General features: G+C 41.1%; 4 protein-coding genes across 11 annotated transcripts; 1 reads left to right on the top strand and 3 right to left on the bottom strand.

The window, feature by feature from the left end:
* Positions 1-9,271: 9,271 nt before the first annotated feature.
* On the top strand, positions 9,272-12,411 carry crx (cone-rod homeobox). Of its 2 annotated transcripts, none has more exons than XM_035178627.2 (3): positions 9,272-9,737; positions 10,775-10,935; positions 11,165-12,411. In XM_035178627.2, the coding sequence occupies exons 1-3, from the start codon at positions 9,641-9,643 to the stop codon at positions 11,795-11,797; spliced, it is 891 nt and encodes a 296-aa protein (XP_035034518.1). In that variant the 5' UTR covers positions 9,272-9,640; the 3' UTR covers positions 11,798-12,411. The 2 variants fall into 2 exon arrangements, with proteins under 2 accessions (XP_035034518.1, XP_035034519.1); XM_035178628.2 differs by having other exon boundaries at positions 9,273-9,737; positions 10,784-10,935.
* Positions 12,412-18,251: 5,840 nt separating this feature from the next.
* h3f3c (H3 histone, family 3C) lies at positions 18,252-22,153 on the bottom strand. Its single transcript, XM_035178629.2, has 4 exons — positions 21,998-22,153; positions 20,722-20,865; positions 20,145-20,298; positions 18,252-19,655 (listed from the first exon to the last, which is right to left on the bottom strand). Exons 2-4 carry the CDS (start codon positions 20,847-20,849, stop codon positions 19,527-19,529), a joined length of 411 nt encoding a protein of 136 aa, XP_035034520.1. The 5' UTR covers positions 20,850-20,865; positions 21,998-22,153; the 3' UTR covers positions 18,252-19,526.
* A 4,543-nt stretch (positions 22,154-26,696) lies between these two features.
* Positions 26,697-126,463, bottom strand: arhgap32b (Rho GTPase activating protein 32b). 6 transcript variants are annotated; one of them, XM_035178621.2, is made up of 25 exons: positions 125,980-126,463; positions 101,562-101,851; positions 88,596-88,701; positions 84,107-84,201; positions 83,638-83,722; positions 62,479-62,565; positions 57,661-57,798; positions 56,261-56,353; positions 55,093-55,215; positions 54,656-54,733; positions 51,340-51,421; positions 49,684-49,734; positions 48,487-48,561; positions 38,989-39,138; positions 36,251-36,353; positions 35,501-35,645; positions 34,889-34,971; positions 34,459-34,566; positions 33,904-34,049; positions 33,591-33,792; positions 33,087-33,232; positions 32,925-32,999; positions 32,017-32,847; positions 31,008-31,675; positions 26,697-30,532 (listed from the first exon to the last, which is right to left on the bottom strand). In XM_035178621.2, exons 2-25 carry the CDS (start codon positions 101,654-101,656, stop codon positions 28,250-28,252), a joined length of 6,048 nt encoding a protein of 2,015 aa, XP_035034512.1. In that variant the 5' UTR covers positions 101,657-101,851; positions 125,980-126,463; the 3' UTR covers positions 26,697-28,249. The 6 variants fall into 6 exon arrangements, with proteins under 6 accessions (XP_035034512.1, XP_035034508.1, XP_035034513.1 ...); XM_035178617.2 differs by having other exon boundaries at positions 31,008-31,678; positions 125,980-126,462; XM_035178622.2 differs by lacking the exon at positions 49,684-49,734 and having other exon boundaries at positions 31,008-31,678; positions 125,980-126,462.
* A 4,071-nt stretch (positions 126,464-130,534) lies between these two features.
* On the bottom strand, positions 130,535-140,574 carry vps26bl (vacuolar protein sorting 26 homolog B, like). Of its 2 annotated transcripts, XM_035178520.2 has the most exons (7): positions 140,162-140,574; positions 137,418-137,574; positions 136,551-136,715; positions 136,265-136,440; positions 136,010-136,152; positions 133,879-134,045; positions 130,535-132,130 (listed from the first exon to the last, which is right to left on the bottom strand). In XM_035178520.2, exons 1-6 carry the CDS (start codon positions 140,382-140,384, stop codon positions 133,908-133,910), a joined length of 1,002 nt encoding a protein of 333 aa, XP_035034411.1. In that variant the 5' UTR covers positions 140,385-140,574; the 3' UTR covers positions 130,535-132,130; positions 133,879-133,907. The 2 variants fall into 2 exon arrangements, with proteins under 2 accessions (XP_035034411.1, XP_035034410.1); XM_035178519.2 differs by having other exon boundaries at positions 130,535-134,045.
* Between the last annotated feature and the right edge of the window lie 3,605 nt (positions 140,575-144,179).

Raw genomic sequence — 144,179 nt, 5'->3', positions numbered from 1 at the left:
GTACAGTTATGCAAAAACATATATATATATATATTTTTGTTTACTTTTAAGCTTATAACTACTAATAGCTAAATTATAACCACAGTGTTCTTGATAAAAGTCAAACTATTATTTCTCCTTTCAATGTCTCTCTCCATTTTTTTGTTTTTGTATCAACCTGTTTTTAGTAGTAAAAAAACTTAATGTCTTAGAAGCTTTTAAGAAACATTATGTTTGATTGTTTCCACACAGGACCCTCACACCCTCATCTTCACATAACGCCTCACAATTCATGTAACAAACAGGACTGGCAACCATGGAGAGAAACACCTGAAGGATCATTTGAAATGTAGGTGCAAACTGAACTTTATTCCACTGGATCCATCACTAACCTTTAACAGAAATAGATATTTGTGACACCAAATAAACCAAAGAGCTCATGACAACACTCAGAGAGCAGGCCTGGCTCTCTGACAAATCAGTCATTAATAAATGACTATTTGAAGAATATGGAATTTGATTGTTGTCTATCTTTAAACTTCACCAATACAAAGCAAAGAGACAAGTTATATCTATGTAAAAGGACATATACTTGATCGTAATATGGTTTTATTATATCTATTTTCATAATATATTCTGTATATTTTGCAGCAGCATTAGTAAGCTGCAGTAATAGATCACTGTCTGATTACTTACTGTGAATGATCAACAACAACTAATATCAGAGCTGTTTAGCAGAAACTAAACTTACTAACTCATTTAGTAAATGGACATTAGTATAGAGAGATGCAGGTTTTTGCTTCGGAGGCCCAGACACTGACCACACTGAACTCAACTGAACGTTACAGTTTAATGTCACATTCACTAACATAAGGATAAAGGGGGGATGTTCCTATAGTGGGTAACGTAATGTTTGAAACCTGTCCATACATTATACATTTTATACCTGTTACTATTGGAGTAGATGCATAATGTAAAGAGTTCTTCGGGATCAGGTAAGATTACTGTATACGATTTTTAACTCCTAACTAAATCCTTGTATCACTATCAAAACAAATCTTTTCATATTTAGGTTCAATGAAGAGCAACCATATTTACAGTATAATACACATTACAAAGTCAACAGCTGAATATAACCCTATATCTGTTTGAATTTTATAGGAAAAGTGCATCATGATTATAATAAGTTCATATATATAGCACCTTTGAAACAGGGTTGACAAAATGCTTTGACAGACAGAGCAGACACAGGATGAGAATAAGAAGACTGCATCACATAAAAGCAGTAAATACAAACAAAAGAATAGCAACAATAAAAAGAAGAAGATGTCATTACACAAAAGCAAATATCTACAAAATAAAAAGATAAAAGATAAAAAAGGCCATATTTAATATTACTGGCTCATAGTATATTTAATATGAGGCAGGTTAAATTTGAGTTTTTGCACCTTCACATCAGAAGTGAAAGGACGACATGGCAGAAGGATGTCATCACCAGCAGAAGAATAACATCTGACACTTGATTATTGTGTTGTAACTTCAACTTAAAAATGTTGTTTCACAAAACTTTCGCCAAAAAGTTCAACCAAAAAAAGTGTGACGATCATCAAACTTAAAACCAAACATGCTCCGTGGCGATTTTGACCCTAAAACAGCAGCAGATATTAATACTGCAGGAATATTAACCTCATCTCCGATCACTGTTGTTGTGTGGGCATCCCACAGTGTGTGTTAGGATGTCCAGCATGTATTACTGTGGTGAAGCTGAAGGAGGTGAGGCCCTGAGACCTGCCACTGCCGCTGCTGCTGCCGCTGCTGCTGCTGCATGTTGGGACAGTTAAGAGGCCGCACTGTGCTACACCCCCACTTCTCCTACTAATACCATCTGCTAATCCATCTGCAGGATTACTGTCCACTGTAATCACTCATCCTCCACACTGACACACCTCACCTCACTCTGCAACTCCTGACTCACTGCACGCTCACACACACACACACACAAATGTATCTTGCATAAGAAGTTTATTGTGGCTGTAGTTTTTTTATAGAGTGTAACATCAGTTTCGCCATCACTGTGCAGTTATTAGTTATTACCTTTGTTGAGACGTAACCCTCACTAAAATAAAGTTTAAACAAATGAATGGGTGGTTATTACATTTACTAAAGGAGTTTTCTTTTAAGTTGCCATCAACTTAATTTTCCTTTTTTTTAAATGCTACATAACATTTCTCCTCCACCACACCTCAGAGAGAAATGTTTTCAGTGACCAACATGATGAGCTTATTGATGACACCTCGTTTCCTTGTAGTTGTGACCCGTTAGGAAAAAGCAGCATCTGGTTCGGGACCTGGCTGTAAATGGCCGTTCACACCAGCTCAAACATGAATAAAATACATCCTCAGTCTGATAATGTGATGTGAAGTTGTATTGTATATCACAGGTGCTCATTTACTGCAAAACCAGTACTTTTATATCTGATACTTTTTTTAAAGTCGCACCTATTTACATACTCAGGATTTGCTGATTCAGGATTTCGCTCAGGTGACTCATCTGAACAGTTCCACAGCTGGACGTTGCTGTTCTAAGAAGAGACATCCACACACTGTCTCAGCTGAGGGGGACTGACTGTTTAAAATGTTTTACAGTTTTTTTCGATTGCATAAACACTAAAATCGAAAGTATTACACAATTATCAAAACCTTACACTCAAGGAGCAAAACATCGGCCCAGATTTGCACCACTATAAGCACAATGTCAGCTTCACACTTTTTGCAAAACAATACACAGTGATTTGCAAAACACTAAACACACTTGTATACATTAGACACAGAAGGATATCAAGATGTCACTTCCTTGCAATTCCAAAGCACTGACTGTCAAATTACCCCCATGAGCCAATTGGTTCAACACAGCCATCAGGTGCGCAAACACATGATTGCTAAATTGTAGACACACCAATCAGGTTTAAGCACTATACAAATGCAGCAGGTGAGTTCACCTGTCTTCAACAAAATGGAAGGAGTCAGAAGAAGAAGAAGAGTGAGGGTGAGAGGGGGAATCCACGGAGGAGGAGGAGGAAGAGAGGAGGAAGAGGAAGAGGCGGAGGCCGTGCAAGGGGTAGAGGCCGAGGTGGAGGTAGAGGAAGAGGAAGAGGAGAAGGAAGAGGAAGACCTGAGGCAGGAGGAGAACGTGCTCAAAGAAGAAGAGGACCAAATTTATCAAATGAAATTCGCGCAACACTAGTTGACCATGTCGTGAACCACGGATTGACGCTGAGGGAGTCTGGACTAAGAGTTCAGATCTTAGCAGACATACAGTGAAATCTGTCATTGTAACCTGTCCTGGATACAGAGTGTTCTGTTGGTCTGATATTTGCTGAGCTTACAGTGTTATGCACACTACTGTAGTAGCATGAAAACTGGGACATGTTTTGTTGTGATTCTCCATGTTGACATGTTGACTGATTTGGGTATATGGAGAGAAATAAATTATAATTTCATCAGTCTGCAGCATTGGTCTTGTGTAGTGTTTGGTGAATTTATTGTATATTTGCACTTTCTCTGTGTACTTCACTTACAGTACTCTAATCACTGAGAAGTAGAATTGCTAAAATTGTTTTAGGTTAGCAACAGCAGTGTGTAACTGGTTCAAACAGAATGAAGTCATATGAAATGTGTATGTTTTTCATATGGTAACAAAATATGTTTTTTATAAATTAGTGTATAGTTTTTACAAGAGTGTTTCATTTTGCAAAGGATCTGAGGTGTTCTGCTAATTGGGTGTGTGGTTGTGCTAATTGTGTGTAGTGTTTTGAAAAACCGGGCCCTGTTTTAAAAATCGTGCTTACAGTTTTTTTCGATTGCATAAACACTAAAATCAAAAGTATTACACAATTATCAAAACCTTACACTCAAGGAGCAAAACATCGGCCCAGATTTGCACCACTATAAGCACAATGTCAGCCTCACACTTTTTGCAAAACAATACACACACTTGTATACATTAGACACAGAAGTATGTCATGATGTCACTTCCTTGCAATTCCAAAGCACTAACTGTCAAATTACCACCCCTATGAGCCAATTGGTTCAACACAGCCATCAGGTGCGCAAACACATGACTGCTTAATTGTAGATACACCAATCAGGTTTAAGCACTATACAAATGCAGCAGGTGAGTTCACCTGTCTTCAACCAAAATGGAAGGAGTCAGAAGAGGAAGAAGAGTGAGGGTGAGAGGGGGAATCCACGGAGGAGGAGAAGGAGGAAAAGGAATAGGCGGAGGCCGTGCCAGAGGTAGAGGCCGAGGTGGAGGTAGAGGAAGAGGAAGAGGAAGAGGAAGAGGAAGACCTGAAGCAGGAGGAGAACGTGCTCAAAGAAGAAGAGGACCAAATTTATCAAATGAAATTCGCGCAACACTAGTTGACCATGTCGTGAACCACGGATTGACGCTGAGGGAGTCTGGACTAAGAGTTCAGATCTTAGCAGACATACAGTGAAATCTGTCATTGTAACCTGTCCTGGATACAGAGTGTTCTGTTGGTCTGATATTTGCTGAGCTTACAGTGTTATGCACACTACTGTAGTAGCATGAAAACTGGGACATGTTTTGTTGTGATTCTCCATGTTGACATGTGGACTGATTTGGGAATATGGAGAGAAATAAATTATAATTTCATCAGTCTGCAGCATTGGTCTTGTGTAGTGTTTGGTGAATTTATTGTATATTTGCACTTTCTCTGTGTACTTCACTTACAGTACTCTAATCACTGAGAAGTAGAATTGCTAAAAGTGTTTTAGGTTAGCAACAGCAGTGTGTAACTGGTTCAAACAGAATGAAGTCATATGAAACGTGTGTGTTTCATCTGGTAACAAAATATGGTTTTGATAAATTAGTGTATAGTTTTTACAAGAGTGTTTCATTTTGCAAAGGATCTGAGGTGTTCTGCTAATTGGGTGTGTGGTTGTGCTAATTGGGTGTAGTGTTTTGAAAAACCGGGCCCTGTTTTGAAAATCGTGCTTAAGCAATCGAGAAAAACTGTAATACATGGACTTGTGTTTTGATTTGTGTCTTTTCTTCCTTGTTTTTACTGTAAAGCACTTTGTAACTGTGTTCTGAGAGGTGCTCTATAAACAACATTCTTATTTGTATCATTATGTTATCGGTATGGCTGCCCTGACCATGTTTTATAATACAGTCTTTAGTAACAGTATGATGTGGACAGACTCCTCTGCATGAACTAAAACTACCAGTAGCATTGTAGAGGTGTGTTCACCTGCTTAATATCACTGAGACAAATGAAGAAAAAACCAACTGCTCTCTTCCTTCATGCTGCTGTTATATAACGGAAACTAACTTTATTTTATACATTTTGTGACAAACTTTTAAAAGAACAAATACAAGATATTTCTCCCTCCTCTTGGTGGTTAGGCTCAGGTTGTGGTAAGGGAAAGTAACTTGTTCAATGGCTAACATGCATTGGTCAAAACTCAAAGTCTCATTGGGAAAAATCTTCACACATTCAGTGAAACAGACGTCTGTGTGAACGTTTATTTTTCATTGCTTTTACACAAAATGTATCTAGTGACATTTTCTAATATCAATGAACTCTTTTCGTGATAATAATGGCGGATCCTGTATCGTGTTGGCATCTGATAATGGTGGTGGACCACGATCGAGGTGGCAGCTGATGGTGGACCTTGATGGCGGCAGTGGACAATGACTGTGGACTATAGTGGCATCCGATCTTGATGGTGGATCATGATCGTGGTGGCTGCTGACCATGGACTATGATTGCAGCAGGACTGCTCGACCATTACTGACAATAACCCATTAAGTCATTGACCTTCAGTTATGCTTTAAAATGTTTATTCTAATCAATGCTGCAAATACCCTTATCTTGCTGATGTTCTCCTTTACACTTGACATCTATATCACTTGTGTCCGTCCTGGGAGAGGGATCCCTCACATGTGGCTCTCTCTGAGGTTTCCTCGTCTTTTTACCCTGTTAAAAGGGTTTTTTAGTAGTTTTTCCTTACTCTTGTTGAGGGTTGAGGGCAGAGGATGTCACAGCTTGTTAAAGCCTATGAGACAAATTGTGATTTGTGAATATGGGCTATACAAATAAAATTTGATCAATCGATTTTCTCTTTCACACTCCACCAACTGCAGAACACTTTATATCTGCAGCACGTTTTTCAAATGATAACACGTTGTTTTCCAAACGGTAAAAGACACATTCTAAGTGATGGTAAATTTCATGCATTTCTGCAGAAACCATACTGAAAAATATGTGAAATCTTTGCAGAATATTTACAATACAATAAAACAATAATCATTCCAAAGCTGATTGCAACTTCAGCTGATGCACGTTGGTCTTGCAGACTGTAAGAAGAGTTTTGACAAAGTGGCCTAAGAAACGTTGCAAATTGGGGAATATGTGTACAAAGAGCTCCAGCTCCCACACTGTTCTTTCTCTTCTGACCTAAACCTATTCAAATTACTGTAAAGCTGAGACTCGGCACTTTCATTTAGTGTCCAATATTTTATCACAATTTTAGCTCATAACCTAAATAACTGTCCAAGTACTTACATTCTATGCATCCTAACTTGACAGATTTGTTTATTACCAATATTTCATTCTTTTTAATTGTAAAGAAAATTAGCACACACAAATTCTGCATTTTAAAAAAGACATTGGAGACAGTGATGCTTGGTTTAGCTCAGCATAGAGAGCAGAAGTAAAGGGAAATAGCTCTGTTCTAATGTGACAAAGATCCATCCACCAGCACCTGTAAACCCCAAACACCCACACTTTATATCCTGTTGGTTTGACATAAGATCCAAAGTCAAAAATCAAGTTTGTGGTTCTGATGAGTTGTGGAGCAAGTTCCCACCCTGGAGATATGAGTCTCCAAATCTTCATGGGTGTATTTTATCCAGTCTTTGATTATTGCTATCAGTTTTGACATATGTAGCTGAGAGGACATCAGTGGAATAGTATCACATGTTTTCTCCAGTGCAGGTGAAGAACCGGTGTGGGAGCCTTATCTCTCAAAGTCACACAACCACCAGCTAAACATGTTTACAGGTTGATCTGCACCTTCCGCCCTCACACAGCCACATTCATCGACTCGGGACATACCAAGGTCATACTGGGCTTTATGATGACTCAGCAATCTGAAGGTGCCAACTCGGTCTCATCTTGTAGCAGTGTCTCCGTCTGCAGACGGTCTCATAAATGAATATGGTTGCCTTGCCAGTGTGTGTGTGTGTGTGTGTGTCTGTGTGTTTGTGTGTGTGCGTGTGTCCAGTGTGACAGTATCAACCTAACTGGACTGGAAGGGGGTTGCTGGGGTGGTTAGTGTCGGTCTGTGCTGAGCTGCTGGTGGCACCTGGTTTGCACAGAGGGGATTAAGACTGTGTGTGTTTGTGTATGTGTGTGTACACGTGTGTGTGTGTGTGTGTGAGTGAGTGATTGGGGTTGACAGCAGCCTCTGTACTGCTGGCCGGCCTGCAGATTTAGCCGACCTGTTTTAGACACTGTAATCTGGATTAACTGCAGCAGTGTGTCAGTGGGGAGGAGGAACGGAACCTCCCCCACCCGCTGCCCCTTCACCTGCTTCCCCCCCCTCCCCTCCTGCTCCCATCCCCTCTCTCTGTCTACCTGCCTCCCCCCTCTCTCTTCCTCCCCCTCTGTCCACCTGATGTCCATACGTGTTCTCCTCCTTGAGTCCACATCCTCCTGGCCTCCAGGTCAGCCTACAGTGTGTTGAACACAAACTGTTCCATCTTAAAATAAAACGCCTGCTTGCATCATTCTGATTGCGTCTGAGGACAGATTTAGGGGGAAGGGCAGTCGGGCAGGGATTATATCAGCTCAGTCCTCTTCCCTACTTCCCTATTTACTGATGCAGCTGCAGGACGAGCTGTTCCACTGTTGGATGAAGACTGGATGCCCATCATCAAAATCAAGTTGACATTGTTTGCATAACATTTATCACCTTTATTTATTAGATTAAATATTTCACCAAAAAAGAATACCTTGTGCATGATTTTGTCTCAAATAACAATCTACATTTTTAAAATGTTATCACACACTACTACTACTTGAATATTATAGCAATAATTGAATATAGCAGATTGTCTGTAAAATAATAGTCAATAATACTTGTCAAAAAGTGAAGAAAACCCATTTTGAGACAACCAAAAGCATGTTGAAATATCTAATGAGTTAGAAAAGGTTCGTCAAAAGTTTTCAGAGCATAATTTAAGAATATGCACAATATTGCATATAGTTCTCTCTTGGTCACATCACATTCCCGTAGTGTAGTCCAGGAGTCGTATGTTCTCCATGTGTAAATGTGCAGCTCCTGTCTCCATGCTCTCCATCAATCCTCTGTCCACGTTCCTTCCATCTTAGATTCGTCCTGTCGCCGCATTCTCTTTCTTCTGCCTCCTTGTCTTTCTGTTTCCCAGTCTTCACACCAACTCGTCCAATTCCCACTTTGTGAGGCTGTCGTCCTCTCCAGCCTCCTTTCCTGCAGCACCACTGAACGGATTGCTCTGTCTTTCCTCCCTTTATCTGGAGATAAGATACTTACTTTTCAGATAAAGCATATTACGATAAATCAAATGAGCTTTGGCGGTTTTGTGCATCTGTGTGTGTGTGTGTGTGTGTGTGTGTGTGTGTGTGTGTGTGTGTGTGTGTGTGTGTGTGTGTGTGATTGCAGCATGTGTATATGCAGCTGTTTTGCAGATAAATGTAATCTGTTAATTATGTGTGAATGAATGTATGACAGCAGATGTGCAGCAGGTAGAATGGAACAAGGGGAGAAGGAGAGCGGGATGAGAACTGAAAGGAAAGTGACATTTTCAAAAACATCAAGAATAAAAATTGTTGATGCTTCTTCATTGAAATATTAAAAAACACTTGTTCTGTTGAATGTTTATAACACTGGTATTAAAAATGGCAGGTAAACAAATTCAACATCCAAAACTAATTTAGTCTTGAATGATATATGTAGGCTGTACTTTTAAATAACTTTATGTGAACAAATGCATTATTTGTATTTAATGGTTAATATTTAAATATGATTTCTTTTAGCATTGTATCTACTGTTAATCCAAATGTTTAAACTTCCCACTCATATCAGAAATTATCAATTACAACGTGGGGAAAAAAACAGTTTGTGACAAGCCTGTTGCTTTTCCCCCCCCCCTGGGTGCGTGTGCGCGGGCGCGTGTGGTGGGAGGGGTTTAGTGGAGCCACTTGTTTCCTCTAATTAGCAGCGTGTGCCGGTGAAGAAAGTCAGTAGAGAGAGCTCCCCAAGGCGCACAGGCATCCGGGGGCCACTTCACCTGTGTGAGGACTCCTGCGTGAAGACGAGAGGCTGGGAGCCGGACAAGCTGCAGACCTGAAGCTCAGTGCGCTCTGCACTGTCTGCTGCTGCTGCGAAACACTGACACGAGCTGAAACCGCGAGTTCAGAAAGAAAAGAAAAAAGTGTTTAACTTTTTCTCCCGCCGACCCGCTCCGGTGTGCACCGCTCCTCTGTGACGCAGCGACTCTCTGGCACTGCTGAGCTCGGAGCGGCCCTCGGCTGCTGCGTTGCGTGTCCGACCTACAAGTCAGCGCCGGGACTTAAGAGCCCGCTGTAAGGATGATGTCCTACATAAAGCAACCCCATTACACCATGAACGGGTTAAACCTGCCTGGTCAAGGAATGGATGTGCTTCACACGACCGTCGCTTATCCATGTAAGTATATACCAGGATATCTAATCGATAGATCGATCATATATTTTCTTGTACTTATACTTTCGGCACTTTCGTGTATTTTCGGACGCATTTGTCTCTTTCCGTGTATTGTAACGAATAAAGTCCGCTGCAGCCAAACGAAAAGTAAATTAGAATTTGAACAATTACATTCATAAAGGTTGGTGTAATGATTGTGTTTGTTGTATAATAATGATTAGATGGTCAAATATCGCCTATGTTAAAATCACGTCTGTTGCGTTGATGTGAGATAAAGAAAACAGTATTTCAGAGTATTATTTCATTATTGGTTTCCTTATGATTTGATGAAAAGTTGTTCATTTCCATATGATTTATTAATAACTGTGGGAGATGTCGTTTATCAGTAAAAAGGGCAGACAGGCACATACGCAGATTGTTGGTTCAGACAAGAAGCAGATGTATTCAACCTATTGAAACGCAGATAATCTGCCCCCCCTCTGGTGTTCAGCCTCAGGATATACATATTTGTTTATGTCTTTTATGTGTTTATCATTTCCCAACAGTTAACAGGTCCCACTTTGACACATGACACATTAAAGTTCACAGTAGATGGAGACACTTGATACGCTAAATGCCTAATGCAGGTGACTAAATTGAATAATTGCTCACCATACTAGTTCTGAAACAAACACACAAAGGCAGAGTGTAGACATATGAAACTGTACAAACCTTTGTAAAACGAATAAAATGTAACTGTATCCCCCTTCTCTGGGTAAACTGTGACTCTTTAAAGAAACATTGACTGTTATGATGATTTATTATCATGAGCAAATATATTCTCATCCCCTTCTTAGTCCCAAGCAGCAATTCAGGATCACAAACAGTATAGGTATCCATCAGTATATTCATTTGTGTGTCGTCCTTACAAAGCTGAGAAACAACACAACTCATCCAAATGAGCACTTTTCAAACTGCCTTTGAGTTGTGCTCATACTTCACATCCTCTCTCCATCACCACCAGTATAATAACCCTCTTTCTCCCCTCTCTGTGTCACTTGGGTTCGCAGCCACTCCCCGGAAGCAGCGCAGGGAGCGCACCACCTTCACCCGGACACAGCTGGACATCCTGGAGGCGCTGTTCTCCAAGACCCGCTACCCAGACATCTTCATGAGGGAGGAGGTGGCCCTCAAGATCAACCTGCCGGAGTCACGTGTGCAGGTACAGGAGAAGTAGGCTACAGCCATGATGGTATTGATGGCATCATGATACTGTTCAGTGTTTGTGGATCACAGCCATAAAGAAGTTTAACGGTAACAAGCTGCAGACTGAGGCTGCACAGTAACTTGTGGTGCATCACTTCAGATATATAAGTCACACTTGTCATTTCTCTCCTCTGTACCTCACTCATAACGTGCTGACATGTGTATCGCCGTCTTTGCATCTCCAGGTTTGGTTTAAAAACCGCCGTGCCAAGTGCCGCCAGCAGCAGCAGCAGAGCAGTGGCCAGTCCAAGCCGCGCCCTCCCAAGAAGAAGGCCTCTCCAGTGCAGGAGCCCGACGCCCCTGGTCCTGTCCCCAACCAGTCTAGCTCCTACAGCCCCTCCTCTGGCCAGTCAGGGCCCAGCCTGGCACCCAGCACTGGAAACGCAGCTGTGTCCATCTGGAGCCCGGCCATGTCACCCCTGCCTGACCCCCTGGCTTCTTCCTCAGCCCAGTGCATGCAGCGGCCCTCACCTTACCCCATGAGCTATGGCCAGCCATCGGCTTACACCCAAGGCTACGCCAGCACCACCTCCTACTTCACTGGCTTGGACTGCAGTGCCTACCTGTCCCCCATGCACTCGCAGCTGTCGGGCACCGGGGGCGCTCTCAGCCCCATCACCGTGCCCTCAATGGGGGGCTCCTTAAGCCAGTCCCCGGCCTCTCTGTCCTCACAGGGCTACAGCACAGCCTCCTCCCTGGGCTTCACCTCTGTTGACTGCCTGGACTACAAGGACCAGCAGGCCTGGAAACTGGGCTTCACCACAATGGACTGTCTGGACCACAAAGACCAAAACTCCTGGAAGTTCCAGGTGCTCTAGAAAGCGAGGGGGAACTTGTAAAGGTGTGTCAGTGAGTTCTGTTTGAGATAGTTTGAGGCATGTTCTGCCCGAGGACTTGTTATCCTTGATTCTCAGTTTCTTGTTTGTAAGGTTTTGTTTGATTTTCTAAAGTTGATCTCTGTAGAGATGCATTTCATGATGAGAGGACAGTGACTGTCACTAACGCAGCCTGACTGCAAACCGTCTCCTCTTCATGTTCCGATAACCAAGACAACAAAAGCCTTGAAAGTGTTTTCAGGAGAAGACGAGTGGAGACACCGATCCATCTCTCCCCGTGTGACATGATTGTGAAACTCAGCGACATGAACTCTACACTTGTTCGTTTTGTTTTAAACCTACGTTATATTTAGTGAACGATACTTTAACATGAAGGGGCTCTCGAGTCCTTTAGGTCACTTCCTCTTTCAGGGTCAATTTATTTTAAGCTACTTATTATTATGTTATCCTACCCTTACATATGTAACCGGTTGCGTTTAGATCTTTTTGACTATTTGTGTTGCGTGTTACAGTGTTAGTTTGCTCATTCTGATCTGTTCAGTGAAAAGTTAGACCTTCTGTTCTAGTTGTGTGACATATTAAAGTAATTCAGTCCATGTCTGTGCCGTGATGATCATTGAGACTCTGTGCTTTGAAATGAGTGATAGTTTGGTTATTGATGCTGGTGCAGGAGACAGTGGTGAGGGGGGTGCAGAGCGAGGGGTGGAGAGTGGCTGTGTCCGTGTTGTCAGCTCGTCATGTTCGTCATATGGCCTGCATGTCTTGGTTATTTTAGTTGTTCTGATTCTGGGACTGTCTCAATCCTCTTAGCCTCCCTTCAGCAATGCCCTAAGTGAATTAGTTAGGATTATTGCCCTCGCTCCCTCTGTCTCTCACCCATCTCCCCCACCTTAGCCACTCCTCCTCCCCCTCACCTTTTCCGGGCTCTCCCCTCACTTTTTTCCCCTCTCCATCTTTTCTATCTTTGTCCACTTGTCCTCCCTCTGCAGTATCTCTTCTTTCTACCTCTACCTGCTTTCTCTCCTCAGGACTCCTCCTTCATATCCCACTCACCCTCTGCTCCCCAAAAAGAACACGTTCCAAACATGTAGGTCGTCGAACAACAGTGAAGTTTATTAAAGCCTTTTCACTACAGTTGTTTTTCATGAACTGTTCCATTTCTCACACGTGTCCATCAGCTCAGTGGTTCCCCGTCTTTCAACCCCTGCTCCCCCCCCCAGCACCACCACCACTGCACCAATCTCCCCAAACTCCTCTGACAACTTGGTAATCCTAACATGACCTGATTACTGTCATGCAAACTTAACCATCACATCAACCGTGTGAAAATATTTTGATTGAAGCGTGTGTGTTCTGAGAGTTTGTGTTGAAGGAGCAGAGGCACACAGAGGATGTATCATCAGTTACTTAACAAATGCTGCTTTTCCAACACAACAGAGACATTTGACCACACTCTCATGATTTCATGACATTTTCTTTATCATGTTTCAAAGCTGAACAGAATTGTTTTTCCTTTGAGCTCAGTCATAAATTTTTTAATAGATTTTGATTATTATCCAATACATTTAAGTGATGTAAATGTTTCTTAAAAGCTAAATGAATATAAAAGAGTTAATAATGACTATACTGTTCTACTGATACTTGAGAAGAGAACAAATATTTGTTGCCATGTAAATTATATCTGATCTGCGTGCTCACATGTTTTTAGCATAACTTGAGATCTGTTGCACAAAGTGCAGTAACCGGGTGGCCAGAGACATTTCAAAGCATTTCCCTGCACTCAACACTGACCTAATCCCACTCTGTGCGGGTTTAATCCCTCCGCCCTCCCTCCCCGTGGTGTGATTGGTTAATCCCTGCGTCTGTGCACCCTGGTTGGTTAACCCCTCTTGGAGGGTGCAGTGCACTTGTAATCTTCCCCCTCAGCACTGAGAGTTTCAGACAGACATTTGTGCTGTAATCCCAGGGAGCAGCAGATGTGATGGGGGATGGACAGCACGGAGCAGACCTTGAGGAAGGTGAACGCAGGAAGAGAAAAACACGGCACGGTCTGAGAAACAAACACGCAGGCCCCTGTTTATTTTTTAACTAAAAATCAATGCAATAAGAAAAAGAAATATGTTAAAAAAGCAGAAACTTTGGTTGCTACTGGTTGTCAAAACAGAGCTTTGATAACAGCTTGATTTTATTTCAAAGCATTGCTGCTCACCATCATGTGGGGCCGGGCAAAGTCGAGTGATTACATCTACCTGGATGGGTCTTTTCCACCTGTAGAGTATATGCGCAGCATATGTAGAAGCTGGGCTGTCTCTCTTGGGGAAGCTCCCACTTCACCAGAGGCCCCACTTACAGGGTGTTAGGTGCAGCGGTGGTGCACTGAGCCTTTATGGTGGGGGTTAAAGGGGTTTGGAGTTGTGATCGCAAAATGTGTCAATATGCCAGACATTTTAAATATTGTGGCGCTTTAAACACCCTGTTGTGTTGATGCCACTGCTGGGGGGTGATAACCTCTGTGTGTACAGTGAATCACACAGCTATCTCTTACATATGGATTAAGTTGACTTTAAAACGTGTTCTCACCCTGAAGCACCTCTGCAGCTGTAACTCATACCTGGTGTTAAGTTTCATTTGAGAAAACAAAGACAGTGTGAGGCATGTGGTGCTCCTCACTATTACAACCATAACCAGGTAGTTTTTCTTTTAAATGAATACAAAAAATATAAAGAAAGAAAGTTATTAAGATAGTGTAGTGAAGTGCAGTATGTCAAGAGGTGGACACAGGATTGGGCAAAAGTGGCTCAGGAGGTACAGTGGGTCATTCACACACCAGAGGGTCAGTGGTACAAACCCGGCTCCTTGGCCAACTAACTGAACCCCAAACAACTGTACGACACTGTGTGATATCAAAAGTTCTGTAGTATACAGTAACCCTGCATGAATGTGTGAATGACTGGTAGTGTGAAGTGCATAAATACTGTCTATTTTCCACTGGATTCAAACTGAGTGGAAATCATCTACCACAACTTCCTCGGTACATGTACTAATGTTTTCATTCTTTGAACATCATCTCAGAAACATATGGCATAATGCAGTTAAGGCTATTAGCGCCCCATTGACCCTGCTCCATTCTTACTGTGAGCTGGATACTTGACGTGTTCTCAGCAGCAGATATACTGTACGTCCTCCTTTGTGTCTTTTCTCCAACCCGAGGTGGTTGAAGACCTCCCTCAACTTTACCTCTGATAGGCTTGTAGTTATTGGTTGCTTGGGTTGGTTTGGTAAAGGCATGAAGAGTGATGATTTGTTAGGGTAAGTATATAATATAATAAATACAATATAATAACATGAGGCAGGATATGGTCTCCCCCCAACTTACAGTGCATCCGGAAAGTATTCACAGCGCTTCACTTTTTCCACATTTTGTTATGTTACAGCCTTATTCCAAAATGGATTAAATTCATTTTTTTCCTCAAAATTCTACACACATTAACCCATAATGATATCATGAAAAGGTTTTTTGGGAAATTTTTGCAAATTTATTAAAAATAAAAAACGAAAAAACCACATGTACATAAGTATTCACAGCCTTTGCCATGACACTCAAAATTGAGCTCAGGTGCATCCTGTATCCACTGATCATCCTTGAGATGTTCCTACAACTTGATTGGAGTCCACCTCTGGTAAATTCAGTTGAATGGACAGGATTTGGAAAGGCACACACCTGTCTATATAAGGTCCCACAGTTGACAGTGCATGTCAGAGCACAAACCAAGCCATGAAGTCCAAGGAATTGTCTGTAGACCTCCGAGACAGGATCGTATCGAGGCACAGATCTGGGGAAGGGTACAGAACAATTTCTGCAGCATTGAAGGTCCCAATGAGCACAGTGGCCTCTATCATCCGTAAATGGAAGAAGGTTGGAACCACCAGGACTCTTCCTCGAGCTGCCACCCAGTGAGAGCTGGCCGCCCGGCCAAACTGAGCGATCGGGGGAGAAGGGCCTTAGTCAGGGAGGTGACCAAGAACCCGATGGTCACTCTGACAGAGCTCCAGATTGCACTGTGAAGAGAGGAGAACCTTCCAGAAGGACAACCATCTCTGCAGCACTCCACCAATCAGGCCTGTATGGTAGAGTGGCCAGACGGAAGCCACTCCTCAGTAAAAGGCTCATGACAGCCCGCCTGGAGTTTGCCAAAAGGCACCTGAAGGACTCTCAGACCATGAGAAACAAAATTCTCTGGTCTGATGAAACAAAGATTGAACTCTTTGGCCTGAATGCCAAGCGTCATGTCTGGAGGAAACCAGGCACCGCTCATCACCTGGCCAATACCATCCCTACAGTGAAGCATGGTGGTGGCAGCATCATGCTGTGGGGGTGTTTTTCAGCGGCAGGAACTGGGAGACTAGTCAGGATCGAGGGAAAGATGAATGCAGCAATGTACAGAGACATCCTTGATGAAAACCTGCTCCAGAGGGCTCTGGACCTCAGACTGGGGCGAAGGTTCATCTTCCAACAGGACAACGACCCTAAGCACACAGCCAAGATAACAAAGGAGTGGACTCAGGACAACTCTGTGAATGTCCTTGAGTGGCCCAGCCAGAGCCCAGACTTGAACCCGATTGAACATCTCTGGAGAGATCTGAAAATGGCTGTGCACCGACGCTCCCCATCCAACCTGATGGAGCTTGAGAGGTCCTGCAAAGAAGAATGGGAGAGACTGCCCAAAAATAGGTGTGCCAAGCTTGTAGCATCATACTCAAAAAGACTTGAGGCTGTAATTGCTGCCAAAGGTGCTTCAACAAAGTATTGAGCAAAGGCTGTGAATACTTATGTTATATTTTCGTTCTCTATTTTTAATAGATTTGCAAAAATTTTAAACAAACTTTTTTCACTTTGTCATTATTGTATTGTATGTAGAATTTTGAGGAAAAAATTTAATTTAATCCATTTTAGAATAAGGCTGTAACATAACAAAACGTTGAAAAAGTGAAGCGCTGTGAATACTTTCTGGATGCACTGTAGATGGGAGATAAAAAATAATGGTCCAGGTATAACATGTATTAAAATATCAACCTGTTCTTTAAATTGTTGATGCTGGAGTCAACATAAACCCCAAAGCAAAACTTCAATGTATAGCATATTAATTATAATAAAAAGGCCCCAAAACCATGACAATATTGCTTGTGGAATGTATATTAGCTCATGCTCTCTTCATGCTTTCCTTGGACTTGCACATAAAAGGTTGATTTGATGACTGTTGCACTCATTGGTAACATAAATATTGAGATGCTCCATTTAAGTAGCAGTATCATACCCAAAAGTTAAAGTATAAATCAACATGCATGAAAGTGTCTCATACATTTTTTTAATACTATTTGCTGGTTTAATTTAGTGAAAGAATCCATTTAACAATATTTTGGAATTTACTCTATTTGCTCATTATAATGTAATATTTTAACTATAGCTGCAACTATACAAAAACTTGTAGTAGAATGAGAAGTCCTGTATTTCTCTCTGAAATATAGTGGAGGAGAAATACAAACTAGTATATTAAAGGCTCAAGTATAAGTACCTAATTTCTTTTTAAATCACATTGCTCAGGATGTGTAGTCTGTTCTGAAAAAGATGCCTCCACTAGAGGGCGCTGACACTTCTCTCAAGGCGTTAGATCATCAATACAGTCCAAAAGAAAGTGACTGTGCTTTACTTTGGTCAGATGTATATTTCATCTATACTAAAAATGAGAGATTTGATGTTTTATGATATAATGCAAAAAATTACCTTTGAAACGCTTCAAAGAGACGGAGATCAAATCCTGCTGGTGCACTCATTCTCCCAATATGATCTTGAAAATGCATTTATCCTGCTGAACTGTGTCACAATGTGTGAATAACCAGTATACATGCTACAGGCCTCAATGAAATATCAGTTAAATATATTTATTCTATTTATTGTTATAAATGTTTCCCAGTTTCAGATCATTCTGACTGGAGTGGACCTCTGAACGTGAGCCAAGTGATCAGTGATTGTAAAATGATTGATCTGTGAGAATCTGAGCGCTGGCTGGTAAAGTCACTCTCATTGAGGCGGGTGGAGCTGAATTATGCACGTAAAAACTGAGTTGAATCATACTGACTTGCCAGATACAGACACAATATACTGACTTAAAGAAACGTGTGCTGTGTTCGTTTAGATGATCAGTTCAACACCAACAGATTGACACAAATACAAAACAAAACCTGATTCAAATGTGCCAGGTTATTGTCATTTTCAACATTAGTATCCAGTGAGTACAGACTGTTGGTGTCTGTGTGATGTCTGTTGTTAAAGGTCTCCCCCTTGTGGCCGCTCCAACCTTTCTTTTGGAAAGTCCAATATCACATCAGAGTCCCCCCCGATCTTCTAAAGTAAATAAATCACACCGGCTGCCATCACTTTATTCTAACACCTATTTATTACCACCATAGTATGAGAAATTTGGAAAATACAAAGATCAGCTTATTTATACGTCTGAAAATCTTGAGGAATAAGAAAAATATAAAAGAAAACAAATATGAGGTTATATTGTGTATCACAAATTTTGATAAAGGGACAGATTATATATGCTCAGATCTACAGAGTGCAGGAGACGCAGACCCTAAACATGCAGAGTGTAGTTTTCACTATGATTCTATTCATAGTGTTTTGACAAGTCTAACATCTATCTGATAAACATGGAGAGACAGAAGCCTAGAACTGATCTACAGAGAACAACTGAGTGGAAGAGGAGACGGTAAACCATCGCCCCCTTGTGGCTGCCATTAGGATAGAAGTTGCCTTGGAAAACAAAGAAGCCCTTCCGGATTTTCTACAATACATCGGATCACTGTTAAAAAAAAAATAAAAAAAAAACTGACAACCATGTTGACAATATCAATTCGTTTTCTCTTATTTTGATGATTTTGGAAGTGGTTAAGGAAGAGATGCTCATCCTCGATGTATATGCATAAAAAAAAATAGACACCATATCCACAACGATAATCAATATTCTTAAGCAACCAAGAGATTCTTGTTTGTTGCGCACAAGTGGCTTTGAAGATCAGAGCTCACACATCCACACAAACACACCAACAGACCAGCATCCCCTCCCACTACAGATCACTGAGGTGAAGGAGGTGCAGCGAGCCGTCAGGCTGAGGGGAGAGGGACGGACTGAGTGGAGAGGGGAGGAGGGTGTTCAGACGGACAAGGGCCTGGGGACTAGTTTTAATAGCACCCTGCTGTGGAAGTTGCAGCTCCGCTTAAGCAGACTAGCCCCTCGGTCAAGTCCCTCTGATTTACCTGTGTGCCACACAAACTGCACCTACCGCCCCCCCACCGTAGAAAAATCCAGGTGAGCTCAAGGGTGGGATTCATGTTTTGTAGTACCACCCAAACCCTGTGATGCCTGATTGACCATGTGTGCAGATGTGAGTCTGATCTGCTAAACCTTTTACATGCACAAAAAAGGTACCCTAAAACATTTGGTGAGAACAAAAAAAACAACCTATGAGAGACAAGACATCAACATATTTCTATCTCTTCATATTAGGGTTACGCTAATGTCTACTGAGAAGCTGGGCCGGCTGGGGAGAGAGGGGGGTGGGGGTGAGTTGAGGCAGGGGGGTGGGGTGGAATAAAGGAAGGAGGGCAGGGACAGGTAGAGAAAAACAGGAACATTAGTGAGGCCGACTAAGCGCGCTCTCCACGGATGCGGCGTGCCAGCTGGATGTCTTTGGGCATGATGGTGACGCGCTTGGCATGGATGGCACACAGGTTAGTGTCCTCGAACAGACCCACCAGGTACGCCTCGCTGGCCTCCTGCAGGGAGAGGGGACGACACATGTTAGCAGGAGAGTTGTGTCAGTTTAAGAGTTATGTTATATCTTTCTTAACCCATTTAGATCGATGCAACATATGTGCATATACCTTTAAGACTGGGAGCTATGTTTGTGTGCGTCTTATCCACGATGTCATAGTTTTCAATACGTGTGACTAAAGACATACATGGTGATTCACTGAAGTACAGTTTTGGACAATGGCTGATGATATAAGCGAGGGGAGCAATATTAAAGCAGGTAACAGCAGAGTTTTAACGATGAAGAACCAGAGTATTTTCCTGCTGACCGGCTGTCTTTATTCTTTAAAAAAAAAACAACACAAAGTCTATGGAAAAGTCTATGCTTTACAATGAATTCCGTCGGCTGTTCCGATAACAGGCTGGTTTCAAACAATGTTTAGGTGTTAAAGTGTGTTTGTATTCGCCGCCTTAGGTCTTAATGGGTTGATATACTTTGTGTACAGACATACCTGCAGGGCGCCGATGGCAGCGCTCTGGAAACGCAGGTCAGTCTTGAAGTCCTGAGCAATCTCCCTCACCAGGCGCTGGAACGGCAGCTTGCGGATCAGCAGCTCAGTGGACTTCTGGTACCGACGGATCTCTCTCAGAGCCACGGTGCCGGGCCTGAAACACACAACCATGTTCTAGATCTGAGGACGTGCTGCAGTACACGGAGAAGTGAACAGCTGTCAGTGTGCATTCACAGTATATTTGATTCATTAGGTAGATACTATTCTCCCAAAAAAATTATAATTATTCTATCCTGTGATGTTTAGTTTTGTCATTTAAAGAAAATGATTTGTTGTACATTGAAAAAGAGGCAGCAGCCAGTCAGCTGACTAAAGACGAGTCGGTCAAATGGAAGTCTGCACACAATAGTGTACAAAACATAAACTCAGGTATTGAATTCAAGTCTGATGGGAGCATTATGTCTGCAGATGTTCTCTTTCTTGATGTTTTGTTGATCCAGGCCCCATCAAAAGATATATTTTCATTGGATGTGTGAGTTACTCCCATTCTTTGACAAGTGGAAGTGGATGTTATTACCTGTAACGATGGGGCTTCTTCACTCCGCCGGTGGAGGGGGCGCTCTTTCGGGCAGCCTTGGTGGCGAGCTGCTTACGAGGAGCTTTTCCTCCAGTGGATTTACGAGCAGTTTGCTTGGTACGAGCCATTATGTCAAAGTATCACCTGAATGGGAGATAGGAGGAATCCTAAACATTATATAGTTTATAATGTAGTTCATGTTATTTCCCCCTGACTTGACACTAGGCTCGGCTCAGGATATCTATTTTCATATCAACTGTTTATTGATTTATACATGTCTACTCAGTGACAAGTGTTATCAGCATGGTCAAGGTTCAAGGTTAATTTATTTGTCTCCCTTGGGAGAATAATTGTTTTGGATACAGGGAATTGCTGCATCGACGCAAAACACACACACACACACACACACACAATACAAACTAAATAGGACACGTGCAAATACAAAGAAATCCTCACGTGTTGATGTTATCACAGACACTACTGTTAACTTTGGACAGAAGCTAATGCTAAGCTAACAGGCTACATCTGACATGCTCAGTGTTGTTGTTGCTCTAGCAACACACACACACACACACACACACACACACACACACACACACACACACACACACACACACACACACACACACACACACACACACACACACACACACACACACACACACACACACACACACACACACACACACACACACACACACACACACACACACCGCGCTGAGCCAATCCCGACACTGCGGTCTGCTCAACCACACCAAATCACAAGGCTAGCCAAGCCCGTCACTCTACAGAGCACCAATCAGCAGCGTCCCTCTCGTTTTCAACGACCAATAGAGATTCAGTCTGTTGGGCTTTTTGAGGCGGCAGGATCAGCCGTTACCCCGCCTCCAACCGCAACATTATGGCCGCAGAGCCAAACGAAGCTTCGGCTCTCACACACACAAAGTTTGACATTTTCTAATAAAAACACAAACCATGCGCACACGAGACAACACGAACACACAGGAGACACGCGTGGCTGAGAGCACAGCCCCAGCGGCCGGGGAGCAGACGTCGGGTTGCCGCGGAGCGGCGGCGCAGAAGCGGCTCAAGTGGAGCAGACATGAGAGCAGAGGAAGAAGAAGTGAACCCGGACCCCGAGTCTGCTGCTGCTTTTCTCCACAGCGTCGAAATAACCGCTCATTCCTGCTCTAAACTACTTGTTCCGAACACTGTCCTGTGCCCCGCACTTTAAACCGCCCCGTGGTGGCGAGAGGAGCGAGAACGTGTCACTTACCGGCGGTGAATTTAACGCTGCTTCTTCGCTACGGTACGAGAGTGTTGTGCTTGTCTGGCAGAGTCGGATATTTACTATCTCACACAATGGAAGCAGAGCGGGAGCAAAATGGCGGCCGTGTCAATCACCCGTCTCCCACAATGCAACTGTCAACATTTGTAAACACGAACTTTTACTATCAAATACTTTAAAACCCAGAGTTACCTAATCGAGTTGATGACAAATACCACCTTAGTTTTACTGGTATTGTTTTGTTGCAGTTTTTAAAAAGACCGTTTATTTTTTCACTACAAAGATAAATACAAAATAAAATGCAAATCAATACGAGGGAAATTTTTGTTATATGCTATATGTCCTCTCGAATATCAAGAGCAAGTCAAATATACCAGGATTATCCAAAGCAAAATATCTCTTTTTTTTAAACCCAAAGAAAATGCAACAAGTTCACTTCAGTGACAAATGTTGCTCAGTTCTCCACTTCAGTCATTTCATTTTCTGCTTATTTATACTTCTACTCACATAGTTGCTTCATTCCTGCTCCGTTATATTTTAAAGACAAAATATAATCAACAAAAAAACTCATTAATTTAAACTGCCCATTGTTATTTTCCATTTGCTCCAGCTATACATTGAAGTGATGTCCACTATAGTATATGGCTAATTATTAAAAACAGTGATTTGAACATGAAGTATTTTTACTTGAACTCTAGTATATTAATAATGCTCCCTCGCCATCGTTTTTAATGTGACTTTTGGTTTGAGTCAGATCAGTTAAGATTCAAGCTTATTATGACAAGCAGGGATGTTTTTAGTTTAATGTTCAATACACATTTTAGACAAAAAAATACAACGTGATAGTGAATCAATGAAATAATGACGTTAAAAACATCCAGCAAGATAGATAACAGACTGTTACTATGTAAATATGAAAAGCTTTTTCAATTTAAACAAATATATCTTGTCATAGAGTGTATGTGTGTGTAAAAAACAGAACAGTCAACATTTCTCAACCAAGAAGAAAGTAAATGGATCCATGATTTCCAACTTACATTTGATTTAAATTTGTTTAAACAGTATTCACTTGATAGATTCATTAATTATCATAGTGGCCTCCTTTACCTTTGCAGAGACCATTTTACATTGATTGTTGTGTCTTTGTTACAAAGGTTTTCATTGTGTCATATGAACAAATAAAACTAGAACACATGCCCATGTTTTCAGTCATTTTGGTTTGAACTAGAATATAACAAATATGGTTACTTCGCTTATATACGAATACGAATACGAATACGAATTATATTTGGTTTAAATAAAAAGAAAGTGTTATTTTTGTAATCTTTTTGTAATCTTTTATTTTTAAGGATTCCAGTTTGTTGTTAGAAATTACCCCTCAGTGTTCATGTCACAAGGATATCTCAGAATAACTTCAGGAATGTATTTGAGCCCTTTATTCTGAATTAAGCACTAAACATAACTAACAAATAAGTGTAGAAAACTAATCCCAGAAGGAATGTTTTATTTAAGCCTGTATAAGTGTGCAGATAAAAACCAACTCATGATTATCACGACATGAGAGAGCAGAGAAAATCTGAATATTCAGCTGCAGCTCATGAGCTCAGGCCTGTGGTGTCAAAGCTGTGATCAGCTTGATCACTGATGCTGAAAAACGACTTTGATTTATAACCAACCTTCATGTTTTAATGAATGTTTGACCCCTGGACAGGATTTTTAATGCCTTAATTTAGCCTATTATTGAAAATACATGTAGAAATCTGTTTGGTCAGTTGAACTCATATCACAAGTATTCTTTTAACTCTACTGGTATCTTTTATCTCTTTGCTTAAATGTTTTATCTTCCAGTATAACATCTGTTCCAGCGGACGTTGTTCTTACGCCTCTTTTTAATACAATGAAGAAGTCGGAGTCTGAAACTCCAACAGAGACTGGATGGGTAAAACGAATGATGTTCAAACCAATTACATTTTTTCTAAATGAATTGTTGCAATATTTGGAGAAATGGATTGTGTATGTGTCCGACCTTGATGATCACTCATCTTTCATTGTATTGTTGACATATCAGTATATTGTCTCTAGGATTACATACAGGTGCATCTCAATAAATTAGAATATCATGGAAAAGTTCATTTATTTCGATAACTCAATTCAAAAAGTGAAACTCATTATATAGATTCATTACACACAGAGTGAAATATTTCAAGCGTTTATTTCTTTAAATTTTGATGATTATGGCTTACAGCTAATGAAAACCCAAAATTCAGTATCTCAGAAAATTTGAATATTACATAAGACCAATAAAACGAACGATTTTTAATACAGAAAAGTCAGCCTACTGAAAGTATGTTCATATATATATGCAATCAATGCTTGGTCGGAGCTCCTTTTGCATGAATTACTGCATCAATGCGGCGTGGCATGGAGGCGATCAGCCTGTGGCACTGCTGAGGTGTTATGGAAGCCCAGGTTACTTTGATAGCGGCCTTCAGCTCGTCTGCATTGTTGGGTCTGGTGTCTCTCATCTTCCTCTTGACAATACCCCATAGATTCTCTATGGGATTCAGGTCAGGCGATTTTGCTGGCCAATCAAGCATGGTGATACCATGGCCATTAAACCAGGTATTGGTACTTTTGGCAGTGTGGGCAGGTGCAAAGTCCTGCTGGAAAATGAAATCAGCATCTCCATAAACCTTGTCAGCGGAGGGAAGCATGAAGTGCTCTAAAATGTCCTGGCAGATGGCTGCGTTGACTTTGGACTTGATAAAACACAGTGGACCAACACCAGCAGATGACATGGCTCCCCAAATCATCACTGACTGTGGAAACTTCACACTGGACTTCAAGCAACTTGGATTCTGTGCCCCTCCACTCTTCCTCCAGACTCTGGGACCTTGATTTCCAAATGAAATGCAAAAGTTACTTTCATCTGAAAAGAGGACTTTTGACCACTGAGCAACAGTCCAGTCCTTTTTCTCCTTAGCCCAGGTAAGACGCTTCTGATGTTGTCTCTGGTTCGGGAGTGGCTTGACACGAGGAATGTGACAGTTGTAGCCCATGTCCTGGATACGTCTGTGCGTGGTGGCTCTTGATGCACTGACTCCAGCCTCCGTCCACTCCTTGTGAATCTCCCCAAATTCTTGAATGGGCGTTGCTTCACAATCCTCTCAAGGCTGCGGTTATCCCTTTTGCTTGTGCACCATTTTCTACCACACTTTGCCTTCCACTCAACTTTCTATGAATATGCTTGGATACAGCACTCTGTGAACAGCCAGTCTTTAGCAACGACCTTTGTGGCTTACCCTCCTTGTGGAGGGTGTCAGTGACTGTCTTCTGGACAAGTCAGCAGTCTTCCCCATGATTGTGTATCCTACTGAAGCAGCCTTAGAGACCATTTAAAGGCTCAGGAAACCTTTGCAGGTGTTTTGAGTTAATTAGCTGATTAGAGTGGGACATCGTGAGTCTACAATATTGAACTTTTTCACAATATTCTAATTTTCTGAGATACAGAATTTTGGGTTTTCATTAGCTGTAAGCCAGAATCATCAAAATTAAAATAAATAAACGCTTGCAATATTTCACTCTGTGTGTAATGAATCTATATAATATGAGTTTCACTTTTTGAATTTAATTATCGAAATAAACGAACTTTTCCATAATACTCTAATTTATTGAGATGCACCAGTAGGTGACCAACTGTTCTTCTGTGTTGTTTAAAAAAAAAAATAGAATAAATAAATCGGCAGACAAAGCAAGTTAAAACCCAGTGAGTTTTTGGATGACACCAACAAAACAGGCAGATGTTATGTTACTATGGGGCATGTGAGGAGGAGTAGGGAGCATTCTTTTGTTGTATCAGATTTTGACTGGGAGCCAGTGGTGGTCACTGGTCATTTGTGAGTTCAACAAGGGATGGTGATTCAGTGCTGTGTTTTGGGGCAGAATCCAGAACTGTTAATGCACTTTGATGTTGGTTGCCACACGCCAATAAACCAAATCCAGATCGAAATTATTCGTATAGTTATTTATGTATGAACAGAAAGATGTGTCAGTGTACCTGAAAAAAAGACCGCCTGGGCCGTGGATCTTCAAGTTAACACCAGTGCAGTGGAATCGTGTCACTACTGTGATCAATATTTATTTAAAATAAACTGTGCTCTGGTTAGAAAATACTTGAAATACATTTTTTTAGCCTCCTATGTTGTTGATAGAGCCCTTTACACGTACGTACAAGTGCACGCACACACACAATGCACTGTCTGAATGTGTGTGAATGGCAAACTGTACTGTAAAGAGCTTTTAATGGTCATCAAGACTAGAAAAGCTCTATATAAATACAGACCATTTACCATTAACACACACGTCCCCATGCCTTGAGAGGACATTACATTACATAACCTAACCATAGTTACTACTGGCTTAACCCCTTACCTTAACATAAGTCTCCATCTTCAGATCTAATGCTTTACATTGTTTACCTAACTTTTTGTCCCCCTAAGGAAGACAAGTCCCCACAATGTGACTGTACACAAATGTAGGTCCCCACAACATGAGCAATACTTTATTATACTTTCAAAGCTAGGCTTGATGACTGCGACGAGTTTGTGTCTCCTGCCGTAGATATAACATGATTCTGAACCAACCACAAGTGTATTAGAAACATCATGCACAGAATAACACACATGGATTACAGCTATTCCTGACCAGTTTTATTTATTTCATCTCTAACTTTAGATACCTCTAGTTTGAGACAAGAGTGTTTTCACATTCAAGTACACAGTGCCTTACTTTAACACCCCATCTGAAAAGGTAGAGGCTTTAGATAAGGCAAGAGGAGCAAAACCTGCAAGCAATATAGAAGTCAAACGGTTACAGAGTACAACCTGGATTTAGACAGTTGAACATATTATAGTGTTTCCATTATGATGAACCAAAAGGTCATGTAGTATAATACCAGATGAATGTACTATACATTAGTATCCAGCTTGAAAAAAGTGGCCCCAGATATCTTTAAAAAAACTTTCCATCCCTCAATGTTTTAAATTCAGGACCAGTGAGGCGATACAAAACTGAATAACCACAGCAGGTCACCTGCAAACCCTGAACTGCCAAGAATCCCCAAGAGTGATCTGAAATCCATCACATTGTTTGTGCAGTATGACAATGGGCTTGTATGACAATGACAGTAAACAAAATCACGTCTGTAGGAACAAAATTTAAGGCTCGTCACCAAGTTGTTTTCTTTGCACAAAGCAGCGGCAACATGTTCCTCGCCACGTCGTTTGAGAGGATGTCATTTTCAGATTTGTTCAGTTAGTCCAGTTCATGAAAGTACCTTGATTGTGATGACAAAATAAAAACGACTTCTGACACACCTGGGTACACATCTAAAGCTACGACACACTTCCCCACTTTATCACTTTATGTGCAACAACTGCCCCAAGTCTTTTGGTCCCTCTTCCATGTGAGAACAGACAAGTACCAAAACATTCCATCAGAAGAAATCAAATCTGTTTATAGCAAAGTTATGTAAAAATGGCACAGTCACAGAGAAAATGAGATTGATAAGCTTTATATTAACTGAAAGAAACCCACTGCAGCTCCTTATTAAAAACTCACTCAGCTGGATTCTTCAAGACAAACATGGACACACCGTGCCACCGCCTACTTGAGTACATATTAGCAGAGAGGGGGCGTCATGACCTACATGTTTCCTCCTTCAATAACTTGTGCTGTAACATCCAGAAAGAACGCAATGGATAGTGAACTACACAGAACTGTTCTGTAAGAGATAGAGAGTGCATGCATTTCTAAAATGCAAACCTTAATCCCAGTTGATGCTCATACCCAGCGCCACGCCTAAAAAAAATACAACTAAAAATCCCTTTTTACTAGCGATTCTAAATTCATATATATATATTGTCTATATATATATATATATTTTACATTTTTGTAGTTCCTGTTGAAAGTACCTTACGTCTTTCATATCATATACATTTTTGACTGGGTACTGTCTCAATCAATCACAATAACATGACCTCTGGAACAGTAATTTCAGGTACATTCAAGACTTTCTGGAAAAAGTCTTACAATTTTCTTTACAATTCATTAAAAATACAAAGGAGCAAAAATATTGGTGATGCGACAGTCCACTGTCCTGCAGAGGCTGCTCAACCTTAGCTCATTAGTCTTTCTTCAACACAGCTAAAGATAATTTCACATGTTTCCTCCCTAAATGCTTCATTCTGTACGGATCTCTGTCTCTGACCTCTGCATGGCCAGCTCAGTCTGGATATAGGCTCCCTGGCCCAGTGCTGTGGAGTACGCTCTGTTGCTGTGGCTCGCTGAGAATCCAGGGGCGGGATAGGAGCCGGGGCCTCCACGTTTTTGGACCGGAGCCTGAGGTTGAGGTACTGGGTGGTAATCGTCCAAGTTATCATAGTGGGACTGTGGCGGTTTCGTGCCATGTTGCTGATATGAGTAGTCTCTGTCCACATCGGCGTTGCTCTGGTTGTAGTGCTGCTGCTCTCGGACGCTGTGCGATCGCTCCAGTTTGGAGCGGGCGACTTGTTCCCTTGGAGCTGACGGCGGGTCTTCCGCACTGTGGTAGCCGCTCGACGGTTTCACTTTACTCTGGTGGTGGTCAGAATCAGGACACTCGTACCGTGGTTGGAAGTTTCTCTTGTTGGGATACTCCGGCTGCCAGTGTTTCGACCTGCCGCTGTCTCCACACAGCTTGTCGTCTCCAGTCTCGTACTTGGCCTCGTGTCGGCCGCTCTCCTGCTGATGGGATAGACTGTGGCTCAGAGTAGCAGGAAGGGAGTGAGAGGATTGGCATTTTTTGGAACTGCTTTGCTTGGAATGTCCATCCGACTTGTCACCCACTACACTGCCCTGGACGTGCTTTTCAGTCTCCATGTACATGAGGACGTCAGGGTCTGACACCATGTGTCTGGGGAGGTAGCGGCCATCTTTGCATTCGGCTACAAGCAGCACAGCTTTACCTGGGTCAGATTTACTGCGCAGGTGTAGGGTTTCATAACCTGATATATCTGCTGGTGTGAACAAGCCGACGTTGTCATACTGAGAGAGGACGGGGCCTTTAATCCTCTGTCTGGCCCGGCTCTCCCTGCGGATGGAGTGCATGCGAAGCCTTTCTGACTCCTCGGGGTCCCAAGAGAGGTAAGAAGCAGCTTCCATGGTCCCATGGCTGGGGGGCATGTCCCTGCTCACAAAGCTGTGCTCCTTCCCTGGTGGAATAACGTGGTGAGCAAGGTAGTGGTAGCCAGTCGCCTTTCCACCTGGTCGGCCAGCAGCAGCTGCTCCAGGATCTCGGCTGCCATGGGAGTGGACGTGCCGGATTCGGATGGTGCCATAAGGGTCGATGTCATAGTAAGGAGCCTCCAGGGGGCTTGAACCAGAGTACGGACTATAGCGATACTGGACCCGCCCATTCTCAAAGTAAGGCTGCAGCTGAGTGACATGGTAGTCCGCTTGTGAAGACTGTTGTGAAGACTGCTGTGAGGACTGCTGCGGGGGCTGCTGCGGGGGCTGCTGCGGGGGCTGCTGTGGGGGCTGCTGGTAGGCTTTGCACTGATATACGGGCCTGTGGTAGAAGAACATGTCATCTTCTGGAGGAACCTCGGTCCTTTGGATGGGCACTGAGCGGACAGCGGAAGGAACGTGGAGTGAGTGCACTCTACGGATAGTGGGATAGCCTTGGTTTCTGTCATGGCTATAACCCTGATGCCCTGGCCCCGGAGACACAAACACACTGCGGGGGTTTCCTCTGGACTTAATGGAGTGGTGGTATGACCTTGGGCCTAAAGTGCTGTATCTGTTGTCCACTCTGGCACTGTAAGGTATCTGAGGCTCAGACTTGGACACGTAGGAGAGGTGTGGGGGGACACTGTCAGGCCGGTAGTGGTGTGGCATGGTCTGTGGGCCCAGAGGAACAGGCCTCTGGTGGTAGTATGCAGCTCCTGGAGGTTCAAATAAAACCGCCTCTCCTTTACCGTGATACAGGTAGGCTGGCTGGTGCATGGAAGATTTATGAGGAGAAAGAGGATGGTGAGGCAGAGCGTCCTCATGGTGGCCAGGTGCAGGGCCCTCATCCATGATGTGATAGGAGGCTTCACTTTGGCTGAGCGCTGCAGTGGCCAGCTTGCTCTCGATGGTGCGGACAGGAGGGGCAGGAGGTTTGGGTCCGTAGGAGTCGTGATACTTTGCAGAATCTGTGCAGGGCTGTACTGGCCTAATGGCCTCCCAAGGCTTCTCAAAAGGCTCAGCAGAGGTGGGGGCCACTCTTGCACTGGCCTTCGAGAGTGTCGGAGGCTGGGAATGGACTTGTGTCTGAGGCTGTGTCTGAGGTTGAGGCGGTGTAGGGAGATGAGTCTGTCTCTGGGCTTGTTTCTGATGCTGTGGCACGGACACGGCCTGCTTTTTGGGCTTTTGAGCAATCGGAGGCGGCTGTTCTGAAGGTTTTGGAAGGATTGCTGGTGGTGCAGTTCCCTCTGATTTAACCTGAGTAAAACACAACAAAACAGATGCTTATTTACTGAGAAAAAGTATTATTTCAATAATTATTTGTGGTTACTGAGCCGTTTCATCACAGAAGCAGCAGCAGAATGTCATATATTTTTTGTTCTTTAACCTGTTTTAGTTTTTCATGCTCCTCTTTTTCCCTCCGAGAGGGGAGCCTTATGTTTAAGGCATATTTGGCTTGTTTGATTTAAAATACAAGACAGCAGTGAGTATTAAAAAGCTCCTTAGAGTTATATATTCCTATTAGAACAAACAGACATGTGAGTGGATTTTCTCATGTTGCTTTCAGCATGAGAGAATAAACATATTTTCCTAAGTGTTGACTCACTGACGTTATCCAGTATATGTGAATAATGAGTAAATTATGATTATGTTTTTGGCAGGGCAATAATATGACCATAATAACGTATAATTATCAATCTACATGATGAAGCTGAAAGGATGTGACACTTACCTCAGGACCAGGTTGTGGTAAGACTCCTGTGTCTTTACAGCTGCCACTGGGGGTGGAGGCTGGGGTGGAAGTGGATGAGCTGGTATGGACTGGGACCTGTCCTGCAACAGCCTGCTGTCTTTCTGGACTTCTCCTGGTTGGAGAAGTCGGGCTTACTGAACTAGAGAGTGGAGCGCACTTGTAAAGAGGAGTGTCTGGTGGGGTGGGGTCTTTAGGTGGCTGTGGTCCAGGTGGACCTCTTGAGGACTTGGCACTGTCTGACGGCTTGGTGATCGTGCCAGTAAACTCAAGCGGCTGCTGTTTGATTGGAGTACTGGGAGCAGAGCGATAAGATGAGGCTGCGGTGAAAGCTGCGGCAGTGCCGTTTGATGGTGGGGGACTTCCCCTTTCAGCCCTCTCCTCGGAGGAACTCTGGAAATGTGGGTCCAGTTGATGCGGCCAGTCCTGGAAGTCAAAGGCGTCCTGCGACTGCAGAGGGGACACCGGTGTTGCGGGCTCAGAGGACCATGACTGAGACTGGATGGAGACCTGCTGGGCAGACTCAGCGAGGGCAAGGGCCAACATGCGGGCAGCATTTTTAGGAGGGGGAGGAGGAGGAGGGGCAGAGGGGGGAGCTGTGGAGCTGAGGGAATAAGGGGTGAGGTCCTTTGAAGAGTCCGGGGCTACAACTCCTATCAGGGACACAAAAACACAAGGGATCTATAGTTGATAATCAAGAGAGCAGTAGGTGAAGTAAAGAAGTGACGGCAGGCAGGCAGGTTTTAAGGTGCTTCAAGAGTGGGAGGGAGAGGATACGTTAAGCGTGGAGCTCAAGAATCATATAAAAACATTTATGTAAATGATGAAATCCATGCAAACCTCTGAAAATATATCAAGAAAACAAACGTCTAATTTAGTAGATTATATCATTCATCACATTATTTTAATCTAAATTGTGAAAATAGAACTATAAGTCAGAAACATTCCAAAAACTACACTTACAATACAAAAGTCATCCCCTGCTTCTTACCTTGGTGATTTGGGCTGCTGGCAGACGGTGCCTGCGGAACGCTGTCCTCTCCCTTCACTTCTCGACTGTATATGTTGTCAAACGCTGACAGCTTCGTGTGCAGCTCCATTTGGAAAGCTTCACCCAGGGACAGCTCAGCTGCCCTCAGCAGCACACTGCCCATCAGGGGAGGAGAGTCCTTGGGTATTACAGGAGGAGGTAATGGTTGTGGATGGAGATCCTGTCCAGCTACATCTGTGTCAGGCATCTCTGTAGAGAAAATCTGTGAAGTGGCAAAAGGACTCATGCTAATGGACTTTCCAGATTTAATAGGCGACACAGCCTGTGTGGGTTTATCAGTGTAAGAATAGGAAGTGGTCAATCTCTTGCTTTCCATGTTCTCTCCAGCAACACCACTGAAGTCTGTGGGAAACAAGGGGGTAGACAAGCAGCCCAGGAAGGCAGCAGAGATGTCGGAGCCATTGGTCTTGCCACAGAGACTGCCGGGGCTCCTCTTTAATGTGGAGGCCTCGGCCCCGGCTGGTGAGTCATCTAGGGGGAAGGCATAGGAGGTGTCTGGGAGACTGCACTGGAAAGACATGGGGTCAAAGTCCAAGGAGGCCATGCCAATGTCTGGCGGGCTGAGGTCCACCTCTTCGCCTGCTGAGCGGGGAGGTGAGATGAGAGCAGGCACACAGATGGGCCCGTCGTCCCCGTCGCTGTCCTCTGTGCCGTCCAGGTTGTCATAGGAGTTGCAGTGCTGCCGGCTGTCCAGCAGCTCGCCGTTAAAGGAGGCTGACAGGGCATCGCTGCTGGAGCGCGGCCTCCGAGGACGGTACACCTTGGACTCTCCTGAAGAAGGAAAAATATATAATCAGAAATAACTTACTTAAAAAGTCAAAGTGAAATGAAAGACACCAAACATTTACCTTCCACATTATGCAGGGAACTCAGTGACTCTTCACTTTTGGCTGATCTTAACGTTGATGTGTCTCCTCTGCCTCCTGAAACATAATGATTAACAGGTATCAATATTTTTAAACTCTTCAGTAAGTAAGACTATTAATTTCACTTGTAGAGGAAAGACTCACCAGCGAGAGCCATTGCTTTCAGTTCATTCGGCTCACTGGGATTGCGGTGAAGCTTGCGCTTGGACATGGAGGAAGACTTGCCCAGGTTGAAGAAAGAACGCCAACTACCCACAGGGGACTTCTTGGATTTAATAGGAGGCCTCTTCCTGTGATTAAAAATGGTTGAGAACAGACAGGGGGCAGTTCATTTCATTAAAATATGATCAGCTACATTAATAAATCTTGATTTTTAAGATAACTGCCCAAGTCTGAAACTAGAAATAGCCAGGTGTGTGAACTGGAAAACTGTGCAGGAACAAAATTAGTCTGCCTGCAGTCTTACCAACAACCAGCAGAGGGAGACACATTATAGAATGAGTTGAATTTTCCAATATTATTAAAATGCATAGTTTTGCAACAGACCCCAAAGACAGTATCTGTCTGAAATATCTATGTCTCCATCTATGTGTCTAAATTAACATTGGTCTCATGATGCTCTGTTTTCAGGAGGAGGAGTCAACAAACCTCTCGGTGGGAAACTCGATGACGGTGTGGAACTTGCCCTGCAGGGCAGCTGGACCTTCGCCCACCTCAATGTACTTGCTGTCTTCAGTGACCGGAGAGTTGATCTGAGCCTGAGTCCTGGCCTGGGCCTCCTCCAGAGTCAATAGTTTTGTGGAGGGTGATGAAACCAGCAGGGACTTCGGCCGTGACAACGAGTTGTGACCTGGGGATGTGGAAGCAGGCAGGAAAGTAGCAATGAATGGTAAAACTTAAGTAGCAGCAGGTATTGGAGTGGCTATTTGTGCAGGGGTGTAATCTATGTTAATGTGTGTACCTGCTCCCTCTCGTATTAGTGTGCTGAGTTTAGTGCTAAAGAGAACGTCCACATGGTTGAGGATGAACTCCACCACCACAGACTGGATTCTGACTTCCATGAAGGCCGCTGTGCCACTGAAGCACGCAGATTCAATCTGTTTAGACCTGAGACAAACACAGAAACATCACAGTCAAAAAGGGAAGATGTTACGCAACATTTTTAAGATTTATGCCTGAAAGAACAGGCTGAAGAACAATCTGCAATTTCAAGGTACTGAATCTAATTCTGCCCATCTAATTATGTTTAAGTGGTCAGATTTTAATCACTTGTATACAATGACTTCCAGCTTTTGATGTTGCATGTGCACTTTAATCATTCCACTCAGACAGGGTGACTCATTTAAAAAATACTTTGTGCTGCACAGAGCCCATTATCACAGCCGAATCAAGTCTGAGAAATCAAGTAGAATGGGAAACACCCATAAAACAGAACTACAAAGACGATCATCAGAGTTACTGCAAGTCAATAACAGGGAATTAAAAAAATATTCTACAGAGCAGGATGGCAACTTACCTCAGCAGGTTGGGGGCCCAGACAATAGCCAGGTTCTTGCTGTGCATGTTGGTGATGTAGCTGAATGTTGCCAGGTGAGAGAGGTGTCTCATGAGGAACTCCAGAGTCCTAGAAATTAAATATTAATATTAATCCTGATGTGCATACTAATGGAAATGATAGAACAATTTCCCCTCTGTAATCAAATCTGTGTGCAATGTCACTTGGACATTTACATTTATATGCTTTCACTAAGAACAATAAAATGTATTCATCAGCACCAATGTAAAAATCTTCTGGGACCCGTTAAATTATTTCTGTCTATGCAGCGTAGAACCACAAAAAAAATCCGTATTTTAACACTCACAGAAACACGCTCACATGCACAACACATCCATAATCTGGCAGTTACTAGGCCTGCCTGCAGGGGGCAGTATGGCTCCACACTGACCTGTAATGCGGTGGAGGAAGCTGCTGGATGACGTCATGGATTTTGATGAGCCGCTCTTCATCCGTTGCTGCTGATACGGCATCCTTCAGAGTCAAAACAAAGCAAGTGATGGTGAGATAGAGACAGAGAGATTTATCACTGCGTCAACCTTAAACTCCATCACTTTATTCCCAGATTCACACGGCTACATGGATCATGGAGTGGACATCTGTCCCCCCCGCCTCTCCTCCCCCCAGCTGCCATAACAACCAGCAAACATTTACTTCATCCTCAGGGACAGTTCTGTTGTGTTTGGAGAAGGGTTTTATTCCAACTCCTTCAGTCACACTGAGAGTGGTTTGATGCATTCGTAATGACAGGGTGTGTCAAGTACAAAGCTATTACTTCAGGGGTGTCAGCGACTCAGCGAAGATTCGTACAAAGAATTTCTCCAAGATAAATGTGAGGAATTCACTTTTTTCACTTAAGAGCACAATTTTGCAATCAACAGCCAGTCACGCTTCAATCAGTGTCCTCTGAGGACATGTGAGCCTAAAAAAGTCATGTGCTGATCACAGACTCTTTAAATTGGTGTGTGTGATGAGTGTTAAGTTCTGCCGAGGCTTTGCTTACAGAGAACTTCTCGTAGAGCTGGTAGGTGAGCAGGGGGTTGGGCAGCTCTCTGAAGTAGAGCTTGCACAGCGAGCCAACGCAGTGGATATCCTGGATGTAAACATCTTTGGTCAGGTCGGGGATCTGCTCAGAGTCAAACTCGTGCCTGATGAAAGAGGGAGAGGGGCGAGTCAGCACATGAACTTTCACTAACTCTGAAGAAAGGTTAACATCAGCGAGTGGCTGCTGTCGTGTGATGGATACGAGACACAAGCAAAGTCGAGCTGCATTTCACTTAGAATATTTATCTGTGACTACACAATTTTTCACATTTCTTTTAACAGTTCAAACAAATCAAAATTAACAACAAACGGGCTGTGCAATATAAAGAAAATGCTGTCTGTGTCTTCCCACATCTAACAAAGCAACTGGAAACATCAATGTGAGGTTACACTAATAATTATAGGTGACCAAGAAAGAGATAATCGGTTACACTAAAGCACGAGAATTAATACCAATGCATTTGGTTGTGTTAACAGAAGCAAACACAATCCTACTCCATCCAAAACACTGACATGTAAACCTTAAATTACTTTTCACAACACTACATAGTAAAACCTGTTATCCTTAAAGTCCTCACGTTTTTTTTAAAGATGCAATAATCTAACATGGAATGTATCTCATCAACTGTGGTGAAGGTTATAGTGAGACACAGAAAAACAGCCTGATAAACACTTGAATCAGATCCTGTGCCGAGTGTGTGTCTCCTACCGCAGTTTCTGGATATTTGAGGCGATCCCAGAGAGGCGGTAGATGCCGTCCACCACACCGTGTTTCTCGAGGAACTCGGTGCAGCTCTTGAGGACCTGGGGCACTGTGGAGAGAAAACGTGTCGTCACAAAACAACTCTTTCAGCTAATATGTTCCCAGACTTCACTGAGCGCTACAGGGTCAAGAATAGGAAGCCTTTTATTTTTCAAGTGTGCACGCAGCGAGGTTAGGCTATAGGTCAGGGGCTTTTTGGTAATGGGACTGCAAGCTGTTGAGTGTGAATACATTTTTTTTTGTGCTTTCGGGAAGGAAATGCACTTTTTAAGATGAGGGTGGAAACATTTGAACCTTGTTAAGTGGAAAGGAATATATCCTGAAGAGAAGGCTAACCTATTTTCTACACTGACAGTGCTGCATGAAGCGAACAGTGAGATAGCTTGCTGTTGTTCTGTGTGAGTGAGGCAGACAGCCAGATACAGGCAGCTTCAGATACAAAGCCAGTGATTGTGTTCGAGATGGACAAACATCCTCAGAAAAACACAGAACTTCTTCATTCTTCTCCAGCAAACATAAATCATGGAGGCATGTTATTTATCTGTGTGTGTGTGTGTGTGTGTGTTAGACAGAGAGATAAGGATGGCGAGTATGTGTCTAAGGAGGTTCCCAGGCCTCCCACAGCTTACACATCATTCAGATCATGACAGAGAGTGGGACACTCGCAGAAGCAGCTGTTCAGATGAATTCCAGGCGAGGACTGTCAGGATGGATAAATCCACCACAAGATCTTCACACAGAAAGGTTTTGTTTTGAGGTTCTCTTATCACAAACATTCACAGCATTTAAAACCACAGCTTTCACAACAGCTGGTTTAGTGATTTTAAACTGATTTCAGTGTTGGAAGAAATAAAACTCTTTTGGCATCATCTCTGGATTTATCAGACTCCCAATGGCAGCAGAGAGGTCAAGGCTACTGATGAATGTAGCATGTTACACTGTGGAAATTCCAAACCTCTATAGTCTAAAACTGTTGATGAATCAAGCTTTGGGGAAAGACACAGGAGTTTCAGCCAGAAAATCTTGTACCAAGCAAAAGATATGTGGGGTGGCAGCTCACCATTGGCCCAAAGTGGACTGATCACTGGATGTTTGGAGGTCACTTATCAGCATGACTGATACATGAGGATTTAATGGACATTTTTGAAAGTAACATTTATTTCATGGAGCATTTGCTTGCGGTTTTTACTTTTCCACCAGAAGTCTATTAGTGGCTGAAAGTTCAGACTAATTTGAGTATCTTAATAAGTTTATAATTTTACAGGTTAAGTGAAATTCTTCATATATTTTATTACAGTGTTAAATGCTGGTTTACAAGTCAAGTGCCACTACAGCTCGTCTGCCTTCAACTCTGAGTAAGAGTTTCTCTAGTCTACTCATTAACTACAAATTGTATTATTAACAGTGTTTCCCTCAACTTCACAAGTTAATAGGTTTGTTTCATCTCTTGAGTCACTGCAGGCGTCGGAACACCTCGACTCTTTGACCCTGCAAAGTTTGACAGAGTGGTTTATCACTCCATGCGAAAGGTAAGACAGGATTACCACAGGTTCTGGATAGACTGTAGCAACTGTCACGTGTTACCACAAGCTTGTCAAACAGAGAGTACCTCCACTCCTACCTGTGACCTCTCAGAGTTAACGCGCTGGTAAGATAAGAGTCACATCTAGACACAGAATAAGATCCATTAACATGAATTAGGTTTTCAAGTCAGAGTATTGATGAATGCTCACTGCCCTGGTTGTAGCTAATGATACAGAGTAATCAGGACCATTACTCTCACTGAAACCATCACATCAGCTCACCTGCCAGACACAGTGCTGCTGAGAGATCAGAAAATCAATGTGGCTGCAGCAGGTGATTGTAGACCTCAGCTCTGCAATTATCTTCAACCAGAACGAGCTGCTGTTTACATAAAGTATGAGCTGAATATCCGCTTTGAGGTTCACAATGAATTTCAGCTGAAAAAACTTTTCAGTTACGCAGCAGGTCAGCAGGTGTGTTAGAGGTGGGAAATTGCAACGCCTATGATGTCACTGGTATATGTTTAACTTAAATTAGAATTTGAGCCTAGATGACAAATAACCTGACAAACTGCAGCACTTATAAAACAGTGCAGCTGGTGTTTCACAGAATAAACACATGTTATTACAGACAGGGGAACTATTCCTTGTCCACGTGTCGCCACTTCCTTGAGCCTTATCAGCTGAGTTTGCTAGGCAACCAGACTCCAGGAAGCCACTGCACACAGCCATTAAATAGTCTATAGCCTAAAACTCAGCTATAAAACAGACCCAGGCTGAATATGAGAGATAATGGTATCTAAATGATCTATTGTTCTGCAAGTAAGTAAATAAATATAATTCTCAAACTGTCCATTTAAACTGATGAGCACCCAGTAATATTTTTAATGTGAAAAATCTTCTGAAACTTTACAGGTATGACTGGAAATGGTACTGTGGAAAAAACAAAATGAATATTTATCGAGACAACAGGTAAACAAAGAGGAGGTTTTGAGTTTGCATTAACCAAGAAACTGTCGGAAATTATGAATCAAAGCCTGTTGCCAATAAAAAACCCTGTAATTCAAGTATTTGGAAATTTAGGGTAAGTAGAAAAAAAGCATAAATGGATCCAGGAAGTACTACTACCGTCAGGTGTGTCTGCATATGAGTATTTCTCACCATCGTGTCCTGAGTTCAGGAGGTGTTCTCCCAGGTCACATCCGAACACCCTCTCCCGGAGGATGCCCCTCTGCTTCAGCTTCTGCTTGGTGGGCCGGGACTTCATGAAGGAGCGCAAGAAGGTGATCAGCTTCCCGTGCTTCTTAGACACTGAGAGGCGAAGGATGGAAGGAGGGACACATCTTAGATTCCATACACACATGTTTAGTACACTACAGTGAGTGTGGGTTTGACGCTGGCTCAGCTTTCACACAAGCTCTGTCCATGCACTAGAGTGAAACCCCATACAAGGTGCTCAACGTTGTCCCATTGTGTATTTCAGCTTCATTCTAATGCAAACCCTTCTTTTATGCATGTCTAGTTTCCTTGAAGCGAAAGCTTCATTCTTAAATACCACCTCCCAGGCAACTACAAAGGAATCCTCCACATCCAACACCAGTATCCTCAGTTCTTCCTCAGAACGAGACAAAAAAAGGAGCAGACCTACTTAGAAAACCCAACCCGCATTAATCAGATACTTTTCCTGGGAAAGGGTCGTAAGCTTCTTAAACTACACACCAGTTATTTTCTCTGCCTCAGAGAGATGTGGAAAGGCTATCAAGTGAATCAAACAATCTGCAGGGAGGAACAATGGAGCTGGCCTCCAATCCAGACATTTGTTCAGAAAACCCTCAGTGAAAATCACATACTGGCAGACACGGGTCAGATGACAGTAGCAGTGAGAGTGATTTTCCACTCCGGGGTCATTTAACTGAATTCAGCTGGTGCAGATGAAATGAACTCGTCTCTTGAAAGAATTAATTTTCCTTGAACTGAACGTTTAAGAGTGTGGTGCATCACTGGTCTCACATTGTTGAAAGAGCAGATTATAAACCAGTTACACCTCATAGTGCATCTCACACTATTTCTAATGACAGTAGGTTCACTGATGCCTTTCAGTCAAATGACTGGTTAGATATTAGATGTTAAATTATATAACGAGGTTAGATATTACATACAGTAGAAATACTGCTGCTCTCAAACCAGTTATTTCACTACCTTAACTTTTAATTTACCAAATTATATTTTGAAGTATAATCCCATTAAGAAGAGTCCCACGAATCATCACATTTACATCACATCTTCTCCAGATGAGCTCTTTTAAACCTTATGCCTCACTGCACTGTTGGGCTTTTGACTTGGACCTTATGTCAAAGAATGAAACAGTCTCTTTCCTCTCTCAGTTACAAGCTACCCCCAGCTCCTGTCACTGATTCAGTGGATACATTCTCATCTTGGATCTCACCTTTTTCCTACTTCTCTTTGATCCTCAACAGCCACTAACTTCATGTCGCCCTTCAAGCTGACTTTCAACAATCTCTTGTCTGAGCTGCTTAAGTGGAAAAACTGTGGTGCCACATCAGGTTTTTTATAATCTTAATTCCAGGGCACATTGATTTGTCTGGATTTTATACACAGTCACGATCACAGCCCTTCCACTTCTCTTATGTGTTTCACTGACTCAACCTCATATTCAATTTACCTGCTGCGAGCTCCAGACCAAAAGAAGAACACATTTAAGATTCAGTCAGATAAATAACTAATCTTTTTTTGGGGAAAATGATTGGAATACAACTACATGTAGTTCACTGCTTGATAAACCCAAACTGAGTTAAAGAAAGACACAGCTGCATTGTGTGTTTGTCATTGCAACAATAGAATTGTCAAGTCTTTACCTACTGCTTTTAGTGATAATACTAAGATGAATTGAACTTAAAGAAGTACATAATGAAGTGCACATGTGCTTTTATGAATATTAGTACTGCTATTATTCCAAAACTGCCACAGTGTAAGCCCTTTAGGAAAAGACTATTAGGTAAGAATGAATGAGCGGCTGCCTGTTCTGCATGATAAATTCACTCTATGGAGGTAAACTGCATGCAGTAGACTCAATTGAGAGTTTGAGCACATTTTGAATAAAAACATCAAAACTGCAGTCAAACTAATAAGCTGAATGGATTGCAGCATTACTTTTACTTATATTTAATTTCTCATCGACCCTTTTCCACCCAATTAGATCTGGTTCTTGAACCGGTTCAGTTCAAGATTGTTGAATCAAGGATGTGTCGTTAACACAGGGTGTTGCACAGTGCACAATGGAAGTAAACAGTGATTTACTGTGGGTGTTTGTATTGTTTTTAAATTATACTGTATTTGTCAGCAGACCACTGCATTCTTTTACCCCCAACAATTTCTCACATGCCTTCTAGATCGTCTCTACCCAACAGGTAGAATATGACATTCCCACTGATGTTAAGGTTCACTCTGCTATTTAGTTTTTGGGTTCCAATTTATTTTTGGTTGAAAAGCTCTGAATAGTTCACAATAAAGTGCACGTATCAGAATATAACCTGTTACACGTTGGTGGAAAAGGATTGTGCGTTTTGGCAGAATACTAACAAAATAAAGTGTATGCACACAGTGAGAGTGCATGAGAATATGTTACAGAAAAATATTGCCACTGTGACACTCATTACTTTCCATTCAGGAGCAGTAGAAACTGTAATGAAGATACATCTCAAGTCTCGGGGAAAGAGTAAGAAAAAAGGAACAGTTTAGATTAACATCATTGTTACAAAAATAGCTGAAGTTGAAGGCAGTTTAATTTGCCAAACTTACCATAAACCACCCTGCAAGATCCTTTATTAATACTGTGGGATCCAGAGTTTGGTTTTTCTCAAGTTTAATTCCTACGTCTTATGATCAAAACACACACAATTGTGTCTCAAAATAAACCCATGACAGATTTATAACCGCCTCACTCCTCAAAGTAAATAAATAACGTTTGAATCCAGAGTCTCTATGGCCATTTAAATGAAGCAGCACAATCAATTCTGAATCAACAGGCGGCCCCTGAGCCAGCATCTGTAAACAAGACCCAGTGTTTCATTTCAGGAAGAAGTGGAGCTGCACTTCACCCCTCCAGGAGGAATTCCTTCTGTGCTGCTGTAACCAGAGACAAAACCGCTGAGGCAGCTTTGTTTACTCACTGTTTAGGCATCAAAAAGGGGCCTTCAGTATCACGTAGGGAGAGACGTGTAGAAGAGGAGTGCAATGACTAGCACTACTCTCCAGAGCACGGACAGAGACTCCCTTCTGCCTTCCGTCGTGCAGATGACAGCCTGAGGGCTAGAGCAGCTATTCAAGCATGCTCAGCACTGTCACTGCTGCTGACACACTCACTGCTGAGCTCCAGCTGGGTAAAAGGCATTTAATTTAAGAAGAGTGGGACTGATAGAGGCGGCTCCCTGTGACATTAATTATAAGATTTACCGCTTCAGACTACACTTGTTTGGTCAGAAGACTACAAAGAAACATCTAAAAACTAGTGATTGAATGAAATGCAGCAGGGACCAAGTTATCCTGACATGCATATATTTATGTATTAGTATGGTTCACGCTCCAAAGAGAGAAAAAAAAAAAGATCCTGCATTTCCCACGATGCAATTGGATACAGTCTTTAATTAGACCCTCGCAGTCTGGTGAACACTCACAGCTTTCAAATGCCACACCTACAGTTTGGCTTTCTTTTATCCATTCCTAGTCCCAAGCTCGGAACCCTGTTCACATCACTATGACATCACATGGGGTTGTTTTTCACAGGCTGAGTGGGGCTAACAATGACAGCTAAACTGATATTCATGAGTAAAACTAGTGATGCCCTTTTACCCGTTTCTCTTTTTTTACAAGTCCTAAACCCAGATGATATAACTTTGATATGTGGCACTCTAAGGGCTGAGATATTTACAGTGAGGCAAATAAGATCAAACAGATCAAATCCAGCCGGAACAAAGTTGAGCACAGAGAATGTTGGTTTCTGCCTGATGAACACCGACAGGTTTCAGATGAAGTCCTTAACTGACTGTGCTTGTGTGACGAGGCTTTTCCTTCAGAGAGCCCGGTGAGAGGCCGGGATATGACATGCGGGGGGCAAGGAGAAACAATGCCAAGCATTACAGCAGGAACAATTACAGACGTAATGGCAAACATCATGCTCTCTTTCCCCGCTCCAGCCTCAGACCGACCACCTCATTCCGCTCAGCCAGCGAGGATCTTTTCAAAGCACGCAGACTGGAGGAAAATTCCAACTTCATGACAACGCAGCAACGTCCTAAAGTGGGAACGGTGACACCATAGAGCCAATCACCCTGAGATATTTGATACAACTACTCGTCAGTGTTCCCTGAATACACATGCACCATAAGGCGTGACCGCGGCTCAGTGGGGCTTCACAATGCCCTCATCACGGCTCAGCTCTGAATCTTTCACTTCAGCCAGCACCCCCTCCAGACTTAAAAGCCACACACACACACACACAACCATGAAGGCGGCAGAGCGGGAAATTCAAACTGCCCTCCTCTTTGCTCTTGTAGTCTCAAGTTATCCCTGTGAGGACAGGTTGGACGTCAGTCTCAGTGTGTCTACATGCTGCGGGAGCACGAGTTGTGGCTGGAATGTTTTCTGTGAATTAGTCATGGGCTTTAAAAAAAAAATTATCTTATGACCTTTTACTTGTGGTGGGAATTTATATTTGGTGTTTCTTGATAATTACATCAATTAATATTGCGAATTTCTGCAACTTTTCCAAAATTTGCCAAATCCACCAATCATCAAAACTACTGCATAGACTGAACATCTAAAGAAAAAGTTGACTTGGCAAAAAATCTTCCATTATATTCCCTTTGCCACAATTAATCCTGAAATACAAATATTAGTAAATTTTCCAGAGAAGTTTATGTTTTACAGCCAGTTTAGGAACTCAACAAGCCAACAACTTCATCATCATTATTACCATCACGTTTCCTGCTCACTGCCAATAACAAAAGTCCATTTACAGGCAACTAACACAACGATGTTTGCACACTCATCCAACCATTACAACTTAACACTGGGAGACAGTGTGCTTTATGCCCACGACACATCTCCTGTATGTGTGTGTGCATTGTCGTTCAGAGTAAACAGAGCCGTCTGCCTAAAAGACAGCTGTGAGTATCCTCTGATTGGACACACAAGCCTAACTGTGCAAAAGATAATATGAGCAAAATGCCTGATTGTTTCAGGCAATTGTTTCCGTCTCATTGAACCAGTGAACTTAAATTCAGCAGAGAGAAGTGAGGACAGAGGGGGAACTGTCGGCCAACGCTTGGCTCCGTTTTCTGAGGAAGTTGACTGAGGACACTTACGTCAGGGGAAACTTTATTATACACTTATGATGATTGAGATCTTTCACAGCTGTACACTGTGTAAAAATACAGATCATACGTTTTCATTGTTAACTAAAGTCTAAAATCGTCAAGTTTAACAGCCTACGATATTCTAATACAGTGGGATATTACAAATATTATGAGAGTGGGGGTGAATATTATCCTTAACTGGAAAACTAGAGAAGACCTCGAGTCGTAGGAGGAAGGAGAATTTTTTCCACACTTCTGGTGTGTAAATGTATTCAAGCACAGCCTCTAGTTACAGTCTTAATATAAGAGTTTGCATTGCTCTATAAATCCCTGACGTATATAGAGAATATGTATAATAAGACTTTATTTCATGTTATTTTCTTTTCAATCTCACTTCATCTTAATGTCTGTATTTAAGTTGTATAGTTGTCTACATTGTGTGCTCCGTTCTATGTAGAGTCTATGAATGACACCATTGAACAGCCACATTTTGTGGTTCAGTTTATACTTGAATAAAGAAAAAAACTAAATATACCTTCTGTCAGACCCACACAGGGAAACCCCCCTCCCCCCTCCCATCATTCAAAGTGGTTCTCTTCACAGGTTATGACTCATGAAACACGATCCGTGTAACACAGGGTTGATGTGGACTGCGTTCAGAGTTATTTAACGTAAATACAAATAATTAAAGACAAGTCACCAGGTCGCACTGTGGCGAGCAGAAGAAATAAACTCCACACGATACAAACGTGTTTTCTTACCTTGGCTCCATAGCGCTGGACTCGCCTTAATGACAGGATGTTTCAGAGAAAAGAAAAAAGGTCCAAAGTACAAAGAAACACTTCTCTTGGTCTGTGGCTAGAAGCGCACAAGAGGCGATGAGAGTTCATGTGACAGAAAGCGGAGCGGAGGGTGATCAAGGTTTGAATCAAGGATCGCGCAGACTGACCTCTGCTCCGTCTCTGCGGAGGGTTTACAACCAGCCCTGTGCTGCGTTCAAGGGCTCCGGGACAAATGGAAACTCTGCTCTAAAGACGCTGTGGCTACTATGAAAACTCATTTCATTTAATCAATACGAGGCACTGGGTGGGTCTGAATAACAACTTTGAACTGAAATATAAAAAATAAAAAAAAATGTTGCCTTTCAAGCCCATTTAAGACAGCACACACCTCCAGACTCCCATTAGTGGCTTGTCAATGTTCCTGATAGAATCTGAAGGAGGCACAGGACTATAGCAGCCAAGAGGCAAGCTGGTTGGTTGAGCACAGTGGAAAAGTTCCTTCAGACTGCACACACACATGCTCCTAACAAGCAGCATATGACATATAGGATGGCCTAGCATTGAGTAGGAATTAGCTCTCCCCTCTGAAGGGCCCTGTGGCCCCCTGAAAGCATTATCTCATTAATTCTTTAACTAGCTCTGTCCCTGAGCTGACATGTTGAGTCATAATAAAGTCAAAGTAATTTGTTGTTGATCGTGAATCAGAATCACAAGACTGCAGTCAGACTCTGCATGTGACCGCTTCAACTTGACAAGCGTTTCACACGCAGCACAGGGACATTTACTCAACTACTATACAATGTATGTCCAATTTAAGCTACTTTATACTTCTATAAAGTATACTATACACCCCTCCACTAAAATTCTGTAATGTAAAGTTATCCAACACGATTTAATCAGGAAGCCGCATAATAAACAGAACTTTCTGCAGCTGTACTTAGTTTTTTCGTCTTTTCTCTCACATTGACCATGTGATGGTTCCCCAAAAAATCCACTGGACTAAACTTCCTCACTGTATACGAAATAGTAAAATCAGTGAAATGTTGCTTACACACTACTGTCACATCATGTCAGTCATATGGACCACTGTTCTGCAGGTCTTCTCCCTTTTTATACTTTTAAGTTTTACAGATAATAATATGCCTTTTACTTAAAAAGACTCTTGATACAAGACCAAGAAGCAAGCTGAAATCATAAAAGGTGAAAAGTACAGAGTGAAACCTACAGTGTTACCATTGAGTCCCTGAAATAATCACGAGGAGCTGTAATAGACGGCATGGGGCTGAGTAAACAAGATACTGTGTGAGAGGAGTTCTCTTACTTTAAATACATTTGTCTATATATATATATATATACCATATTCAGTGTTGTTTTTAATTACTTTGGCAAATGTCTTTAAATTGGATGATGTTAGAACTGTGGTTGTCAGTGACACAGTACAGACTAAAGCAGGAGGTTGACGTCACCTTTGGGACAAAAAGACTAGTCACCTAATGAGGAAGGAGTGAACTCCAGCCCTGATGTCATATAACATGTAAGAGCATGAGAGGCAGCTTCATGTTGGATGAAGTTATCATACTGCTGCTGTTTTGCATGGATCTAAATGATCTATTCGACTCCTGGGACGTGGAATGAATGAGAAAGTGTATTCTACAGCTGCATGCAAAGTTCAATGTACAGGAGCAGAGCCTTGAATTCCCTCCTGCTGGTTAAACGGCTGGAAGCTGTACAATAAAACATATATATATATATATATATATATATGTTAATCATATATAATCAAGACACACAAAAGGAATGGATTACAATAAAGAGGCCACTGCGGAAAGGCCTCTGAAGGGAGCAAAGGTGTAAACGTTACCTTTGTGCTTTACATATCAACTCAGTTTATAACACAGTGGTTAGCAGGTAGGTAAACGCAGCCCCAAATACAAGTGCAATCTACAACAACAGTCTCTTATTGAAGCTCAAGAGCAACACGTTACACAAGGGACTTTGCATAGTTTCACAGCACCAGGAAATGACTGGAGATCCTCGGGAACAGGAGGACAAATCCTACTCTGTCTCACACATTCTCTCCACATTTCCCTTCCCCTCTCCTTCACATAACCAGCTGTCTTGGCTCATATATGCTCACAGCTGCCCAAATCTCTGGTCTGCAGACATGACGAAGGCCTGCACCAAGGAGGGGAGTGGGGGGGCATTACATCTGGGTCAGTATCTGGTAGGTCGACTGGGCCGTCTGAAGAGGAAAGAAGTCTAACTGACGTTTTTTTACCCAAAGCTAATTATTTTCCAAATTGATGTTGACCAGAGTATTTTTACTGTGCAGAGAGTGTACTCTGTTCCCAAGACAACACAAGAACGTGGATCGAAGGCCTGATCACTCCTGCTTTCTTTAGCAAGAGCACTGCAGCATGTTCACAATTTCCATGGTTTTACTAGGAAGCAGCAAAGGTTAGTGGTGAGCAGAGTGGATCTGTGCAGAGCAAGAATATTTTTCCAATGCTGTGTGGCTCACTGCAGGAATGTGCTCTCTCAGTCACCATGGAGAGGGAGACAGAGATTCTTACTGTTGCAGGACAAAGCTTAACGCTCAATGGATGGGTTTACAGGCCCCCCTCATTGTAAAAGGATTAAATAAATCAAGGCCGGTCGAGACCTAGCACAGCGGTACCCCCGCCGTGGCCTTTTCGGCTTCAACCAAACAGACACACACAAACACAGCTGGCCCTCGTCCAGACACAGGGTACATTCAGCTGCTTTGAGAAATGCTGTAGTAACCTGGCTCACCCCTGAACTCATTTGCATCCACCTTGAGGGGCCACAACAAGAAACAGAACAGGGGGCTGAAGGGATATGCTTGCTGTTTTGAAAGCAAGCTTTGAAAAAGCACTACGCCCCCCAACAATCCCAAAACACCTTTTTCATATAGTTTTTTTCATATAGTTGTTTTACACAAAGATGTCATACAAAATGGACTCAGGGACATTGAGTTTGACAAATCTGAAACATCGCCATTGTACAGCAGTGTGATAAAAATAATCTAAATGTCGACTTGCTGAAGACATTTAAAGGAAACCATCACCATCATTTGCATCAGACATTTTACAGCAATTCAAGTGAAGGAAACACATACACATACAAACACACACAGACACACACATACACAGAGACATGACAAAGACCTTTTCTCATAGCGTGTCATACATGCTCTATTATTACTACATAACATAATTTGCAGACTTCAAGGTTTACTGGATCACCAGCGGATTGTAGAGATAATGTGTACAAGTGTGTTAAAGGTCACAGGCAATTTATTTGCTTTGTGAGAGGTTCTCTTTATATAATAGAACAAAGATATTTGCGAGAGGAGTAAAGCTATAAACACTAGTTACACTAGTCATATTAGAGTCACACAGTGCACATACATCACTCGGGTGGTGGAGTTAGTTTTTGGTTAGGGGGTGGTGGTACAACACACGTAGGGGGCTTTTGTCTACCTGAACTTATGCTGTAGTGGTTTAGCGGGTCGGCCACCCATGCATTGTCCTGTATTACACTCTCCATCTCCAAGTCTGCATGGACCAACAGACAGATGAATGGATGGATGACATGGAGACATGAGAGAATCAGCAGAAGGAGAGAAGCACTTTAAGTTAGAAAAAAGCAACTGTGCACTTTGGGACTGAGGTCAGAGGCATTGCATAGAAATGATACTTTGATGCTGAACACATTAAGTGCTTTGTGAGACAATGTACAGATAAAAATGTCATCAGTAAAACAAGTCTTTTTAAATCAGACAAGTTTTAAGTTATAATCCTTAGGATTTTAAAACCCCATTTTTGTGACTAAGATCTACATTTTTTTTATCAATAGTCATTCAGTACATTTACATTCTGTAATTACTTCTAAATATAGTAGTATACATTCTTAGCAGCACACTCTGTTATTCCCTTGTGGAATTCAAATTGCCTCTGTATGAGGGATTGACAGGGTATGATAGAGGATATAATCCTGTGTTTCTAATTTTATCTCCTTGACTTATTCTTTATGCCATCAGAGCTGTGAGTAGTAACTGCTACCGCTAACCCGACATTTCCTACAAACCACTAGCTCACATTTAAAGCTTTCAGATGTCAAACACAGGGTGGCAGAGCAGTCGCAGTAAAAACCAAACACTGACTGCTCATCAAAAACCCATCTATGAAACAGGACAATGGTCATTATGGCCTGTTTTAAGTATGTCAGAGGGGGAAATGGTGTAAGATGTAGCAAATAACAGGCTGCACACATCCAGTGTCTCAGCTCAGGAAGTTGGACTACTTCTTCTTGAACTGTATCCAGCGTGAAATTAGATGACAGTTGCTTATAGTGCAATGGAAAATGGCCAATCATCAATGTGCTTCTTTGTTAAAACACCACAACTTTGTTTGGCTGCACTGTAAACAGATAAAACAGCTGCTATTCAGTTTATAACAGATTAAGTGCTCAATGACTGTTTGCTGTCGTCTAAATTCTGGGACCTGCAGTAAAAAAAACACACTAACAGCAGTTATGACCAGTTTCCAGGACTAAAATCAAAAGGATTATAACCATCAAAACTCCGATGTACAAAGATGTGATAGGTGTTTGTGTGTGCGTGAGTAGAGGTGGGGGTGAGTGGGCGTGGTGGATGAAGAGTGTATACCAACACGCACAGGGGGGGAAGAGGCTCCAAGAAGCGGGCGGCAGGCCAGAGCAGGGGGTGGCTGAGGTAGAGGAGTCACAGTCAAATGCAACAAATCAAGACACATGCTAACACAACTGTACATCCCTGTGCAGTGAAACAACAACAGTGTTAGAGATGCACTCAGGCAGTGGAGCACAAGCAGACACAGGCAGGTTTAAACAGCATGACACTTATTATTTATTCTGCCACGGATAATGAAAACCAGGATGTTACTATCACGTAAATCTGACTGATGACAGCAATTAGGTTGTCACTATGTGAAATATAAGCATTGATTTGTGTAAATTGATAAATGGATTGAATACAGCTGATTAAAACTGAATAATGATGACATCTAACTTTTAGTTGTATATTTCCATGGTAATCAGAGATTACATCTGAGTAGGGGTAGTGGGTAGTGTAGCATTTCTTCTTGACATCACAAATAAAATAATGTTTGTTGATGTCATTCAAACTTGTGGCATCTAAAGGAGCAAATAACAGCGCCTCACAATCACGTAGTTTGTGGTAAGACTTCACTGGATGGTTACAATATTATTGCTGATAATCAAAATCTCTTTTCAGAAAATGTATGGGATATTTACTTGTTGTACACTCTGTATTTACAAAATGAATGATTGCCAAACAAAAACATGCAAAAATCAAACAAAAAGACAGCAACATTGCAGGGGCGGATGGAGGGTGGTGAGGCAGATTAAGTAAAGCCTTGGACAGTGGAGTGCATTGTGCGTGTACTGCAACAGTTAACTCTACGCCGCAAGATGCATTTCTGATCAGTCACACAGTCTGAAGGCTTAAAAACTTGGGGTTGAAACTTGACTGGCACGGCAGATAATATGGGCGTCCAAAAGCACCCGTAACCCTTCGCGTATAATGATACCCCCCCTCCCCCATAATTGTAGAGCTTGTGTCATCTCCTTATCCAGATCCTGGAAGCATTTCACTGGTGAATTCATTTCACTGGTTCACGCGGCTCCCCCCAAAGTCAGAGGGTTGTGACAGTGAGTCATGTTGGTTCAATCGGTCTCTGGATTGGACGATGTGGCGTGGATTTTTACAAGACATTGAGGTTTGATCAAAAGGGCCATAGCAACATGATGTGCGCTGCTAATTTCAACGGCAGCAACAGTGAGTGAGGGAGAAGTTCAAGTTTAGCTCGAGTCTGCACCACAGCCAAATGTTGTTAAGTGCTCTGTTAGATTGCATGAGGGTTTATATGTTGTACATTTGTGTTTTACACTCAAGGGAGCGTGCTAAAGAGCTCATCCGTTTGCACTGGACAGCACTAGATTAGATTAGCACAGTTATTTGAGGTGGATTTGCATAGTGCTGAGTCAATATAGCATGATTACTGGGTCATTTCAGGGGCTGGTGTGTTAGAATTATGGGTTTTCTTTCACTGTAACATGCTCATACATTGAATTGATGATATCTTTACACTGCTAATCATCTTAATTCAGGTCTAAAAAGGATGGAGATCTTTAACAGGGCTCTGTGTATTGAACTAGGGGTTTGGATATATAAAAAAAACAAAAAACACAAACACACACAGCCATATCATTGAGTCATTAAAGACTTCCTTCCAACACATTTCCTGTGAATGGGTTAATAGGAGGACAAGTACCTGGTTTTGGCACCGAGTTGGTCATGGACTGCGGCACCTTATCATTTATGAGCTCCACACACTCGCTGGGAAAGAAGCCAACCTGGACAGAGAGCAGCAGTGAGACAGGCGTGTGAGGTGGGAGGAAGTACAATCGGATTTAGATAATAAAATGAAGAGTGGGAAACAGAAGACATAGTATCTACACTGAGCTGCACACATCACATTAGTCATGTGATTTTAGACGCAGAGGCGGAAGGACTTGTTTTGGACATTTACTCATCCAGGAGAATGACTGGCGCATGTGTGTGTGTGTGGTTCCTCCTCTAATACTGGACCAAAAAGGACCACAGACAGGGCCTGCTCTGCTGTAACACTTCCAGACAATCTTATTTGTATGAACCATTTTATTATTATTTCACATATGAGTCCTAAAACTTTGATGTATTCTGTCTCTTTGCTTTGGCGAAATGCTATTTTTGCAGTTGGTTTAGTCATCGTCATTATTAGGGATGTCACAATACCAAAAATATAGTAGTTGATAACAAAACAATGAAATTTCCACGATTCTCGATATACAATTTGATACCATGGCAAAAAACAAAAACAACTGTGGCTACTGTTGGCATCGACTTGGTTCCCAAGTATCGGTTCTCGTGACATCCCTAGTCATCATGTGTGCACAATTGTTAGGGGAGACCGGGGCATCTTTTTACATTGCTAATCACCTCTAGAGGGCGATACTTAAAAGTAGAATACTAGATTTGTGCATCTGCTTGGTCTAATGACATATCAGGTTTGGGAAAAGAAAGAGACAGTGTTTACTGAGGTGACCACTGATTTACCATTTTTCACAATCAATTAGGAAAAAAATTAAACTTGACTTACTTTTTGTAATAAGCTATTTTTCATAAAAAAATCGTCACAATTATTAATTTGTACTTGGTAGAGATGATGATAAAGTCTTAAAATTACATTTACAGTCCATAAGAATCTGTGTTCCTGCTCCTGTTGTGAAAATAACTTTGATACAGCCTGTTTTGCCTTTAAAGGCTTAAGATTAAAGTCTTTATTGTACAACATAGTGATACTGACACACACACCTCTGACATCGCTGACTGACTACCTCCTATTGGAGAGAGGTGGTACAGCAGGTTTTTTGTGTCACTGCACTCTGCATTAACTCCTCATCGATTGGTTCCCCAATACACAACCTGTTTGAGCTTCAGTCTGCATTTAACTTGATGTACAAAGTGTGGATCCGATTTAAGAGTCAGATGTCTAAGCTGCAGGCAACACAGTCAATATTTATGAGTGCATAACAGCCTTTCCAGCCTCCGACATTGTTTCTGAATTATAACTGATGCCTGCTGGCTGCTACACTGGCTGAGAGCCTGAATGGTAGGACGACTTCCTATAGGAACAGAGCCAAAACACAGAAGAGCAGAGAGGGCAGCAGGTCAGAGGAGGATCAGCAAGACATGAGCTACAAAACCTGGCTTCAGTTGATGAACTGAAAAAGATTCTGACTGAGGAGGGAATCTGCAGTAATGGTAAAGTTTTTGGAATGAAAATGTCTTGCTACAAATAACAGTATGTTGTTTAACCACAATTAGTCATTAATATTTCCGCTCAAACTTAACTGCTCAAAACACACAGGGCCAGATTTACAAAGAAAATTATGCAGCACTAATTTGCACTGCAGTTTCAATTGAATTTGCGGCACAGATCTACATGTATTTAGCTCCCAATTTATTGAGGGAGTAGCTCATTATGCAGTCAGCTCCCAGGACGCCTGAGATTTGTCTGAGATCGGGCTCAGGAAAGAAATGATTATGTAGGAAACATCAACTTTGTCTATTTTGGTTCAAATCCAGCTGATACTGTTAATATGTCACAAAATATCACTCTTAAAAGTAAAATACTACATTGAAAAATGTACTAGGACTCACAGGAAACAAAAAGACAGAGGCTTGACAGTACTGTCCTCTCAGACAGTGTTTCTTTGTTGAGCTGCTGTGGAAGGATAATAAAATGTGATGAATTTATGTACTTAAAATGCAGTTATTTTGGACTATATCATTTTGATTTGACTGACTAACATGGTATATCATATAAACTTGGGATGTTTTTTTGCAACGGATTTTGTTGTATGAATGGGAGGATGATTACAACCAGCAAAAACTATTTTACTGTCCAATGTGGGCAGGCAAGTACTGTTTTAAGAAAATGTTCACCTTTTCTTAAATGCACACAAACCACAACATCTCATCAACATTCGCTCTCACATTAGTCAGATATTGTGCATTATCTCTGTGAAAACATTTGATCCTCTCATTAATTTGAAGGGTCTGGTGTTGCAGCAGGGGTGTCAATGCAGAGGACTCCAGAAAACAACAAGACAAAAAGAAAAGTGGTCACACAGTTAAAAGCTGAACGCTGACTCATAGTTTTTCCATTGTTTACCTCATGATCGCTGGGATTGAGGATAAAATTGTTGCAGCCTTCCAGAGTTGTAAAATCCTTTCTGTGACTATATTATAAACCTTCTGGCATGTGATAAGCCTTTAAAAGCATTAATCTGTTTCCCCAACTGGACTTTCAGCTCTGTATTTCATTGCCTCACAGGTACCTTAAACAACACAGTGCAGCTCCCTGTGTTGTTTTAATGCTGAGCTGTTTTCTGTCCCGCATAGTAAATCTGGCCCATATTATTTTTGAACACATAGGTTTTGGTGAAGCCTACACACATAGAATATTTACACTGTTTTACTCTATTTTTATTAACCCGTTTCAAAATTACTTGTAATATACTGTAGACAGTGCATGCAATAGTTCAGTTTGCTTTTTTAAATGCTATGAAAGAATGAATGCCAACAATTTAAATTATATCATTCATAATTTGAATTTATAATTTTCTACATTGTTTCAGTTAGGAGTGAAATGGAAAATATCAGAAACAAGAACATCAGCATTGAGAGCAGAAACTGAGAATTTGGTGAGATTGTTTCATAATGTTACAGTATGGTACTGAAGACTGTGTAGGAATATGAATTGTTCCAGCATTACAGTGGGAGCCACACACCCTGTAATCTGCTCAAAAGCGGCACAAGAGAATCTGTATCTTGCTCAGACTCTCAGCAAACTCAGAGCCTTTGAAAACCGCTTCACAAAGCAGCGCTCTCTCCTAGTCCTTGAAATACCTCAAGTACAGCCTGATCAAAAGTTTACAGCCAGAGGAAAAGATGGAGGGAGAGAGAGAGAGAGAGAGAGAGAGAGAGAGAGAGAATGTGCGTTTCTCCCACCAAACTGCAGAGGGGTTTTGTGAGCTGCATACCTGAAAGCCATGCTTGCCCCTCCACCATGTGGTGTCTTCTTTAGGAGGCATGTCAATAACTGACACGATGTCGCCAACCTGCAGAGAACAACCGAGAGGGGAAAGATAGAAGATTAAAGATTGTCTCTTTATTTCTTGTGATAGAAAACATCAGTGCTTGTTAAAAAAGAGCATGAATTCAGTCAGTACTGTTGGGAGCAATGGGATTTGTCCAGACAATGATTAAAAAACTTCTACCTATACAACTTGTGAACATTTGTACCACAAAAGACAGCTTTATTGCCCCTTCTGTTCTTTTTATCCTGTTGTGTCTTATTGTCTTGTCAAGTTCAATGATAAAAACACTTTATGCAGCAAGCAACAGATGAGGAAATACATGTGAGGAATTCTCATGGACCCTCAGAATATCCAGAGGGAGAGCATGTTGATATTGTCACCTCGAAGGACAGCTCGTCTGAGGCCTGAGCGATGTAGCGCTTGATGACGTGGGCGGCAGCAATAGCTGGCACGTTGATGGACGACTCTTCATGGACCAACAGATGATTCCCCTTATTGTCAACCTTGTCGTACACACACAGGAATCACAAGTCATTACAACAGTGGCAGACTGGCCCGTTATGATCAAGGTAAAACTAAATACAGAACAGTGACAAGAGAATGAATTTGCATAATCATCCTGCAATTAAAAGGCAATGTTGGTGAATAATGTACATGATATTCTGGTTTTATTGAGGCTGTAAGATATATATTAGTATATTATGAGTATAAACTAAACAGTCATTTCTGTGGTTGTTTTAAGTGCTGTTAAATTAATATATGAATGACACCAGGTCATAAACACAAAGTCAACCTGTGTTTATCCTGTTATACAAGACACAGATAAACACAGCTCAGGATGACTCACACACACACAAATCACATCATTGTTGAACTACTGAATGATGTAAGACTTTGTATAAACATGTGTGCTGTGGTCAGTTAATCAAAGTGGGTTGGTGCCATGTTTGCACGGTGGATTCAAAATGGTCTAAAAATGTGTCCAAATTGGAAAACAAACGTGATGAATGGAGCACCTGCAGGATTTCTTTGGTCACATCATGAAAAAATAGTAAATTCAGCAGAATTCTTTCCCATCAGCTTCTTTAGGTCTTTTTGCAACAATAATGAATTAAAAGTTGATATGGCGCAGAAATAGTGACATTATCTACTATAGGCTTCTGTTAATTCTAGAGTATCACTATAGTATTATTGTGCAACACTTCTAGGTAACCTGTAACTCACAGAAACTGATATTAATTTGTAGTAAAGTAGAACAACTGTATGGCCCCTAGTCTTTGTTTTAGTTTTCAAGTTTTGCAGTTTGCAATATGCCGTCAGGCTTTTTCTGACATTTCTCTTTGATGCGTAACTCTGCAGAGAATATTCACCAGCAGTTCACGAGAGAAGACTACACTGTTATTTCTTTTGCACACATGAGTATTTTTTTTTTAATGTCTGTATGGTAAAACTATTCTAAGTGATACTACAGACAAACAGGCCTTCAGATCCCCCCAATAAAGCATCTTCAGAGTGTACTCCTCAAACCGAGAGGACATGCAGCCTTACCTCCATCCATGTGAGGGCAGGCCCACAGTTGATCTTGTTGTCAGCAATGGCTGAGAGCCGGGAGAGGTACGCTAACAACATCTGGGAAACTGACTAACGTGGAACAAAACACACACACATACACGCCAGTAAGTCATTACACTGACTTAAGATTTAGTATCTATTATTATAGTATTATTATATCAACCATTTAGTACCTTTACCATCCACTACTTATGCACTGTAAATAAACTATGCTGTTGTTTCAATTCAAGATTTGGTAGTAGTTCCGGATAAAGGTCTCTTGTTCCTTCTTTTATGAGTTTGTTTGGGGATAAGTGCAGATAATTAGGCAGCTTAAGAGTGTTACATGGCAGTAAACCACTAGAAATGATGTTTGTGGTGAGGACACATTACAAGGGAAATTTAGTTTTACAGGTTTTGGTGCCATACAACTGCAAATTTAAGCGAATGCTGACACTGAAGCGTTACTGAGCAGTAGAACTTAGATGTTTTTGTCTAAATCTGAGGTTGCGTCACTTTCAATAAAATGTCTAATCCAAAATGTAGATCGAACAGTGAAGCATATAAATGCAGGTACTGGTGAAAGTAAAATTTTGAACTATGGGCAGTTTGTACAGCTATCTTAGTGAGGACACTCATTGGCATAATGCATTCCCTAGCCCCCCACCCTAACCCTAAACATCCAAACTAAATGCCTAACCCTTAACTAAACCTAATTCTAACCCTAACCCTAAAACAAAGTCTTAACCCCCAAACAGTCCATTAAAGGGGGTCACAAAGTGAGGACCGGCCAAAAGGTCCTCACTTTCCCAAAATGTCCTCACTTTGTAGGTTGTAAACCCCAACTGGTCCTCATAAAGATAGTTGTACAAGAGCACACACACACAATCCCTCAGTAATGAACTGGTTTTACCAGTTAGATGAGATTAGATAGCTCTGCATTCTTGTTTGCACCTCAATCTGAGGTTTCACCTGGCTCAGAAAACCTTTCACTGGCAGACTGAAAAGGAAAAGAAACTGGCAAAATATCAAATGGTGCATTCCTGAGAAATAAGCCCTGTTGATCACACTGAGTGAGATTTAAGCAAAGCAAGGTTACCCAAACCTAAAAAAAAACAATAATACTGAATACTAAACATCTTTGAACAAGCCTATGTGGTCAGGGTTTATATCAAGTTAAAATGTTAGGTCTGTTAAAGATTCATATCTATTCAAGTTTTGTATTGGATTTCGCTCAAAGGCCTGGAAGCTTCAGTTTGCATTTAACAACGTGTGTGTGTGTGTGTGTGTGTGTGTGTGTGTGTGTGTGTGTGTGTGTGTGTGTGTGTGTGTGTGTGTGTGTGTGTGTGTGTGTGTGTGTGTGTGTGTGTGTGTGTGTGTGTGTTTTCAGTGCTTACCTCTGACTGATCAGTCAGACTGTCCAATCGAGGCAGCTCAGGCAGCTGTGAAAAGCGTCGGTCATAGATGCAGAGATGTAGATGCTTGTCAAGGACACGGAAATCCTCATAGCTGCGCTTCACAATCCAGCTTCGACCCTTCACAACAACAACAAAAAAGTGAGCTTAACCAGTGAGGAGACAAAGACCGAACACACTGGTCGATTAAAGAGCTGAATGTGAGCAATGTTTTCATTCAACTATAGCTAAACTGATTGTTTATGGTTTGTCAGTAAGTGTCTATGTTGTCTAATGTGCAATCTGCAGATGCCTAGAAATATTAAATCACACAAATCTTTAAAGGTTCACCACATCAACTTTAAAGTCTAATGTGTTTACAGCTTGTTTCTGCTGCCCTGAAGGGTTCCAAAATTCACTTTCTGCACGATTAATTACTTCAAATGCCGATTGTTCCCTTATTTGTAATGATGATATAACTGGGGTCAAGCTACATGGACAAGACATTTCTACCAGCCAGTTCGACAATAACATAGCAGACTGCTTGTTATCAGTAATGATTTTCTTCAAATCACCCCTGTTGATTGCTGATTTACATAAAGTTGTACATGCTTTCATTTTTTAACCCAATAATCAAAGAAACAATACCACCGGATTAATTCCAATTTGCTTACAGCCCTAAGTGATCTACAGACGAAACACTATCCTCCACACTGCAAACAACACTCACTCACCTGGACAACAAAGCCACCAACGCTAGAATGCTGTCCATAGTTTTCAGTTCGGCTTTCAATAGCCTACTATTATCCCACAGAGACTAGTGGAGAAAGTTTCTCTGCTTGCCCTTAATGCCTCTACCTGTTGCTGGATTCTGGATTTCCTGACTGACAGACCGCAGTCAGTTCGTGTTGGCAGTAGAACCTCAGGCTCTGTCACATCATGCTGAGCACTGTTTACTCTGCTAACATGCGACTGTTCAGCCTGATTTACTGCTAACCAATGTGTGCATGGTACCACAGTAGAACAGATGAAACATCTTACAAAATATAGGTTGGACAATAGTCTCATGATCAGTGTCAACCACACTAAGGAGATGATCGTCGACTTCAGAAGATCTCCGTTTAAGCACACATCCTTTAGGATCAGTGGCTCCACAGTGGAGAATAGAGAGCAGCAAGTACGTTTAGAGTACCGATCTCAAACAAACTCATCCGGCACATAACCTTACACTGTCTCAGTTGCTGGAGCCAGTCGGGTGGAGGGACATTTTTCCATGGAGAAAAGGCTTCATTGTCATTCTTTTCTCTCAGTTCAATGAGGCAAAATTCTCCAGATCTGGTGAAACTGATGCTATAGCAGTATCTATGCTAACCTGCTTAGGAGGTGCCATTGTTCTTAACTAATACAGCCACAGGTAAAAAAAAACACTAACATCTGGCTTCTGTCTGCAATGGGACTAAATTCAATCATCATTCACTCCCACATCAAATGACTGCAGTAGACAGGTTTAAAACTGCTCCGGCTCTGATCAGCAGTGATGGAAACATGACAATAGATTAACGCTCTAATTTGGCAAGACAGCAAGATAAGAGAGCATCTAATATGACACACCGGGGGGAAAAAACAGAAAGACAACTCCTCTACTGGCCATTTTAAGCGGGTTTACCTACATTTAAAAAAACTGTATATACCTGCTAATTTTGGTGCAAAAGAGGTATAACAGTGACTTTTCACTGTCGTCACACCTATGATACAGCCATAGCTGCCAGTAGTTCCTTCTTAATAGGACGCTGATTGGTGTGAACCACGGTGGTTCAGTCATAAGCGAAGTACCCTTTCATTTATGAGAAATCGAGGTACCTCGCAGGGTTACCTGGGCCTTGAAAAACACTTTGATTGTCAAATGGGCCCAGCAGATTTGTGAAGCACTGAGGCAAGAAATCACGCTGCTCTAACATTCTCACATTCTCACAACGCACAGTTGAGCATGTGCTGATATATCGTGTCGCACCACTAGGTTCTCCAGCTGCAATAATAGTGACACTATAGAAGGTCATCAGAGGAGCGGAGAAGACCATCTCCCTACCTTCTGCACAGGAACTTCACCAGAGCCGATGCCTTAACAAGGCCTTGAACATTTCCAGAGACCCCTCAAACACACTGATATAAATTATTCCATACTCTGCCATAAACCACAGGACTCTTTAACAGCTTCCTCCCACAGGTTATCCGGATACTTAATAGCTGATCCATCTCACTCTGACTGGCTGTATAACTACATGAAGACTTCATTAACTCATTTTATTTCTGGTTGCCTATACTGGACACTTTCATTCATTTCATTCACACTTTCATTCACTAGGGGTAGGACAAAATATGGAGACAGCTAAATATCATCATCCTGACGATACAGCTAAATATCATCATCCTGACTCAAGCGATACATTATTGATATTCTGGCGACAAATACACTTTTACCAGTTTACGACTATTTTACATTGTATTGATGGCACATGTGGACCCTTAGTTTTCAAGACAGCTGGAATACTCAGTTACTCCAAATTTATTATATTACTATTTTGTTTATAGCATATTTTATTTGTTATGTGCTAGACAATTTAATCATTTATTTAAACCAAAACTGGTAAATCATAGGGATGTGTGACTCAGGAAGTGTGTTATATAAAATGTTAGTATGCATATAGTGTCTTGATTAATGTTTCATATATATATGTAGTGCGCTACTTAATGTTTTGCATCTTGGTCTCAGACACATTTTCTCATTCTGCATAATGACAACAAACTTGATTTCATTGATTTGGTTTAACTTTGTGGATAAAGATCCAGTCTATAAAAAGCCTTAGGCCTCTGTCAGCACACACACAGTCTCACTGAAATCTTTCTCAACCCTCTCTGTTGGGACTTTCCTCTGGTATTATCTGTATTTTTGTCCCCACAGACTCTTCTTCTAATGTCTCTAATACAACGGCAGTGTTTCAACAACTGAAAAATTAAATTCTGCCATGGGCTTCTATACTTTGATATTGGACATGTGTGGCTTACTCAGCCCTTCCTAGTGAAATGCAGTGATTACATGCCAACAGTGCAAGTGCAAACCAAGAGATTTTTGCCCTCAAGCTACCACATTAAATGTAGCTTTGCTTTTTTAGAAAAAAAAAATCTAAGAGCGATTCCATGGATTTGTTGTTTCTTTTTCATCCAGTGAGAAAGGGCTCCAAACCCCAAAACCCCACTGAGAGAGACTAGTGGTGGAAAAAGTCTTCGCTTTGATTTGGCCTGGAAAGATTTGTCTGTACAGAGGCCAGGGCTTGTGCGACTGGGACTACAGTGCACCACTCAGCCCACTGATTCTAGTGCTGTTTGAAAAGTGCTGGCTGGGAGAGCCGCCGCTGGAAGGGCTCTGTGGGCTTGGGGAAGTCTTTATGGTTTCCTGTCCAACTTTCAGATGGTGCTTCTAGTCAACCCCCCTTCTCTGGGTTTGTGGAGCAGAACCAGTCTCCCAGTGCTGTGCTACTTTCTTGGTTTAAAGCTCTAAGCGCAAAGCTCAAGGACAACTCTTAGCCAGTTATTTTTTTTTTGCCCTTTTCCAAAGAGAACTGGTGTAGATGTAGCAGTTTTCCGATGGCTGTGAGGAGTTGGAATTTCCAAGTGCACGGTTGCATACTTGTGTGGCATTGCCAAGGTTGTGCATATGGAGTATGATCTGTTGGGGGATATGCATGAAACCAGAATCCAAAATGTCACTGGAGGAGGCCGGGGCAAAGCTTCTGAGCAGCCACTGCTCGTGTGCGTTCTACTTAAAGGCTTTGCCCAAATTTGGGTAAATCTAATTTCTTGCAAAACTTTGTATATGATGTAATCATAAATAATTTGGCTATTACTTTACTCTTACATCCCTCCTTCAAAAGGAATTTTGAGGACAACTAAGCCAACTTTTTCAACTTTGACAAGCTCTGTGTGAAGAAGTCACAGACTTAAAGGGATAGTTCACCGAAAAATTTAAATTCCCTCATTATCTACTCCCCACTATGCCGATGGAGGGGTGGGTGAAGTGTGTGAGTCCACAAAACACTAAGAGTCTCAGGGTTAAACAGTGTAGCAGCCAAAGTGACCCCTTCTTTAGACGTAATAAAACTAACTAACTAAATAACATGCCTCCATACTGCTCATGTGGTGTGTGTGTCCGCAAGTCCCCGACATTCATATTCCACTCAAAACGGCGTCATTTACACTGTGTTTAAGCCTAAAAGTCCACTAGTGGAAGTAGCGATGCTAGCGGACGTGTTCATACGAACGCGCACACCCACCCTTCCATCGGCATAGTGGTGAGTGGATAATGAGTGAATTTTAATTTTCCGTTGAACTATCCCTTTAAGCACTTTCTATCCGACATTCTTCTGAATCGCTCACCCATCCTGGCACACATCCAGAAATCTTTTCAATCCAGATCCAAATTCCCACATAACTTGGATGTTTGAAACAATAAGTTAGGTGATTCAGCAATGTCTGAATTTGAGCCACGGATCTGCCCACAGGGAGGAACGCTAAATATGTCCACAGGTTGTACTGAGACATCACTCGTGGGTTAAAAATCACTTTGGACAAGTTTTTAAGAGAAAAGTTGAAAGCATAAAAACAGTTTTACAAATGTGTGGGTGTGGGTGTTTTTCAGTGAAGTGGAGCCTAAGTGGGAGTGCATATATAATTATGTTTAAGTATACACATGCATGTGAGTGGTTGGGTATGTATCTGCATTCTGGTGTGAGTGCACCATTAAATGCAGTGGGTCCGCTGTCTTACCTGGCAGTAAATATGAACTAAATACACCAGCTCCTTGGAGTCATAGCCGTTCCTTGTGACTTCACACTGTTCATCCCCAAGGGACAACTGAAAGACAGAGAGAGAACAAGGTTAGAGCCCTAAACAAGCATTTTCGAAGAAAAGAGACGGAGTCAGACAGTGGTGACTAAGAAAACAGTTCATTATAGCAACATTAAGCCTTCAGGTCACGCCGTTTCAACAAGAGAAAAAAAAAAAACATCTAAAATATAGTGCAATGAGAGACAGTCCAATCTGACCTCCTCATCTTGAGCCTTCAACAGGCCCATTATTACAGACTCATGGGCGGACAGCACTACAGTCTGCATGAAACCTTCACTTAAAAATTATATTCATCATCCCATCTTTGCCAAACATGTCAGGTAGAGTGGGCATAAAATGAAGCAAGCTAATAATAATAAAAGATTTCTTTCCATTTCATTTAATGAAGACATGATTGTGTCAATCAGAATCGATCGAGGAGTAGTTTTAATGAAGTGCTGGCACAAAATCTAAAATAAATATAAGCTGCTGTCACACTTTGTAGTAAAAGTTTCTTAACTTTGAAGAAATGTGGGGAATATTATGGTTCACGTTAATTTCAAGCCCACAGGGTCACAGGGAGGGTGAGAAGTTGCGTTTAATTAAGGCACTCATCTGTTTTACATGAGAATAACTAACACAAAAGTTCTGAAAAAAACTTGATTCACTGCTACTGAACATGGGTTGATGTTGTACAAGATAACTATTATGCTCATTATATCCAAGTGACTTTTCCATTTTGATGAAATATAGATCCTCCCAATCCTTTTTTGCACATAAACAGATTCTAACACTTATTTTGAATGTCATCACACAGCGTTTTGGAACATTTCAATGTAGCTTGCATTAAAGTCCGGTGATGAAAAATAATTCTCAGTCTCCATGTCCAGCTTCTCAAAACATGAATTAAAAAAGGAAAACTCCCTTAACACATTGAGGTCTGCTCAGGAAGTGATGCACAATTTGAATTTCAAGTAGGGTAAAGAAATACAACAGACACATTTGCAAAGCAACAATCATCACAATTGAAAATTCAGGAGGCATTTAGACAGGTACTGTGTTTTTCAATATTCTTCAGAATACCATACATGCATTTAGCTGACTTTTTATGCATTTATCAGTGAAAACTGTGTTGGAAAATATGCCATTACTTTAATTACATATCTCAGTGAAGCTGTCCTGTGGTCTCTCTTTACTCCAATCTGTCAACGTCCTACTGTGTGTGGGGGCGTTTAATTAATTTACTCATACTGATGTTTCAAAGCTTTACATGTTAATGTGAAAAAAATCTTTCCAAAGCAATGAGACTAGTTCAATGCCATACAGTTGAAACACTATAGTTTGTAAAAACTGAAATTTATTGAATCCAAAAAGTTCTATCCATTAAAGAGGAAAGAGTTAACAGGAAGATACGACCCTCTCTCATATTCATATTCACTGGTGGCTATGACAACATGATGTAGAACATCACCCAGCCAGGTGTTAGTTCCAAGGAGGAGGAAGTTTCCACAAGAAACATGCTTTTATTGTTTAATGTCACTGAAGATCAGCTTGGCTGTGACTGCAGTTAAGGATTTGTTTTCTCTTTGAGCATCTCTCATTGTGTCTCTCTCTGTTTGTCAAAGCTCTACATGTTCGTTACATCTACATCTGACAAAAGACACTTTCTACCTTCACAACAAGCATTTAAAAGCCTGAAGGTGAATGCACTCCGACAGTCCACTAAACACATAGTGTCCGTAATGTCACAGGGGAAGAAACACATGGAAGTGTTTTTGTTCCCATTAAAACTGGCTTGATTTAAAGACTGTTGTGAATGGAGGGGCATGGGCAAATAAAGCCTCCACAGAACAACAGCAATCTTTTCTGGGACTGTGGCTCCTTTCAAAGACACAAACTAGGATGACACCAAATGACCTAATTACCTCTCTGTTGTTCAGAATGTGCACTGAGCAACCCAGAAATGTTTTGCACTCAACGCACTAGCCAAAGCCATTCTCTTGACAGGGCAGCCAGCAAAAGCTATAAAAACAAACGTTAGAAGTGAACCAACAGAGGAGCATAAAAAACTTTCTCCCATTTCATTGCATTGGTTTATGGGTTTGGACCCACACTTTAGTTTAGGAAACAGAACAGCTGCCCAGTGACCAACTGTAACCTTAGAGACAAGAGTAATTGTTTGGATTGACTGGGATCACTGCAGTTGCAATATACTACGATATCATGGAGGGTAACAAAGCATTTCAGTTTTAATATACTATGTAGACATTTTCTAAACTGTGCTATAACACAGCTAAGACATCTTTATTCTATGCAATGGGATATTATACATCTTATTTATGTTACTTCTTCATGTCGAAGGTAGGAATGATTGCAGATGACGTAGTTTGCCTTACGTCATTGCTAGTTGACAAGACAGAGGATCACCAGAATTATGAGTTCATCCAGAGGGAAAAATGAGTGAACCAAATTTCTGGGCCAAAAAAAGCAAGTCAGAAATACAAAAACATAAAACAGTACACTAACATGTCCTCTAGGGTGGTCCCTTCTGGCTATATGCCTGTCAGGTCATGAATGAAACACAGACATAGCTGTTTCTTAATCTCTGACATCATCATGGCGACTGTCAGGAAAAGAAAAATAGAAGTGGGATGTTATGTTTTCCAAAAGAAACGGACAAACAATTATTTTGTTGTTGGCGTAAAAGATAAGCCAGTGTGTCTAGTTTGCACGGATGTGGTCACAGTGATGAAAAATGTTAATCTCAGCATCATTAGAGCTAGAAACATGAAGCAATAACTGTTTGTGCAGCAAGGATAAATACACCTGGATAAAGTTAACGCTCTATGCTGGGCCTTTGGTGTCCGACAAGCGGCTCTCACAAGACCCCATTCTGTCAGAGACAGTATCACACGTTTTCTGGTGAGCAAACTGCTAAGAAGGTGGAACATCATTCAAAAGGTCAATTTGTGAAGGAGCCTTGTTGGTGCTGCAGAGCTGCTAGAAGTTTAGTCACTAAGAACTATCAAGCAAATCACTGCTACGGCATAAGGTATGACAAACGGAGGGAGGAAGTACTGTCATTGAAAGCCAAGAATGTTCTTGCCAAAGGAGAGGATTTGCTGAAACTCGTTTTCGCTAAAACCAGCTGTGAGTGGCAGCATCTTCATCACTACCATCTGACATCAGACTCATCGCCAAAGAGAAGCGGTTCATCACATTTGACACGTTAGTGTGATATATGTGTTCAATCATTTAGTACAGCCCTCGAAGGATGTTATTAAAATTGAAGTAATCCTTGACAGGAAAAAGGTTCTCCACCGCTGCTTTACAGTGACTTTAATTCCCTTCGACCTGGAGGTTTCAGCTTCCTAAAAGTGGCATAAGGTCATACATCATCATATCTTGTTTTGTAACACTTGCCCTATCTAACCATCTGTTTAAGTGACCGTTTTTAACAGTGTCAGTGGTTATTATTACTCACTGCTGTAGTGAAGCCAAATACAAAAACGTAGCTCTCCTTTTAGAGATGTGGCTTGTTCATTGTGTAGGTGTGTTTTAAGATTTGATGTATTACAGTGGTGAGTGTCGGTATTCTGTTGAATTAATATGACATATGGAAAGGGAGCATCGGAAAACCATTTTCACTCTTAGAAATCATCTGAAAATGTTTCATGTTGACATTATGTGCCTAATAAAAGCCTTTAGTCAATATTGTGGAACAGATCATTTCGCAATATTTGTGCAATAACTGAGTCTTCTTCTGTAACACAAGCTGTGACAAGGGTCCAGCTCAAAAAAGTTTGAGCTGTTTCTGTAATTTGTCATGTGGATGATGAAGCAACATTGAACAAGAGAATGTGCAGTGTCAGTCCATCTTTTCTGTGGTGAGGTTCAGTTCTGACAAATGACAGTAAAGTTAAAAAGTAGCCACATTATCTTATCTGACGTTATTCAAAAACATGAAAACAGTGACTTCCCCTCAGACACCTTGAACATAACATCTGGCTTCTCCGCAGCACATTTGGGATCACCGTCAGCAGAGTGATGAAGATAGACAGTAGCTAATAATATTGTTGGAGAAACCGCTAATACCACTTGGAAAGACAAGACAGCAATTGCATGGATTTACTATGTGACAGGAGTTTAAAAAGAACGGTGCACTGATTTAGCACCGCAATTCCTATAACACTGCAAGAACCATGATGGACAGTATAAATATCAAATGCAAATGTGGAGATGCAGGAAAGGGCATGAATGGTCAAGTGTATTATTGTAACCATATTTGCACGTTTTTCTTGTGAGAAACAAATGTGCAGACTATGAAAACAAATTTTCCTTCCTGGCACAATGAAGAACATCCACATGTTCTTCACTCTTGTCAAAAACTGGTGCCAGGTTGGTCAGTTCTATTATGCTAGTAGCGGCTAACGTAGCATGTAGCCTCTAACTAGCAGCAGTGATGAAACACACATTTAGAAAGTAAGTTGCAACTCCACACTCTATTTTTTACTTGTACCTGTAGTCTCCAGAGCCACATGACACGGACTCAAGCGACACCACTTAAGACATTTATCAAACTTCACTCGGCCCGGGACTCAAAAGGATTTAGCAGGAGTACTGGCCAATCCCTGTGAACCAACTTTGATGTTAACCATCTCAAAATTCTGAGAATTCTTTTTTTTTTTCTTTCACTGGCAGAAATGGACTTCCATAGATTACTGATAGGGCAAAAGAAATATTCAATAACTGAGGCATATATTTTGCATATTTGACTGTGCATGTATAAACAAACATGTATAAATTTGATAAAGTTGTTCAGTAAACCTCAGTATAAAAAAGCTATTGTTAACTAATCAAGGGGCCTTCAGGTTGGTGGGGAAAACAGAGCTTTGGTAGAAGTGTCTTGGATATCAGTGATATTTAACCATAGGCACTACTTTTTCCAAGAAACCTGAAACAAATAAGTGTGACAAACCCCACACCGAATTTACAGAAATGTACCAATACAGTAAAACAGTTAAGTAAATACTGTGTGAGTAATGTCAAGACAGTTCTCTCTGCAATTCTAAACACACAACTCTAAAATAAACTTTCAACACAACCTCCAGAAGGTGGCATGACAATAATAAAAAGCGCTTAGAGTGGTCATCAAGACTAGAAAAGCTCTATATAAATACTGACTGTTGGATCATTTACAACTTCTATATGAATATTTTCTTATCTCAGAAGTCTACAAAAATAAAATTCCCAATGAACCAATATGCACACTTCTACTCTTTTGCAGAAAGACACATATCATATTGAGGGCATAAAAAATAACTAAGCCAGTGAGTATGTGCACTGCAGGTTAGCTCCCAGTTGAATAATAAAACTGAAAAAGATTTTATTTCCCTATTATAACTATTTTTGAATTAATACTTGCAGAAACATTTTCAGCCACCAACCAATGCCTGCTCAAAGCAACAAAACACTCATTTCAGCAAGTGCTTCTACTTTTATCCAAATTACAATGTATGACCAACCAGAGCCCAGACCAAATCCTCTCCACCCAGATGATTGGCATGTTAGACTGGTCATCTACCATTCTACCAGTCCCTTTTTCTGCAATACATGCAAACATACCACATTATAATTTGATTTCAATCCAGCCTGCGCCGCACTAGCACATACTGTCCCCTGTGGCCCCAGCAAAGCTCAACAGCAAAGGTGAAAGCAATTTTTCCAGGTCTGTGCAAACTGGATTCTCTTAATCATAAGATCCAAAATAATGGTATGAGAGCAGGTCGTCTGTAACAAAACATGCCAAATGTTGAAATATTATTCAACATGTATTTGTCCATAATCGAACAATAGACCAATATATCAGACCACTATGTCATGTAGAAAATCACTGGAATCATAAAATCACAACTTTCTCCCTGATCTCCATTTTCTATGGACATAGCAGAAACAAAAACACCTCTCTACGTAGTCTTCCTTCCTTCTTCTTCTTTGTCTAAATCATTGAAAGAGCAGGCTCACAAAATCAACAGCAAGCACCATCAATGGTAGTCATCTTCCAAAGAGAACAGGTCAGTGTTGCACTGTTCTAACAAAGGTTTCTGCAGAAGAAAAATCTATCTAACCATGTTTTGGACACAAGCATTTTCCTGCATGAGCACAAAGACCAGGAGGAAGCGTAACTGCAAAACAGCTTAAGAAAAACAAAGAATTGTACTCACAGCAGTTTAACTCTGGTTTTCCCAAGTCCCTTGTTTTAGCTCCTACACTTTTCTTCCCGTTGTACCGTGGGGCTTCATGCTCAGAGTTTGCCCCTCCTCAACTCCCAAACACCTGTCCCCGGTCTCTATTTCTCAGTGCGAGTGTGCGTTTCTAGAGTGTGAGAATGTACATCCCGTCTCGCAGGGTCCTGTTTCGCGTGTCCGGAGCACAATTCCCCTCAGTGGGACGTAAATGTCAGCTCTCCACTTTCTTTCACATGCAGTGTAAGCTCTCCTAGTGTGGGATTCAAAGACAGGGGGAGGCAACAATATTACCAGCAGCACTAGCAGCAGCACTAGCAGCAGCAGCAGTAGTGTTGGAGCATGAGAGGTGGTGGCGGTAGTTTGGTGGATTCCTCAATAGGATAGGTTAAATCTCCTCCATTTTGCACCCTCTTCCATCATCACCATACTATCATGATGCCCCATCCTGATTCTCTTGCCTTCTTTCTGTTGTTTGCTCCCAATCACCACAACTTTAACACCCAATCTGTTGGGTAAGAGGAAATGATGGAAGGACACAACCAGAATAAAAACAAAAAACAAAAACAAAGCCGTTTGCTCTCAGTTCTTCTCCTGCCGACCTCACTGTCTGAATTCTCTGTCCCTCCGCCACATGCTATTCTCTCCCCTTTCCCTCTTCTCCCCCCTGTCTGACATGCTGGATCACCCCTCCCCCTTCTCTCCTCCTCCATTCCCTCTCTGGTTGGTACGTTCCTGGGACAAAGAGCAGGGATGGAGGGAGGGAGGGAGAGAGAGAGAGAGAGAGAGAGAGAGAGCAGAGGAGAAGCAGAGAAGAGGGCAAGAGGCAATAGAGAAAAAAGGGGTGGGGGTGCACTTGCGTGTGCAGACCTCGATGTGCTGTCCTCTTGCACAGTGAAAAAGCACTGAGTTGAGGAAATGTGCAGGTCTTGTATAGTAACAAAAAGACAATTTAAAGGTCAAAGGACATTCCGACATTACACCTCAATATACGTTAGTAGCTGATGGTTTGCAAACGCAGCAAATGATGTGAAGCTCCTCCAGTGCCAAGCAACCAAACCCTGCATTTAAATATTCAGCCCACAGTAAATAACCATCCAGTGGCGTAGCTCACGTTCTACCACACTTCCAAAGTAGAAATAGAGTCACCAAAAATACAACCTTAACCTCTGCTAAACACCGTGTTCTCAGGTTGCAGCAAAAAAGCAAAGAAAAAATGCAGGAAGGAAAGAAATCAGCTGTAAAGACTTCATGTGGGCCATCCACACATCAGATGGATTAACAAGATGTACTGCTGCAGAGGAGAGAGGAAATCCAAGCAAACTGTCAGTGCATGAAACCTGCAGAGCTAAAAAAATATTAGTCTGTATGCAAAGTGTGTGTGCGTGAGTGTGCTTGTGTTTGCACAAGAAAAAGAAATCGGACGAACAAAATGAAAATCATAAATCCATATGGCTCAATTAAACGTCAAATTCCAAATTAATTTATTTACCGTCATTGTTGCAACCTTCATTCCTGAAATGACTTTTCCTCTTATGACACCTGCCACCAAATATTTAACACGCAATAACACTGCAGTGTGACACCACTCAAATTCCGTGAGCGTTCCTGAAAAAGCGGAGTTGACGATGAGCTATTCCTCTCACTTAGCTTTGAAGCGTGGTGCGACCAGCTGCCGAAGCAGAGCATCAAATCATTCTCTACTACAACTCTGCTTATGAATATCAAATGATAATCCATAGATGACCCAGTTCATTCAGCTCTCTGCTCTGCCACTGACAGGTTGGACTGATTTATCACAGACGAAAGGCACAGAGGTCAGACATTGTCCAGGAAATCCAGCAACAGGAAAAGTTCGAGAAATATTTAATGACAATGCACCAGGAAAGATTTGGACATAAAGATGAAATATCTGAGCCAAAACACAAAGAAAAGCTGCAGGAGATAGAAGTGTCCTTTCGCACTGCACAGATTTAGACATAGTATTATTTTGTTTGCCATCTTATGAAAGCTGATTTTTTCGCCCCCGCTTCACTTTTAGATTTCCAACACACAGCTGTGATCATACATCACTCAGGTGTGTTGCAATGCTACAACTCGCACTTAGAACCATGATGAACTAAAATTTAAAATCTGAGGACACCTGACTTAACCCCGACAGTGAAATATTTCCACTGCACTGGTGACCAAGATGTTCTCTTTTGGAATTGATTACATCGGTAATGGCAGCTAAGTGATCTTGGGTTGGTAAATGATCTGAATTTATATAGCATTTCTCTAGTCTTCTTGACCAATCAAAGGGTTTTACCGAACAGTTTTTCATACACATTTATGCAGTGCATCTATGTGCAGCACAAAATATCATAAATCACTCACACACTCCCAGCACTGCTGCTGTTAGGGGCAATTTGGGGTTCAGTATCTTGCCTAAGGACACTTCAGCATGAAGAATGCATGGGGGAGACTGGGATCGAACCCTCTGGTTAGTGGATGACCCACTCTACCTCCTCTACCATTTGCTCAAATTATGTCAGTCTTGGTGGGAGCTGATTCAAACAAATTCAACGAGTAGATGGTGATGTTCAGGAATCACTTGACTATAATTAGACTCAAGTGGAGAGAATAAAAATGGCGGCAGATAAAAACATCAGGAATATGTGGACCAATGAGGAGGATTTACATGATCTTATTACTCACTCTTCTACTGCAATACGAAACTACTAAAATACTAAACAACTACAGCTTGGCTCGATCCAAATCCTAATATTCACATAACATAAGTGGACACAAATGCACGTTTTCTTTGGCTGATTTTACGAAAACGCATGTTATTCCTGTGACAAACCAGCACCCGACCATGACTTCTGGCTGCTGCATGGGACGTTTTGTAGATTGTTTAAGTGGGCCAACCATTTATAAACATCACTGCTAGACAGTTCACAGTGCTCCTCTGTCCTCAATACATTTCCCATGAGTCTCTATTTTATCTGCTAAAACTATAGCATAACAGTGATGCTCAGAACTGAATTCTACTCCAAAGACACAGAGCTGTATGTGCTAAATATTGAGCACGAGAAAACCTTTTAACTTCGTGCAAATTCCTCAGAGTTGGTGGCTCAGGGAGATGTCTCGGTGTTCGTCAGCCACAACAGAGCATTGATCCAAATTTCTGCACAGAGAGACTCACAAGAAGGCTGCGAGAAGGCCTTTAACAAAAAAACTAAAAGACGAGCTCTGACAGAAGGACTTCTCTGTTTAATAACTGTGCATTCTGTGTATTTGTTAAAGCACAGAACTCAATTTGTTGATCAGAGTCCGGCTTGTCTGAGACAAAAATATTGCTGTAAAGATTTGGAGACCAAGACCAAGAGTACAAAGCAAACGTCAACAATCTTGCATTACGATACAGGGCAAAGGAAACACAGTACCTCAACTATCCCCAACCCACTTCCTGCAGCTTGTTCAGATCTCAATATACTATAACACATGGAGATTACTAAAATTACTCTATTTAAAGTTTGGGTAAACTATTTATTCCAACTGACATTAAATAAATTATGAACTGTGGATTATTAGCGGAATGGTTACACCCCTCATGAGGAGTTTGGTGATAGAACACTATTTATAAATAGACACTAAATCAGGTGAAGCAACTCATTAATGTGTTATTTAAAAAAAAATGTGGGGATAGAATTGTGCAGAAAATCACAGAGTGAAGTGATGTGATTAAAAATAATAACACTTCTCCCATGATATTATTTTCACACAGTGGTATTTTTATCAGAACCTCAAACCGGAGGGGTTTCAAGCACAGAGCAGCCTGTGGGGCTCAGTGTCTCAGAGCTGAAGTAAGAAGTGTGATGGGGCAACATCTAAAATCATTACTAAAGCTATAAAAATGGATATACTGAGGTACTGAGGGGAGCAATAGGATTTAAACAGAGAGAGAGATTGCTGTAAGAGGATGAGATCATGACTTGGAGGAGGTTCACTAAGCAAATCCCATTAGGAGGAAGATCTCCTTACTGTTGTGTACAAGCATTCACACATATTCTGTATACATACGCAAGCATGAATTCAAGAGCAGCAACCTATGCAGACTAACAGTCGGATGAAAGGGCACAGAGTGGGGCTAAAAATGGATTTTCCACCTTACTGCAGAGTGAATAAGGTCAATATGTGGATCCTGCTAATTCAGGCCATTCTGCTCACTGCTACTAGTTCACCTTGCTGTTAGTTGTAGGTCCTATTCCACTCAAACGCCAGTGTGGTAAATGTAGAGCTACACGAAAAAGCAAAACAATTTAACCTCAATTATTTTCAGTGTGATGATTCATGATTTTATTCTTTGGTCTTTCTGTCTACACGAACTAGAGACAAAATAAGATTTTTTTTAAAAAGTATCCTTTATCAAAACTCTACGTCAACTATGAGCAAATATTGTAAATAGTAAGTGGACTAGCTTCATATAGCACTTTTCTAATTCAACCTCTCAAAAGGGCATTAAAAAGCAGGTCACATTCACAGTGATGATGCAGGATTGGGAGCAGTAAGGTGCTCAGTGTCTTCCTTAAAGACACTTTGCAAATTTGTATTCTCCGTTCCAACTTATTTTTCACGAGGCCAGAAAAGGGAGAAGACGTTCCATAAATGCTTTCAGTGCTTCTTCAGTATTCCAGCAGCATAGCAGCAGTTAAAATGTTCCCACGTCCAGGCATTCCCCCCCCTGGAGGCCTCTCAGGTCAGGTAGGAGAGGAGAGGACAGTTTGTCAAGTGTGAAGGAGGAAGCAGAAATAAATCTGTCTAGTCGTGCTGCAACAACACGGCAAGAGTGTGTATGAAATAGAATCAGGGCCAACAACACCTTTACTGCTGAGCGGACAAATCAAAAACAGTGAAGGGGAAGGTGAGAATCTCTCTAGGAATGTGAGTATACAATAGTATACAGCCCTCATGAAATTGCTTTAAGACATATGCATGTTTTCTACATGGCTCCATGGGCAGTTATCACATTTGCTGACCTAAACAGATGGTGCTGGGCAAGACTTTCTCTTTACTGCACAGGATGTGATGTGTTTTATGTTTTCACATTAGTTGAAGGTCTATGAAGCACCACAGGACAGTGAACATTCAACAGAAACCTTGCAAAATGTGAAAATTCAAAAATTCTGAAACGCACTTAAGTTTGTGGCAAAATACCAGGGAGAAAACTAAGTGGTTGTAAAATGAACGACAGGGGAAAGAAAACATTTCTGCCACATAAATTTGCAACCTGGTCTATGTCTGAAATGTTTTTTTGGTTTTTTGACGAGAGATTTTTATATTTTGTGAAGTTGGAAATAACTAATGCCAATTTTAAAACCTCAATAGCAGCCAAACAATGACTGAAACAGTAGGAAATATAAAGCGCATGGAATATATTGACATTTTTGGCTAGTATTTTAGCTGTATATAAGAATAACTCCTTGTAACATAAGCAGTGACATGGACCCAGAAACCTGCTTTCTAAGAGCGGATGAGCTACAGCAGCTAGCAGTAGTGGTAGTGTTTTTGCTACAGGTACAATTCTATGAGATATAAAAATCACCTAATTTTACCACAATAGGCATTATGATTTGTATATCATGCTGGATTTAAAGTATAATACTCTACTGCTAGCTTAACCTTTTATAGTAGTTCAGTTTCTCTATATTTTTGTCCAAATGGAACATCTTGAACTAATAATGTGTGACAATTACAACAACATTCAACTAAGAGCGAAGATATGATTTAATCATGACACGCAGTAACTGAGCTGCTTCTCTTGACAGCCAGTCAGATTTTCTACAACTGACTTCACAGACAATCACGTGTCTAACCAGACCCTCCAATAGTGTGGTCCTCTGAAAACGACCATGGGAGACAAAGAGAGAGAGGTTGTGAGTGTGTGTGTGTGTGTGTGTGTGTGTGTGTGTGTGTGTGTGTGTGTGTGTGTGTGTGTGTGTGTGTGTGTGTGTGTGTGTGTGTGTGTGTGTGTGTGTGTGTGTGTGTGTGTGTGTGTGTGTGTGTGTGTGTATCTGGCTGGTCTTTTGTTTCCTCTAACAAGGGCAATGAGTCTAAGCGTTACATCATCCTCCGCTCACAAGGAGTGGAGAGGTCCTCTGAATGAACATGTGATGGAGGGTTTGACATCATCTCTTTGCAGGGCATGGCCTAGTACTCATACTCAGCTTGCTTTGTCCACAGCAACATTAGAGAGTGCAGCTAAAACCAACCTAAAGTCTAAGAGCAAGCTCCTTGTGCAATAATGCTGATTATTGTCATGAATACTCTCTGGATCCTGCCGTTAGTCAGTCCTGTGCCTTTAAAGTACAGCCTGTCCTGGCTGGGCATGTAATGCCCGGTCCTGTCTTCAGGATAGTGCTCAGTTGATGGATTGGGTCCCACTTGGGGGGAGGAAATTCATCTCTATGCATCCTCTCTTGGTCCTTTGTGAGTGTGGGGTTGAGTTGGCAGTGGGAGCATATTGTGCCACAATGCTCAGCTAGCAGGGCGGATGCAGGCAGAGAAATGATGGAGGGATGGATGGATGGATTGATTGAAGGGTGGATGGAAGGATATGGGCATAGACAAAATGACAGGCAGAGCCTTTCCCCCCTCCAGACTGTAAAGTCTGAAGGAAGAAACAGCTGAGACACATCAGCCGTACAGCAGCACACAGGGAGCTGGCCTTAAGAATGTCCAAGAGGGGTGTCAGTCTGCATCACATGCATGGCCACACACATACATCCAGCCCATTGCTGTCATTCACCCATACACAAAGATCACACCCTCTATAACTGCATGCACGGTTGTTGAGATGAGAGAGCAGACACTCCTTCACAGCTGTTAAACTCAGATTGATCGCCACATTTATTGTCGGAGGCTGGATACACCGCCCCTCTCTGTCTTTGTCTCCGTCTTCTCTACAAACACACACACACACACACACACACACACATGCACACAATGTCTCGAGCCACTTATCACCCTCCCAAGTTCATTATGAATTTATGTCCCAAAACACCCAACATCCAAACTGCATTTGCATCATGCTTCAAAAATCTTGCCTCGTTTTTTTTATCTTATTCATATCATCTTTGGTGCATCATGTTTCCTGCGCACAGAGCCAGTAAATGTCTGACCTCTGGGTGTAAGTATGAGAAGGAAAAAAGCATTAGTGTTGAAGGGCCGTCTCTCTGGCTGTGACCTTACAGCACTACAGCAAATACACCAAGCCCTGAAAACAAACCCATGGCAAGAAGGATGGTGGGTGTCAGGAAGATGATACACTGAGCTGCGCTGGGGGAGACGAAAACATTTTAGTTACTTTTATGAGCAGCAATATTTTAACTCTGCATTCTGAAAAATGTATTGAACGCAACTTAGTTTTAAACTCCTATAATCAGACTCACAATAAAAAAAATGTACCTGAAGGATCAAATCAATATATTTATTCCACAAATTCATCATCCTTGTCATAACCTGGCCCCTTCACTTCCCACAATGCAATACGAATGACAACAAACCAGTGAGAAGCTGGCTACAGAGGTCTAGTAAGTTCACTTCTTTCTAACTCCAAACCACCTGTTTTTCTTCAGACCCAATGTCGACACAAGTTACATCCTCTGAGGGCAGATATCAGACTCCCTCTGGGTTCATGCTACCTTTTTTCTTCATATTCTGTAGTACTACACAACACCTGAAAAAATACTGGGATGTGTAAAATCTGTGTAAAATCTATGATTAACACCAGAGGTGGGATTGATCTTTAAATATCCCCCACAGGCATGTTTTGAGATAAATAGAAATATGCAACTTCTTTCCCAAAATATTTCCATTGCCTCATTGATAATTCATAAAATCCTTCTCTCTCATTGAATGTATGAATATGGAAATACTGTTCATTTCAAAAGTTGAACTTCTGGACACAGGATGTTTCGCTCCCCTCCAGTTGAAACACAAACACTTTTTTGTTCTTTTGGTTACTGGTACTTATTTCCATTAAACATGCCTACAACATGCTGTTGTTAAATTATAAAAATCATAAAATGAGACCAGAAAATAGAGCATTTTCATAGATAATTAAAAATCAACCAAACTCACCAGAAGATATAGCTTACACAATTCAGCTACAGGATGCCAAATTCACATATGATTGGCTTTTACCATTCATTGAAAGCAAACTTAAGTGTCAAGCACATATCAAGTGATCAGCGTTAATATCAATCAGGAGTTAGTATCAATCAGAAAGAAACCTGCAAAACTTATAATAAGATAATCAATATCATCTTTCACTTAAACAGTGATTAGCTTAACCCACTGCTTCTAATACAACAGGCTCTGCCCTTTGTGACAAATGCATGCACAATGTGTCACACTAATAAAACCCCCACCTCACAGTAACACGCCAATGATTAGTTCCGCTGTGGAAATATAAGATAAGTGCAAGTCTATGTCACTGCGAAGTGCCAGTGCACCAGAGGCCTCAAGTTTGCATCTCACATATGTTCAAGTTGCATATGATTGGCTCCAAACTGGTTGTCATGTCATGAATCCTGCTCGTTTGTCCACATGTTGAACTGAGATTTAAAATGAGCCGAGATACTTTTCTCTTTCACAAATGAAAACATGCTTCTTGTGTCAAGCTCTGCACACACGTCATTCTGCAGAGTGAAGCTCAAACTACCAAGTAACAATAATCCAAAACATTTTTTTCATTATATAACAAAGAGAGCGATGACATAGTCTTTGGACAGGACCAGCTCATGTGGCTTTGAACTCTCCATTAGTAGTAAAATGTCATGGAGCTTGAATCACTGGTCTATGTGCGACAAGATGGGACAAAATGGCAGGTTGTAGATAAACCATATGGAAGAGCAGGGCCCACTGGTACAGTGGGAGAGGAGAGCTGAAGTCAATAAAGTTATTTTCCTGATGTCTGGCTGCAGACTGTATCATGTAGTCACAGGCCTACAGGGCTGGGATAGGGCTGTGGGGAACGCAGTGGAAAAGAAGGAAGCTGGAGGACATTCAACAAAGACATCAAGGAGGACGTGAGCCATGGGCAGTTAGGCTAGAAGTTGCCTTGAGGATAACAGCAAATGCAGAATGTGTACTAAAAAAAAATCCAGTTAAAAAAGAAGCAAACGTGAGGTTCCAAGAAAGTGGCTCCTTTATTAGATACACATGCTTGTTAAAGACAACAGTCGTCTCATTTCAACAACAAACTGTGCGGCTACGGCTCAATCTAAACAGCATGTGGACGGGGTCAACCAGTTCACTCACTGCTAACGTAGACATTACAATGAACCACTTGATTATATGTTGCCAGATGTAGCAGTTCCATCACATCGCATTGGCCCTCTGGCATCTTTTATTCAATGCAGACAAAGACGTATGTGTAAAAAGTATCTGTATAGTGTGACATGCTTAAGGTGGAGACAGAGTTTAATACAAACAAACCGTTAGTGCTTGTATGGCTGCTCAATGCCTCAGTGTATCTAAGCTTTATTTATGACCAACGATTAATCAGGGTTATTCCTTGTTTTGACATTTTAAAGCACAAACTGTGTTTTGAAATAAAAGTAATTTGTCTTATCATTATCTGCGACCAGTCAACCTTTGTGGAAAGAATACTAACAGAAATATGTGAAAATATTATCTTGTTCAGAAACTTCCACCAGCAATAACCTTTTTATAAAATATAACAGCATTCACAGCAGCCCTGCAAAAGTTTTGACATTCAACTGATTCTCAGACAGCTCGACCAATAATATTGAGCCAAAACTAATCAAAGCTTCCATAACCAATCTTGCTGAGCACAAAGCTGTTTCAAAAGCAGCTTATGTTTTGTAATGTGAAATATTTGTCTATAAATGATTCACTATTCTGTGAGCTGCTGATGTATGATGACCTACAGCTTTGGATGGGCTAAACAAGATCCATAAAACAGCCGGGAGCTGCTTGGCCAAAAGAAAGGCAGACTACTCCGCACTGATGAGAGCTGCAGAGCTGGTGCATCATCAGAGTCCTCGAACAAGAGCCAAGTTATTTTCACAGATATGGTCATTAATCACTTTCTTCTTCAAAACAATGACACAACAGGCCTGGATTATTCTTCACAATTTACAAATTTGCTGTGCTTGAGAATTTATGTACACTTAAATATCTTAACTATGAATACAACAAACCCCCAACGATACACTGGTGTATTATGGGTGAAACAAGCCCAAATTAGATATATGCAAACCTTAATTCTACTGTTTGCCATCCATTTTTCCTGCACTTGTGCAGTATGTGTTAAGAAAGACATCTAGAATGGCATTCAGTAGACTACATACCTCCAAGGCCTAACCAAGGCCCAACAGTTCCCTTAAATTCCAAACCAAATCTGTCACATTTGTTTGGACTATTGAAGACACATAGAGTTGATTCCATAATAAATCCACATTATCTCAACTACACATTTGTTGTGGCTGCAGTTTTGTAGCCCTATTTGTTACTGTATATCAGTTTAATGTAAATCTGTTCAGTAGTTTTTGGTAACTTCTGCTGACAAATAAACAAACCAACCAATAATAAAACAAATGGACAGAGGTGAAAATATAACCCCACTGTCAAAGGTAACAATTTCTTTGAGAGGAACTTAAACCAATGATGCCACCATTTCATTTTGTATCTGCATCACTGTGCACCTGCAGCTCCATGTAACAGATGCAGTGCATGTCAATGACAGTCTGTTTTGTTTACTTTAACTATTACCACTTATTTAATTAAGCCAGGTACATTCACTAACTATGGTATAGTCGATTTCTTTATTGAACTACAATGTAAACTGATAATGTAGTAGTGGTAGTGATAAAGCCTGTTCCTGAAGGGGAAAAAAGCAACTCTGTGTTGGTGCTTGGTCAGGAGACAGTGGCCACTTGTCCACATCACATCACTCCCAGTCTACCTGCATTAACCCACTGTATAAAGACAAATAACATGTGGAAGCCTTGTGGAACACAAATAAATACCATCAGGTTCAGAGCTAAAGGATGACATCAGCATGCCAACATGCTTAAGGTATAATTCATCTGTTCATCATGAGGGGAAATCTAATGTGTAGATGTTGAGGTAATTCATGCCCACTCATCTTCCATCATGTTCCTATCATGACAGTTCATCCAAGAGTTGAGTTACTGCACACAAAGTGAAGGACTGTTCAACCTGTTGACTAACAGACCGATGGCTCGATGTTTCAGGCTACAGCCCAATAACATACAATTCTTCCTCTGAAGTGACTGGATTTTACTGTGTACTCAAACACTCAAATTTGCATCCATGTGTGATGGATGTAGGTGTGGTGACTCATTCACAGGGAGTGAATGCCATTTAACATATGTTACTTCCACACACTTTACCTTAAATTATCATAAAATAACATGTCTGCATCCACAGTCATGTGACTCCATATGGAGCATGAGTAACACATACACACAGCCCTCCACAGCCTATGTTCATACTGAGCTCAGAGACCCATCTCAAATAACCATTACGGCTGGCTTGTCAGATTACATAACAACACTTGTTCATCAGCAACACGTAGGTTGTTCACTCAAATGACAAAGAAATCATCAAATTCCAATTAGTTGACCTCTTTCTCAGCGATTCACAGAATGTGAAACACTTGATAATGACGAATAACAATAAAATGCATGTTTTCAGTTCATGTCAGTGTCAAAGAATGAAACAACTGACAAAACAACATCTTTTGCCAAAAGAACTCACCAGTTACAGTCAAATATTATCTAAAATACCAGTGTTATGAGACAAACCTGCCACAAGAGTGCTGCTTAATGCAGACACACTCTTTTTTGGGCCCTCTGTGACTATGAGATCCAAATGTTTCCACAACAAAACCTTGCCTGACTCAACTTCTCCTTTGGCAAGAGATTTTATTATGGAAATGAAATAATTTGTCTTCCAGCAGAACGCCTGATCTGATCTCAAGTCCTAACCTCGTCTCAGTCCAGTACACTGCACACACAATCTGTGAAGGCTGAGTGGAATAACTACAGGTGAATTTTAAATACAGAAAAATATTCCTTAACTTTACTGGTGCAGCTGTGAGAGATGACAAATGACACTGCTACAGAGTATATTTCAAAGTGAATGTGGATGAACTGTCTGAATATGTCACACACATAAAAAATACATCACAAAAATTAATATAGTACTTGTGCAACTTGACAGACATCACTCTAATAACCACAGCGATAAATATAAAAAATTAATTTGTGGAAACACTCTGAATGCTGAACTCAGCAGCCATGTCTTTTATTCATCAGTTCATCAAGTATTTATATAATGTTGGAATCGTTTGGACCAAATAAAAAGAATACACTTGTGACCAATTCATTAAACAAGCAAACATGTTTGGCTGAGCCAAGACGATGCATTCATTATACTGACTGACAGGGGGAACAAATACCGAATAATGAATCCTCTAATAAACTAAGAAAGTGTGAGTTTCTGTTGAAGTTGAGGCAGGAGCTGCACTGAATACTAAAACCAAACAGCAGTAAACAAGAAAAACAAAGAGGCAGTGCTGCTGTAAAGCAACAAGAAACCCACAGTGGGTGAGACAGTCATGCTGCCCTGTGACAGTACGGGCAGGCAGCACACCCAGCTGGGACAACAAAAGAAGAACCAGTCGCTTGACTGCACACAATTCATATTTGCTCAAGAGTTTCTATTATGCATGCAGTGAATGGACATTACATTCTGTGGTGCAACCTGATATATCACCAAATACCCTGCAGGTGAAGCAGATGTAAGCTGTTCACACACTCATTCTGTATTCCAGACAGCAAAATGTAATAGACTCAGCTGACTGCTGACCTCTACTGGTTTCTCAACATAATGACAAAGTCTGGGAAAGGGATCCTGTGATACAGTCAATGTAGTGATGAGATGCCAAAATTCAGATAGAAAATTATTAATCAAACTCAAACGTGGCTTTTTGTTTGAAAGAACACTACTTTTCAACAATTTCAAAACGCTCATATTTACAGTCTCTACACCTGCTTGTTCTTAGCTGACTTTTACAAACGAACCCAATCCCAGTTTAGTGAATGCTACATAAGAAATGCTAATTCAAAACAACTAAACCATTGCATCCTTACATCTTTTATGATGTCACACTAGAGTCAACAACACTGTGAATTCTAAACTTAAATTCGATCCAATTTGAGAGTACGGAGTAGGCTACTACAGTGATTTAGAATTGCACTGACTGAGAGGTTGGTGGAGTCATAAGAGACAGATTTCAGTAAATACTGATCAAAACTGAAGCAGCTGTGGTCACAATATTAGATCCTAGAAAGAGGCATGGCCGTACTATTCCCATAATACAACTCAAAGGTGTGTTTCATCAAATCCTCCTTAAAGGTCATTTCTTTCAAAACTCATCCCTTCAGTTGGTAAAGAGGGTGTTCTGATAAATGCTATCATTCTCCGGCTCAGGCCAATATGACCCTGATGACAAAACCATCATGATTTTAAACTTTAACTCCAGATCCACAGAAGACACTATACTATTGTTTTCATAGGCTGAGGAACACACTTGCGAAATGAGTTTCCTGTGTAGAATCAATTTTAAGTTATAGCTTAAACCCCCAGGTCTTTTTTTGTTTAAATACATCACCACAAATTACTAACTCCACCAGAGAGCAGGAAAAACTGGAACAGCATACTAGTGTTTTCAGATCGATAGGCTAGACACGTATGTTAGCTATGCAAATACCAGCTTTGGAATTAATAAGGTATTCAGTACTTGATTATACTTTGAGTGGTGGTGGTGAGCATAGTCATCCTCCTGAGAGAATATCTTAGCTTATAACACAAATCAGGAGAATAACTTTTACATTTAAGTGAAATGTCAGGGGAAATATGAATCTCACATAGCAATATCAAGTACAAGATATATTATATAAGTATGCCTATAGATGGGAAAAACTTAGACCTGCAGAAGTGGCTGGATCAAATGAAATATTAGACATACGGTACTTCAATGTCCTTAGGTGCAAGCTTTGTTTTACTCACAATTATTAAGGCATTGATTTTAGATTATTCTATCTTTTTAATTTTGGGTTTATGATTAGAGTACCTCTGATGAGGGGAGTTAGATGTAAGCAAAAAGTTATATTCAAGTTCCTAGTAGCTAATAGAGGTATTTTGATGGCAAGGAAATAAGATCAAATAAAACTCGAAAATGCAAAAAGGATCTACACAAAAAGAGCTGCTGGGTGAAGTGACGTGGGATTAAGGTGAAGTCAAACTGTTATTCAGCTTGTGTGTGGCTGTAATGGCCAGGCTGCAGCAGCTACACAAGACAGCAGCAGTCAGACCAGTGCTGGGTAACTTTGACCAATTCTGAGACGTGTAAAGCTGAAACAAATGAGGTCATGCTTTAGCCGATGGGGACACGAGGATATCAAACAAATGCAAATCATCAACCATCTCCGACGATACCAACAGCAAAATGAAATCTGCTTGTTGTCAACTGGAGGAGACGTGTGAGTCATATTTCTGTCTGTATGAAAATCATCTTCCAATTTCTTACCCAACACCAAAGGGGGATAACGAGAGTAGGAAATAAAATTCTAAGCCACGTCTGCACCATGACTGACATCCATAGTGTTGCAATTTTTAGCGGCAAGTTACACTGAACTTTAAAACCTCACTGGTGAAACACACGCACACACACCTCAGGGCCGTCAGTCCAGCCCGAGGTGGAATTCTTCATCATTCCAACATTAATAAGGAAGAAAAGCTTTGATGTCTTTACCTGAATTGTGCCAAAGTCCACGTTTTCATAGTGGAAGTGAGCGCACTCTGCCAGTTTCGGGAAGTGGCCCTTGGTAAAGCAAAGTCTGGAAACATAACGCACACGTACTCAGTTTGGTTAGCACTTCATCCTCTGCGAACAGCAACACCTTGGAGTGTGTATGACTTGTATAAGGAGGAGAGTGCAGCGTAAACAGAGGGAGTGAAAGGAGGAGGAAGACACAGAAATAGACCCAAGGAATGGAAGCAACTCAAGCAGGAAACAGAGGAGATCAACAGCCAGTAAGGAGCAATAAATAGAGATGAACAGAGGGAGGGAGAGATGTGAGAAAGGTTGATCACACAGTCACAGGTGTGTGTGTGTGTGTGTGTGTGTGTGTGTGTGTGTGTGTGTGTGTGTGTGTGTGTGTGTGTGTGTGTGTGTGTGTGTGTGTGTGTGTGGTCTGTATATGTTTGTGTCATCTACTCACTTCTTGACATTCTTGACCTTCATGCTGGCCGTGCTGCTGCTGCACGAGCGCATGAGGGGCTCAGCCCGCAGCTCAGGGATCTCTGCACTCCTTGCCTACAGTGCACAAACACACACACACGCAAACATTATAGTGACGCGGCTGACGCATACAAATAAATCTCTGCCACTGTTCTACTGCTTGACAATTTTCCAGTTAGGCTTTGCTTTGCTGCACCATTCAAATAAGCAACAGACTTTGAACTTTCAAGCACATTCAAGTCCACTGATTGTAAACTTCACTGACTGCTCGATGTAAAATCATCTGTCATTTATCATCTATTGTGGTGTTTTGTGAAAGGACCTGGGAACCTCAGCACATGAGACATTCATGTTAAACCAACCTTATATAGGAACAGTGACTGAATCAGGCTGGTCGGCATATCAAGAGGTGAATTTCATAATCAACATGTTTGTCATTTCATGACTACAAAAAAAACAAAGCCCTCAGTTTGTTTACAACTGTAAATCCACTGGGTGAGTTAAGCATGAGTCTACTGAAGTCGGGTGGTGGATTTAAAATCTCTCATGACTGACTTATGTAGTGCATCCTATGGTTTCATAGATATGAGCTGGGTCATCTCCTGTTGTTGGAAGTAACACATTAAAGGGAAAGTTCACCGAAAAATGAAAATCCCCTTATTAATTACTCACCACTATGTAGATGGAGGTGTGGGTGAAGTGTTTGAGTCCACAAAACACTTCTGGAGTTTCAGGGGTAAACAGTATAGCAGCAGAATCCAATAAAATTGAAGTCAATGGTGAGTACACTGTGTTTTAAGCCTAAATGTCCTCTGATATCCTCATACGAGGTGCATTCACTGACCCTCGGACACACCATTGTGTGGCTATGGCCGCTAGCTTAGCCACTTCCTGTGGACTTTTAGGCTTAAAACACGGTGCAAATGACCTCATTTTGAGTTGAATATGAATGTCGGGACCTGTAGACACTTAGATGACACCACACGAGAAGTATGTAGGCATTTTATGTTTATTCTGATGTTTTATTACGTCTGAAGAAGCACTCACCATTGACTTTAATTGTATTGCATTCTGCTACAACAAAGTTTGCCCCTGAAACTGCAGAAGTGTTTTCTGGACTCAAACACTTCACACACCCCTCCATCGGCATAGTGGTGAGTAGATAATGAGTGAACTTTCATTTTTCTGTGAACTATCCTTTTAACAGCCATGTTCATTTTAGTGTTTTCCTAACTGTATGAGCTTATTAGATGAATAGTCAATATTTTAGCAGATTTGTCCGATTGAAGAATTTGGCATAATAAACAATAGTTAACTTGTTTTCTTTCTCCATTTTATCTCCACTTCTTCTTTACATCACATTGTATCTTCATCGCGCTTGTTACTTTCATTTCCGCAAACAATCAAAACACAAGATATCTTTGGATGTGGGACACATGATCAGGCCACATCCTGTTTTAAATATAGCCTATTCCTCACAGTACTATTCCTCAGTAAAAGCCCACCTTGGTCTGAGCACAAGATCATTACGTAGAGTCACTGTAGTTACATTGTTTGTGATGAGCAGAATTTCTGTTGAATAGGTCTGAACTGCATTGGTTTTGCAAGATCTGTTTTGGTGAAAATGAGAGGATGATAGAGGCTTTTTTTAAACCTGCTTCATGTTCTGTTTCACCTCATTTTAAAATTGGTTGCTTATCTGTGTGAGTTAATATGAATAAATTATGTAATTTTAAATAAGAGAGCATTTGGATTTGGTGGCATGCTTAATATTTCTAATATTTATCAGATAGCAGGAGCCCTGGATCTTATAATAGCACTGACACTTAGGCAGATCTGATTGGTCGATGTGATTCTGTCACGCCCGACAGAAACCTGATCCAGTTGTTTGTATGGGTGCCCCCTATTGCAAGGTTTTTCCATGCCATGCTAAAAAACAAACAGACTTCAGCTCAGAGTGTGTTGGTGTATAGATTGTTGCTTTTAACACATTAACCACTTCCCATAATGGATAGTTATCACTGGCTCAAATGTCACTTTGTGCTGAGACAAATGATGAAATCTATATTTTAGTTCATTACAGTCTTTGGTCAAGCTCCACACAAAGATGCATGAATGATTGGATCTGTCCCAGTTTGTTATAAAATGATTCTTTCACTAAGACACTCGCTTGTTTCTTTTGGCTCAAATTAAACGTGCAAAAATGCAGCTGTGGTCAACACAACACGAACAGAGCCTGGGGAAACTATTTTGGTGCGGGCAGATTTTATCGGTGAATGTATTTACTTTGTTTTCATTTTAGTAAACTGACAACAGGTTGTTGGAAGCGACCTGGGAGACAAAATAACTCCAAAAAAATAAAGGTGAGGAAAAAAGACAAAGATAAAAAACACATTTTTGAGATGGTAATCTATGTGTAAGAAAACTGCACCAAAGAGCTGCTGGCCATGTGAGGTGTGGATGAGACAAAGTCAGAGCTGTGAAGCGACAGCCAGACGGTCAGTGACAGTGAAGGTGGCATTCAGATGAGGTCAGCCGAGACAGTCCACCTCTGTGCAAGGTGTTAACTGGACATGTCTGACAGAGGTGGACAGCAACTGTTTAAGACACAGCAGTCATTTGAAATTGTTCATATATAGTAAAGCTGCAATTTTTAGTTTATTGCTAAATCTTTGGGTTTTGGTCAGTTAAATGAATCACATTTTTTCACACATTTCTGATATATTATACATGTGTGTGTATATATATATATCTAAATGTTTTTAAGACCTTTTTAATAACACTTGAAATGATATTTAAGAGCAAACCTGGGATGGAAATACACCTCAAATGTGAACATATACTAAATAAACACATTTATGTCCATTAGAATCCAGTGCCTTGATCCACATTGACCAAAGTTTGAAAGAGTTATGACACTGAGCTCAGTTTGCTTCCTAAGCACTTCCAAACACGGCTTTAATTGCCACCACAAGTACTCATCATTCTCAAGCCACTCCTCGTTATACTTGCATTACCCCGTGTTCATAAACAAGCTAGCAGGCTGGCTAGAAAGGGTTAATTTATTGCATAAACTTAACCAAAAAACAGACTAATAATGTGGCGCATACCAGCACTACGAATTCTTCTTCTTCAGTCTGGAAGAGTAGAGCATTTGTTTTTTGTTTCTTTTTTACTTTTGATGGTGACATTCCCAAAAAATTTAAAATCATTCAATCTGAATTTTAGACAATTTAGTACTTTTTTAAAAGCCTTTGTAAATTTTGTAAAATCTAATTTATGACATTTTAAGGCTTTTTAAGAGCCTGCAGCCAACCCTGTGTGTGTGTGTGTGTGTGTGTGTGTGTGTGTGTGTGTGTGTGTGTTGTCTGCATTATGAGGACGTTTTGAAGGATTGTTTGAGAGTCAACACTTGTTTCACGTTAGCATTAGGTTTAGCGTTAAGTTAAGATAAATGTGCATATGTATAACAACACAAACATAGCAAATTTCAGTTGTGTTTTTCTGACTGTATGATTCAGATAATCGTGGAAAAAGATTTTACTGTTCATTTTATCTTTCCTTTGCAGGGATGTGGAAATGTTTTGTTCCATTATGCTTCTCTCTACAGTGATACAGAATACGTATCCTACACAGTGCAACAGGGCGTTGGTGTGAAAGCTTTCACTAAGTTGCTTAGTGCTTCTCATCACCTCTTGAAACCACATAACAACATACATAATGCACACTATTCCAGTATAGACTCCCTCTTGTATCAAATATTAAACAAAGAAAAGCAGACGTGCAGTATTAAATGCTCCGCCTCTGTTATCAATATTCATTAGACTGCTGAGATTGTTGTTTCCCTTTCTCTCCACTGCCCGATTGAAGTAAGCACTTGCGATAGGGCTCCAACCACGCGCCGACCACGGGTGGCTCTGCATGTTACCATGGAGACGGCCTCATTTTCAGCGTACTGTTGATGCAATAAGCAAGACCCAAACCAAAGATGGAAGGAAAGGAAATAATGAATGATGCTGTTTGGTGAATGGAGAGGTGGGCTGAATGACACAGGAGTACACAGATGGCAGCTAGATGACTATCTATGCAAAGAGTGTGGAGTAGAGTAGCTTCAGGACGCCAACAGTCCTCTGCATTAATCATGAATGTGTGATAGTGTTTCGGGAGCAGAGGAGACGCGGTTTCAATAGGAGAGAGAGAGACACGGCTAATCAATCCGCTGGGTTAAAAACAGATAAGAAAGTGACAGGCAGCAAACAAGCCTATCAGTGTGGTGTTATCAGAAGATCTGACACGCCACTTACGTCACTTCAACTGACCCGTGATGAGAACTGGATAGTGATGAATGCACTGTATGTTATCAAAACAGTGACCATCTCATACCTTTGCAAATGTGTGCGTTCATGCAAAAAAGAACACTGCAGCGAGTGTGCGTATGTGTGCGTGTATGTGTGTGCTGTGTCTCTCACCATGGCACTGATGGTCTCCTCCCAGTCAGGTCTCTCTCTGGGATGGATGTGGGCCAGTTCAGGCACAATATCGTCCTCCTCTGGGTGACGCCCAGGCCTCAGACCTCTGTAACACAAACCCACACAAATACACAAACTTAGAACTAAACTTGTAATAATTTCACTCAGCTGATATTTAACATTAAGGCTGCAAGCCTGCAGCTAACAATTAGTTTCATCTTTGATTACTGAAAAAAAAGGCAGGAAACGAAAACGGTGTAGGGACATTGCTTTGTTTTTTTTGTCTGACCAACAGTCCAAAACTAAAAGACTTTAATAGACACTTATTATTTATTAACATTTATATATGACAATAAAAAACAGCAAATTCCCATTTGAAGAGCTGGACTATGAGTGGGAAACTAAATATTTTCAATAAACAGAATGAACATATCTTAAATTTAAATAATCACTGCCTCTTTTCATATTTATTAATTTATAATCCAGTATAAGAGGAGAAAACTATGTGAGGATGAGGAGTATTTTTCTATAATTGTGAAATAGAGCTGCAATGATAAGCCATTTTCTGCATATTTTTAAGTTAGAGTTTGCTGCTTTTCACTTGTCACTATATCACTGTAAATTGAATATCTGTTGGATTTCAGTCGAACCGAACAATGTGACTACATCACCCTTGTCTGCAGGAGAACATTATGCAGATTTGTCACAATTAGTTGATTAATCAAGAAAATATATGAAGTTATCAGATTAATTTATAATGACAATAATCTTTAGTCGTAGCCTGACAATGAAAGACAAAGCTCTGAAGTGATCAGGGCATTGTGACTGGCCCAGGAAAGATCTTTTTGATCATAAGCGTTGTAGGTGAAGGGAAGTATTCTGCAAGGAAAAGTTAAATGTGTCCAGTAGCAAGAGCCGGGTCAATTCTGGTTCGGTATAGGAGCTTAAACTGTGAATTCAGTACACTGGTGCAGTCTGATGTTAAGCCAGTTTGAACATTTCCACACAGGCCCAACCAGTAGCTGCAGGGCCCAGTTCAGGACATTTTGAATGAGTTCAGCATCCACAGAACAACAAAGGAAATGTCACAGAGCCCAGGCATCGGATAATATGATGAAGATAAATTTGGGGCTGGCACTGCCGTCACAGAAAGACTTAAAGTTGATGAGATGTCTGCCTATATACAGTCAGCTCATCTACTTCAAAGACTGCCCTTGTTTCCATAGCGGCTGAGTGAGGAGAAGAGAGTGGGGATGGAAATGAAACAGATTTACACAGCAGCATTTCAAAAAGTGACGGGTGATGCACACAGAGTGCACATACACTATGCATCCTGAATTCAGCAGTAAGTCTAATAAACTAGAGCAGACACACCAGAGCTTTGTTTTTGTGGGAGATGAAACAGTCTGGAGCAGCTACAATGGCACCCAGCAAACACGGAAACAACATCTCTGCATTTAGATAATTGGACCTCAGTGCAGAGGACTCCGAGTAAAGACGCAGGGAAGTGAAGTTTAGTCACTTCTCTGTACTCCCCGCTCTCTAGCACTCTCACACAACCTCTGATGCAACCTACTTCATCATTCAGTCAAATGATGCCACTTTTACTCAGCCTAACAATTTCGTATTAGCCTTTATATCTCAATATACAAGGACTTAAAGGGATAGTTCACTCATTAGCTACTCACCACTAAAACACTGTTTTCAGCCTAAAAGTCCACAACCTCAAGTAGCCATGCTAACGGGCACACCGAGCGTGCCCTTGAGCGAGTGTGCAGTGTGTGGGTACGAACGTGAACGAGGCTCCAGAGGAGGATACCAGAGCACAATTAGGCTAAAAACATGGTATTTCGAGTCAAATTTGAATGTCGGGGCCTACGGACACTTGGATGACACTACAGGAGCAGTATGGAGGCATGTTATGGTTTTGAGTAGATAATGAGTCAATTTTCAGTTTTTGGTTAACTAGCCCTTTTAAAGATACTTAGATCCAACATGGCATACAGCATCAAAGATTCAGTAAGTGTTACTATGGTACTGAATGGATTATAAGCTGTAGTGACGATATTACCATAAACATAATTCTACACATTAACCATATTTTGTGTTTACATTAGCACGCTAGCCACCTAAATGATGTATTTCATTTTATTTATTCATTATTTGAAAAGGGACAATGTATATTGATCGAAATTGATATAAATTGTAAGTTCACCAGAGTTAGCTGACTGGTACAATATAAAAAGGGAACAACTTAAAAATAAAGCTAATATAACAGTAGCAGATTGAAACTTGCCACTTCTGTTAAAATTCAGTAAGAATGTGATCGACATGTGGATGGAAACCTGGCTATTGTAAAACTAAGCGAGTTAATTGTGTGTGTGAGTGGACAGAGCAGAGATGATGAAAGATTAAAGATATTTTATACCTTTCTGGGATTTAATTTGAGGTATTGGTACCCCTAAGATGATATATCAGTGGTTTAATGTCGAAAAAACTGCTACAATGTGTATTTCCATGTCCTCTCTTCTGCCTCTCTCTGGTGCTGCAGACAGAACAGGCTGTTTTCGCCTGCCTCTTGAGCCCCTCCTCTGATTGGCTGACTGCACTTTGGGTGACATGCGACCAGGCCTATCACAGGTCTCATTCTGGCGCATTTACGACCTCTCTGGTAAACACAGCTGAAAGTCCCGTTGTTATGTTTGCAGCTATTGAAGACCTGCCACATATTTACAGTCGGTTACAACAGGATGTTTCTGAACTGTAAGTTACACCGTCCTCATGTTTGTTCAAGTTTTAGCAGGACAGTCGGCCAATGTAGGAGTAACGTCCCGAGCTACAGTACGGAGTTTCACAACGGAGTTCCAATACGGAGTAACATCTATGTTACTCCGTAGTCAGCATAGCGACACGTCAGAAGAAATAAAGCGTAACCGCTGGTCTTGAACAGTAACGTTCTTAGGAGGAATGTGCACGGACACATTCTCTTCCTTGCATCCCTCCACGCTGCAGTGTTTCTTTAGTGTTGTTTGTTGTGGTTAGCCTGTGGTAGCTAACAAGCTGCTAGCTCAGCAAAATGTCTGCTTAGTGTCGAGTTTGGTGTGGAGGGGTGGTGGTGGGGAGCGGTTTTCATACTTTGAGGGTACCTACTGACCCCTTCAAGTAATTACGGAAAGTAAAAGCCCAGAAAAAGTATTTTACACAATATGGGCCCTTTAAGAGAGTAACAGTAAGTGTTCATGTGCACAGATTTAGAGGGGAAATGTGTATATGTTCATGATTATTTCTATTTAAATATGATTAATATGCTTGCAAGTAATGCAGGGCCACATTTTATAAGTTTAATATCGATTATTTGAGGATAGCGGTTTATCCAAAACATAAGAAAGCAGTAATCTTCAAAACTGTAGATTCTCAGTCATGCAGTGATGAGAAATAACTGACTGACACTCCTTCACCGCTGCCACCCTAATGACATGCTTTAAGCACCACTTTCCAGGGAGGCTCGACAACTACTGTCAGTGTGAAACACTTTCAGACACACTGGGTAAAGGCCAAGCTTCAGCAGTGCATTTCACTTGCCAAGTATCACTTTCTCTGTTCACAAGTGCAGTGCACTCCAGAATTCCCAGCATTCCTTGGTGAGAAGGCACGGCAGGAGAAAGGAGCTGCTCCTTCCAGCACCTGCTCCAAACACCCGGCAGCAATAAAAGTGTGCTTTAAACTGGTGTTAAACGGCAATCCTGCCTGTTTCCAGCCCACACTCTGTCATTCTTCAAAACCAGGTAAGAGCAGTGAGAGAGAAGACGAATGTTTCTCTCTGCAGCTCTGTAAGAAACGAGAGGACCCATTTAATGTGGTGTGAATGTCTCAATCTTGACTGTTTTCCAAACATTTCCAGCACACACTCAATTTTGGTGCATTTTAGCAACAGCAGCTCCATTTCTGCTCTGAAAGATATAAATGCCTCACTGCATTTATCCCCAGCCACCACTCTCTCCTGTCTCTGCTATTAGGCTTCCTCGTCACTGAATGTCTGACTCAACATGTGCCCAACCCCAAACAGAAATCCTGTGGGTGATATGCTCCATATATTACAATATTTCAACACAGTTGTCACAGCCAGTTTAGCACAGGTCTTTCTTCCTCACATGAACTAACAGCTTTGAGGGAGGATGAGATAAACCACTGTCACAGTCACCAGCGGCAACTCACGACTGCACCACAGCACTCATACAGCTGCTTGTCTGTTTAAAACAAGGCAGAGTATATTATATTAAAACTGAAATTTGAAGTTTAAACAAAAGTAATGGGCAAAATAATTTTTGGATTCTTGGGTTTATCACAGAGAAGTGGTGCACTTATATCAGGCATTTAATATTAACAGAGTAACATTGAAGTATATTAATAATTATTTGGAAAATTATTTAAACTGAACATGTAAGAGCCAGGTTGTGCAGAGACATATGTACAGTTGGTCGGCAAAAATTATTTTCATGATCAATTTATCAGCAGATTTTCTGTAATAGATCAACCTCTCTAATATATGAAATATTGAATCGCATAAATGTCACAAATTAATTGAATAAGCTCATCACAGAGTCACAAGTGACGTCTTCTATTGCTTCCCTTTGACCAACCAACAGAACAAAAACCAAAGAGCTTTACTTTATCACAAAAGAAGACAAAGTATTAAAGTTAATGCTCATAACTGATGCTAAATCAAGGTAATAGTTAGCGTTTCAATAATTCAAACAACCAATTTTTCTGCAGCCTCCACCACAAGATGCAGGCTATGGGTCCTAACTGATACATTTTAGCTTTAAAAAGCGACACAGTAGTCATGTCTATGCCTGGCGTTCGTGCTAATCTAGCATAGGCAAAGATGAATTCTGATTAGGTGCTAAAATATGGGTCACTCTGGACAGACAGACACAAAATAACAGGTTGAATTTATAAAAGGTCTGTTGTCAGCGTCCATTCGGTTTAGCTTGTTGTTCCTTATAAACTACTGAGTGGACATAAATAAATGGATAAAATGCTAATCTCCATCATACTGACCATCTCTATAAACTTTTTTGGGCTGGTTGGTAACCAAGCTTACTAAGTGCTTTCTAGCCCATGGCAGGTTGATAGTATTTTCATATATTATGTGTTTCTGTTGACAGATCAGTAATCAACGACAACAGCAGACACAGAATGAGCACAGAATGGCAGCTGAGAGCAAAGATGATTTTTTTTTCCCCCACTTAAAATCATCATATGTGAGAAACACAGATGTCATCTTACGAGCTTCATGCTGCAACTCGCAGTCAGTCAGTTTAAACCTAATAAACACCACAGATCCATTCAAGAGACCAGACATGAATAAAAGCAGCCAGACGAAGGCAACAAGATCTGCCAGCTTGGGTGGCTGTGATGAATGTTTATAAGAGCCACAAGCATAGCATGTTTTCTGTACTGGACTGAACACACATGGATACGGGCCACCTTTAGAACTGCCAATAATACCCACCAGAGAATATTATGGCACTGGTCTGATGAAAGAGATATCGGGTTAGTGGAGACTGAAGGCTGAGGAAGAGGAGCGCCTCATGTTCCACTCCATGAGAATAAAACGGCTCAGTTGAAAGTGTTATTTGTAGTAAATAATTTATTCACACGGCGTAAACTACTGAAGCACGCTGTCTGAATAATAAAAGTGTTCACGTTTTCATGTGCAATTCCACACAACATAAAACATCTGCCATGAGTCAGTCATGTATGTATTGTAGTACAGTGATAATTGTTACACCTGACAGTGAAACCAGTTTCTTCTTATGATTTAGAATGACAGTGTGTCAGATATGTTTCATCATAGCTTATTTTGACACTAGTGATCTTTGAGTACTTTAGTTGAGTGACACAGTGGCATAAAAAGGCTAACTCCTCTACTGGCAATGGGAGTCAAGAGCCTTTTTTTGCAGGTTTACCTGCATATATCCTCTTGGTGTACAAGAGGTATAACTAGGCTTTTAATCAGGTATAAGATGTACCTTAAAAGAGTTGTAGTAAACCCATTCAGAAACCAATAACAATCAGCTTTGCACCTTTTCTAAAGAAGCTCCAAAAATCCCTGCTTGATAACAGTGTTAGTTCCTACTTGCAGACTCTGGCTGAGGCAGTGACAGAATATCTGAGGGTGAGATTCAAGCTTGGTTTTTGTGGTCACTAAAGACATTCAATCAATGTCAGGGAAAGGTTGCGCTGTCCTGCAGAAAACAACAGCAGGGAAGCATGAGTTTAAGGTTTCTGCCTTCTAAGGCCTTTTTTGCACAAAATAAATTCAGTGTTTTTTAAGACTTTCAAGCCCTGCAGATACCTTGAAGCAAAGAGCAGAGACTCCTCCATTTAGACTGCTGGTTTCTACATGTTGGTCATAGATGCTTTTGTAGAAACAGAGATTAAACTCTTTGAGTTTTGATGTTAGATGTGTATTTGTTCTTAAAATATACAATTTAAATATAAAATGTAATTGTTATTTCAGCATTTTGAAACTCATGATGATGGGGTGTAACGGTACATGTATCCGAATCGAAAATCTCCGGTATGGGCTTTTCGGTTCACATGCAAGTGTGCCGAACGAATGCGGCGAGTCCACGTGCAAAACTTATTTGTGTGCATAAGGGTCTCAAATTCCGAGGGACAACTTGAGCAAAGGACCGGATGTGCTGTCGGCTCGTGGTCATAGCGACCGCAGACAAACAGGAGTGTGAAGACCCTCCCTCATCATTCCCTCAAGTCCGCTGTGTGGGAACCCTTCAGTTTCCTAGTCAACTATAATGACGACGGACAAAAGACAAGTGGAAAAAAGCTGTATGCCGACATTGCGCAACCGCTATCAGAAACGGCACCAACAGAGTGGTGATCCACTAACATTAGAAATAACACTAACATTAGTGGGACAAGGAAAAAACGAGTTCAGCGCAAACAGAGCTCCCCGCGGGATTAAAGCTGCCGCTTGCAAATAATTCAGACCACTTCAAAGCAATAACGAGTGACATAGGTGTTTTTATAGCAGCGAACATGCGACCATTCTCTAAACACTTCAAACACACACTTAAAGTAATCGAACCCTGTTACGAAGTTCCCTTTCGTCCACATTTCAGCCAGCAAGTCACACCAGCCATTTAAAAACCTTTGTCCCTAGAGTGAGAGGGTTCTCCACAGAGGAGACATTGTTAGTACCAGCAGGGCCATTCTCTGCAAACCATGTGGACAAGTTCATTTTTTGGAATAAAAGAAAAATGTAAATAGATATTTAATAATTTTCTACATGCTGCACCTTAATGGATATTTATTTTACAATTTTTATTTATTTATTTCTGAGAGTGTTTATTTTGTTATTTTACTTTTGTACGGTAAGAAAGACGCAGCCATAGTTAACCAGGTTGAATAAATAGAACAAAAAAAATCTGTTTAACGTTATCTGTTCCTTCTTTCTACTGTACCGTACCGAACCGTGACCTTAAAACCGAGGTACGTAATGAAACGTGATTTTTGTATAACGTTACACCCCTAACGTTGACTTCTAAATAAAGGGCGGCTGTGGCTCAGGAGGTGTGGTCCATTAAACAAGCAGTTGATGGTTTGATCCCCGGCTCCTCCAGCCTGAATGTGACTTATGGTGTAAAGCAACTTGAGTGGTCAAGAAGAATGGAGAGTGCTTTATAAATAGTCCATGAACCAAATAGTTTTCTGTGATTGATGGGATAAAATAAAATGAAGCCTAGCCAATCAAGAGTTATTTTATCTGATTGTGTAGAAACATTAACAGAGGTTTGTAATAATGTTTACAGGTCAGGATAAAGTTACATAATGTCTTCTAACCATTCAGCCCTACTGTTTACCTAAGGATACATGCGTCCACGGTTATTGTCTTGAACACAATTAACAGTATAAATCTACTGTGGAAACTGCCCACAAGTTATTTCCACTGCAGATGCAAAGAGTTTTGGAAAGCATCAAGCAACAATGAATAGAGAGAGATGAAAGAACATGGAGGGAGCTCTGCTATCAGTGGGCAATGCAGAGGATTTCAACCCTTATGCATGCTGCTCTGGATCTCGTCCACTGTCTCTCCAGTCAGCCAGCAATTTAGCTCCTATCCCCCCGAGGCAGTTTATCTGTCCCCCATACGGGACATCAGGCAAGACAAGGAGACCATTGTCTATCTAATTTTCCATTTGGATATTTACACCAGTGACTAAATTAATTGATGTCGACCTACACCGGGTCACTGAGAGTAATATTTCCCCTCAGCAAGCTGAGGCATGGATCTAATGGATAGCTGTATTAGTAACCATTCACTGAACAGCAGCATTGCTGTTGTAAGGCATTGATTACAAGCGAAAAGGCGTGGAAGCTGTATGCAAGCAACCCAATTGCTCTCCCTGGCACAAATGCAGTACATGACGCATCTGTGGAAGAGTGGTGGACATCTTATCGGCTTCACACTTGACATGTGTATCATTAAGGGCCTAAGGAAGTACAGTGTAAATTTTGGTGTGATTGGGACATGAAACACGTTCAACATTAATACAATTTGAATAAACTGGCGACCAGCGCTCTGTTTATCTGTCAATCACAACAACAGGTTCACAACGACAAGCTCATTCACATCAGCTGCAACAACTGATTCTCCAGTTTGGGGTTCTGCGTGATGAGTCAAGCTTCAGCAGACTTTGAATAAACAGGTGAACAGCTCTTTGTGCAGCAGCGGTGGCTTCATGGTTCTGTGGACTGAGTCCCTCAGCTGGACTGTACTTGCCAAGTCTCAATTACTGCAGGTAACACTTTTACAGTTTTAGAAATAAAGCTGCGACCAACATTACCACAGGCCAAGCAAACAACCCTTTACAAGCACACAGGTTTAGAGTGTGCACTACACTAGTTTATTAAAAATAAGAAAAATAAATAATTTGCAATAACATTCTGACTGAGTCCATCTGTGGAAAACTGAGTTGCGTAGACTGATGGGGATTTTTTTTAAATATATCAATTTACAATTTAAAGCTGGAGACAGCAGAGTGATCTCTAGCTAAATATGCACTCAGTCTGTTCTGACGAAGACAGGAAACGAATCAACCAGTTTTCCCTTTTTCAACATTTGTAAAAAAGGTATTGTTACCATCCCCCCATCCCAGTAGACAGAAAGCCAAAGTCGGCACTTCCAAACTGCAGCACAAGCAGCCAAACCCACAAACAGGCCTCGTGGTAATGTTTCCTCAAACCCCTGCAACAGTCACTCCCATCGGCCTTTTCGGTCATTACCTCATATGATAAGAACTTAAAAAGAAGCAGGGACACAGAAATGCAGCTTCATATTTTACACTGAATGAAATGATGCCAGTTAGAAATTGGGACAAAACCAGGTTTAAAAAGCAAATGAAAAAGATTGACTGTGGGTAGAAAGTGTTGTCTCAGCTTTATGAAGAATGCACGGGAAAAGTGGAAGAGCAGCTTTACACACTTTGCCACCACTACTGAACAAAATAAATGTATATCTTGACATCCAAATGAAAAGGTGCCCTGGAGCTTTCTTGTAAACAAATTACAATTAACATTAAAACTGAATGTGTTTCGTTCCTCATTATCGTGGTGTTAAATATATATATTTAACAGATCATTATTAAAAACACATCATACACTATGATGGTATTATTTTAGCCAGTTCAACAGGATATATACAAATCTTGTTTATGAGTTCCGTTTTAACATGTGTATCATTACATATTGTGATATGTTGTTATGCAACACGTCTCTCTTTTTCGTCATTCAGACGATGCTTTGTGTTCTTCCACCCAGATGCAGGCAAGATAACAACATGAGGGCAACACAAACAAACATGGAGAATAACTCTGACCAGGAAAAATAAAACAAGGAGCATTTACCTCAGAGGGAATACTTCTGTATCATGGACGTGGTTTGGGTATGACAAGTTTGAGACTGACCAAAAACCATACTTTGCTAAGTATGCCCCACAACAGACCATTAACCTCTTTTGCCACCAACATAATGTATAAAGAATGCCAAATTGTGCTGAGAATGTTTACAGAGAGAGCCAAAAAGGTGCAGAGGTGCTTTTGTCTGCGACACAATATATGACAAAGAATCATCAAGACGGAAGGAGACAACTGCTGCTGTTGCAACTTTCAACTGCAAAGACATGGACCCAATTTACTCAGTCAAGAAAAGATACGATCAACAAGAATCAATAGTTATGTATGGTCATCTGGATATGAAACAATTTGGATAGAAGATAGATAGAAGGTCTGAAGAAACATCCACTTTAAGAGGCCACATACATTTTATGAACTCATTACTTGTTCTGAGAATGCAGTGCGTGGCAACTCATTCTATGGAAGGATTTATCATCTAAATTATCCATTAGTGATGCTTAAAATGCTCAGAGTGACAATGAACAACAACAGTGCTACAGAATTTTACACCTCCACAGCCAAGTGAGACACCAGCAACTGTCATCGCCCCAAATTAAATTACATTTCGCTGCGTAGAGCTTGTGTCGACTTTTAATCTATCAACTAAGTGATTCTGCGTGAATCAGTTCTCCAGTGATTGGGTATGGCACAGCCATCAAGGGACTTGCAAGAGATAGAATGGTTAGAAATCAAAGCATCACAGATGGAAATACTGTGTTTGTATGGATCAAGCTCTATTAGATGCTGTTCCTGCCAGATAAATAACTCAATTCTTTCAAACTCTCCCTTGTTTTTAATGCAAACCTGATGACGTCACTACAGCTGCTTTCAGACATGCACTGAACTCCGCAGTCTGTGCAAACCTGAAATTAGGAGCTCCATGATCGACTTACTTCCATATTCATGGGAGCTTATATGCTGGCATGGGCCTCCTCCTGAAGAGTACACTGTGCTGTTGTCCACTCCTTTGTCTTACTGAATTAGTGAAACACAAACTATACTTTTTTACAGCGTTTTCATTCTCTGTCTGTGTCACTTCCTGGGGGCCCATGTCTCCTCTCTGCCCTCCTCAGTCCTGGCAGCTGATCCTCTTCTGTCCACCACGATTCACAGGACAACTAATAATTGATTAGCCCTGTCCAAACGCCAACGTCCATGTCCTCTCTGATTAAAGAAATACTCTACTGCAATGGGCAACGGACTGAGAACACACACACACACACATCCCTGTGTGTATTTACTGTACATGACATCATCAAGACGCAATTTAGCAGAAGGGAGACATTCTTCTTCTCATTTTTACTCCTTTCTCTTCTTTTCACTCACTCATTTTCAATAGTAATGTTGGACTGCTGTCTAATGTATGCTAAGCTGCTGCTGCCATGGTAACCCCAGTGCAGGATTTAGACCCAGTTCAGGACTGGAGGGGCGGTGTGTGAGAGGGGGGGGCAGAGGGGCTGAGCAGCATTAAATGTAATCCCCCCACCCTCCAAAAAAAGATAACGCACAGCTGGACACATTTGTCAAAACACAGACGGATGTACACGTGTGCTGCCCTTCACACACACACACACACACATCACTAAAAAAGCGACATCATGCTGCCGAAGCAGATATGTAGGGGAGAGAAGTCATTGGCTACCTGGTTGGATGGTGTGGGAACAGGTGTACATGCAGATGGATCTTTCGGCGTATTTCAGAGAAGGCTGGTGAAAACGTGTCCTCACCAGTGAGAGCATGAGTGGTGACTCACAGATATAGTAAGGAAATGACAAGTAATTGAGTCACAGCCTTCATTTCCATCTCTGATTGTACTGTAATGTGTCAAAGGAGATCCCCGGAACGTGTTGGAGATTAGTTAGAAATCATTGGCATAGCATGTAGCAACTGAAATATCAAGGAGAGGAGTGATATCCCAAACTGCTAGCTGATGACAGAGCTTGACGTGCACAGGTGAAAAATGTGGTGAAGCCCTTAACTACGAAGATTACGTGTTTGTTGTGTGTGCGTTTCTCGTCTGCACATGTGACAATGATGTTTCCCCTAAAATATCCCTGTGAAGCATACATGTGTACTAGATACACCTTAGTGACTGTGTGTATCTGCGAATGCACATGCTCAAGGGTGTGTGTGTGTGTGTGTGTGTGTGTGTGTGTGTGTGTGTGTGTGTGTGTGTGTGTGTGTGTGTGTGTGTGTGTGTGTGTGTGTGTGTGTGTGTGTGGACAGTGCATGGGCATGTGGGTGTACAGCTGTAGCAATGACGTAACTGGCTGAAAGCTTATACACTCGGCCCCGCTGTGAAGGTAGTGGTCGCTGGAGCTGGGAGATGCTGGACTCCGTAAGCAAAGGAAATCTGAATGAGGGGTTTCCAGCAGTGACAGCCAGTGATGGCAGTCACCCAGTTGCTATGGGTTGATGGGGTGTGGGTGGGGGTTAAGTAGGGGGTGGGGTGGTGACTGTGCAAACTCACCCTATCGCCTCAGCTATAGCTCAGGCACGTCTACCAATGTCTCCCCCTCCTCCTCTGCATGCGCATTCCCTGGTGTCATTTCTCCTTGAGGCATGGAGGAAGCCAAGTAACACCCCCCCACACTTTCTATCATCAACACACACTTCAGGCACATGCACAAATACACATAAACACGCACACTCTACACTGACACGGAGGCAACCCCAAACAGATTCTTCAGCTGTCAAGACCGGAGCAGAGACTTCACATACAGTGAGTGTAATGAAAGGGAGGAAGACACACACATGCAAAGACAGCATAAGAAGACTGGCTTTCTGTGTGGTACTGCAAACGCACACAAAAACTCACACACACTCATATACTCTCCATGCCCCTACTATAACTAAAAACTAATAAGCTTATCAAACCACAACCTAAGGTGTGGTCCGTCGTTCCAAACATACACACTCCTCCCCTCCTCACTCTGATCGTAAACATTTGGGTCAGTCCATTCCTCAGGGTGTGCACGAGGCTTACCTGTCCAAGATGTCATGGCTGGACGTGGTTGTGGCTCCCAGCAGTCCTAGTGCTGCACTCCCAGCAGCTGCGGCAGCCCCGCTGCCTGCCTCCATGATACTGACTCACTGCAATGAGCAGCCTGCCAGAGAAGCAGAGAGGGAGGGGGAGGGAGAGTGTGAAGAGGTAGATCAGGAGGGAGAGAGACGAATGAGGTAAAACAAATCACATGTAGAGGCAAGAGGGAGGATGACGAGGGACAAAAGTGGAGAGAGAGAGGAATGTGGGGAATAATGACAGATTAGACAAGACTGTGAAAAAAAGATGTGGGGTGAAAATAAAAATTTAGTAGGAAGATTGGAATGGGACAAGAATGAGAGAAAAGGGTAGGGGGGAGAGAGAGTGAAAAAAAATCATTAATTGTGTGTGTGTAGCCTGTAGATCAAATAAGTCATGCTGATGGAGCTTTGCAAGGCAAGATTTCACTTCGGTGTGAACACATGGAGATTCTGGCACACACATTCCAGTGTGAATCAACAGTCAAACACCAACACTGGCTGCTCTGCTGTGCTGTGGTGTGGTGGCTCTGCTCTCTGGGCTCTCTATCCTCAACCCAGCCATTCAAAGGTCCATTTTTTCAGCCCATCCACATATTACCTCAAATACAATTTTTTGGTATATCCCACACACCAGCATAGTGTTCAAACATTCGATGAAACAGATGCATGTCAACTTAAGTCCTTGTCATTAGTGAGTCCTCCTCAAACAGTTGAACAATATTCTGTCACTTTTATTATTGTTTGTGTGCTGGAAGTTGTGTGAAGAGTTATTTTTTTATAAACAGTCTTTGGTGCAGAGTGAAAACTTTGTGTTCATCCTACCTAGTTTATCTGCAATGTAGATTTTATAGTAACTTTTTTTCATCAAATCAAACAAATTTTGCTTTATTACTGTTCACGTGTGTGGCTTATATGTATATATTTCAGAAGTCTGTTAAACAACTGACACAATCTTCAAACCCAAGTTCAGAAGTTTTCAAAATAAAAGCTGTGCAATTGAGCTCTATGTAAAGCATTGCTGCAACAGAACTAACGTAACTTTATTTTGAAGATAACTTGCTCAAGAGGAAATGATTCTGTGAATGTTGTTGCCATGACGGAGATCAGCACCAGACTCCTGTGAATGTGTGTGTCTAAGGCTGATATGGTGAAAGAGAAATATTAAAATTAACAAAATGATCTGGCAACGATTTTGACCCATGGTTTGACCCAGTTACAAACCACTGCTGTATTTTATCCAAGGACATAGAAAACATGTTCAACTCTGTTCACTGACTGAAAGTTAGCAAACTGGCCTGCCCCCACTGGCTGTGTCAGAGCACTTGTGACCCATTCATTCAAAGTTTAGTATTATTGAAAGTATAGCGTGTCAAAGTTGCACCAAATTGGACAATTTACAATAAACATACTGTGTGTAAAGCTGATGAACAGTTTGTGAGATATGCTTTCCACAGACACAGACGTTTGTGGAATTAGTATGTAGAACTTTTCATTCAAGAAAAAGACAACATAGAAGAAGTCCTTATTCCATTGTGGACAATTTTTACCTAACCCCAATAGTGCAATTTCTAATCTCTGGGCTCAAGCATAACATATTCATTACTGACATTACCTAATTCCTCTCCCTTTAAAAACCAAAACTCATGAAGCCAAAAGACCAAAACATAATATGAACATTCAACGCAGCTTTCTTTTTCATCTATATGGAGCTACTCTATTGATCCAGTGTGGGTTCAAACACAGAGAGCTGGTTGTTTTTCTAAGGATTGGTCTGCATTTGCATCAGCATGTACTGTAGAAGTGCTTTAGGGCTGAAAGTAATGGTTAATTTCATTATTGATTACCCTGCTTCACCTTGATTGTTCAACTAATTAGTCTGTATAAAATATTAGAAAATGTTTTTTTAAATGCCAAATAATTTCCAACGATAAATCAAATATCAGACAATCATTTTCTCTTGAATCAACTTATGATTATAGCCCTTAGGTGAAGAATTACATTAATGGCCAGTATTCTTAAACTGTGGTATAAATCAGTTAATACAAAGAGGTTTCTGCTAACAAGTAGGTCTTCTCAAGATCTCAAACACTTCATGTTTCTGTATGAATACTGCTTTCCACACAATAGGTATTTGTTGTTCAAAACTTAATTTGGTAACTGTGATTAAAGTTACTTTGGGATGATCAACAGTGCTCATCTCCAACCCACTGAATAATTACTGTCCCGGTAGCCACAGCAGAGAATGCCCTCTTGGGTATTATTGCTATTATGCGACCCACTGCAGGACAACCTCCCAATGAAATCCAAATGTCACGTTGTGAGCAGACGAGAATTGATGACAGGAACACAGTGGTAACGACCCAATAAAATAGTGGAGGAGAGGAAAGTCAGTGTAGCCCGTTTTCTGTGGCAGTTGACGGCTATGAGCTGTAATCCCAGGAGGATGACGCAAAGAGCAGAGAGATGGAGGGAAGGTGGGAGTGCGGCGCAGGAGGAGAAAGCGTAGGAGGACAGGATCCTCACAGGCCACACTGAAGCAGCTGGATCTACCTCTGAGGAAAACTTACTGGTATACATCATTCCCGGAGCTTTCTTTGGTGTGCAATTCAGTCAAGAAAGCATCATAGGTAACGACAGACATAGACGTGAGGGGTTTCATAACGATACATGCAATTTATCTATTCTGAAAATTCAGATATTTTAATGTACCAGGAATTCCTCTAAAATGCAAATGTTACGTCTTTAAGAAAAATTGAAGTCAAAGTGATTCAGGGATCTTTGTTCCAAAAATAAGAAGGCAATAGATTGAATCATGTGTGATTAAGCCTGGCTCTGCACCAATTAGAAACTAATGCGTCACCTTCTTTTGACCCGAGATTGTCTGCAGCATAAGAACATCCAGACATCCCAGCTGTCCAAGAGTCTGGAGGGAAAGATTATCAACTTCTGTGGCTCTATATGAGCTCAGTACAAGAGTTCATCGATTTAAACCAACACAATATTGACCAGACAATGACAGCACATGGTGATATCGACTGCTATGAATGTGTGTGTGAGTGTCTGTGCTATAAGCTTTAAGGCTGGGAGAGTTGTGGACACAGGCACAGGCTGCGTGTTGAAATTCATCTCATGTCCTGGGCCACTGTAAACTCTTGCTCTTAAATCAACAACAAACACACAAATACACACACACACACACAGACAAAACATGCAGTCAACCCATCTTACTTCACGTGTGTTTTTGTGTACCATCACCTGCACTTATATGTTGTGGGTGTGAAAATACTTATCTCATTGGTTATTTTTGAGTAGAGAGGAATGACGTGTGTTAGTTAAACCAGGAAGTGTGTGTGTGTGTGCGTGTGCGTGTGTCCCAGGCAGGCAGACAAGACAAAGCAGGCTGAGCTTCCCACAAATACCTGATGCAGCAGAAACCCATGAAATGACCGACCTTGACAGAAGACAGAGTTTCAGCTTAGAGAAGATTAAAAATCAAGAGTTAATCGTCTCTACACATGGATAAAATATCCTTCATTCTCATCAGGGTGGCAGCATCACTGAAGACGAGCAAAACAAAACTGTAGCTCACCACAGGTTTGAGTCAGGAAATGTTCTTCTCCAGCGTATGACACAGGCAATATGCCTAAACACTTTTCTAAATTAATTTTATAAGATGACATGTCTGTTGGCCGTTTCCCCTCTGCTCTGTAATATTTATGTCGGTGTGCTGTAGTATAAGCAGTGGACAGACAGATCAAATGGCTACTTATTTAGTTGTTAATATAAAGAAGTGTTAATTTTGTCAGCAAAAACTATGCGCCCGTTAATGTTAACGCAAGTGAAAAAAATCTGGATCCGCTCCAGCAAGGAATTGGTTCCTTGGGTCATGCCCCACCCCTCCGTAAAATTTCATGGAAATCGGTTAACCAGTTTTTGAGTAATCCTGCTGACAGACAGACAGATGGGCGGACAGAAAACATCACATCCTGGCGAAGATAAAAGTATTCATTAACGCACTGAAAACAGGACGACTTAAAAAAATATGTACTACCTTTTTGTCAACAATTACAAACTAGATTTTGAAGTGAAAGAAGGGTGAATGGACAAATGAGTTATTAGACCTACATGAATGTGTGGAATAACTTACTGTAACCTATTGCTCCTGTTTAGTATCCTCTGATGCCCAGAAGTAACTCTTGCACAGAAGCCAATTCATCAGCTTGACCTGCTGCACTCATTTCATTACATTATCTCTCAGTCAGAAATGTTAGCTAACATATAAGTGACAGATTGTTGGACTAAATTCATCTACAGTAGCATAATGTAGAAAACCATGTAGAAAACCATGCAGGCAGCACACCGACAACTTTGAAGCAATACAGTGTGTGGGTTAGGATATTTACAAATGCCAGATGAGTTCGAATTACAGAGAGGGGGAAGCTCTGTTCAACTGGGTTTACTGAGGAGAGTCCATCTGTTGTATTGTAGCAGAGTGGAGAGTCATGGACACTGTAAAGTTGAAGCCTAATAGTCAAGTATTGGACATCTCGTGACTTGCCAGTATAGCTGTTTAGTTGACTTATAGCATGCTAAATAAACTAAATCATTTGTGACAATAGACGAAGAGTCAAATTAAATCAGATGGTATACTAAAATGAATACTGCATATAAACATAAGAGATTAGATTTTGTATCATCTCTATCTCGCAGTAAATTAGGCCTCATACTTGCGCAGCGCGGCTCTGAAGTACTGCAGAAAGCCATGTAAATGCAGAAAGGTTCTTCTACATGAAATCAATACTAGGAAGGCAAAGTTCACGCACATGACCTCTTACACTATAAGACAGTGCAGCTACACCTTATAAATGAATGAATCTTTGGTTTGAATCCCTGATGACTGAGGGAAAAGTAATTTGACATTTCACTGGACCCAAACAACAGATTGTGTGTAACAAAAGTTAATGATCTTTCTTAATCATTACCCTCAGTCTAAATGCCGGCCTTCTAATGGCACTGGTCAATTATCACTACACCGCTCAAACACAATTATCATAAATTATTAATTTACTAATTTAATTCAGTGTGACAGTTGAGTCGCACAGGACAAATGTATAGAGATTATGGTGTTTTCATTATCTGTTAATAAGCCAATTATTTTCTTTATAGTATGTACAAATTATTTTCAGATTGCCCAAATCCAAATAGAATTTTGCAATCAGGTGTGACAAAGAAGCAACAAATCCGCACATTTCAGAGGCTTTAACCATTGAATATATTTAGAACTTTTGTTTGAAAAAAAGGCTAAACAGATTTATCAATTCCTAAAATAGTTGCAGACTAATCGACTTATTAATCGACTGATGGTTGTGTTTGCTGCCATACTTTTCCATCACTGTTGACAGGTCGGGGACTTTCCTGCTACACTACTTAATGTCCATTCAGTTTAACTGAGGATTTAATTCTCAAACACAATAAGAAAAATGATCAACCAAACCAATAAGTTCCTGTGCTGCCTAAACAGTGCAGCTATTAGCAATTTGTACAACTGGCTTATCAAATATAAAGCCGTGTGTCTACTACATTCATTCAGCTGTGGCAGCTTGCCAGGCCAACAATCCTCTGTGCTTCATACTGCACTATTTATCAATGTACTGTCTATGCACAATACTTTACCAGCACTTAAATTTCACTGCAGTCATTCAGTTCTTTATCTTTTTTCGGTTTTATTTACTGCAGCAAGCTAATGTTGGGTAATGCTACTGATACCAACTTAATCCTTCAAGGTTGATTCACAATAATAGTGGTTACATATTACATAATAAATACATTTAAATAGTTATAAGTAACAATATCTTCCCTGAGACTAACAGGGCATTCACAAATACAGTTGGCAGTATCTGGCCAGTGATGACTTTGTAGTTCTGTGGGTGTGGCACCACATACACCGTTCCCAACTTTTAGTCTGTATTCAAATCCTTCCAATCACATTTACAAGGCTTGGCTTTCACAAGCATTGATGGGGACAGCAGCTATTCATTGTGAATGAGACCTGGCTTTGCAGCACTGCCTCCCCTGCTGAGCTCGACTAAATCAAATAGCACCCAGCTCCACTACAGGGGAACGTTGAGAAAGACGACAACCAGAGCCAGTTGCAATTGTCTTGATTCCAATGGAAACAGAGGCACTGAGACGTTTACTACTCCACTGCATTAAGCAAAGAAACTTAAAGCAATATGGACTTCCCAGTTATCTACATTGCTGGTGTCAGTAGAGCGTACGTGCAAATTGACAGAAGACATTGGTCCGTCCAAACTTTTACACCAGACACAACAAAGCTTTGTGAATATTTTTAGAGAGATTTGCTCTGAACTGTCAGCGCTCTTTGTGCAATGCCATGCTTGTGCATGATTATAAAGCCCTGTTAGCCATAGAAGCCGGTTTAATACACTGGCATGTGGTTGGGTCTCAGGAGATGAAGCAGAGGGTTTGATGAACGAGACCACATTTGGGTTAGCATCAGGAAAGCTAATCTCACAGGCAGCAGAACATGTGAGGCTACTGGCAGAGTATTGAGTTAAACCACTTGTCAGTACTTGTGTATAGGATGGAGACTACATTTTCTTGGCTTTGACTGTTGTAACAGTTTTCATTATTGAAGAGGAAAGAGAGCAAGCTATGCCGAGAGATGAGTATCGAGTGAATATCCTCACTCGAAAAGTGAAATACATCGCACCACTGTGATGTATCACTCTACTAATCTACTACTATCCACTACTCTTTCTGTGTGTGTGTGTGTGTGTGTGTGTGTGTGTGTGTGTGTGTGTGTGTGTGTGTGTGTGTGTGTGTGTGTGTGTGTGTGTGGAATGCATAACTCTTTAAATTAATAAGGGTATAATGGAGGTGTAGTGTCGAACGTGTAATTTGGACACGTGATATGTTCAGTGTAAATAAACAAGCAACCAGCACTCTGTAGCAGTAGTGGCTGGAACTCATCAATTAAGTTATCAGTGACAACAGCACATTCATGACAACAGGCGCGTTCACGATAACGTCAGCGACAACCTGTTCTCCAGTTCGGGCACTGCGTAATGAGATGAGCTTCACTGAACTTTGAATTAACAGGTAAACAGCTCTTTGTGCAGCTGCGGTGGCTTCAGGGTTCTGTGGACTGCAGGTTATTACAGTTTGAGAAAGAAAGCTGCCACCGGCGTTAGCACAGGCCAAGCAAACAGCCCATTCCAAAATAGGCCTGTTCAAAATGAGTAGTGCCTGAGAATGAAGGATGATCAAAATACCAACAAGGCACAGTGGGTGTATTCAGTCAACCTATAAATAAGGATTGTTATGAGAGAGTTAATATATATTTGCTACCTGGCTGGAGAGGAAGGCTGTCTCCAATGAGGCTAATCCCATCAGAATGATCGTTAGATTACTATGAGACATACACTTGGGCCGAGTATGAGTTCATCAAAATATAATTTTACATGTAGCGTATCCTTCAACCCACCCAAACCCTAAATCCCCCACCCACTCCCAGAAAATGAGATATGAGTCACTTGGCCTCTTAGAAATGAATTCAAGTATTTGAGTGAACACAATCTAATGCACTAAACAGGCAAAGTAGAGACAAGAGATGAATGACCTTGGAGCTGATTTAAAAGCTCTTGAGTAGAGCTGAGCACTAAAACTTGTCTTGATAATTAGCAGGAAAAAATCTGATAAGGTACACACTCACAACGGCGCCCCACGGGGCAACACGCTTAGTGAATTAGAGGAGAAGATAACACAATTGAAGGTGAGATGTGGATCTAAATTACCATGTTGAAAAATGAGCTGGTTGGAGAGGCAGCAACATGCACCCTAATGATGCAGATATAACCACAGTATGGTAATAATTTGATTATGTTCATATAATCTGAAAAAGCACAAACATACCAAAACTAGGTTGGTTGCTAGTCTTTTAAATGACTCTAGCTACATGGGTTGGGTAACAAATGTGGTACTGTTATGTACCGAATGCTGATTCCCTTTAAATTGAATGGTGCCAAATTTTGCTACCTGAAGGATAGAGAGTAACAGAGCGTAGAGGGAAAGAGAGAGAGCACAAGTCTAACTTGGGTCCACACTACAGATCAGTCACAGTGGCAGTGACGCTCCAAAAGCCTTAGAGAAAACTAATGCCACAACACAGTAAGGGCAATGGTGAGCTCAGAGTGGTCACAAGTAGACAAGTACAGAAAATGCTCACTGCAATAGTTGTGATGTGAAACCGGTGTCAGATCCTTGACAACAAGGCAACTCTGTGGCAACACAGCAGCTGCAGGCTAACGTTAAATTGCATAAGATCTTGCTAATAGGCTAAAACATTATGTGAGATTTTTTGGTATGTCTGAAACCGTAGTATGAAACCGATAGAATTACACACTATTACAGGGAAACGTTATAGGATGCACTGTAAGAGCACTGCAGTACTGACAACAATATGCAAGAAAATGCTACAGACTGAAGTACTGAAAAAGGCCCCACAGGGCACAGGAACAGAATTCCATATCATTTCAAATGTGAATGATACCTAACCTCACATGCCCTGTGCAATCCTATCTCTAGTTGTCTCCACTGTTTCTGTTCCTCTCATGCACACAGTCACATGATAAACATGATGATTCAGCTGTGAAGTAGTGTGCTTGGCAAGTGGAGGTGGAAAGATTAAACATGTATTTCGCCGACAGCAAAACCTTCTTCATAGTAAAACAACTAACAGGTAATAACAGGATATTAATTAAAAAGGTTGGTGAAACCATCGATAAAAAAAACGTGGTCAACAAAACCTGTTTTCCACACCTTAACCTGGGCAGCTATGAAAACACTATAGTTAACTGAAATGTAAGGTTACTGCAAACTAGTTAATGCCTTAACTGAGCCGATACCTTGACCTGGGTATTGACAGTTTTTTCCTGTGTGTTTCAGATGACTAAAAGGTGCATGACAGTGATCAAGGAGAGGCACTAGCGACACACCACTTATTTATAAGATGATAATGATCTGGCTAGCTCACATGAGACAAACTAAAGAGCAACAGTCGATAAAATATGCTGACACTCAGCTGACACAAGTGCAATAACCAGTAGAAGATCCTGTTTACTGTAAACTGCTGTGAGCAGCCTCCTCTTGCATGGGAATATAAAATCGACGTGGAAATGAGCTCTAAAGGATTTAGGCTTGATCTGAATGTTACTTAAAACTCAAATAGAGCATTTCTGAAAAACAAATTGCTTTATATCGTTACACTAATGTGCAAATCTACACTGTTGTGGTATTTGTCATTCGGCCACATGGCAAATGTCACTGAAAGATGCAGATTGTCCATCAGCACAGCTAAGAGGATTTCCTCGGTGCTGTTCCATTTTTGGGCCATTCTGGACAATCCTCTTGGCAGATTTTAAAAATTTTAATGCATTTTCCTCTTCAATACAGTCCATACATTGTAAATACATCCAAGCTTTTGATCCCTGTGTGTCCCGAGTTACTGCTTGACCATGTGTCCTGTCAAATAAGGAATGCACTTGCTCATGGATAGGCATGAACATTTATTGGGGTCTAGATGGGGAAGTTACAGTTGCAGCAACATTATGCAACTATTTATATCACCTTAACAGATTCTAAATCATTGTGATGGTAAATTCTGACTTTTAAAAAAGGGAGAATGGTGCCTCTTTCATTCCCACTCTGTGTCCCGATCACCTGTTCTTGCACTATAGAACTTTAGCTGCTTTCAGAGATGCACTGTACTTTGGATATCTCCTGAAACTAAGCGAACGGGCTGCATGTGAGGATCCGAGTGAGCCCATGTGAGAATGAAGCAATTTTATTATCAATAGGATTCATTGCGAGGGAGTGGATGGACGAGTATTTTTCTAATAAGCAACAGATGCAAAACTGAAAACTGAGGTGATATACATGTAGAAGAGTCCGAAGACCTCAACTTGAAACAAACCGAGTTTCGTGAGGTTTTGGTGCAACGCTGGCACTGGTCTTGATGTGCTTTTAACAAAAGATGGTGACTTCATATATTATGTCCTGCCTCCTGCAGGCTCTGCCCATGTGCCATTCCTTGCCTCTGGAGATGTTCCTGTTGTTGTGAATGAGTCTGGCTCGGGAGAATCCCCTGCTGCCTTTTCTATTATGCGAAAGGCAAACTCTGGAAAATGCCCAGACAACTGGGTTCATGTCTGAAAACAGCTTTTGGTGAGTGGGTACAATCCCATAGTGTCCAACTGAAGGACAGCCACATCTAGCAGTTTAAGCTGCTGGAATCAGGTCCAGCATGTTCAAAAGAAATGCTGAACCATAAATCAGTAAAAAAAAAAAAAATCAGCTGTCATCCTCAAAAATGTCAAGAATTTTAAATGGAGTTTGGTGTGTTTGTTACAGCGAGAACACACTTTGGGCTCGGGATCATGAGGAGTATACACAGTTCAACTACGTGGTCTTGCAAAGCAAACCACAGTATTAATGAGGGGGAAAGCCATACAGAAATCAGCACCACAAAGCAAACACTACATATTATAACTCCATGTTAACAAATCATTAGTTGTTTTTTTTTAATGTTGCTTAATGGTTGTAAGCCTAATCAAGTTCAACAGTAAAAATATACCAGAGCTGTGTTTGAATCTGCACTTTTAATTATTCGGGTAGACTTATCATCCTACATCCACTCCACGGCTTTACTGGAAACTATTATTTTAATTGCAATGTTGACTTGGCAGCAGCTGTACATTCTAATTACTTGGCACTCTGAAAACAAATAAGACAGTGACAGAAGAGTGCTAACCTCAGTCAGCCAGGGGTTCCTTATTTGCGTTTTTAATGGCCTCTGCAGAGCATTTGTGCAATTGCCAGCCATAGAATAATTCTGCCTGAGTGAGAGATGTGTTGCTGAGGTGTGTCACCACCACTGAGTATAGAGAAGAGGGACAAGAGTGCCAGCAGCACCCTGCCTACAGCATGGCATGCTGACTCACTGTAACAAATACTGATAAATAAGTGATTTATCAGGGATCCTTCCACCGGTACCTCCTGGAAAGATGTAGTGGAAATGCTGGTGGATTCAGCTGAAACTAATCCTCTGACCAAGTGCGGCATCTCTCCTGTCAATTATCTTTGACGCCGTTTGCAACAAGCAGACATGCCAACACAAACCAATGGCTGAACGCTTCCCTGCATATCTTGTCTTCATTACCTTCCCTCCTGCTCTGATTAATGAGGCTGGGTTGGCTCACCAGTGCTTCTCGCTCAGTAAAAGCGAGTCAGACTTTCACAGCAGAAACTATTAAATTCAGCACGTCAGGTACATTTTTAGTCCATTAATCACATACAGTTCATTGTATAGATTTACTAAAGACATTAACAATAAACATCACACAAAGTAGCTCAGTCAATCTTAACTTGTCATGTCAAATGACACATTTCCATATAAAAGCTAGTGGAGATTTAAGACTTGTTATCCCTATAAAATACAGTATATGTGTCCATGTTTCCCATATCACTCCAGCGCGGGAGTGCACCTGAAGCTGGTTCATGACAAAAACAGCAGAGGAAGAACCAGTGCAGTTTGTTAGTTTAGTTATGCCAATAACATGTGGCAACACCCGGCCAAGATGAGAGGAGAGAGAGAGGGAGGGGCTGGATTTGTATTGTTACTGATGACCACTGGCATACTCCATGTGTGAATCTCCAAGGTGTCATTGGACATACTTTGTGGATTTGTTTCTTAAATAATTGACATGAGGGTCATCTGAGGGATTCTGTGCCTAAGTAAAATGTCTTTTTAGTAAATGCTCTATTTGATAGACTTGGAGGTAACTCCATTTTGAGTTCTTTCAAAATTATCCATGTGCTGAGTGTGGCCACCCAAAGCTCTGACCTTGTGAAAGTGAAAAAAGTCCACAAAAAAAAGCCACAAAAGAGCTTTAAACTGTATGAATAGCAAAAAAAAAAATTCTTATGCAAAAGACATGCACACAGAAGTGTGAGACTGCAGGAGTTGTGACTTCCAATTCTTGACAAGTAGCATTTCCAAAATAGAGACTAGTGTGAAATATGCTGGCAGATACAGAACAACCAAATTAGCCTCATTAAACCAGAGGTGTGATTTACAGGCATTATGGTGCACTACTCAAGTCACAGTGCAAATGCCTGTGTCATCTTTCCATTTGTTTGTGACGTCTTTGTAACTTAAAAAGGACAGCACACTTTCCCATTCAATTTGTAATGTAATTGATTATTGAAGCTTTAAACCGTAGAACATTTTCCCCTTTTTATTTAGCATTTTCAAGCTAAATAAGTAGGGACTAAGTTGGAATTTTGCTACTTACATTAAGTTGGGGAATTTACAAGAGACTTAGAAAATATATTTTTTTATTAATGCAACAGAGGCCAACATATTGCAACTCAATAGTGTCTCGACTTCACAAAACATTGCAGATTTAATAAGCATGTTCCCAGGACAACTGTGAATGGTGAGAACTGACCCAATTCACGATTCATCAAGTCCTCAAGGGGCCAATTTGAACAAAAAGACTTCAAGGAGGTATCATGTTCATGACATGTTTTTTGAGGTCACGTGATATTGACCTTTGATCACTCTAATCAACTCATGCTTGAATCAATTCCAAAAAGTAATGGGCATAAAGGCATTCAAATGTATTTTCATCCTAAATTGTGTTGTTTCAAGCTACATGCTTTAAGAGCACTGGTTACTGGAGGATGTCGCATTTCCTCCACTTCATATCATGCGTTCAGCACCTGTTTGGATTTAATGGGATGTGCACATCTACTACATTTTCAGAGTCACAGAAAACATCATGCACCTGTTTCACAGGCTGCACAGGTGGTACCTTCTTGTGATAAGTAAAGCTCAACTTCATGTGCCAGATTAGTGGTGCCTCTTCCTGTCCACATTTCATGATTATAGATCTGATTACTGGTGCTTATGGTGATGTACCTTACACTTATACCCTTAAGAAGAACATAAACCAGCTTGCACGAAGGAACTCTGCAGTGTTGCTCTGAAGATTTCCTATTGCTGCTGCGCATGCAAACCAAACCAGCATGATATTGATCGGCCTGACAAGCAACGATGACCCTAATTCCTTCAGTAGTGCATATTCATAAGGTAATTTGGAGCTTTACAGGAATTAGGCCATGACCAGGCAGTCTGTTCAGCATCCCTGAGTGACATTAGCGCCTTTTGTTGTTCTCTTCAGCTGATGACAAGCACCACAAACTTGCCGCACCATGGATTTCAATTTCTGCCAAATGCAAAGGAAAAATTGGTGTTGACAATATTAAAAATTAACTGGAATGACAGCTTGCAATCTGGCGGTTCACTCTCAATTCATTTCTCAGCTGTTAATTCATCTGCTAAATGAAGCAAGATAATTATAAAATGGCATTTCAGAGTTGGTCATTAGGCCAGGATCCCACATTGATGTCCACATGTCCACCCCATCCGCCAGGTGGCAGTTAGCTGTCCCAGGACACACTCAAGGCAAAAAAACAATGTGTGACAGCTCCTTTAAAACTCTTTTTCCACATTGTGTATTTATCTGCCTCCTTATGCCTGTCATCTGATGCCGTCTCCACAGTCTCCTGTCTTCGGCCTCAGGAGACTGGATGTCAGGAGAGTGACCTTGTTCATTCAAATCACCTTTGTAAGATGAATACAAAGTCTCTCTGCCAAGGGACGGTGTTTGGTATCAGATCCAGTTGCTTTATATACAACTCAACAGCTCTGTGCGTCAGGGTTGGAGTGTGAAACACCAGCTTAGTTTCTGTGTGTAGTTCAGTAATTAAAACGCCCTAAAGCAAATTTTTTTATAAACACTGAAACTATGCTAACAATTTTGACTCCATGCAATGTGAAAGTGTTCAGTTCTGTTAGTACAGTTGATCTCACTGAGGAGCGACACCTTAGTCTGCAGCTCTATGCAGCTTTCAGCCAGTTTCATTTCAGCTTTTTGTAAAACTGCAGGGGATCAAATTCCCCTGGAGTCATTCAGAAAAGGGCCATAACAACAATAGCTCTATTTCTTTATTCTAAAAAACCATCTGTTGTGGCTCTGATAAAGTAAGATGTAATCTGTAATCTAAAAATGATTCTGGTGTTAATGTCTTTCTTAAATTGACTGGATAAACGGGCCTTTCATAACAAAAAGTCAGCACTGCCATGATAACACATTTGTTAGTCATGTACTAATATCTTGACAAACTGGATCATCCTCAGGATCACCTGTTGCGGGCCGTCTCTCAGTAATGGTGAACACAACTTGTCTCATTTTCACTCAGACGTCAGGTTTTCTCTGGGTTTCTGGAGAAATTATAAGAAATGTGAATAGTACAAATCCATCGACCATTATTGTTTTACTATTTACAAAAAAACCACAGCTCGTTTCTCACAGCCCACTCAGACATTATCAAGTCTGTTCACAGATGAAGTGAGTACTATGTCCTGAAGTAGTCCTTCACATTTTTGTGACTAATCGCAGTGTGTGCCACACAGGAAAGAAAACTCTGTTAAAACAAAGCTTAGTGAATGAATTTGGACTCTTTGACAGTTTGGCTTTTTACCAAAAATAGTCTGTAGGCAGATCCCTTATTTTAATTAAGTGGAACCACTCGCCAGCTGACTGAGTTACTGTAGCTGTAGTTGTTTCCTCTCTCACTGTCATTCCTCTACGAGAATCACTGACTATGTTTACATGCCAACAAGTTAGTCTATCCATTTTTCAAGTATCTCCTTTCTGTGTTTAAGCATGTAAATGTCACATCCCGATTTCAGTATTCTACATAAGCCCTTTTCCCGTACTTGAGAAACCTGATTTTACTACCGTGGTATTAATGTATTAATTATTCAGGAAGAAAAAAACTTAAACAAGGCTAAACAAATACATTAAAGGGCAAACTAAACATGAAAGGCTCATGCTTAGGCTTAGCTTAGTATTATACAATCTCACACAGCCCATAAAGCAACACTCCTAAAATATGATAAACTTAGACTTGTAATTTCACTCCATCCAAAAAGAATATTTGATGAATATGTGGCGCTGTGCCCAAGTCTTATGTTAGGAAAAACCCTGGAAGTGGACTGAACTGTACAACATGTCTATCATAACTTTCACAGCCTTCTATTCTTAATCTCAAACTTCAAAAATACCAATGAACATATTTTTCAAGCCTTCCAAGTGTCAAAGAGGAGGCGCAGATTTTTTTATTCAGTAGCTCAGTGAAAACAACATCAAGGACACATTCTGACACGCTTGGAATCCAAAACTATCTCTCAATTCAGAAAAGTATCAGAATCTGTTGACAGAAAAACTGAAAGTATATTCACAGACGTCGTCTACTCCAAGATTCTCTAACTGTATTTATTAGAGAGTATAACAACAAATCAAGCTTAGGGCAAAGTCTACTTATATCTTAAAAGGGATAGTTCACCTAGAAATGATAATTCACTCATTATCTACTCACCACTATGCCGATGGAGGGGTGGGTGAAGTGTTTGAGTACACAAAACACTTTTGGAGTTTCAGGGGTAAACAGTGTAGGAGCCAAATCCAATACAATTGAAGACATTAGTGACTTATCTTCAGATGTAATAAAACAGAAAAAAACATAACATTCCTCCATGCTGCTCGTGTGGCGACATTCATATTTGACTTGAAACAAGGTCATTTCCACCGTTTTTTAGTCCGCGGACGTTAGCATTTCCGCTGTCCCTGAATGCACCTTGTCAGAAGATATCAGCACACTTTTAGGCTAAAAACTTGGTGTAAATGAGGCTGTTTCGAACCGAATTTCAATGTCGGGGCTTCCAGACACTCGTATGACACCACACGAGCATTATGGAGGCATGTTATGTTATTTTCTGGTGTTTTTATGTCTGGACATAGTTTACTAATTTCTTCAATTGTATTGGATTTGGCTGCAACACTGTTTACCCCTGAAACTCCAAAAGTGTTTTGTGGACTCAAACACCTCCATCGACATAGTGGTGAGTAGATAATGAGTGAATTTTCATTTCTGGGTGAACTATCCCTTTAAGTTTACCTGTTGGACTGGGCAGAGGAACATTTTTATAATTCAAAGACAGAGCGGAAGCTAAAAACAATTATGTGGTCAATATGGCCAAAAATTCATGATAGAAGTCATAAATATCAGTTAATAGCAATAATTATTGTGATAAACGTCACATTGTTATTTATTTTATGTCTTAAGACAAATTTTTGCCCCTAAGTGAAGGTTGTAGTTTTAACTCTTCTTTATGAGCAGGGGATGACTTCTATTGAGGTCAATAAATAATGTTATACCTCCTCAATGTGCTTGCACATCTGAGATATATGAATATACAGGCGTCTTGTTACAACACGAGAGTTGAATTTGACCTTAATGCACCAAGACAACATGACACCCTTCAACCTAATTAGTGGAATGAGGAAAGAAGAGGAAGGGGGGAGCGGGTAGTGGGGCAGGTTGAAAGTGGGTGGCCAACTAACGCTCTCAGTGAACACACAATCCTGACCCACTAGACAACTCTGCTTTAGGGGAGGTTTTGCCTCACTGGGCCTTTGGTGTCTGACGCCGCCCCTGAGGCTTTAGAGCGTCTTGGAGCTCAAGAGCTTGTCCTGGAAAAAATGAAATCAGGCTACAGAGTGAACAAAACAAGAAGAACTAAATACAGACATGCTGGATAGATGACATGACAAGGACACTGGGAGTAAACTGTCGACTAAATCTCCTTAATGAACTTGGTCTAGATATGACTCTTACAAAATAATGAATAAATGCTCTCAAGTTCAGGACAAGACTTTTAGTCTTAACAAGACAACCCTACCCTGTCAAGATACATATATCCAACACATACGGGTTAAAGTTTAACTCAGGAGCTATTTTACTCCTACCTTTATCCTAGTCACTATGAAAATCTCCAGAATAGGTGTGCTCCCTGAAAAGGTTGCGTCATGCTCTCATGTGATGTATTCATGTTACGAGAGAAAGAAACTTTGAGGTTTATATTTTTACTGTTTAAACTCTGAAAGGGGCTTTTTGTACTCTAACCTGTAACACTTTACTTTAGTTGTTCCCGTTTAGCATTTATATGCATGAACATTTAATGAATTATTTGTTATTTTTATTTACTTTTAAACATATCCTTGCCATTATTAGTCTTGTCGAGCCAGAGGGAATATCTCCTCTCGGACAGCCAAGCTGGGTAAGGCCTGTCTTCCTCCGCTTGTTGGGGGAGATGCAGCTGTAACAGCAATAGAAAGCTGCTTGTGCTCTGGCCAGAACTAGCTTCCCTGCCATTAGCAGAAGAACAGCCTACATCCTCGCCACTGTCGCCAGATTGTGTGCATTTGGAGAATGCTGACATGTTGCCCAACTTTCAGACGTTTGGGGTCGACGTCTTTGGTTTTAGAGGTTTGGTTTATAACGCTCCTTTAAAAGCTTTTATTGGGCTTCACATAACGAGCTGTCAACACGTCGCTGCCCTGTGCAAGTGGGCAGAGAAACGGAGAGCAGAGGAGAGAAATGACAGCAAAACAGGACAGACTCACACTGAGCTGAAATAAAACAAGTGCACATTAATTAGGTTTAACATAAAGTATTTTGGGGTGTTTCTTTGTTTTCTGGGGTGCTTGGCAGTAATGCTGGTCCTACTGTGGTTACTAAGCTTGTTAGCCAGATATGCTAATGTTTGCAGTCTACGATGGAGCAATCAAACACACTTAGGATTTTGCGTGTGCGTTTTGGTTTAACAAACAGCAGTTAAAATGGCACAGAAGAGTGTGTTTGAGTCCTTCAATTTGTTGGGATTTGTTTGACAGGCTTGTTTCTGGTTACGGGGTTTTAATGGTGAATTGGACAAATATCTGAATGTGAACAGCGCGATTCTTTTTAATAATATTGACCAGAAGCCACATCTTGATTCGTTAATATGTGAAATTAAGGCCCATGACATGTTTTAATGTTAATAAAACATGTCTTGTTATTGTTGCATTTCTGGAAAACACGATGGAGGCCATTTTATGTTACAGGCACTGTTATACGTTGTGCCTTTAAATGTCAAAAATAAGTTCAAACAGGCTTTAATTACTGAGCTGCTTCTTCTTACAAATCCCTGGCCAATCAACTTTCATTTACCTCAGTCAAAACTTATTATATATTTCCTATTCTTTGTATCAAGTATGTCACTAATTATATTTTATTTGTGTCCTTTACTACCTTTTACTTTTTCTCATAAACTTGACAAATATTTCTCCTTTGGCTCCGTTCTGTGCTGCAATGACCCAATGTCCCCTTGAGGATCAATCCAATTTCTGTTTATCCACGTTCAGGCAGACTTTCACTCTGGCTAAAATAACACAGCCCTTCTCAGACATTAGCATGGGAACGCAGGCGACGCAGTGGGGGCAGCATCATGCGTGGTCGTGCAAAACTATGCAGCAAAAAATGTTGACTCCGGTTTAACTTCTTCAGCAAATCCAAAAATGATGTCATCCAGCAATGCGCTGCGGTTGCCAGTTACATGCACGTGTGCATTCCTGGTGCATTACTCTGAAACACGAACGGAGTATTGATGATTCTCCAGAGTTGTGGAGAATCAAACACACAAATCTGTTCCTCCAAATGGACTGCCCGGATCATGTTGCAATGTCTCATTGGTACATGAAAGAACACGCCCCCACCACTGCAGCCCCCTTGCATTGTTCTAACACAGGGCACAAATGTGAACACAGCCAAAGACTGGAAACTGATGCAAAACAAACACACAGCGACACAGTTTCATCATCACATTACTCAAGCAACTCCAGGTCAAAATACTGACAAAGAACATCAGAGACAAACTCAGAGCTCAGGTACAAGTAGCTCTGACAGCATCCAGTGCTCACTGGATGCTTTTGGGACCTTGTCACAATAATCTGTGGAAATTCCACACTTTTGGTTAGACAGCAAGCTAAACTCCCAGCTACATGGCTCCTCTAAACCCTTCCAAGTAGTTCCACACAACTTGCTGCCAACAAAGTTCTGAATGAAAACTCCCATTTTGTCAATCTGATCTCATTATCCTCCGATAGTCCATTGTGAGAATACCCTGGCAACTCACTAATCAGCAGCTATGTCAATGCCAGGATTGTTTATGGGGGATTGGAATCTCCTTTGGGAATGTCACGGCATCCTCAGAGGCCTGCGACTGTGCACCGAGCTTAGAGCGAGATGCTTTTTCACACTAAGAAAGGAGAGTGAGTGGCTCTATGAATGTGTGGGACAAGGCCTGAGGATAGCAGCGTATGCATTATGCATAATTAATGAACATGCAGAAGGGCCTCACAATGGCTGCTCACCCCCGCACAGTGCGTCAGTATCCAAGTCTGGGGGTCAGAGGTCACGTCTGGCTTTGTGCGTGGCCGCCGAGAACGGAGACAAACAAGGAGACCTTTGAGAGTGCAGGAGGTTTCATGTACACAACAAGAAAACAAAAGGAAGCAGTTGGTTGCGTAACAGGAGAATGGTCAGTCAGCACACCGTTTAGAATTTAAATGCACACTTGTGAATTCATTACTGTCTTTCAAACTAGTCTATAAGGGTTCTTTTAGACAAGTACTTCTATTCATTTCAATATTTCTTTGGAAAAAATTTAAATAACTGTACATAAACATGTAGCATGTAGCAAACCAAGACTTAGCTTTATTATAAGTACTACATCCTGTTATAAAATCAAAGTATCTGTACTGTATAACTTATCATTACTTGATGCACAGGCAGCATCCATGTTGCAAAAGATGACAACAGACTATTTGCCGAACACCTGATGCAATGGCCACAAAACTACTGCTGTAGGAAAAATTGAATATCGTTATATTTTTCTCTGTCCAGCCAGCCGGGGGGGGGGGGCAACATTGGGTACCTGAGCCAGGGACCATGACTCTGGCCTCACTAGATCACATCATGGCCAGCAAAACCCAGGAATAAAGTAAGCATTGACAATAACTTAATACCAATTATAGTTCGTTATCTCAACTTTTGGCATCTGACTATTCCAATGGGAGTTTTCACAGAAGTTCTGTCACGTACATGTTGCATGCTGAGGCAGAATGAGATTTACCAAACATCCTGTTTCTCAGGTCCTTATGACACTGTCCTCAGACTGCCATGTTTCCACATACTCCGTACCTTTCTATTAGTCAGTCACATTAGAGTCATTATATTTTGTGCAAATCAATATGTATGATTTATATTTAGATAATATCTGGGTCAATCATCTCTTACAAACAAATTCCATAAATATGACATTTTATGGATGCTACTCACTACAACAATGCTAACAAGCCGATATCATGTTTACAATGTTCACCATCTTAGTTTAGCCCGTTATCATGCTAGCATTTCCTAATTATTACTAAACATCAACTAAAGCTAAAGCTGATGGGAATGCCATTAGTGTTGCAGATAGTTGATCAAAAACCAGACTAGAGCATTAACAATTGTTTTTTTCAAGTATTTTGATAATCAATTAATCAAATTATTCCCTCGTTCAGCTTCTAGTTCTGTTATGTGGAATTACTGTATTCCTTTGTTGTTTAATAGACAAAAATATTAGTCCGGAAAATAAACTGCCAGAATGAATGAACAGATACTGAATTATGAACGGTGAATGCCTGGACTGCATTTCACTGCAATCCAACCAACAATTTCATCTTCCGAAAAGTTGACGTGACCTTAGGTATGTTCAGACCACTGTTTTCACCACAGGCTGCTTCTCTCCTGCTCTTGGTCTTCTTACTTCCGCTGCTTCTTCCTTTATCATACGTTTGCTTTATTTGTCCTCTGGTTCCGAACCTGAGCTCAGACTCCAATGCAAGAGCTTAGCTTGTGTGACAAATGTGCTGCGGTCTCCAAGATTTACAACTACAAATACTTGTCCCCTCTATCTGTTGAGATATGGCTAATCCTGAAGTTACCATGGCAGTAAATCTGAAATGGTTTCAGTCTTATCTGTTGCAGCACAGAGTGAGTTGTTTTTTCAGCTGTGGTTGCTCCGTCCAAACTTGTAACAGCAGCATTAGTTTTGCTCATTTGCTCCCATCTAGTACCATACCTCTGTAATGTTCATAGTCTTGTTAGGAAAACGGTTTTAAATTCAGTTATCAGTGGCCACAAATAAAACTATATTTCAAATACTCTATGTCATTGCACTAGTTTATAAAGGACTGATGTGCCCCCTCCTCATTCTGAACAGATCTGGTGGAAACACTCAACTTAACAAATAAAATTGAGGTCTCCTACTATCCAAAACAAAAGACTTGTTGATTAAAAATGGTAAAAACAATGAATAAAGCAGCTTCATGTTAAAACTCTGCATTTCTTCAATGCTTTTTGGAAGATCTGGGACGTCCCAGAGGGTCAGTCTGCCACTGAACAGACCATTACCGTGACTAAATGTACGCATTACTCGACGTGTTTTTGTAGGTAAATTGCTGTAAACATTTAAATAATGTAACAGCAACTCAACAAAATACATCAGAAGAACTTTTTGCTTTTCAGACATATGATACCTTTGAAGCTGGTTGCAGTTGTTTGCTTTAACAAGTGTTGAATACCAAGAGTAGAAGAGCTGGTTTGCTGGCACTTATCCCCAGGAACACTAAGCTGTGTAAGTTGGAAGACGTGGCAGCATTAAAGTACTGTCACTTATTCAAGTGGTGAAATATAAATGCTACAGTGGTGTACAATAGGTGAACGCAGTGTTGAGTCAGAAAAAATAATCCAATATGTGTCATTTGATGAGTAATTTGTGCTTAATGGAATCTTAATTTGATCTTTTCAGCATTAAAAATAATCCTAAACTGGAAAACAGAACAATGAATACGAATCATCGGACTTTAATGCTCAGCTAAGAACACAACACTTATCACAACTGCAATTACAGCCTGTTTGTGTGTGAATGATGGCATTAAATCATCAGGTAAAAGTCATTATTCTAAAAATCAAACAGGAGAAGTACTAATTGAAAGAAGCGAATGCAAGTCTCTCACCACAAATTACCTCTGTGCAAAACTCATGACACATGGTCTGCACTTTATAGAGTCAACACAAACTGGTCTCATAATCATAATGATCAATGTCCTATTTTGCCTAAGGTCTCCACATTGTACCATAAGATTTCATTCAAAGAATCGTATATTCCAGCTGCTATAGAAAATATTAGTCTGTACACTGCTCCTTTGGACCCCTCGATTTGTAAATCACGCCTTCAGATTGAAAAAGTATATTTACAGCCCCACTTTGCTCTGGGTGTATATCCTTGACCAAACTGACAGGTGTTGTAAACAAGTGTATAATCATGAAGCCTTTTGATGAAGTAGTTATTAAAAAGCATGTGCAGAGTTATTTCTTCCTGGAAGGAACTATATCAAACTGGAGAAGGGGGCAGGCTGAAATCAAGCAGCATGCAGGGGATGCTAGCACGGTTGTACAAATGCAGATGAGATGTTAGAATTTGTTTCCACAAAAACACACACACACACAACAGGAAACAGAAAAAGACAGCCGCCTGGTGCAGATATGTTTTTCGGCCGCCGCACTGAAAACATGCAGCACTGAACCGTGACCCTGACAGCAAAACACGTAACGAACCATGACTTGTAAACTGTTCCACCCCAATCAAGTTGCAGCAGCAATGTAATAGCTCTAAGAGGCATTTTGCCGAACCATTGGTTATGCTGTCCGGAAAATGTTGCATAAGACGACTGGAAAACCCTCAGTCCTCCGGAGAAAACCATGCTCAAAGTGCCGCTGAGCAAGGCCCTACCCACATGTTTCACTGGAAAAACTCAGTCGTGCAGCACTGTTGTAGCTGGGTTGAGCAATTTGCATATGCATGGCGTGTATAAGCCCGTTTGTATCCAGTTTGCCAAGTTAAATAAGGATTAAAGGCCTCCTAGCATTTCTGATTCAAATCATCATCTAATGCAGGGAATAAGGCAACAGAAAACCACTGCTACTGCAGAACAAGTAACGTGAGGGGAGCTCTCACACTGTGGATCACACCTCACTAATGATTAACATTTCAAATTAAATCATTTTTTAAAAAGAGAGAGAATACAGAGTAGAAATATGACTATATTAACAATCAGGTTGAAAAGATCAGTGTGTTCGAAAAAACCGTGGCATTAGAATGTACCACAGGAACCAAGTTTTGTTTCCTCTAGGGGTCATGCCCCAGAAATGGTTACTCCATATTCTTGTGGCTGCTCTAAGCTGCTTTAATCGGAGCCATTAAGTCTAAATGGCTTCAGTGGATACCGTTTTACTATATTCATCTTGCCTTCTACATTTGTGGCTACAAACCAGTCAGAAAATCACCTCACGTTTTTTGCAACCTTCAGAACATCTGTATAGCCTTGATGATAGCATTCCTACGTTCTTGTATAGACTGGATGCTACTGGAATTGATTATGATTGTACCAGATTCAAGTGAAAAAATTGTTGCATTGTTGTTATTTAGTAGCCATTAATTGACAATATTTCCCAGTGGTTTTCCTATTTGGCCCAATTGCTATTGAAATTGAATCGCCCTGATCTAGACCATTTCTGGTCCTGTAGCAGCAGAGGGAGTCTGACACGTTTCAGTGAAGCTGCAGATGATGTGAGATTTTTAACAAGACAATAACCACATCCAGTAAATGAACTGTTGACACAGTTTGATACAGAGCCAGGCACACGTCATCAGCTTTTAGACCCTCACGTGTGCACTTTTCATCACCACAAACCAAACTCCTTTCGAAGATGAAGCACTTTAATATTTTATTCATTTGACGGTCAGCGTTAATGGCGAAAAAGACAACTATAATAACCTTTTATGACTCATTGCGGGTTCCAAGTGAATGCGGCATCCTCTCATTCACCATGCGGCGTATGAATAGATAATACCTCCATTAAACCCCCAGTAATGAGCAGAGTTCACCGCTTGTGTTGTTTGGTTGTAGTTGGATGTACAACAACAGGATATTCAACATTATCGGGATCCAGGCAGGGTTAAATTGCCCTATTTCTCAATGGGATTCTGCAGATAACTCTCACTACGGGGGGATTAGCAATGACTAGCTGGAGAGATGTACCCTCGCTTTGGCAAATACCCCCCCCTCACACACACACACACACACACAATACAAACACACGCTTACACACACATGCGCGCCGTCTCACATTAGACAATTCACACGGTCTGGCCACTAAACAGCCTCCAGCTCTGCCCGAGCAAAGTGAAGGGACAGTGGGTAAAACACACACGACGAGCCGGGAGAGCTCCAGTCAAGTACCTGGGTTTCAGCGGCGGAGGCTGCGGTCTCTGGGCACCCGGCGGCGGCTGGGACGAGCTTAGCTTTCTCTGTCCCCGTCTGGAGCTTCACCGCTGGTTAACTCTCTCCTCATCACGGCTTAACCCAGCAGACTCACGCCCGTCGGGCACAAAGTGTCCGGGGACATTTCTCAGTCCCTCTCCCGGCTGGAGGAAAAGGCGCCAGCGGTTGTTGGCTGTGTGTTAACCCAGAACAAAAAGAGGCTCCCCCCGGGACAACGCCGCTCACAGGCAGCCGTTACTCTTCTAACGGGGGAGATTTTAAAAAAAAAAAAACCGCTGTCTCCCAAAAACATTCACTCACTTTCTACACTTGAGTGTGACTGAAGTCCCTTTCCTCCGGGGTCCCGGTGGGTATTTCCAGGATGAGGCTAGTGAAGCGGCTTCTCCTCCATGTGCTGCCCGGCGGAGAGCTCTCACTGACTGGAGCCTGGCCGGAGCGGCGCTGCCTCTGTGCCGCCTTCACGTGCTTCCGGAAATGTTGCACACCAGCGAGACAAGCCCTCGAGAGGGGGGGGGATTCACATCACCGTCACACTGGGGTTACCGTGTCTCACTGTGACATTCAGTATAGGGGTGTTTCTAAACGCGACGTAAGCTGGTTTCCGAGGTGATGAACTCTACGTAAGAACGCAAACGTCCGAGTGAGAGCCTCCGGACTTTCTCCGGACTCTCTGATGACTGGAAAAACACTGGCACACAAACAAACAATGCTCCAAGTGCCGCTGAGCAAGGCCCTATACCCACATGTTTCACTGGAGATGCTCAGTGGTGCAGCACTGTTGTAGCTGGGTTGAGTAATTTGCATATGCATGACGTGTATACGCCCGTTTGTAGCCAGTTTGCCAAGGATTAAAGGCCTCCGAGCATTTCTGATTCAAGTCATCATCTAATGCAGCGAATGAGGCAACAGAAAACCACTGCTACTGCAGAACATGTAACGTGAGGGAAGCTCTCACACTGTGGATCACACCTCACTAATGATTAACATTTCAAATTAAATCATTTAAAAAAGAGAGAGAATACAGAGTAGAAATATGACTATATGTTAACAATCAGGTTGAACAGATCAGTGTTACTCTGGAGTTTCTCCTCCCTCATAACAACTCCGGGGGAATGTCCAAATGAGCCAATGTAAGGACACAGCAGAAGACCCTCCGGAGAATTCACTGCATGCCAGTGGCTGTTAAGGACGTTTCTATGGCGCAAAGATGGGAAAACATTAAATAATAGAATATCACACGCGCAGAAGACACTAACAAAGACGTCAAGAAAGCATTTGGTGATAATGGCTGACGCCAGAGTCGATGTGTTGTAAACAACAAACACGTGCTCGCCCCAGCTGAATTTATACAGACACATTTGTACGGACATCCCGAGTTCATAGCGTTAGTTTATATATTTGCTACAAAGCTCAGCTGAAGAGTTTTTACTCCATTCATGTTATATTGCAACATAAACTATCTTACGAGTACTAACAACACTTGTAAATATCAAGTACATATTTTTTTTCCCAATGAGGGTCAGTTTTGATAATGCCAACTAAAACCAAGAACATCAAAGGACTTTGCCAGACAAGCTGCTAGGTGTGCATTATGCAAATCTGCACCGTGACATCACAGTGATGCAGAAATATTGTCTGGACTACTGACGTTTACTGAGGCGTTACAGGAGCTAAATACATCACCAGTGCTATGGAAGCAATCTGTCTTTGGTCTTTAGTGAAATAAAAACACAAGATTAAAAGGTGAAACTCCTCTTGTGATGTGACGCTCAAGCATCCAGACACAGTACAGACAGGAAGAATGTGTTGCATGATGGCTTGTTTTACAGGTATGTAAAAGCAGCTGATGAAGATATATATTTATATAGCTCCATTCCCCATAAAAGTTTTTATTGGACATCGGAGTCGACACTGTTTGCGTGTCGCTGAAGTGTGAGAGGATTTCTTAGCTGCCGCAGTCACATGCACACACACAGATGCTGCTCAGAGGCAGGGTGACCTCTGAGGGCAATGTGCTTCAGAGGATTCAACGTCCAGAACACAGCTGCACTAGTGTCTCAGAGGATGGTCTTTCTTCAAGCCAGTAAACAGAAGATGACCCCTGGCTTACACTGTTTGGAACAAGGTGTTGTTTTTTGGCTATATTGTTATATGTGGAGGTAAATCTACAAGAAAAGGGCTTGAAATGAGAATCTTTCATATTTTTTAATTTGTGCAGGTCTGGTTTGTTACAAGCAGGTTATTTTTTATTGTTAGGTATTACAACCAATTTAAATGTATGACCAGTTACAAGCTGTATTTTTGTGAAATCCAATAGGCAAATAGGAAGTGAATCTATAGGGTGTTTACCAGATACAATAGTGGTAATAAGTGGTTTGATCATGACATTCCTTTTTACGTCTCCTAAAGGAGTATGTAGGGAAGCAAGGTGGACATTTCTGCTCAGCCAGTCTCATCTCAAATACTGTGCAGCACAGTTTTTACATCTGTAGTGTGCATGACTTCAGTCCCCAGCACACGATTCACATTCAACAAAACATTTTTTCATACAGCAACTTACCATGACGTACATTTACAGCGTATACAGTCACACAGTCATCAGCTGCATCACAAACATGTTCGTTCTCATAAAAGCACAACACGGCACATTGTTGCACTTACAGAATGCATGTTAAAGTATTTATGCACATATAAAGTTTCAGTCAGTCACATGTTGTGATGGCATGAGTCATAAGCTGCACGACGTTAATAGTTTAGACAGAGCTAAGATTCAGCGGCCGGTTTTGATATCTTCCATAAGTTACAGTCTTTAGAGAACAAGTTTCTCTCTTAAATGTCCAATTCCTTGTTGAGCTGCAGTGGAAGGAAAAGAAGATCCATCCATCCATTATCCTTTTGATGGTCGCAGGGAAACCCAGCTCCTATTGGGCAAGAGGTGGGATACACCCTGGACAGGTTGCCAGTCCATTACAGGACCAACACACAAACAACCATCCACGCTCAGCTTCACACCTACAGGCAATTTAGGATCTCTAATTAACCAAACCTGCTTGTTTTGGGATTGTGAGAGGACGCTGAAGGACGGTGACAAAAGGAACACATTTTGTGCTAAGATAACTGGACTCTGGAGGATATCCACTCAGTGTGACTCCTCTGGACTCCTGGGGCCTCATGTGGGTTTTGTTCGGCCATCACCTCCACTGAAGGCATATCCTGGATCTTTTAATGGCCAGTGTGAGCAGGAGGAAAGTTGTTGTTTCGAGAATCTCTGATGTTATTGTTCCATGTTGTCATTAAATGTGTTCACTCAGACACGCAAAGATGCCACAGCTGCTGTCATCACGCTGAGAGAGCAGATTTGGACACATGTGACAAACGGATGACTTGTGTAATTCCTGCACTGAGCCACGTGAGGATGAAAAGTTGGGGGGAAAGATTCTTCTTCAGCTAATAGAGTGAATCTGTTGAAATCCAGGGTTGGTATTAGGTGTGTCTGTCCCATGAACATGGCTGAACATGTTGTTATGGTCCATCTGTACTTGCACCACCACTCCAGATGACGCCTATTGAGCCCGTAGGGACCGTCACTCTGCATTTATTCAGGACCGTTTAAAGTGTTTCCTTTGCATGGCAGACATTGTCCCTGGATATTAACAAAGCACAGTCACCACATAACACGCCACAATATCATCCCTACTTAATGTATTTAGCTGCCGGAGCTTCACTCCCCGTTTAACATGATGAATGATTCATTCGGAGCAGTTTTATCTGTCTGCACTCCACATAAAGACAAGAGATTTGTCTCAGGAGTGACACGTTTTTATTTTATTTTTCTTAGGCAAAAAAACAACCTTCACTCGGAATCTTTGCAGGGCTGATCTACACTGGGATTTTCTTTAAGACCTAAATTACAGATGTGGAATGTGACAGCTGCAATAACTGCAGGTTATCATTTGGCGCTAATGTCTAGACAACCGCTCTTAACTCATGATCCGTGATGCTTATAGTCATGTAATTTAACAATGGCTCTAAATTATACAAATTAGTTTGGGATTTGCCGTCAAGAAATCTGGTTCACACAGAAATTGTGTCCAAACCTGCCCCCTAGTGACGACATGTGCTACACACAGTGACTGTTAGACAGGGGATTTGCTCTGGTCGTCTATGAGACATTTACTGGAGACCACCATGATGCAGGATGCAAAACAGAACTCTCAGCAATGTTTTAAAACACTTTACGTCACTTTCAGAAGGACGACACACGCAGTCATAGTTGTCATCTTTAGATTCATGGTAAAAAATGCAAAAAAAACAACAACCCATAAATACAACAGCATCCATGTAAGTAAGAGAGAAGTGAGCTCGGGATACATCCGTTTGTGTTGGTGTGAACGTCCTGAAGGAGGGACTGAAACAACATGTGTTCATCAGCTGGTCTAAGCAGCAACTAACCCAGGAAGAGGACATGCATGCTGGAACTTCAGTTTGCTCAATTATGTACACAGAGAAGACGTGTTGTTCGGATACTCCCTTTTAATGCAAAGTAAAACAGGAATGTAAAATGATTCAAATCAACAATTATCGGCAGGAAGATAAAATATGACAAGAAAATAAAAAAGGAGGTTTAATTTATATTGTGCATTTATAGTACACTGTACATTTCATTACTCTTTTCCATTTTAACCTCAGTTTAGTCTCTATTACAATCTGGGTTAGTTTAGCTACGGCATGTTTGTACCAGTACTTGCAGAAAATAAAATAACAAGACACATTGAAAAAAGAAAAGAAAAAAGATCTGCCTTGGTTTACTTGAAAGTAACTTGCTTTTCTTTAACAGATTTCAGTGTTGGATCAGTGGAAGCAAGCAGCAAAATAAAGTACACTGAATTAGGAAGGGAAATAATGGAGAATACATTCTACACAATTTAGAGACTATATGAAAGTTGCAGGGCTGGAAGGTGGGGTCACAGAACGGGGGGTTGGTCTGGAATTTTTGATAGAGCAGGTAAAGAGTCTTTGAAGTTTGTGGCCCCCATTTTTAGAGATTTTATAGATTCAAAAGACTAATTAGTAGTTAGTGACGGTCATGTCTCTCTATTCAAGTTTAAATTTTCTGTTATTTAGTAGGTATTTAGTAAGTACTCTCTGTTCTTGCATATTAGCCTTTGCTCCTAATTACAAGTTGGAAGTTTAGCAGTAGTTTAGTAGGACCAATATGGCATTCTTGAGAAACAGCAGATTCAATTCAAATGTATTTGTATCGTGCCAAATCACAACATACATTACCTAAAGGATGTGGATATTAATAAATCTTTTTTCTGTCTAAAGGGTGAACTCGTCACGTAAACGAATTTTTAGTTCAGGTATAATGTAATGCATGTTCTGCACAACCCAACCTGTTCTTCCAGTTGTAGGACAGGTGGGGTTGCCTAACACCGGTAATTGCCTCCTGTTCCCTGATTCAGTGACACTGGTATTAAAACAGCTGGAAGCACCTTAAGTTCTCAGTGTTGTTGATACTTTGTAAAGAATGACCATAAAGAATCACCATTTTCAGATTAAAGCTAGAGTTGGTAATCCTGGAAAAGCTAGCAGGGGCAGGCTACACATTGAAAAATGCCACCGATACATCCCACCCCTTCCTATCAGCCCTCTCGTCTGCCTGACAACTGCTAGAAGCCGACTTTCCCATGACTCGGTTTTATTTATGGATTTCAACAAATAAGATAAGACGTGTTTTAGAAACAATTTACCAACTCCTACTTTAAGATAGAAATTGGGGCTATTTTGAAAAATTAGGTGTTGTCATTTAAAAGGGTTAATTAATATTTTAAAGAAAACTCTGATAACCCAGAGAAGGAAATTAAAAAAAGGTCAAAGTTAAGGTTCAGCTCCCCTCCCCAGCCCAATCATTTTCATACAGTCCCTTAGAGTTTGACCAGAGAATGCAGAGTGGCGTACATGACAGTGATTTCTACCACTATCAATAACATGTCAAAGAAAACCTCCTCAGTCAAGCTGCATGAATCTGAATAATAACGTCCTGTTGGCTCAGATCAACACCTCAGGCTGGTGTTCCTCATTTTTTAGCAGATCCTTGAACAGCAGTCTGGTGACAGTGGACATGTTTTAGCACAACAGCACAATAAAAATCTGACCTTTTGCAAAAAGAAAAGTATGGAACATAAAAATGTTGAAATCTTACATTATGATACACAGTGATAGATTTTGCAAAGGTGCACAGCAGAAGGTTGTCGAGCAAAAGGCTGCAGGCTATAGGGCAATGTAAGGACAACAAGCTGAGAGCTGCGGCTCTGTTTCAGTGCTTCAGACTTTATATTCACTCGTGCGCTCTTGCTGTTTTTCAGAATGGAAAAATCTATTTTTAAAAAGGAAACAAAATAAAAGGAAGTAATGGCGCAGGAAGTCCATTATCTTCTCTGCCTGACAATCGCAGGAAAAAAACAGAATTATTACTGTTTCAAAAATAGTTTGGGATTCTTCCGTTTCTGAAATGTAGTTTGATTCTCAATATGACTGAGCAGCCTTACCCATACATTCACTTTTCCAAAATAAAATGATTGGAAACCATCATTACAATAAACTCATCTTTAACTTTGCAGCTTGTCAATCTCTGGTATTGCACTGAAACGTTTTGGCAATAAACCCTTAGGCACAAAGCTAACTCACCTACAGGCTGTCAGGACTCACCAACATCTGTGTCGGCTTTGTCCCTGTGCACAGCTCTAATACTGTCTACATCAGATTTGAGGTGAAGCTCTGGGAAAGTGAAGTCTGTCTTTTACTGTTATTCTGAACCCTGTCACAAGTCCAGTCAGTTCATAAGCAGCACGGAGAGCAAAGGAAAAAAAACAAAACATAATGAGATTATAGTGCAAATCAGAAAAGCGATCAGGAACTGAAACCATGATGGATGAAAAGATCCAGCATCACTCACAAGTGCCACATCTTTTAGAAGCAGCAATGGCTCCACCTGAAACTGACCCACTACTAACTGATGCATCATTTATTAAAATGGGCTTTTAATAAAAAATAAATACTCTGTGGACACATGCCTGTTTCCGATGAGTCTTGGAATGTATGAAAATAATTGAAGCATTTTCCTATCCAAATACGAAAAAAGGTATTAGTTTTTTTTCTTATGAGGAAGCAAATTTGATGAACTTTTTAATTAAAACCAAATGAGAGAAGCTGTTACTCAGCAAAGCACACGGCAGGAAAACAATCTTAAATGAATTAGTTTCACATTCTAGTGAGTATTATGAGATCAACTTTTTACCAATTTCTTTTTTATAAATCTACAGTTTGACTACAGGTTCTGCACAGCGCAATCGTCCAGCCAAGTAAGCAGTGTGAAGGAAAGCTTGCGTTAGAAAAACACCCGAGGTGGCTCTCTGCCACATTCTCGACATTCGTACACATGAGAATTAAAGGTATCAAACAGTATCTGCAAATTATATTTGTGTATCTAATAGGTGAAGTTTGTCCCGATCAATAACTGTATAACAAACACCCAAAGAATTAAGTAAGCACTTTAAGTTAATTTAAACTGTCTAGTGTTTAATGACAGAAGTCTTTATGTGGTAAACTCCACCCAGCTGGTACTCCAAGATGGTTAAAACAAACACTTAAAATTATTTGCAACTACAGCTTTAGCCGGATTTCACTGTTTGTTCCCTTGACAAACACACAGTCATATTTTCAAAACCTCTCGCTCTCTCACACACACACACACGTTCTGAAAAACACAGCAGTGCATTCTATCTCGATGCAAACATGATATTCACAATCAGACTCCGCTGACGGCTTCTGCACTGTGTTCACTCAGACACTCACTAGGCGGCGGGTGAAGTGCATGCTGGGCTTTAGCTGTCGTCCTCTTCGTAGCTCTGGGCCTGAGACTTCTCTGGATTGGAGGAGCCCTCGAAGCGCTGCGAGGCGATGGCCGCTTGGTGAGACATACTCTTCCTCACGATGTCACCTTTCCTCCACAGAGTGATCTCCTGCAACGTTACAACACAACACCAATGACATACAAATAGCAAATATCTGATTTCTGAATAATAGATACAGTCTAAATTAAACTCGACCTGTTGAATATTACTATGCCAGGGTTTTTGACTTAGAGATCTTTAATGTTATTATGAGAAGTGTTCAGATCATGATGAAACTGTGGCAGGACAAATGAAAATAGCGGGCTGCCACACACTCAGTAATTATTGGGAAAACAATGTGCTGCTGTTAATCAGAAAAGAGACAAGTACCAATAACACAGCAAATTCAGTACGCACAAAATGCTTGACGTACATGAAGAAAACAGATTTTTCATGTAATCCAGACTTTTTAAATATCACAGTATTCAACACTGTAACTTTATGTTATTGTTATCTGTATGTATGCCCGCTATGTCTATCTTCTATGCCACCTTTCTCTTTGTTTATCTGTTTGCTTCTTATTTTTTTTCCCTTTTCACACTATTTCACCAATAAAGAGGAAAAACAAGCAAACAGATTTCACGGTCTATTGCAGAGATCGACAGGCTGAAAGTAGCAGGAGAAGTGCACCAACCAGACATGTTTAGCAATACCACCCCCTGAGAGGGGAGGTTTTTTCTCCCCAGGACTTAATATGGATCCTCGTCGCTGAAGTGGAAACGCATGCCCCTGCAAATGTTCCTAAACCCTGGGGAAAGTTCCTCCAGTGGAAATGCTATACAAAATCCTCTGACTCCCACTATAAATAAATTGTTTAAGAAATGTAACAGATTTAGGTCACTTTTAAGGAATGAGGTACCTTATATCCTGTCAGAGAGCTGCCAGCAACCTACTTAATAACCCAGCAACCAATGATTATTTTAATGATCTATTATTCTGCTGATTAAATTAGATTGATTAGTCTACAGAAGGTCAAAATAATTGTCAGCAATTCAGAGCCCAAGTTAAACATATTGGGGAAAACACTTCTTTACTTTCTTGCCAAGAGTTAAAGCAGGGGATCAATAACATGTCTGTATTTATATCAAGATTTCATTATCTTAATGACGACTCAAAGTGCTTTACACAACAGTTTTGCCATCACCCATTCACACACACACATTTATACAGTGCATCTATGTGCAGCACTTTCTCTATCATACATTAGGGGCAAGTAGGGGGTTCGGTATCTTGCCCAAGGTCACTTCGGCACGAGGAATGGGGGAGACGGGGATTGAACCGCCAAACGTCTGATGAGTGGAGGACCCGCTCTACTCCCGAGCCACAGCCACCAATACCATCCTGTTGTCCGTATATATCAAATATGAAGCTTGAACCAGCAGCAGGCTAACTTAGCAGCCCACTCAAAACAGGAGAACATCTTAATTAGTGTAACTCTGACCAGCTACAGTTTAAACATATTTTTAAGCTTCTCAGTGTTAATATGTTGACTTGATTGTAACCACAATATCAACACTGACAACCACATAATGAGGTTAAATCTTTCTTAATAGCTGCATGCATGCATTCATTCAGTGACATTCCTGATTGTGCTCGCTCGCTCTCACATTCGATACACACACTATATACACACATACAAAGCATCATGCGACACATCAGTAAATATCACATTATTTGTTGAGATCTCATCACAAGTGGTCACAAGAGACACATTCAGGATGCATTTAAATGCCAGGTGTGAACACACGTACTTAAGGCTGTCCACTTGTGATCAGATCCCTCAGGACAGATGTCAACACCAGGTCTGAACAGGGGTTCAGACGCTGGTGGTGGCTTCATTTTTAAGTGGCAGATTAATTACATATTTTTCACAAAAACGTCTCCATTTAATTACAATTATATGAAGCAGAAATCATACAGGAAAAGCTTTGGCACTAGTGATAAATTGGTTAGCAAAATGGCCGCCAATGTATTTTCTGTTGATCTATAAATGGACTAAACGAACTGATGCAGCGCGGTGTGTGTGTGTGTACCTGCTGTTTGAAATAGCGTCTCTCCTCCTCATCAATGAGCACCAGGTTGAGGTAGTACCGCACGGAGAACTTCTTGTTAATGTCCCTCATGGTGGGCGTCATCTCATAGCCCGCTAGAAACAGTCTGATGGGGATGGACTCTCCTGCAGCACAGGAGGTCAGGAGCAGGATTAATGATCAACTAACAGGAAACAACATCACAACAGGAACCCACAGTAGCAGCTCATTACCCACCACGGACAGTACAGTCCTTACCTCTGACTGGGGCACCATCCATGATTTCATACTTTGCTATGGTGTCGTTCTCGTGGTAGACATTGGGTCCTGTGCCAGTTGTCTCCCGCTTGATGATATCAATCTCCATGTGTCTGATCTTAATCCTCACCAGTAGAAAGTAAATCTTGCCTACGATCACATCTTTTAGGTGATACCTGCAAACAAACGGCACAATCTGTCAAACCAAACTCTTGTCTCACTCTCTAAGAGTTAACTTAGAAAAATAAAGTTAGTTGGGGCAGTTTATTGTATAATGAAATCATACTTTGATTTATTGTATTCAAACTCTATGTGGAGACAGTCCTCGATGCCCACTTCCATCTTGATGGAGGAGTTGAGCTCAGGGTAGCTGCTGAGTGTGTGTACCACAATGTCCAGCTCTTTGCTGATGTCATTAAGTCTGCGGCTGACTGTCGCCCTCAGGAAGTAGCTGGAAGTAAAAGCAAAGTTAGCTCATGAGTCATTATATGTCAGTGAAGCAATACTGTAACACAGAAGTCAGGGAGCGACGTGTGAGGTCGTACTCCTCAATACACACCATAAAAATGAGATTGCTGAACATTAAAAGTATGAGAATTTGAGATATAGGTATTATTCCTCATCTAACTCTGAGCAAGAAGGCAAAAAAGGTCTAATTGAGCATTCATGTGGTGTTGGAAAAATTGGAAAAATGTGTTCCCAACTGGAAAAATTCACGTGAAGGCCATCTCAAGTCAGAACAACAACTTGGAAAATATGCAATTGTGGCACACAAGTTGATGAGTTGCTGACGTCATCAATAATAAACCAATTCATATAATTAGCTCTAAATAGAAGCTTTTAATATAAACTTGCAAACTGTGTGTCCATCTCTCACAAGCACATAACACCACTTCTTGGCCAATTATAGACATTAGTATTATTAATGTACCTTAAATAATCTATGTTCCTTTCACACCGGATCCTTGCTCTTCATTATCATGCAAATTTTGGACAGATATGTCAAGGTGTCGTTTTAATGCTCTAAACACAAATATATCACTGTTTATTTACAACATCCATGATTTTTCCACATTCCAACTTCAACTGAAAAGATCCTACTAACTCTACATTGTAAATAATTCATGCACACTGTGCACAGAGCAGAGCTCACCGTAGTTTGACGTTTTGACCGGTGTAAGACTCGTAGGGTTTCTCCACATGTGTGAACTCGAAGTCAAATGTCTGCGACTGCGTGAGCTCCCCTGGCCGAGCCAAGTCTTTCACAAGAGACACAAACTCGTGGTGGTTTCCTCTGTCATAGTACAGCTCTGGAAAAGACAGTAATATCATCACACAGCTGCAGTGCAGCAGTTTTACAGATTTTACAGACGTTTGTGCAGAATTTTCCTTAAAAGCTGACAGCTGATTAAATCTGATGACGGTAATAGCTTAATCTTGACTACTGTTGATGTCCAATGCCTCCAGCTGCTTTATTCTGAAACATCATTGAGATAATGGACTGTTATTCAGTGACCAGGCCTACATCCACTGCAGTACTTCACTACTACATACTATTATATGCTGTACTTGCTCTCATTTGGAGAGAGATGCTGGTGAGAAGAAAAAGGGGAACAGGAAGAGCTGCAACATTCAGGATACATTCGTGGGCAAAGTGTCTGGCAAGGACAGAATAAGAGCTAAACTATTAAGACTGCATTTTCATAAAGAATGAAAGAACTTAAACTAGTGCACCATTAAAATTATGCAAAGGAACTGTCACTTCACTGAATCTATTCTTAATCAAGCAGGAAGATGACTTTACAGTACACTTTAACTAAAACTTAGTTGCAGATTTCTGACATGTGACAGATGACATGTAGTTCATAAGAAGTTCTCTTATTCTATAAGGATATAAAACATCAGTCTCTGAGGTCCATACATAGTTCTTCTCCAGCTGATCCACTTATTTTGACTCTGCAGCTTTTAAATAGAATGGACATTCTGCACTCATGCTTTGAGGCAAGTTGGCCAGTGTCACTTCTTCAATTTTCACTCTATACGCCCAAACACGGCACGTTCATCTAAATATTGTTGATGGGATTTTACATGGATGTTCTCCTGGCTACTTTTACAACATTTAAACAGGTAAGATAAATTAAGGAGGAATCAGATGAAAGTAAAAGGTGAAACAATAGCTGCTACATCACATTCAACTAAAAGATCTTCATACATTTTATAATCAAACTTCTGCTTCACTGATATTTGTTTAACAACCTTTATCTTTCATGGTGTCATTATATCTGTGATGATTTTAATTTCTGAACTGTTTTTGTTTGCTCATATCGATAGTAACACATTGACATGTACACAGCAGCTATTCTAGGTGGAGGATATTTTTATTATTTTGTTTGATGTGGCTCAGTTTACTCTGCTACAATGAGTTTTATATTTTATAAGACCATAATATAACTTAAAGGTCCAGTGTCTGAGATTTAGTTGAAAGGGATCTATTGGCAGAAATTGAATATAATATAATTCTAGTGATGTTTTCACGAGTGTGTTTCATCTAAATTGTATGAATTGTTGTTTTCTTTACCCTAGAATGGGCCCTTTATATTTAAATACTTTATATTTACATCAGGAGTGGGTCCTCTCTACGGAGGCTTCCATGCTTTTTACAGTAGTGCAAACTGGAGAAACTAAACACCTTTTGAGTGTTTTATTAAAACTGAAGGTTTCCACAGGTTCTCTTTCATGTTTGGAAGGGGAAGGTGAGGTGAGGGCTATTCAGCTGCAACATGCAGCTTCACCACTAGAGGTCACTAAATTCTACACACTGATCCTTTAAGTCAGCTTGTGAAATAAAGGCTGCACTGCATAACCATCAAAGTGCTGCTACCTCTGTCCAATGTTTTTGTCTTTGCAAAAGAGGAATTTACTTCCATATAGAAGTTGCTGTTTTCAACTCTGTCCCTTTGTTTGTTGGTTCGTTTATTTGCGAGATTGCATTAAAAAAAAACACTGTAGAGATTACCACAAAACTTAAAAGGGAGGATGTGGTATGGGTCAGGGAAGAATCCATTAGATTTTGGTGCAGATCTGGATCAGGGGGTGGATGCAGGAGAATTTTTTTTTCACTTCCTTTAAAATTATAAGATATGCCGTCATCCTTGATTTCTCAGAGAATAATTCAAGGATTTTGATGATCTGTGATGTTCTGATATTATTTAGTGCAGATCCGAAGAAAACTCTGGATCTATTGAATTTAAACATGGTTTCATAAGGGGACAGTTGGGCCTTGGCGGCGTTATGTGCTCTCCGAGTGACATTCTAGTTCTGATATTTATTGAGTACATTAGCTTTACAGAATAAGATCCTAATGTGTTTTACAAAGAAAATGACTGGTTACTGTCGCTACCAGATAAATGTAGTGGGTTTAATAATTGTATTAGAAACTTCAGCTCCTCACAGGCTGGTTTCTTGTGAGAGCCCTGCAACTACTTTGACTTGCATTCTTCAGATTCAGTGTGTTAGCACTAGCACAGACTCTACTTGCCCGGTCCACCTGTAGCTAACAGTGGAACATCTGTGTTGTTGTGTTTGTTAGAGAGAGAAGTGGCAGCTGTCATGTGACACAACGCATCGACACGTTAAACCACTGGGGTCAAAGGTCAACGGGGCAGCTGGCCAATGGCTGCGGCGTCAGCTGACGTTAGCTCGCACCTACGCGTGTCACGAGACCCCGGTTCAAACGGACACTGGTTCAGACAGGGTGTGTTGTTGTCCCGTGTGAAGTGACACATTAACACTAATGAAGTAAAGTACACACAGCGAGCCTGTAGCCTGTAGCTAGCTGCCCGGAACCCCCTGTCACTCCTCGGCTACTTGTAGCAGCTCAGGGCCGCCGCCGCTCACCTATCTGCCCCACGAACTCGATCTTGATGCCGTTGTGCTCCAGCCTCTTTCCGGGGTACTTGAGCGTCACGTTGACTTTGCCCGACACCGTCTCTCCGTCGAAGAAGAGGAAATACTTGTCCTTCCTGCCGTCCTCGCTCTTGTGCTCCGCTTTCTTTCTCGTCTCGGCGTCATTCAGAACTATGTCGATGTCCGCACTCTGACCGAAGCCGAAGAAGCTCATGTCCGCGGCCCAGTGGAGCTCAGTCCGTGTGTCTGTGGGTCTGTCTGTGGCTCAGCCTGTCCGTGGCGCTGTCCGTGGAGCTGCGGGGGCAACAGTGAGACTCTGTGGCTCAGATGAGCAGAAAGAAAAAACACCAGATTATTCACGAGTTCCACTTACAACCCCCGGAGTGCGCATGCGCCAGCAGTCATGTGAAGACCTGTTCCTATCAGACGAGTTTTTCTTTTTTCTTTTTCTTCATTAACGTCTCGTGTGAACTTTCTGTCTGAGCTGAACCAACACGACTCAGAGGGTTTGAATCACTCCTCTGATCTCCTCTTAGGACAGATCGGCACTTCAACTGTGGGCTGCTACACTTCATACATGTATTTATATCGTTACTCTTAAGGATAGTTAATTAAATAGATAATTTTCCTCTCACATATATTTATACTTTATTCTCATATACACACGTGAGTGACAATCCAGGGATGTGAAAAATGGGAATGTATGTGAAAATGTGTTTATATGATATATGTGCATATACGTGTGTGTTTGTGTAGGATCGATATGGAATTTTGGAATATTAGAGAGTAAAAAATACTCATACTTATTTTACTCACATACTGCAATATCCATCATTATTTATTTAAAAAAAATGTTTTAACCATAAACTAAATTATAAATAACAATAAAAAAAGAAAATGCAAATACAACCAAGTATGTAGACTATACAAGTTGATGTAGAAAATTAATAAATATTTTTTACAAACAGTGTAAACATACATGCATCTTTTCTGCATTGTTTATTCTATAAAATAACAATAACAGTTTTCATATTGGTGCAAACCAGCAAACATAATCACTGATATGATATATATGTAACCGATACATTTTCTGTATAAATTGTTATGTATATATTATACAAGAATGTTACACACAATAATTTTGTGTGGTCAAATTAATTAATGTATTTTAAAATGTGTTGGTTAGGAGCTTTGAGATCAATTGTAATATATCTTCTTTGTTGATGTCATCCAAATGACCCTGCCTGTTCATATTCAAACAAAATGACATCATCAGTGCTCAGATGATTAATTCCCATTATAATAATGATCGGCATCTGCTTCTCTGAAACAGGAAAGGACACATTGGTAACATACTAACATCATGTTTGGAGCTTTGATTGGTGCGACAGTACTTTGAAATAGACATTCCCATCAGCTATAGGCTACATGCAAACCTTTAATGAGACAGAGACAAATCAGTGGACTTCCAACAATATCATCCACAACAAGCTCATGATAAATTATAAATTGTGCACTTTGATGTTACATATTTAAAAATGTCTTACTACTTAGATAACTTCATATCTAAGTAACTTCATATATTGTTAGAACTTTAATCAAAACAAAGTCAAACTATTCAGCTCAATTTCATTTCAAAGTAAATTCTGCTCACTTGTTTTTTTGCTTGTGGAATGAAAAACATGGCCTTTCACTCCATGTTAACTTTATATCAGATTGCTCTACAGTGTAAAATCTCATGGTCATTCATTCTCATTATGTATTTATTTTTAACTCAGTTTGTTCTCACTTTGTGAATTTAAAATCATGACCTCTATTGTCTTTGATGGGTTGATGAGATGCCCGACTGATTCTTCAATGAGCTGAACAAATTCAGTTGTTTAAAGTAAACCTAAAGTATGAAACCCAAACCTTTTAACTTGAAGTTTCAAACACCTTACAAAGTTGAACATTTAAAGTTTGAGAAACTTAAAGGGAATATTTAGAGTGAAATTAAGATGAATACAACATTTTAGAGACACTTGTTTAAATGTGGAGTTTTCTCAACATATTTGTTAGTGTTATAAATGCTATCTTTACCAGAATGTCGGGAATAAACCATACTCATCATAATTAAACCATTAAAGTCCATAAATAGTCAATTAAAACAATTAATTCAGTGAATAATATACAAAAAAGTAAAAACATCTATGAACATTATCACATTTCCAAGATCTTTCTCTCTTGGCCTTTTGGTTTTCATGTCAACATACTGACTGAAAACCACCTGACAGCCTGTTGTACTAGTGTGAACCAGCAGAGGTCAGTGTTTCATACATCATAACCACTCAGTTTAACTCACTTTGTTTTGTCTAAGATTGTCTCAATAATAATTATCTCTGTAACATTTATTGTCAGTTTATTATTTTCCTCTCTTTGGATTTAATTCATCTCAAGCTTTCACTCTCAGTCACAAAGACACTGTTGTGTAATGAGAGGGCTTCTCCACTAGAGGGCAGAGCTGAATCACAACAGGAAACAGACCTGTCACTTCTCAAGCTTTTTTTCTATTTAAGCTCTTGACGTTTTCAGTCATTATTCAGTATTTTACAATTCTATGTCAAAATAAATCCTCATCTACATCATTAAGCATCTTTCTTTATCTTCTCACCCCAGATTCGAATTCTTGATTGGATGGAAAACTTCACAATTGCTATTTTATATGAAACTAGAAAGGGATTCAGTAAAAAAACAGTCCCCTTAAATTATATGAAACAGCACTGAATTTTCCACACATCACAGATATCAATTCTCTTAATTTGCCTGATTATTTTTCATCAAGATCCATGAATTATTCCCTGTGTAAACTATGGATGGGTTAAAAACCCCGATCTCACAAAGTAAGAGAAAGTGAAAACAAAAATCCTGGATCCAACCCCTGATCTGGATCCACACCAAAATGTAATGAGTTCTTTCCAGACCCATAGCACATCATGTCATTGAGTTTCGAGGTAATCTGTTGTTTTTGTGGAATCTAGCTAACAAACAAACCAACTAACAACCTTATAGACAGAGGGGGGGATAATAAAGAGCTAATATTAGCAAAATATGACAGTAAACTGATTTGTCACTTCAAGTCAACTACATTCACTTTCACACATCTATATGTGACTCAATTACCACAAATTGTGTGTGTGTGTGTGTGTTCAGCTCATTACGAGGTTCCTCTGGGAATAGATTCTCATAACTGTGTAATTAGTTCTTGTGACTTATGAAAGCAGATCCTCCCTTTGTGAGAAGCTTTATGATCAAACTTGACAGCAGTTAAATGACTCCCCTCAGGCTTTTATCTCGCATGAACCAATATGCAACTACGTTCCTTCATAACACTGACTCACTTTTCATACAGAACAACAACAGCAACAGAAAGATGGTCCCACAAACAGCATGCTGGGACATCTGAGCGTCACATGGGTGAAACTTTACAACTCTTTCTCTCGTGTGTGTGGACGGATGACTTTTAACAAGCAGAGCCCCTCTAGCTGTCCTGATATGGCTGAAACCAATTATTTTCTGTGGGGTTGTGAGCAGCAGGGGCAGCTGCAGCCCTGCCCCGATACACACAAATATCTTGTCAACGTGTCACTTCATCACATCACACTGTGATATTTTCTAAACAGGCTACATCCCTCTGTCATGTAAGATTTTCTCCCATCACCGTGGTCTGCCCTCACTTCTCTGTCTAACCCTCAGCTCTGTGTTTGACCAATGAAGCTCAAATCTGGAGTGTGTGTCTATTGATATCTGGATCACACTGATAGATCAGCTGATTCCATCATAAGGCCACTGCACTGGATCAAAGAAGAGATCAGCCTTAGTCACAATGAACGGTCTAACTCAGTTGATGGGATCTGACTGGTGTTTCACACAAGACACAAGGGATGAGCAGGGGTCTTCATCCTGAGGAGGACCACTGCACTGGCAGCAAAAAAAACTCTTCTTAATGAATCATTTTGGTTGTAAGTGTCAG

This window comes from Hippoglossus stenolepis, chromosome 15 (genome assembly GCF_022539355.2).
Source record: "Hippoglossus stenolepis isolate QCI-W04-F060 chromosome 15, HSTE1.2, whole genome shotgun sequence".
NCBI lineage: Eukaryota > Metazoa > Chordata > Actinopteri > Pleuronectiformes > Pleuronectidae > Hippoglossus > Hippoglossus stenolepis.
The sequence above is the reverse complement of the archived record's forward strand: the minus strand, read 5'-3'. Positions and strand labels throughout refer to the sequence as shown.

Coding starts and splice junctions, on each gene's coding strand:
- crx (XM_035178627.2), top strand. CDS start 9,641: ATGATGTCCTACATAAAGCAACCCCATTACACCATGAACGGGTTAAAC. Junction 9,738..10,774: donor CACGACCGTCGCTTATCCAT/GTAAGTATATAC, acceptor CTGTGTCACTTG/GGTTCGCAGCCACTCCCCGG. Junction 10,936..11,164: donor TGCCGGAGTCACGTGTGCAG/GTACAGGAGAAG, acceptor TTGCATCTCCAG/GTTTGGTTTAAAAACCGCCG.
- h3f3c (XM_035178629.2), bottom strand. CDS start 20,849: ATGGCTCGTACCAAGCAAACTGCTCGTAAATCCACTGGAGGAAAAGCT. Junction 20,299..20,721: donor AAGAAGCCCCATCGTTACAG/GTAATAACATCC, acceptor TGTGTGTTTCAG/GCCCGGCACCGTGGCTCTGA. Junction 19,656..20,144: donor CTGCCATCGGCGCCCTGCAG/GTATGTCTGTAC, acceptor CTCTCCCTGCAG/GAGGCCAGCGAGGCGTACCT.
- arhgap32b (XM_035178617.2), bottom strand. CDS start 101,656: ATGGAGGCAGGCAGCGGGGCTGCCGCAGCTGCTGGGAGTGCAGCACTA. Junction 34,567..34,888: donor CTTCCTCCACCGCATTACAG/GTCAGTGTGGAG, acceptor TTTAATTTCTAG/GACTCTGGAGTTCCTCATGA. Junction 33,233..33,590: donor ATCGAGTTTCCCACCGAGAG/GTTTGTTGACTC, acceptor TTTTAATCACAG/GAAGAGGCCTCCTATTAAAT.
- vps26bl (XM_035178519.2), bottom strand. CDS start 140,384: ATGAGCTTCTTCGGCTTCGGTCAGAGTGCGGACATCGACATAGTTCTG. Junction 136,441..136,550: donor TTTGAATACAATAAATCAAA/GTATGATTTCAT, acceptor GTTTGTTTGCAG/GTATCACCTAAAAGATGTGA. Junction 134,046..136,009: donor GACGCTATTTCAAACAGCAG/GTACACACACAC, acceptor GTAACGTTGCAG/GAGATCACTCTGTGGAGGAA.